This window comes from Castanea sativa, chromosome 6 (assembly GCF_040712315.1).
Source record: "Castanea sativa cultivar Marrone di Chiusa Pesio chromosome 6, ASM4071231v1".
NCBI lineage: Eukaryota > Viridiplantae > Streptophyta > Magnoliopsida > Fagales > Fagaceae > Castanea > Castanea sativa.
In genome coordinates this window covers 17928661-18072058 of record NC_134018.1, presented here as the reverse complement: position 1 = coordinate 18072058, position 143398 = coordinate 17928661, and the positions used below count along the sequence as shown (strand labels likewise).

Here is a 143398-nt window from a genome sequence, read left to right as displayed (position 1 = left end):
AATTCAAGAGAATCTCAAATGTTAAGGTTACTCATACTGCATGGAATATTCTCCAAATTGTGCATAAGGCACAAAGGTAGTTAAGATTAATAAGTTGCAGCAATTAACAACTAGATTTGAAAGCATTAGAATGTTTGATGATGAGTGTTTTGATGAATTTTATGCTAAACTTAATGATATTGTTAATTCTACTTATAATTTGGGTGAAATTTATCATTAACCTAAGATTGTTAGGAAGATTATTAGATCCTTGACTGGGGACTTTAGACCCAAAGTGACTGTCATTACTGAAAGCAAGGATGTGGACTCCATCCCTATTGATGAGCTTGTAGGATCTCTCTAGTCCTATGAGCTAAACCTACCCAAAACAAACAAATCCAAATCAATGGCTCTTAAGTCAGTTGATGATATTGATAGGAATGGATTTGATGATGAACTCTCTTCTACAGAGATTGCTTATCTTGCTAAGAACTTTAGAAACTTCTTTAGGAACAACAACAGAAGGGCAAGAGGTAAAAACAATGCTGAACCTAGGAATTTTAAGAAAAATGAACCAACTAAAGTTAATAATGCTGATAAATCAAAAGAAAAAGTTGGTCAAACCTCTAGTAATTCTCTAGGTCAACAATGTTTTGGTTACCAAGGGTATGGACATGTGAAATCTAAATGTCCTACATTCTTTAGGTCAAAGGGTGATCAAAGGGTAAAGCTATGGCTATAACCCTTAGTGATGATGAAGTTTTCGATCACGAGTCTGGTAGTGATGAAGATGGAAACTTCTTTGCTTTCACAGCTACTTCTGCAGTTGATGAAAGTGTTGTGGTTGAAGAGAACCCTTCTGATAGGAAACTCTCTGAGTGTGCTGATTTGCAAGAAGCTTTTAATAAGCTGTGCAAGGTTGTTGTAAAGGATGCAATGAGTGTAGACTTAGGTCTAAAGAAGATTGCTACTCTTGAACTTGAAAAGAAAAACTTGTTGCTGAATTTGCTTGATGCTAATGAATTGGTTAACAAGATGAAGACTAAAAACATGATGTTGCTTGATAAGATGAAGAACCTAGAACTTGAATTATCTGTTGCTAGAGAACAAACAAATAGGTCTGCTAGTTCTAAACTTGATCACATGTTGAGTGTTCGGAAGTCTCCCTTAGACAAAACGGGTTTAGGTTTTGTTGATAGCATCTCTGTGTTTAAAGCTTATTCCACAAATTTTGTTCCTTCTTCTGAGCCACCCAAGATTAAGGTTGTCAAACCAATAAAAGTTACTCTTGCTCCTAGAAAGATTAAGGTTGACCTTAAAGAGTCTAAGCCTAAGAATCCTAACCTCCCTAAGGACAAGAAGCATGATAGACCTTTGTGGGTTTGTCATTTTTGTGGAAAGGCTAGGCATACTCGCCCATATTGCTTCAAGTTTGATAGGTCAAAAACGTATTGACCCCTTGTGATAAATTAAGTTAATTAATTAGCCAAGTTATTAATTAATCAAATTAACATGACAAGCGTGATAGCACAAACAAATCACCAATTAAACTAAGTATGCAGCGGAAAATAAATGACACGGTGATTTGTTTACGAATGGGGAAAACCTACACGGCAAATACCCCACTTGGTGATTTTAAGGTCACCACTCCCGAAACTCCACTATTATCACAACAAGCAGTTACAAGTAAAGGAATCCCAAGTACCTTACTAACCTATAGTTGAACCCTTACCCCAATACCCAATTGGACTTGTTCTATAGTGACAATTTCTCTTTTCAATGCACGGCTCCCAAGTACGTGACTAACCAATTGCGCGGATCCCAGTACGCGACTTCCTCTTTTGCACGAATCCCAATACGTGAATAACTCCACAGCAACCCTTTGATTGTTGTAGTTGATTTGCAGCAGCTTTACATAAAAACACCAATAAGATCTTCAATGTTGGTGCAAGAGACTTTGCTTGGTTACAAAACCCAAAGGCGTACAAGAAACACAGCAAGAACTCTTTCTTCTGTAGGAGGAGCCTAGGGTTTCAAAAAGAAAACCTTATGAAGCTCTCTAGGGTTAGGTTTTTCTTTTTCCACCTCCTTTAAATAGGAGCTTTAATGGGCTCTCCTATTCCAAATAAGTTTATACAAACCTTGGGCTTCCCTTGTCCAATAAGAATTATACAAACTCATAAACAAATAGTCTTTTAGAATAAAAACGTTGCTGGCTATAATCTGAATTCCGTAAGCTCGATCGATCGGGACCTCTGTCGAGATTTAATGAATCTCGATAGATCGAGCTTCTGTCGAGGAGGTATCGAGACCTGCAGTTTGCACTTTTCTTGAGCAGTTCTTGAGTAATCTTCATGTCTTCAATTTAACCACTTGTAATGATCATCTTGAACCTACTTAGATTTATCCAAATACAAGTAAAGTGCGTTTTGTCAAAAGATATGTCAATTATATAAAAATATCTCCCCAACAATCTCCCCCTTTGGCAATCCGTGACAAAACCACAAGAGTACATTGAATGTCCTAGAATACATTCTACTCAAGATTACAGAATAAATAAGCCTAGTCTAAAAGATTTGAACCTTGGAAGTTTCTGCAAGAAGAAGGTTCGAAATCTTGCCTTGGCTTTAACTTGTCTTTCCTGAAAGGCACTAAACAAAACATATCAAGGTACCATGTGGAAAACAATGACAAGTTAAATAAATAATAAACATGTGTATAAAAAGTGAAAAGAAACAACACATGTGAGATAAAAAGTAAACACATACATCATCACATATACCACTTGATAAGCATCATGTATGTAAAAATGGTTACAAAACCAAAAGATACACAACACAAAAATATATCAATATCAATGTGTATCAAACTAATCTCCCCCTAAGTTAGTTACATCAAAAACTTTCCTCTCTTTAACATGAAGTTCTCCCCTTACATCTATTACTCCCCCTGAGGAATGACATTCAATTCTCAAATTTCTCCCCCTTTTTGACACGATCGTCAAAGGGCATAAAAAGCCAAAAGACTTGACCAGAGAAAGACAGAAAACAGATATAGAGGGAACGAGGAGAACAAGGAACCATAGACCTACAAGAGAAAGAAAACAAGATGCTACGGACACAAAGGGAAAACATGCAAAACAAAGAAAGAAAAAAATGCATGCAAAGGTATCTCGATCGATCGAGAGGTGTCGAGAATCTATCGAGAAGAAGCCAACCTTGATGGATCAAGAAGCTATCGAGAATCTATCGAGGAGACAGAAGATTTCTCGATCGATCCACCTAGCTATTGAGAGGTGTTGAGATTGCGATAAGATGCAATAGAAGAGCTTGACAGATAAGCCAGGTATCGAGAGGTGTCGAGAAGGTGTAGAGATGGCTTAAAAATAGTTTTTCAAAAAGAAAAAAACACAGATATGAATGCAATCAAACATGCAACCCAGCCAAAGATCCAACCAACATTTTAACCTCTCAATAAAAAAAATTAAACATTTAGCTCCCAAAAACTCACACACACTCTAAACAAGTCTAACCAATTTTATATTTCAAAAACAAGTTAAGACAGTTTAGTGAGCATACATCAAGACATGTAAACCTTGTGATGGCCAAATCACATTGTACCTGCATATGTATCAAGAGTAGCAAAGAATATTGCGTGTTGTGTGTGAAAACATCGCAAGAATGCATAAGTGTCTTAAAGTTATGATGATTTGAGATATGAGAAAATCAATTGAACTCACACACAATCATAACTGTTTGATAGGGACTATCACCTTTGAGGTACATCCTATAACTCCCACATCTCCTAGAAAACACGCTTGCAATCATATTTAAAGTATTTTTGTTCTTTTTGCTTTTATTTTCTTTGCATAATTTCTTTTTATTAAGCAAACCATGCATGAGTATACAAAGGAGAGAAAAGAAATACCCAATTATGTTAAGCTTTTAACATTGCACTTTTGCTATGCCGAAGCATACAGATGTCGTATCATGATTGGCGAGCAACAGTGGTGAGATGGTTATTTATGCATTTCTCTTAGGATTTTCTAGTCCTACCCGTCAAAAAGAGTGATAGGAGTGTTAAGTTCAAGAGATCACTTAACCTTACTCATCACAAACAAAGAGCGACAAAGCTCACTTGCTTAGTTGTGCATAGAGATGCTCATCTAAGCTACAAGAGATACAAAGTTTTGAAAACTCTGTTTTAAATGCCATTTTAAGGTTCACAAGAACCGATGTACACATACACACACTGTTTTTGTATTTTTCAATTTTTTTTTATTTTGAAGAAAAAAAAAACAAAATAAAAACTAAACAACCAAATAAAAACAGACAAACAACATGAAAGCATGAAAGAAAGATGCATATGCATGAAAGCATGATAGAAAAATGCAGATGCACGAAAGCATGATTTCAAAAGAAGATAAGAAATCAAGCAAAGAGATTCCTACTTTAGATAGAAAGAATTAAAGCAGGGGACAAACAAAAAAGACAATTAAGTCTTAGGATCCTTCCTCACCCACACAGCACGAATCTTTGGTCGTGAAGATGAAAAGGCACGTGTCCTAGTATGACTATTAAAGGACATAGAGGAATTAGAATTCTCCTGAAATTGAGTTAAAAAGCTCAAAGCTTTTAATAACTCATCAAGAATAGGTACATAGCCTTTAGAAAAAGGATGAGACCTATTTGACACTCGCTTATGAGAAAACAACTTGAAACAATTAGGACGAGTGTGACCGGAAACACCACAATGGTGACAAATATGAGTAGTTTTAGAGCTACTCGGCTTAGAGGTTGACAGAGACCTCATCTTAGGACAATTTAGCTTAATATGACCAACAATGTGACAATGATGACAAGTGGGGACAAATTCAGAATTTTTATTCAACCTAGGAGGAGTTTTAGACATAAGTTTAGAAACTTCAGTGTTAACATCAGATTGTTTACCTTTGTCTATCCTAGCAATATTAGCCTTCAACTCTTCATTATTCCTTTTAAATAGGGGAATATAAAAATATTTTTCTTTTGAGTTAGGCTCAACAACAAGTTTGGCATTAGTTAAATTTTCAACTTCAGTTTTAAATTCAACTAGTTGCTCTTCCAAACTCTTAATTTTGTCCACATGAGATGAAATTTGATTTTTAAAATTCTCATTCAAATTATTGACTTCATCCAATCTTGCAATCAAATCATCTTTTTCAAGCTTGACCTTTTTAAATTTAGCTTTTAATTTTGTAGAACATTCAAGATATTTCATACAAAAATTATAAAGCTTGCAATAGGCATCATGAATATCATCATCATCATTCAACACAAGATCATGCAAATCAAAACAATCAAGAGTTTCCATGACAACAGGGGTCAATGGATCACACAGCAAAGATTAAACCCTAATCAGAGTGTGCCTGCTGTGATACCACTTGATAGGCCAAAAACGTATTGACCCCTTGTGATGAATTAAGTTAATTAATTAGCCAAGTTATTAATTAATCAAATTAACATGCAAAGCGTGGTAGCACAAACAAATCACCAATTAAACTAAGTATGCAGCGAAAAATAAATGACACGGTGATTTGTTTACGAATGGGGAAAACCTACATGGCAAAAACCCCACCGGGTGATTTTAAGGTCACCACTCCCGAAACTCCACTATTATCACAACAAGCAATTACAAGTAAAGGAATCCCAAGTACCTTATCAACCTACAGTTAAACCCTTACCCCAATACCCAATTGGACTTGTTTTGTAGTGACAATTTCTCCTTTCAATGCACGGCTCCCAAGTACGTGACTAATCAATTGCGCGGATCCCAGTACGCTACTTCCTCTTTTGCACGAATCCCAATAAGTGACTAACTCCACAGCAACCCTTTGATTGTTGTAGTTGATTTGCAGCAGCTTCACATAAAAACACCAATAAGATCTTCAATGTTGATGCAAGAGACTTTGCTTGGTTACAAAACCCAAAGGCATACAAGAAACACAACAAGAACTCTTTCTTCTGTAAGAGGAGCCTAGGGTTTCAAAAAGAAAACCTTATGAAGCTCTCTAGGATTAGGTTTTTCTTTTTCCACCTCCTTTAAATAGGAGCTTTAATGGGCTCTATTGTTCCAAATAGGTTTACACAAACCTTGGGCTTTCCTAGTCCAATAAGAATTATACAAACCCGTAAACAAATAGCCTTTTAGAATAAAAACGTTACTGACTATAATCTGAATTCCGTAAGCTCGATCGATCGGGACATCTGTCGAGAATTAATGAATCTCGATAGATCGAGCTTCTGTCGAGGAGGTATCGAGACCTGCAGTTTGCACTTTTCTTGAGCAGTTCTTGAGTAATCTTCATGTCTTCAATTTAACCACTTGTAATGATCATCTTGAACCTACTTAGATTTACCCAAATACAAGTAAAGTACGTTTTGTCAAAGGATATGTCAATTACATAAACATATGTCTCCAACAAAGTTGAAAGCTGCAAAGCAAACAAATAAGCCAAAAGTATCTGTGCCTCAAGCACAAGATACTATGGTCCTTATTGGTGAATTGGTAAAGGCTTTAAACATTTATACCAATCCTGGAGTTACTCATCATGCTAATATGAATAATAACTCCAAAACCAGAGTTGCATCTAAGAAGTTTTGGATGCAAAAGGCTCAATCTAATTGGAGTCTTTCTTACATGATCCTTGTGCTTCATCTCAAAATACTTTGTGACCACTTTTCTTGAAGTTTTGTTTCTTTTTGTAATTAGTATTTGCATTGCATTACATTCATGCAATTCATTCTAAGTTTTTTTTGTTTGTTTCTTTTAAATAAAACAAAAAACAAAAAAATGGAAAGAGGAATGTGAAAGGGTATGTTTTGTATTACATATCTTGGATGTGTAGTTAAGGTTGGCCATATTATCTTTACATAACATACTTGTGTACCTTGTTTAGCTTGGATGAGCTTATATTTCTGCACTTTGCTAGTTTTAGCTATATAGTGCATGTTATGTGGGAATTGTTTATAGTTTTTTATCACATGATCTTGATTTTGAAGTCACATGCTTTTTATTGTAAGGACTAAAAAAATTCTAAGAGAAAGGCATAAATAATCATCTCACCACTATTTACTAGTCAATCATGAACACTTTAGTGCATATCGTAAGATTTTGTACTCGAGAAAGTGTAGCACATGCACAAAAAGAAAATAAGGTGTAACCTTAGAATAATAAAATAAATTTTTTTTAAAAAAGAAATGAAATAAAAATTGCATGTACATTATAAGGCTAAAATTATAAAATAAAATAAAAATTTACATGATTGCAAGCTTGTTTTCTAGGAGATATAGGAGTTATAGGATGTAACTCTTTAGGTGATAGTCACTTTCAAACTTATGTGATGAATAATGTAGAAATTGTTATTGATTACTATCTACATATCACCTCACATGTATCTCATGCTGTTACTAGTTGCACACACTACACAAGTTATTCTTTGCTAAATTTAGTACATGAAATTGTGTGTGATTTTGGTTTGGCCATCCAAGATTATATGTTCTTTGATTTTGATACAAAATATATTCATTGATTGATTTTTGGGGACAAAAAGTGTCATAATCTTGTTTTGGAAGATCCGGGTTGAAATCAAGTGTTTTTGAAAAACTTTTAAACTCATACTCATGCATTTCATTCATGAAATAAGTTGGTTTGAGTGTTTTCTACATAAAACTCCTGCTGGTTTTCAAAAATTAAAAATTTTCAGATTTTCGATCGATCAAGTGTGTCCTTCGACCGATCAAAAATTCCTTAAAACTTTAAGCTTGGTTCTGCCTGGTTCGATTGATGCTCAATTGGTGCTTGATCAATCAAATTTGTTTTTCAATTGATTAAACCCAATTTTCGATAGATCAAAATTTTTAAAATTTTTAAAGGAAAACTTCTGCCTGGCTCGATTGGTACCCAATCAATACTCGACCCATCAAATTTCAAAAGAAAAGAACAAAAAGGTTCCTTCTTTCACGTGTTCTTCAGGTTTTTTCAAAACTTTTCTTTCTCCTTTAGTCTTCTTGTGGCTCGACCGATCCAAATCTTAAGCTTTTTGACTTTTTCTTTCACCAATCTTCAAGGGTTTTTGTCCTCAAGCATTGGTAAGACCTTTATACCCTCTATTTTTCAAATTATTTACATGTTTCTTGCATTTTTCTTTGAAAATTTCTAACAAAAGAAATTTGGGTTTTTTTATTTTTTTTTCAATTGTTTTTAACCATATTTGTTCATTGGGTTTTTGTTCTTAGATGTTATAAATAGGATTTCCATGCATTAATTTGATCAATTTGGTGTTTTGAGAACAATTGAAAATTATAGGGTTTGGTATTTTGTGAAATTGGGGATTTTGTTCAATTGGGTTTAATTTGATGAAATTAGCTTGTGTAATTGATAAATTATATCATTATATGATGTTTTCTAACTAGTGTAATGATTAATTGATCAATTTGAATTGGTTTTAAAATTTGTTTTTCAAAATTTTGGGTTTTTGAACTAAAACTCTTTGTTCAAGTCAATTGTTGGTAAATGTTGAGAAATTGAACAAATTTTTATGCATTAGAGCATGCATCAAATGTGCATTCATTACATGCATCATATAGATTGTTATTTGTTGATAAATTTTGTGCGCTAACCCTCTCCAATGCAGTCTGCCCTTGGTTTTTGTTATATTTTTGTCTTCCTTTTTCTCTAAACTCTTAGCATCATGGTTAGGAAGACTAGAGTAAAGAAAACCTCTACCCCATCCTCTTCAGACTTCCAGAGTGATAGGTTTAGGTTTAAGAAAAATCAAGAAGCTTATGAGAAGCTTAATGTGTTTAGACCGTTGTGGACTGAGCGTAGGGTTATCCTAGATGAGGTAGATCCCAAGATTCGTAGGAATTTTGAGCGTAGAGGATTGGTTACCATTCTTAGAGGTTGAGCATCCCCTCCTGGCTGCTTTGATTAAAGAGTTCTATTCGAACCTCTCTATCCACTCCGATGTTTCCAACATTCAGTTTGTGAAGAGTTGGATAAAGGGTGAAGAGTATGTCATTACTCCTGAGGTAGTGACAACTACGCTTGGTGACATCATGTCCCTCATTATTGGTACTTCCATTAGTTGGGGTACTTATCCTCGAGTCACCTCTCATGAGCTTACTGAGCTCAATTATTTGTTTTTTAGGATTTCCTGTCATAGTATTTGGCATATTTCTCATGTCCATACTATTCCTATTGAGAGATGTACGTTCTTGTACGCTCTAATCACTGATGCTCCTATAAGTTTTCCCACCCTTTTCATTCACTCTCTTGTTGAGATTCATAGGAGTAGTGCCAAATCCCATAGTTTGTTCTTTCCTGTTTTTATTCATAGGATTCTTTTAGATTTAGGTTTAGATAACTTCCCCGCATTCAAGCCAATACATATCATAGCTCCTATAGGTGCCACCTTGCTTAGGCAAAGGGCTACTCAGTTGAAAGCAAGCTCTAAGCACCCTCGTGTTGAGTCTCTTACAGGTGATATGAATCTTGAGATCCTTCTTCAAGTGATCCTTTTGCTGAGGCTTATGTGGACCCCACAGCTGTCGCGGATCCTCCACCGTCTACATCGAGCGCCTCTTCTATGTGTACCATGTTAGACACAGTTATGACCATTCAGACAGCGCATGGACAGCTTTTGTTGGATTTTCTCAATGAGGTTACAGCCTTACAGGCAGGTTTGGCGAATGCTAGAGGTTCTACTCCACCGGTTCCACCCTTTGATGAGTCATGATTGCCCTTTGGCAATACGTCACAAAAAGGGGAAGTACATAGAGGTTGGGGGAGAGATTTTTTTTTGGGTAGATTGTATCTAGGAGACACATGGTATGTTTGTTTTTTTCGTTTTGATGTATTTATTTTCTTATGGGTAGTATATGTTAGGGGGAGACATTATGTGTTTTTTTTTGCTTTTATGTTTTATTTATGTTTCTTGTTTCACATATGGTACATTGATTTTGATTTATATTTTGATTTACTTGTATTTTTCACACATGCGTTTATGTTTTTGTTTAGTGTTTCAATAACTTACAGGTTAATTCAGTCGTGGTTGCTATCTACTTTTGCAACTGATAGATAGTGGTTGATTGAATTTTAATTAAGGCTTCAACTTGTAATTGGGCTGTTTTTACTTTGAGCATTTTGTGTTTTTGTGATGTGTTTTGTCATGGATTGCCAAAGGGGGAGACTGTTAGGTTCTAAGACTTTAGGAACTAATGTATTAGAACTTCATTATGTATTATGTTGGCAAATCATGATCAAAACATAGAGTTTAGATTTAGGCTTGCTCAAAGTGTGGTTTTATGTAAAATTGGAATCGAGTGATTGCAGGATTTATTGGTCAAAATCTGCAAGGCTCGATCAAACAAAACTCGTGCAGATTTAATTTTCTGCAGAAATTCCAATTCAACCCAAGCCCATATGACGTGTAGGGTTTAGTATTTTAATTCAAGTATAAAAGGATAAACCCTAGCTACGTTTTAGAAGTCTTTGAAGAGTTGTGTGTTGAATCTTTTGTGAGATCTAGAGGTGTTTACCTTCATACACACACGTAGAGCTATCAAGATCAAGATTCACTCAAGAACTTGATGATCTCTTCAGTTGCTACATAAAGAACTTTAAAGGAGATTTGAAACCTTTGAGTAGAGTCTCAAAGTCACAATTAGGAGAACTTGTGGTTGCCGCAGATCAAAGAAAGAAGTAGTCCGTGGACTCAGAACTGTCACGTGGTTGTGGTAGTAAGTTTTCTACACAAGGTAGCAATAGGATGTTAGTGGTCTAAGTTCTATTGTAAAAACTTCAATTCTTTCATAGTAAATCTGTTTTTACCTTAAGGATAGTTAAGTTAAATCCTCCCCAGGTTTTTTACCGATTAGGTTTTCCTAGGTCATCATATTGTAGTGTTATTTAATTTTTTCGCATTATTTGTATAATATGATATTATTGTGTTAACCTAGATCTAAATAATTTATCTAAGTAATCACTTGGCTAAATAACTAGGTTAAACAACTTGTGTTAAGGGGTCTAAAAACTTAACAAATTCAAATTATGTATTGTCTCACTTTATCTACATTATCACCAAGTTCTCACCGTGACTAGGTTTAGGGTTTGGGCCTGAGCCAAACTGAAAATGTCATCCTCACCATGAAGATCTAGCAAGTTGAAATATACCAATATAGTATTAGACTTAAATATACCAATATAGTATCATTTAAGTCAATAAAGATTGAGTTATACCAATATGAAGAACAATGATTGAGTCATGGATTCTATTGAGCAATTTTATATGAAAAATAAAATCAAAGTAAAATAAATCCTACAAATTTGCTTTATAGGGATCAACTCCTCTAAGTTATACATTGTTCTTCAAAATTTGTGTGAGAGAAACTTACAGAAATTTACCATAAAATAACAAGCATTTGGTCTGTCTATGTTTTTAATATTTTGAAAATTTGTGGAGCCTACTAATTAAGCCATATAAACCATTCGAATAAAAAATCACCAATAACATAAGGAACAAGGGGGTCCATATTGTATTCATGGTCTCCTCATACCATGATAAATTTGAGTAGTTGAATAGTATTGTTATTTAATTTATCACTACTACAAATTTTTTCCTAAAATCTACAAACCATTGATCACAGCACCAAATAGATATTTCAAAGTTCATTTGCCTAATTACTTTGCTATGGGGTGAGTTGAAACATTGTTGGGTAATGATATATGTTAGATTGTATGTGTAGCCTTTTGACTCGCAAAGGGTAAGTGCTTATTTATGCTAACTTTTTGTTATTGGTATTCTTCATAGGAATATTATTGAATACTCCAAGAGTATTATAAATGCGTACTCCCCTCCTCTCACATGAATTGTGGGTCCCACCATAAATTTAATTAGTGGGACCCACAGTTATGTAAGAGTGAAGAGTACACATTTATGGTACTCCAAGAGTACTCAATAATTACCCTTCTTCATAGCGGTAATGTTTGATAGGTCTAACAAGGCTCCATTAATGAATGAGAAGCTTCAATCTCTCCCAAATGACAAGCAATAAAACAAGACAATTCATGTTCAACTTTCAGGTTTTTTCTATTAAAAAAATGTATAACTTTTGCACCAATTCGGTGTATTAACTCAACATCACAAAGTAACTTTAATTTAATGATATGGACAGGGTTTATCATTTTTTATGTTGCAAAAAAAAAAAAAAATCAAGCTAATATCAATAGCACCACTACAATTGTCAAATCTTGTGCGTGCGTAAGCACAAGTTCCATACTAGTCTATATATATATATATTAATAGGTAAAGCTGAGTGAAAATCCAATTAGATTTCAAATTGAACTTCAATTAGAGTCTAATTTGCGCAATGTGTCTCATCTAATCTAAGCTTTCAAATTTTTATGCCAAGTGAGTTATTTTAGTGTAAAAAACAAGAAGTCTAGTATAAATAAATCTAGGTAATATATATATTAGAATTAAAATTAATTTGTTTTTTAAAATTAAAATTAAAATTTACACTAAATTTTATGCCAAGTGATTAAAATTAAAATTAGATTTTGTCTTTATTAGCCTTTCATACAAATTAATTTGTTTAGATTTTTGCTTTTTTTCCTGAACTAATGTGTGTTTTTATTTTTTATTTTTTATATTGTTTCTATTTACATATTTTTTATGTGAAAATCTTAAAAGTAACAAACTGTAATTGAGTTAAACGATCTCATGCACCCCTCCCCATTTAATTTAGGAGATACTATTCAACTAATTTATTCTTTTATTTTGTGTTGTATTTAGTAGAATTTCATAAATAGTGATAGAGAATTGATATTGTATAGTAGTGTCCAATAGTGATTTTCAAAATTATATACATAATAGCAGTGTAATGAGAAATTTGGCGTAACTAATATCATTAAATTGCGAGAGAAAATTATTTTAATATCTCCAAATGTCTTGGTCAAACCAATGTCTTATATATTTAATAACTTAAACTAACTTCGATAGTACCATTATAATTTATCATTCCTATACGTAAGCACGGGTAACGCGCTAGTATATATTAATAGGCAAAACTTAAAGAAAATTCAATTAGATTCTACAATTAAAGTCCAATTTTATGTCATGTGTTATAAATTATTTATTTTTGGAGAGAGTTTTATTTCTTAATTTTTGAGTCAAATATGGGACTAAATCATAAATATCTATCCAAATGAGCTATTGCGTATAAAAACCAAAGAGTTTAGAATTAATGAACATAAAAAAATTAAGAAATAGACAATTTACATTTTCTACCTAATAATATTTTTACAAGACTTTTTAAAGAATTAAAAATAATTATAAGAACGACTATCAATAATGTTTAAATTATATATGTAAGAATTATACAATGCATCTTAATATATATCTTTTAAGTATATGTAAGAATTACTTCAAGGGAGTCTCTTGCAACCAGAGAAATACTAGAGAGAAACAAGCAACAATGCGACAACTTTGATATCTTTTCTATTCATAACAAATGACTATATATGAGTTTATTTAAAATTCCAAGCTTTAATATGTTGCTTTAAAAATGATAAATTTTAATTTGTTATGCCCCTAAATTATAGGGTTTAAAATCTAATTAATTCACAAAAAATAAGGTTGTATAATAAAAATATAATTATACTTAAAAAAGTTAAGATATTATTAAAAAAATGTATATAAACTAGTAACAATTAGAAAATAAATAAACGAATATTTTGGGTTAAAACAACAGACAAATAGCAACATCTAACAGTAAGAGCTTTTATGGATTTTATGGTTGTACTTTATAGCTACGAAATTATTAAAAGGCTATAAAGCTTTAAGAAAAACGAAAGAGCATAAATCACCGACCCATGTGTTACACGGAGAAAAGATACTCCTCTGTCTAGATATGAGTATAGTCTATCGGACTGTGCCTTTATAATGGAAGTATTATACCTTATAAGTCATACTACCTCTACCTTCACGGTTTTTTGACTGAATATTGCAAAAAAAAAAATAATATTAAAGTTTATTTGTAATATGGGCACTGTTTAAATTTATTTGAAAAAATGAAGAGAGAAGTAAATTTTGGTAATAATGTTGCCAAAATTCTAAGGAAAAAGTACAAAAGATGAGAGAAAATTATGTGATCGAAGAGTGAGATATGAATTTCAGTAGTTATCAAAATTCTTGCCCAAAATAGAAGAGTGCTCGAAATAGGAAGAGTGCCCAAGAGAAAAATAGGAATTGTAGCAATAGAGTTGCCAAAATTGTAAGAGAGAGAGAGGAGAGAAAAAAAAAAAAAAGTTCTACGTTCACAATATTTTTACAACAAATCATAAGTGGTTAGTTATTATTTGTTATAATTTGAATCATCATTAAAATTATTTTTTTACCCTACCAATAACAACCTGTAACAACTTGCATTTTTTTTTATACAAGATAGAATTACTACTCTAGCTTAATTTAAATGTATATATGTGTGAAACTCTCTCCTGTAGACTTGAACCCTGTCTCTTACCCCCACACCCCACAAGTATTTATACATGTGGAGTGACAACTTGCATTTTTAAAACATTGTGAAAATGTTGTGAACATAACATTTCTAAAAAAAAGAATTAAAGCAATGAAGTGGCCAGAATTGTTAAGGAGAGAAAAAATTTATGACATGTCAATTATGAAAAACTAGAGCACAAAACTAGGTTCATAATTTTTTTTTGGTAGGCATTAGGGGTAGGGGTATGGATTGGGGGTGTGTTTATACATATTGTGCTATAGTTTCCATGGATTGGGGTGCCATAATTTTTTTTCCCTCTCTCTCCTACAATTTCTCTCTTACAATTTCAGCAACTCTATTAAATAATGTCCATATCACAAATAAGCTTAATTTTTTGCAATATTCAACCAAAAGACTCTCTACCTTCCCTTTGACAATCTTGCATTCAAGAAAAATCTCCATAATAGAAGAGCTAAAAACCCAAGCTAAAGTTGGCGTTGGGTTGAACGCCCTCTGGAAAGCTTTGACCAAAGAATTGAGAATTGTGGTCCCTAAAGTTCTGCCAAACATAGTGAAGAATGTGGAATTGATTGAAGGAGATGGTGGCCTTGGTACACTCCTTCTCTTCAAGTTCTTCTATGGTGGTGAGTCCATCTACTTTGATTATTGAGTTTATTGGCTTATTTAGTTCATTTGAAATTAAAAGGAAGAAGAAAAAAATAAAAAAAAATAAAAAGGAGAGAGAAGAGTTTATTGGCTTATGATTTGCTTTATGAACTACTCCAAATCATTTCTTATATTTTAGGCATGAGTAGGGACTAACTCAGGATTTCAAGCTAGAGGAGGCCAAAGTATAAGAAGAAAAAAAATTCAAATATGCATCTAGGTAATATTAACAAATTATAAATATATAAAATCGTTGTTTCTTAATACATTAAAATGCAATCATCTACCAACAAAGACAAAAAACAAAAAAACAAAACAAAACAAAAAAACAAAAACGAAAACAAAATTTTTTTTTAATACTAGGCTAGCTTGGATTTTTTTTATTTAAGTTAGAGCATTCATAGTAGTGGTGCTAAAAAATTAAGCTTTTAGCACCTCAAAAAACTAATTAATCTATTTTACCACCTCACTTTACAATACACCTAACATCAAATGTTCTTTTTTTTTTTTATCACTTTTTAAAAATAATATAAACAACTCATTAAAATAACAAAATATGAGAGAGAATTTGAGTTTTTTAATTGAAGGTAGAGAAATAATCTTAATAAAATATTGTATTTTATTTTTATACTAGTTTACTGTAGTTGCAAAAAATTTTGCTTTAGCTTCTCCAATAACACATGGTTTTTTGGTTCTTTGGTGGGAAAATAGTTTTTTTTTTTTTTTTTGTGGCTAAAATACAATCACCATTGTGAATATTTTTATTGTTTTTGTTATGTTTTCGAGTTGAATAATTGCAAGTTGGAGGGGGCCTAAGGTTTTGGAATAGAGGAACTACAAAAATGACGTATATGATTTGTAAAAACAAAAAATAAAACAAAACAAAAAATAAAAAACAAATTGGACCAGGAGGCTCGAGCCCCCAGTCTGTCCCTAAGCATGAGTAATTATTAGGTGTTCTCAAAATACAGTGATATAGTGCTCCTTTTTTTCACATTTATTATAGATCCCACTAATTACTTCAATATATAATCCACCATGAGTGCTAGAGAAAGGAATGCCATGTTATTGTGTAGCATGCACCTAATAATTTTCCTTGAATCATTTGAGGAAAGTATCTTAATTAGTGCGGAACTTTAAGTTTGCTCTTACAAACTAAATGACTGAAAGTTTTAGATGTAACCCAAAGTGGAATAAAATATCACTTTAGAGCAGTAACAAAAAACAAATAACTTCTAGAGGCGACAAGAGCCTAGTACTTCAACGAGTACATTTTGACATTTTTAATGAAGACATTCATAGTTCAGATCTCCCCTCCAATATTTTAACTATTTAAAGTTATCATTTTGAAAGTACTTCTTGCTCTATTTGCTTTCAAATTGAAAATTGCCAATAGTATCGTAACTCCATAACATTGTCAAGTGTCTTAAATCTACATTCAAGGTTCAAATCTTCTACTAATAATAATTTTTTTAAAATGAAAATTTCTTGTACTCGTTTTGCATTTGTATGAATTTAGTTCCTGTACTAGCATGCCAACTAGATAAAAATTTAAATAAATGATGTGATGTTGCCAATAAAATTCTTATTATGACTATTATCATATGTATCCATAGCAGCGTATTAGAAGGAAGAAATTGTGGAGCTTGATGAGTCCCTTCATCGAATTGCTCTTCAAGTGCTAGAAGGAGGATATCTAAATAAGGGTTTTGCCTTCTACAAGACAACTTTCCAACTAACTGCAATGGTAGAGCAGGAGACTTTGGCTGATGTTGATGGAATTATACATGTTTGTATCGCATACAAAACATACGTAGCGGAAAAACAACAGATCTACTTCATTCATAAATGTTAACATGTACTATGTAAGTTTCAGAATATGAGAACAAGAGAGTGTACCTTGGAGCGGTGAATTTCAAAACCGAAGATTAGAAACACTTGGGAACACTTTCAATCTTCACTTCAATTCCACTAACGCCCAAGATGCGTGGTCTCTTAATCAGTTTTCAAAGGGAGAATGTCAAAGTGTCTAACACTCTTTACATACCACTTCACAATAGTGTTATATTTTTCACACACAAAAATTCTGTATATTTCTTCCTTTGTATCTAATTGATTATCTAATTGGGCTAGCCTTTTAGGCATTTCCAATTGGGCTTAAGTGTGTGGCTTGGAGTGTGACCAAAAGGGACCAATAAGACACTAGCTCCAATGGGCCTTGGGCTTTTCTGTCAGCTCTTAACAAGTCCAAAATTACCATTAACTATATTTAATACCACTATATAAATATAGTTGCACTCTAGGCCTTATTTATAAATTATATCACAAGACTTTATTGTACTTGCAACCCCTTCATAAAATATTCATAGTAATACAAAGTTATGAAAGTAGACTGTCACTTTGTAGATTACTACATCTTTAATTCCTTGAGTACCCGGTTTAATCTTTTAAGTTATTCATCATATATTTATGAAATCTAATTTCATAAATATATACTTTAGTAACTCCTTACTAAAGTGGTTAGGTCTAACTCTCTTGTTAGGACATATGTGTTTCACTTGTTTAAAACATATGTCGTTCATTATTTATGTAATTGGCTAATCCTTTGTCAATACGCACTTTACTTGTAATTGGGTAGATTTAGGATGTGGTTAATACTTCAAGAAACAAGGTTTCAAGATCAAGTGTTAAAGCCATGCAAGTCTGTCCAAGAAACAAACTTAGAAGTGCTCTTTATTAAAGCTCGACAGCTGCATCTATCGAGCTTTAAGAAGTTGGTTTAGCCCCGAGGCTCGACAGCTGCTCGACAGCACCTCAATACCTGTAGCTGTCGAGATTTGAGAAAAACAGATTCTAAGTTCTATTTTGATTCTAATTCGTGGATATGTCTTTGGGCCTTCTTTTATCCTAACCCTAGACATATAAAAGAATTATTCTAAGGGTCGTCAAAGGGTGGCAAGTTGTACAAGCATTGAGAAATCCTTGTTCATGCAAATTGTAACTTGAGACGAAGTTCTTACCCTAGTTCATCTCTCTTGTGAAGAAGCTACTGTGTCTTTACACCATTGGGTTTTGTAACCGAGCATCTTCTTGATCTTTATCGTGTGGATGAATTGAAGAACTTTGCAGCCAACAATCTTCTCTAGTTGGTGATTGAAGTCGCGTACTGGGATCCGCACAATTGGTTAGTCACATACTTGGGAGCCGTGCATTGAAAGAAGAAACTGTCACTACAGAATAAGTCCAATTGGGTATTAGGGTAAGGGTTCAACTGTAGGTTGGTAAGGTACTTGGGATTCCTTTACTTGTAGCCGCTTGTTATGATAATAGTGGAGTTTCGGGAATGGTGACCTGAAAATCATCTGGTGGGGTTTTTGCCATGTAAGTTTTCTCCATTCATAAACAAATCACCATGTCATTTATTTTTCACTGCATATTTAGTTTAATTGGTGATTTTTTTGTGCTACCACGCGTTTGCATGTTAATTTGATTAATTAATAAACTTGGCTAATTAATCAATTAATCCATCACAAGGGGTCAATACGTTTTTGGCCTATCAAGTGGTATCAGAGCAGGCACACTCTGATTAGGGTTTATCTTTGTGTGTGATCCATTAACCCCTGTTTGTCATGGATAGAGGTCAGTCTCTTATTATACCTCCATTGTTTGATGGTACTAACTATGCATACTGGAAAGTACGCATGAGAGCTTTCTTGCAGTCTCTAGATGAGAAAGTGTGGCAAGCTGTGGAGATAGGCTAGACCAAGCCTAAAGAAGCGCGGCTGATTAGGATGAAGCCAAGATCAAGGCGGAAAACTTCAACAGCAGAGCATTGAATGTCTTATTTAGTGCGGTCACTAATGAGGAGTTCAAGAAGATATCCTCCACTGAAACTGCTAAGGAAGCATGGACCATCCTCCAGACAACCTATGAGGAAGATTGGAAGCTACAAAGGCTTACTACAAGCTTCGAAGAAATTAAGATGGAGGAGGATGAGTCATTTGATGAGTTCTATGCCAAGCTCAGGGACATAGTGAACTTAGCCTTCAATCTTGGGGAAACCATTCCTGAACCCAAGATTGTGAGGAAGATGCTCAGATCTCTACCCGAGAGATTCCATGCCAAGATCACGGCGATAGAGGAATCAAAGGATATTGACAAGATTCCTCTGACTGAGCTGGTTGGTAATCTGCAAACCTATGAGCTAGGGTTGACAAGAATTGGCAAGTCGGATAAAGGCAAAAGCTTGGCACTGAAGGCCAAGAGCAGTGAGACAGATGAGTCATTAGACGATGAAGACTCTAAGATGAAGTCCTACATCACCAGGCAATTCAAGAAATTCATGAAAAATGCAAATGGAAAAGGCTTCGACAAGGACCGCAGGCAATTTAGTTCTTTTCAGTTCAAGAGCCAAGATAAAGGGAAGAAGAATGTTAGGGATGGCGGTCAGTACACTGTTCCCGCAGGACCCAAGTGCTTCAGATGTCAAGGCTTCGGTCACATGAAACAAGAGTGTCTCACATATCTCAAGAGCATTGGAAAGAGCAAGGCACTAGCTGCTACTTTGAGCAACACTGAGCCTGAGGATGATTCCGACAATGAAGATGACGGAATTTTGAATGCCTTCACTGCCACTGTCAATCCTACTGAAGGGATTGTTGAAGATGTGGATGAAGAAGAGGAATTGGTGGAATCCAAGTTTGAAAAGATGGATGATCAAGATGATATCCATACAGCCTATGAGAAACTGTACAAGCTTTCTGAGAAGCATGAGAAACTCTATAGGGTAGCCACCAAGAAGCTCAATGATGTGGAACTTAACCGTGAGGAACTTTCCACAAAGTTTGATGAAGCTAATCAAACTATTGGGGCACTGAGATTCGAGAACAATTTCTTGGCTATGAAGATCAAGAAGCTTGAAGCGAAGCTATTTCAAGTTAGAGCTCAATTGAAGAGGGCATCAAGTGCAAAGCTAGATGAGATGCTCAACATTCAGAAATCTGCTTCTGGGTATGAATTCTCTTCTTCTAATATTGCTTCTACTAGTACTACTGTTTTTGTTCCTCCTGCTAACAATATTAAAATTGAAAATAATGATGTTCAAACTGAATTAGCTAGTAAGAACCTAGACAAGGGTAAATCTATCTTAGGAGCACCCCCTAAACTTGAGAAAAAGGACACTAAAAACCCTAGGACTAAGAAGGCTAACTCTCAAAAGCCTAAACAGAAGAAGCAGCATCTCTGTCATCATTGTGGTATTGCCGGTCATACTCGACCAAATTGCTATGAGTGGTTAGCCACTCAACAGAGCAATGGCATGATAACATCTGGGAACCATAATCAGCTTCAAACCTCTCTTGCTCCTCTCGAAGATCTTCTCAAAGCTCTCATGTTCCTTTCGAACTTGAACGATTTCAATCCTTCCCCCTCATCACCGATTCAAGGGTTTGCTAAGAGGAAAGGTTCTTCCAAGATGTGGAAAGAAAAGAGTTCCAAGTGATTTATTCACTTTTTCTCTCTCTCCCCCTTCTTGTTTTTGTTTTTGCATTACTTGTGTGTTTTGCTTTAATGTTTTTGGGTCAGTTTAGTTTTATGCATTGTTTTATCTTGTTTAACATGTTTTTGTTTGTGTTTTCAGTTTTGTTTTATTTTGTTTTTCAGATTAAAATGAATAAATAAAATGAAAAATCAGAAAAATACAAAAATAGTGTGTGTTTGTGTACATTGGTTCTTGTGAACCTTAAAATGGCCATTGAAACAGACTTTTCTAAACTTTGTATCTCTTGTAGCTTAGATGAGCATCTCTATGCACAAATAAGCAAGTGAGCTTTATAGCTCTTTGTTTGTGATGAGTAAGGTTAAGTGATCTCTTGAACTTAACACTCATATCACTCTTTTTGACGGGTAGAATTAGAAAATCCTAAGAGAAAGGCATAAATAACCATCTCACCACTGTTACTCGCCAATCATGATATGACATTTGTATGCTTAGGCATAGCAAAAGTGGAATGTCAATGACATCTATATGCTTCGGCATATCAAAAGTGCAATGTCAAAAGCTTAACATAACTGGGTATTTCTTTTCTCTCTTTCATATACCCATGCATGATTTGCTTAATAAAAAGAAAATATGCAAAGAAAATAAAAGCAAAAAGATTAAAAATGATTTAAATATGATTGCAAGCGTGTTTTCTAGGAAATGTGGGAGTTATAAGATGTACCTCAAAGGTGATAGTCCTCATCAAACAGTTATGATTGTGTGTGAGTTAAAGTGATTTTCTCATACCTCAAATTGTCATAACATAGAGACACTTATGCAATCTTGCGATGTTTTCACACACAACACGCAATATTCTTTGTTACTTTTGATACATGTGCAGGTACAATGTGATTTGGCTATCACAAGGTTTACATGTGTTGATGTATGCTCACTAAACTTTCTTGACTTGTTTTTGAAAAATAAAATCGGTTAGACTTGTTTAGTGTGTGAATGCATGTTTTGAGATCCATATGCTTAAGATTATTGTTGAGAGCTGATTTTGAGAGTCTAATATGCTGATTTGATCATTGGTTGAGTTGCATGCGTGATTGCATTCATGTTTGTATTTTTCCCTTCTCGAAAAACTGTTTTGAAAAGTTGGCTCGACACCTCCTCGATACCTGGCTGTCTGTCGAGCTTCTCAGCTGTTTCTTATCGCAATCTCGATAGCTTCTTGACACCTTCTGGATCGATCAAGAAACCTTTTGCCCTCTCGATAGCTTCTCGACACTTGGTGGATCGATCGAGCATCTATTCTTGTGTCTTGTCTTGTTCCTCGACACCTTCTCGATAGCTGGATCTGTCGACGTTGTATTTCTCGACACCTACCTCGACAGATGGCTCGACACCTCTCGATACCTGTATCTGTCGGAATTTACTGAGGTTCTATATAAAGGTTCTGTGCGATCCATTTCTCATTTCTCTCGATCTCTCTCTCGATAGCACTGTCTTTTCACCTTCCCAACCTCTCTCTCTCACTCCAAATCCATTTCTCAAGGTTTCTCAAAGCTTCATCAAGTTTTTCTTCACTTGGTAAGCTTCTTATCCCTCATTCTACATGCATTTCATGTTTTTGAAACCTAGGTTTTGGGGTCTTTGAAAAATTTTGGGGTTTTTCAAATTTGGTGAGTCTGTTTTGAAATTTTTGGGATGGGTTTTGTAGTTTTGATCTTAAAAACTCCATGCATTGCATCACATTGGCATTCTAATAGTATTCTCATGCATTTAGATGTGTGCAATATGTTTGTGTGCTGGTAGGATTGGATTGGGCTGAGCCCATGATGTTTTTCATATTGCATGTCACATGTTCATGCATTCCCTATGCATACGTTCTATCTTTTCAATATACTTGTTATATTTGAATTGTGTTGAAACTTTTCTGAGTGTTTCTTTCTCCCCCCCTCTCTTTCTGTTTGCATTAGTAGTGTCTATGGCACCAAAACGTAAGTCTATTCCGACCCAGAACCCTCTTCGTTCTAGGGCCTCTTCATCTTCTGATTCCACTCCTCTTTCTGTTCGATTCCATGATGAGAAAGCCCATCAAGACTTCTCGGAGAACTTCTCTAAACGAGGTGTTCATTCGAAATGCCAAGTTGTTCTGGCAAACTTTGCCGACACTGACCTTCCCGATGTCTTTCACAAACGGGAATGGGAGTCACTGTATGACGTCCCAGTCACTTGTCCTTCCGTGCTGATCTAAGAGTTTTACTCCAACATGCATGGATTCGATTATTCAGTACCTCTCTTTCTCATTCGCGTTCGAGGTACGCGCATAGTCGTCACATCGGAGTTGGTATCCGATGTGCTCCATATTCCGAGGGTTGCGCATCCTGACTACCCTAGGTGTGAGTGTCTGCGTACTGTGTCCAAAGATGAGATGATCACCGCTTTCTGTGAGCACCCTTCTGATTAGGGTGAGCACCATTTTACGTCATGTCGACCTTTTGCTAAAGGTCCTCATTTCTTAAACATGGTGATGACTTTTGTCTTGCATCCTCTCTCTCACTACAACTCTATCACAGAGCCTCGTGCTTGTTTCCTGTTGTCTCTTATTGAGGATCTTACCATTGACTTTCCTTCACATTTCATCTTTTCTATCATAGATGTGTATGAGGATACGACTACCCGTGATAAGCTCATCTTTCCTTCCACTATCACAAGGATTTTACGCCATTTTTCCATTCCTTTTCCTATCTCCGACCCTTTTCATGTCATAGTTGCCATAGATGCCGCTACCATAAAACGTAGTGAGGCACAGCTTAGGTCGCGTCAAATAGGTTCAGCTACTCCTTCCTCCCATTTCGCTCCATCCAGATCTGCTCGTGTCTCATCTGCTCCCTCCTCTTCTACGAGCGATGTGTCACTGGGAGACATCATGGTGCAGTTTCAGCTTATGGATGCTCGCCTGGATACACTCTCTATAGAGTTGTATCAGGTGAATGTTCGTGTTGGTCGCATTGCTAGGCGACAGGCGACCATGGGTGGTTTTGCTCCCGAGGTTTCTCCTCCACCACCTCCTGTGGCTTCCAAGTCTGATGGTGATGGTGATGACGATGATGGAGATGCTAGCTCTACCGATGAGATGTCTACTTGACACTCTACCCTTTGTCACTCGTGACAAAAAGGGGGAGTAGTTTTGGGTATGAGAGTAGTCATACTTAGGGGGAGAGCTTGTATAGGACATTTTTGATAGGGGGAGTGTTGAGTGCTAAGGGATCTAGTGAGGATTACTTGCATCGTTTTCTTTCTCTACTTTAGATACACATTCTTCTTGTACCTAGGTCTTGTGACCATTATTACATACATTGTGCTTATCTTTATTATATATGTGATGATGTATGTTTCTTTCACATATCTTTACATGTGTTGTTTCTTTTTTCTCTTTATACACATGTTTCTTTATTTGTATGCAATCTATTATTTCTATTTCACACTAAGATGCCTTGATGAGTTTTGTTTAAAGTGTTTCAGAAATATAGGTTGTCAAAGTCTACTTGTCATAAACTCTCTTCTTGCAAAGTTTTTCAAGAGTTTGTGTTAGAATAGATTTTATTGTATTCAACAAGTGAATATAAGTTGAGTGATTTATGACTTCTCTCATATGTTCATTTGCTGGTTGTGGTTTTGTCACGAATTGCTAAAGAGGGAGATTGTTAGGACATATGTGTTTCACTTGTTTAGAACATATGTCGTTCATTATTTATGTAATTGGCTAATCCTTTGTCAAAACGCACTTTACTTGTAATTGGGTAGATTTAGAATGTGGTTAATACTTCAAGAAATAAGGTTTCAAGATCAAGTGTTAAAGTCATGCAAGTCTGTCTAAGAAACAAGCTTAGAAGTGCTCTTCATTAAAGCTCGACAGCTGCATCTATCGAGCTTTAAGAAGTTGTTCTAGCCCCGAGGCTCGACAGCACCTCGATACCTGTAGCTGTCGAGATTTAAGAAAAACAGATTCTAAGTTCTATTTTGATTCTAATCCGTGGATGTGTCTTTGAGCCTTCTTTTCTCCTAACCCTAAACATATAAAAGGATTATTCTAAGGGCCGTCAAAGGGTGGCAAGTTGCACAAGCATTAAGAAATCCTTGTTCATGCAAATTGTAACTTGAGACGAAGTTTTTGCCCTAGTTCATCTCTCTTGTGAAGAAGTTGCTATGTCTTTACATCGTTGGGTTTTGTAACTGAGCATCTTCTTAATCTTCATCGTGTGGATGAATTGAAGAACTTTGCAGCCAACAATCTTCTCTAGTTGGTGATTGAAGTCGCGTACTGGGATCCGCGCAATTGGTTAGTCACGTACTTGGGAGCCGTGCATTGAAAGGAGAAACTGTCACTACAGAACAAGTCCAATTGGGTATTGGGGTAAGGGTTCAACTGTAGGTTAGTAAGGTACTTGGGATTCCTTTAGTTGTAACCGCTTGTTGTGATAATAATGGAGTTTCAGAAGTGGTGACCTTAAAATCACCTGGTGGGGTTTTTGCCGTGTAGGTTTTCCCCATTCGTAAACAAATCACCATGTCATTTATTTTCCATTGCATATTTAGTTTAATTGGTGATTTGTTTGTGCTACTACGCATTTGCATGTTAATTTGATTAATTAATAAACTTGGCTAATTAATCAATTAATCCATCACAAGGGGTCAATACGTTTTTGGCCTATCATCTCTGAATAACCAAACCCATGAAACTTATCTTAAGGGAATATTTTGTATCTCCATAAAGAGACTAAGAATTCCATCTTGAGAATATATGTTCCATCAACACTAAATATGGTTGCCTAACATACTGAGGTTTTGATCGTAACTTTACATTTCACTCCTGATATATCAAAACAACCTACACTTCATGATCAGGTCCATTATCCTCTCAGAATTAAGAGTTCATGCAAATATAAGTCGTGAGTTTATTATTCATTTGACAGTCGTTAGAAGAATAATAAATCTCACAGCGGTCTAGTTCAACATGTCTTAACTCTTAAAATATATCAACTAGAAATCTCCATTTCTATGATCAAGACAAATTATCTTGGTTGATATGTTATAGTCTTCGCAGATGAAATGCCCAATTTCGTCACCGACTACGAACTACAATTCTGAGTTTACAAAAAACCTTGTGATTTATATCTTCTGTGACTTTTCACATAAATCACATACTATGCATCTCATGGACTTTATGATAATGTCCAAATATTCATGTTACCATTATTTTTAGATAATAATAAAAATAACTTTATTAATCACAACATTAAGTCATACATAATGTCATACATAGCATTATACAATAGGATTTAAGGGCACACATCCTAACAGATGTCACAGTCTCATATGAGGCTGAAACATATCAAGAAGGTACCATGCCCTTGACGACGATAAAGGCCACATTAGAATTTCTTAAGTGCTTAGAAACCTATATCATAAATGGCACTTCCTAGAATATTTCTTTTTCTTTTTCTTTTTTCTAATAATTAATAATCTAGATTAATTCTTTTAATGCTGGAAAAAGGTTTCTCTTTAAACTAGTTTAGAGAGAAATCCTTCGAACTCTCTTTATATCTTTTTATTGAATGTAAATTTTAAAATAAAATTGTTGGATTGTATTTTCTTGTTTAATGCTCCATGTCGTCTCACTTTATCCCAATTTGAGTATTTAATTTTTGTATTACCAATTGCATCATGTCATGCCTCTTTTTTTTCTTTTCGTTTCTTGATAAAGTAACCAAATTTAAAGATAGAAAAAAAATAGATATGATATACTAAAATTATTAAAGCTACAATTAAGAGCATGATATAAAATAATTAAGAGCATTCAAATAGAGGTGTTGAAATAGCTAAAAAGATATTTTAACACCTCAAACACCAAAAAAATTCTTTACCGATGGTGTCAAATTTAAAAGTTTTTAGCAAATTGCTACTAGTAACAACTTACTATAGCAAGTTGCTACATTTTTTTAATTAATTTCTTTTTTGCTCTCTCTCTCTCTCTTTCTCCCATGCCTCTCTTATCCTCTCTCTCTCTCTCTCTCTCTAGACTCTTTTCTCCATTCTTTCTCCCTTTTACTCTCTCCTACTCTATTTTCGCCGCCGGTCCCTTCTCTCTCCTCTTTGATTGTGTGTGTGATCATGGGTTTGGTGGTAGTGGTGGTGCTAGTTGATTTTGGTGGTTGTAGTGGCGGTGATGGTTGACTTTGGGTGTGGATTTCGTGGGTTGGTGGCTATGGTGGTTGATTTTGGGTGTGGGTTGTTGTGGTGGTGGTGGTGGTGGTGGTTGATTTTGATTGGTGGTTTCACGGATTTGGTGGTTGTGGTGGGCCTTTTGTGTTGTTGAGCTTTGATCTCCTTTGTTGTACTGCGGCCCATGATTCTAAGGTAGAACAGTTGGGGCTAGCCTAAGTGAAACACACCTTAGGTTTGCACGCAACTTGAGCTATCCCGATACAGACAACAGGAGTATTGAGTGTACGGCGTGCCCGTGGTAGGAACAACTATTACAGATGTTATACCAAGAAATATAGTATGGCAAAATAATTATGACATTAGGCAAATAACATTAACGCCTAAAGAAAGGGAAAGAGAGACCTAATGAGGTTATGGCAGAATAATACAACAGCAAACAGTTCAATAACTAAATAACAGGCTAATCGTTCATCGATCATAAAAAGAAAACCTTGTCTACTAGAGAAATGGGCTTAGCTTCTCAGCAAATGCAAGTCCAAGACGAGAACCAATCTCCAATTTGAGTAACCTCAAAGAAGACTTCATCCATAGTAGTTACGCACTTTGAAAAAATGACCTAAATGGCTTAATCTTTAAACCTCAGTTTCTTAAAGAGTGGATCTATCAAGTGGGAGAGAAATGGGTAGCCTATTGATGCATGCCTCTATTCCTACAACTCATGCTTCACTTTGGTTTTTTAGTGTTTTTTTTTTTTTTTTTTTTTACCTCTTCTTCTTTCGTTCCCTTCTTCTTTTTGTGATCCCCTTTTACTGTTTACAGCTACCACCTTTTATATTGTCTGCCATGATGAGATTTACCACATTTACCCTTTAACCGCTTTTGGCTCCTTATAGTTATCTTTCCAAGACTGTCCACTGGTCTACCGATTGCCTAGCCATTACTATTACTCTAAATGTGTTGGTTGCACCACTCCTCATTCCCAGGAAAAATGACTTGGCTTGTTTCTCACCTCTCTCTATTTTCACTACTCTCATCTAGATAAGGAATAAGCCTCTTCATCACCTGCCTCTATGACATGCATTAGGTGGTTTCAACTCATACATATTTTTTTTGGGTGAGATAACATCCCAGTAGGACATTTTTCCTTAAATAAGTTTGAGCGGGAACCCCAAAATAGACCCCTTCTTTCTCCCCACAGCTAGACCACACCCTCTAATATCCTTGACCCGTGGCCCACCTTTCATGTATTCGCTGGGTACAAGTAAGTGGTGCCTTAGCCCTTTGTATATGCTCAACTTCCATTTGAATATGTTTCTTTTTGGCCTTTACGCCATTTCTGTTGCCTCCGTGTTTGTATGATTCTACTGTACGTTCTGGTTGGTGTTTAACTATTGCAACATGAAGGACGTATGGGCTCTTGGGCTCATGTTTCCTACCTTTCATCTCTTCTTTGGACTAGGTGTTACTTGGGCAAAAGTCATCATCTTCCTGCCTAGCCCATATTTTTCTTCTTTGCGTTCATGGGCCTCTTGGCTATTGCTCCTGCAATATCGATCCATCGTGTTTGCTATAGCTTTTACCCTTCTTTTGCTTCGTGTTACATCGTGGGCTTGTGGGCTGTCGTGTCAACCCACTTCCTTGTCAATTCTCTGCTCAAGACTTCCTAAGCTTGCTTTTCACATCTTTACCTCTCTTGGGCTTTGTTGGCCAACATTCCTGTTGTACTAGCCCATTTGATCATTTTATTCTTCTGGCTTTCTTAACCCATTTACTATTTCTTTGCCTCTTTTACTCCCATAGGATTTTTGTTAAATCCTTTGGGCTTTCTCAGCCCAATTACCACTTCTTTATTTCTCATTACTACTTGGGCTTATTGGCTTTTAGGCCGATCCATTGAGTTTACTAACTCATTTTTTGGGCTTCTGTGAGGGTCATTTTTCGGACGGTACCCCAGGCCCAAGTAAAAACAAGGATCCCGAGCCTTTTACTTGTTGTTTGGTGGACTAGGCCTGGTTCACCGCAGCTAAATGGGGGCTAATTATGAACCAAGTTGTGCACAAGTCACATAAATCTCCTTATGGAAAAAATGTGATTCCTCCCAAGCAATAAAATACCATTATAAGTGTTTTAGTGTCATAAAATGACTCTTTACTTTTACGAAATAAGTAAAATAATTATTCATAATATTCACAATGAGAAGGAGAATGAAATAGAGTATTTGAGGCTTTTCTTTTACTGTGTGAACATTTAAAAGAATTCCTTCACTTGGTACCCCGAGCGTAATACCGTGGTACCCCGGGCGTGAAGTCGTGGTTCCCAGGGGTACTAGGCCTGTAAGAACCTAGATAACTGATTCTCTGAACTATACAATCTTTCTCCATGCTTATTATGCAATAGAGTTTTGTCATTTCCCTTTACCTGTATAAGTCCTGCATAAGAACACACTATACAATACACATATCTTCAAATAATTGTTAGTTTCTTAGATTATAATATACATTTTAATACATATACACATATGTAAATGAACTTCATGAGAATGATTCAGCCACGAGGATCCTGGCCCCAATTCTCATAGATTTAGTGCTTTTGCACAAGACTTGTGAGATTTGGAACTCAAGTCGAAGTGGCTTTGCTTGGGCATTGCCTTCCAAGATAGTTAGATGAGGAGGATTTTTGTGGGAGAGAATGATATCTGATGTGTGCATGTTTTGGCATATGTTTCTTCGGAGGCTAAGTGATATTTTCAATAATCTCAAGGATATGAGACAAATTTCTTCACCTTGGCTCTCTTATTTTGTTTATTTCTTTCTCTTCCTTGCTGTGTTTTTAAAGCTCTAAGAATATATGTTTTGAACCTCTAAACCCTTCCCTGAATCCCCATTTTTCTCCCATCCCAATCCCCCTTTTCTGCTATGCCTTGTGTCCCTTTTATAGCAAACCTGGTCTGGTACCCCGGGCGAGGACGTCCTAGGTCTGCTAGGTAAAACTATGTCCTCTGTGACCTGAAAAGGTGCATTGGGCAGAGGTTTAGCTTATTCAGGCAATTATAACTCAAAAGGGGCATTTGGCTTTAGCTATAAATGAAAGATTCCTTCTTGGAAAGTCAAAGGAATGGGTGAGCTGCTCAGTGTACTGTGACAGCTTTGTTGAAAATGACAATTGAGAGGAAATTGTGGGGACGTGTCATGCACATGGGGGAATTGAGTTTTTCCATTGGTTCATGCATTCCAAACAAATATATAAACCAAGGGAAAGTTTCGAGATCCCCCTTTCACCAAAAATCACTCCCCTACCGACCAAACCATTCCTCCCTTACTATCCACTCGGGATCCCACGGGCTTGGACCATGGGTTACAAAGATAATACCTAGTTTTTTGCTAGATTTTTAATGGCTTTTTTTTGTTGGAAATTTGAACATACATAGGGTCTTGATGTTGATTCTTCTTACTGCATATCCTCTGGCCTGATCGAGATCCTTGCTGCATGTCCTCTGGCCGAGATCCTTGTCCCGAGATCCTCTTCTTTTTTTCTTTTTTATTATTATTATTTCTTTCTTTTTTTCTTCTTTTTGGGATTTTGGACCTTCATGGTTCTTCTTAGCTTCATGAATTGGGCATTCTTTTGTTAAGGCTCATGGTCTTTCCTTACTTTTCATGGAATGGGCTTTCTTGTGAAATTTTGGTCCTCAATAGCTTCCTCGGCCCATTTACTCTCTCTCTCTCTATCTCTTATTATTCACATGGGCTTACTACTTCATTCATTGGGCTTTCTCGGCTCACTTACTCCCTCTTTACCTCTTTTTATTCTCGTGGGCTTGCTGGCCATCAATCCTGCCTTTCCGACCTACTCGGCTTACTTTACTATTTTCTCTTCTCACTTTCTTCATATTGTTGGGCTTCTTCTACTGTTGGGCTTCTTCTACTGTTGGGCTCTTTGTCAAAAGTAGGCATCAACAATGGTTATGGAGGTGGTGGTTGGTTTTTAGTTGAGGTGGTGGGTTGTGGTTGTGATGGTGGGTTGTTGTGGCTAGTGGTGATGGATTGTGGTTTTGCCTTGGTTTTTTTTTTTTTTTCTCTACGGTGGGTTAGGGTTGCCACAATGGTGTTTGTGGTTGGTGGTGGAGGTGGCTATGGCTGTGATTGGTGGTGATGAGATGTGGTTTTGTTTTGATTTTTTTTCTTTCTTTTTTTTGTTCTTTACAATGGGTTATGGTTGCCATTGTGGTTGTGGCTGATGGAGTGGTGGTGGAGGTGGTTGTCTATAGGTTTTTGTGGTGGTTTCTTTATATTATTTTCATGAGTTTTTTTTTATAATATTTTAGATGAAGTGGTAAAAAAAAAAAAAAAAAAAAAAATATATATATATATATATATATATATATATATATATATATATATATATATATATATATATATAGAACCTTTTGGCTATATTTTTTTAGAGGCTTTGGTATGAATGCTCTAATTTTTTTTTTTTTTGGCGGTAAATGACATCATCCAATAATATATGAGGAAATTACATTTTACTCCCCTAAATTATACCCTATTTTACACTTTTCTCCCTAAACTATCTGAATGAACACTTAATCTCTCTAAATTATTATCCATGTAACACTTGCCCTCGTAAACTAAGAGAATACACACTTCCCTAAACAATTATCCATGAGATGGGGTGCAAAGTGTTACACAAGTAATAGTTTAGGGAGGTAAGTGTAGAAAGGGGTATATATTAGGGTGGTAGAGTGTAAAAGATGGTATGGTTTAGGGTGGTAGAGTGTATTATATATATAAAATGTTTAGCAATGTTATATAAACAAAATCATAAACACAAAGGAGAGGAAATGGAGTACTAAGTTCCAACACAAAGACACACAAACTCCACTCAAAAGTTATAATAACTTTAAATTGAGGGTGATACAAGTTATATTACACACAATAAACTTTCTTAAGCAATTACTTTTAAAAAAAAAATACACACATAAAAGGGTCAATAATTTTTTATTAAATGTGTATGTTCACTAATCCACTGATGGATCACATTTTCTTCCTATATTTTTCATACTTGCATAATTTCAAGACAATTAAATATCAATAGTTATATTATCTATAAAATGTACAAATTATAAAAAAAAATAGAAAATACTTTTTAAATTATGTACGAAATATGAGTTTATAGATTGAATAGTGAGTAACGTTCGATTGATTCTGTTATATATGTTAAGAAAATAGAGAACATGTAATCCAATGTTATAATTTTAAAAATATTAATTCAATAGAAGTTATTAGGCAATGAAACATTAAGAAAAATTTACACATGGTGTAACTTGATATGTGTGTGTATGTGCATGCTCTCTTTATAGTGTCAAGTAATTATTTAATGGGTCATGTTGATAGGCATCTTTAAAACAATTATTAATAAACAATTTTAGAAAACTTTTACATAACTTTCATGAGAAATATAAAAAGCCATAAAAAATAATTTCTTTATGTTTTTCTCATAATATATTTCTGAAAATAATTCCTAAACTAAAGCCCTTAGGGCATCTGTAAACTTTTTCCTTATTTAATACTCCTAGTGCAATTCTCATTCCTCTCACATAATATTGAGACTCACATAATTAAAACTAACCCTCCCAAATCACCAAGTTAAAATTGCCTAAATTTTCAATCAACAGTAATTTTTGGAGATTTTTTGGTTGATATCAGTTTGAAAATTTTCCAACCCACCAAAGGCAGATTGGTTAAAAACTTAAAATATTTTCCCCCAACTAGCCTAATCCAACCTACACATTGTGCTAGTAAGTATCGAATTAAAAAAATTGTGAATATTATTTAACTCAATTAATAAAGTTTTTTTAAATTTGATTGTTAAATGAAAATATTCGGGATTAAATCTCACCTACACCTAGACATGACAAAACGGGCGGATTGGGTCGGGTCAATTGGTTGCAGGTCAAAACGGGTCATTTTAAGCGAGTTAAAAAGGGTTCGGGTCAATCGTGTTGTGGGTCGGGTTGACCCATATTTTTTGCATGAATTTTTTTTTTATAAAGAAAACATGTATTTGTCATTTCGAAAGTCATACAACAAATTACTTGATATAAAATGCATTACTTTGAATTCACCACTAATATCAAGAATGAAATCAGTTAAACTTATTAATACTTATTCAATAATTTTAAAATTATATAAACCCTAACATTGCTATCTAAAACAAAATAATACAAAGATAAGTAAAAAAAATACACAAGTTTTATTTCTACACAATATCAACATCCCAAAATATAAAACAAAATTACAAATGACTTACTGGATAAATCATTTGATAAAGAATAAAAACATATAAGAAATTTACAATCTTGAAAATTAATTTTATAATCTATTATCAATTGTGGTTAGTACTCTATTTTAATTTGAGATATACATTAAAGTTTGATTGTTTACTTATTTTTACATTGGTCTCTTTTATGAATATCATATCATTGTTAAGCAATACACATTCTAGGAAATATCATAATTTATTTTAAAAAGCCGTTTATTTTGGACATAAATTGTTAAAAAATAGGTCTAAGCATTCAAAATTTATGCTAATTTGATACTTTGACTTCACATTTTTCACACTTATGAATGTTTCTCACACATGTCTACAATTTTAAATTTATGTTTTTAACACTACTATAACCAGATTATCTTGGCATATACTTTACTATTTGATTTCAAAAAAAATTTACTCATTACAGAATGCTCAACTATTCATCTTCAATTAATTTGCATACAGTGTTATATAAATGTCTCAATAGTTTCCCTAAAGCTCACAACAAACAATTAAACCAATATTGTCTTAATTTTATTTTTTTATTTTTACCAAAAAAAAGGTTTTAAAAAAATGGTTCGGGTTGTGTAGGGTTGCGAGTCGGATCAGGTTGACCCGCAAAAAACATGGGTCGAGTCACGGGTCAAAAAAAGGGGTTTGGGTCAGGAATTTTTCAGGTCGGGTTGGGTCGGTTCAGAAAATTCTGGCCCATTTTGCCATGTCTACTTACACCTAGATTTGAACTGACCAATAGGCCCAATGGGTCTGTAGTGGACCAAGAACCCAAAAAAAAAAAAAAAAAAAACTCCAAAACTTGTGTGGAGATTCTAATGGCCTTTTCATGGCCCATCATTTTGGGGCCACTATTACAGCCCTTTAAATATTTAAGTATTATGGGCTGAAGCCCACTAACCCTTCCCTCCAATCCAATTTCCAATTCACCGAGTTAACTCGCAGCATAAGAAAACCCTAACTCACGCTCTCAATAGGTTCACAGAAAATCCCAATCCGCGAGTCAAATCGGACAGACAAGGTGAGTCACACTTCTCCAATGTCTTCCAGAACCTTTTGCATGAAATTGTAGTCCATTTTTGACTAATTTCTTTATCCAAATTTTGGGTCTGAAACTCGAAAATTTAATGCAAGTATTGTGTTTGACATTTTGCGTGGCCGTAGTCTGAATTCTCAGTGTGAGTGACAATAACTTGAATTTTGCTGGGTTTGACCCATTGCTTTGGTTAAATACAAAAATGGGTTTTTGAAGAAAATACTTACTCTCTTTCCATTTGCTATTTAGTTTGTATGTTTTTGGCAAAGTTGGTAAATTCTATGATGTGGGTTTTTGGTGAAATGTCTGAAAATGGAATACCCATTTGATAATTTTTGGCTTAGGATATATATGGGCAGTATTGAAGAGATATGTGTGGCTGTGTTCCTGTTGGGTTTGTAAGGTCAACTTTTTGAATTGGGTTAGAAAGTAGGTTGGTTAGTGAATCTGGGCAGGATAATGGATACCCCAGATTCAGGTAGTGTGGTTTCGAAGCGGTCGTTGAGAAAGAAAGCGGGTTTGCGGAATTATGATGAGAATTTGATGGATGAGCTCATTGAGAAGCATTTGGGTGGTGCTTTCAAGAAGAGGAATAGAACGAAGGCGGATTTGGAGAAAGAGACGGAAACTGAGGCAATGATTGCGCTGTCTCTTGGGTTCCCAATTGATGCGCTGCTTGAGGAGGAGATTCAAGCTAGGGTGGTGAGTGAATTGGGTGGGAAGGAGCAGAATGATTATATTGTTGTGAGGAATCATATACTAGCAAGGTGGAGGGATAATGTGCGGGTGTGGCTTTCGAAAGGACATGTTAAAGAAACTGTGAGTAGTGAGTATGAACATTTGATATGTTCAGCTTATGATTTTCTTTTGTTCAATGGGTATATTAATTTTGGGGTTTCTCCTACATTTATCTCTCATATGCCAGGGGAGGCAACAGAAGGGTCTGTGATAATTGTTGGTGCAGGACTTGCTGGGTTAGCAGCAGCAAGGCAGCTGTTGTCATTTGGGTTCAAAGTGATTGTTCTAGAAGGTAGAAATCGTTCTGGTGGAAGAGTTTATACTCAAAAGATGGATCAGGGTGGTAAATTTGCTGCTGTGGACCTTGGTGGTAGTGTTATTACTGGTATCCATGCTAATCCTCTAGGAGTTTTGGCCAGGCAACTTTCTATACCACTTCATAAGGTCAGAGATAACTGCCCTTTGTTCAAGCCTGATGGAAACCCTGTTGATAAGGTAATTGATTCCAATGTTGAAATCATTTTTAATAAGTTGCTCGATAAAGTTACTGAACTGAGACAAATTATGGGTGGATTTGCAAATGATATTTCCCTGGGTTCAGTTTTGGAAACACTTAGGCAATTGTATGCTGTGGCTAAAAGTACGGAGGAGAGGCAACTTCTTGATTGGCATCTTGCAAATTTGGAATATGCTAATGCTGGATGTCTATCAGAACTGTCAGCTGCCTATTGGGATCAGGATGATCCTTATGAAATGGGTGGGGACCACTGCTTTCTTGCTGGAGGTAATTGGAGATTGATAAAAGCATTATGTGAAGGAGTGCCTATACTCTATGGAAAGACTGTCAATACTATTAGATATGGAAATGAAGGCATTGAGGTGATAGCTGGGGACCAAAAGTTTCAGGCAGATATGGTCCTGTGCACTGTACCTCTTGGAGTTCTAAAGAAAAGAACTATCAGATTTGAACCAGAATTACCACAAAGAAAGCTGGCAGCCATTGAGAGGTTGGGATTTGGGCTGCTGAATAAAGTTGCAATGGTATTTCCACATGTTTTCTGGGGAGAAGACATAGACACATTTGGATGTCTAAGTGAACACAGTGATACACGTGGAGAGTTTTTTTTGTTTTACAGTTATCATACTGTTTCTGGGGGTCCAGTACTTGTTGCACTGGTGGCTGGAGAAGCTGCACAAATATTTGAGTCCACAGATCCATCCATTTTGCTCCATCGCGTTCTAAGAATCCTAAGAGGTATGATTTTTCTTAAATTGACAAAAATTGTAAGATTTCTTGTTTTTCACTGTCTTCCTTTCCAAAGCTTGATTGAGTCTAGCTTCTTCTTAGTATTTACATTTCTCTTTACAGGTATATTTAGTCCTAAAGGTATTGATGTACCTAATCCAATACAAACAATATGTACAAGGTGGGGCAGTGATCCCCTTTCCTATGGTTCATACTCTCATGTTAGAGTACAGTCATCTGGAAGTGATTATGATATACTTGCAGAAAGCTTGGGTAATCAGCTGTTCTTTGCTGGTGAGGCCACAAATAGGCAATATCCAGCCAGCATGCATGGTGCCTTCTTGAGTGGCTTAAGAGAAGCTTCACGCATTTATCGAGCCACCAGGGGCCGCCAAAATAATCTGAGGAAACTCACGCAGAGGAATGTTGGACCTAGCAGTGATTTGCTGTTAGATCTCTTCAAGAAGCCTGATCTAGTGTTAGGAAACTTTTCCTTTATATTTGATCCTTCAACAGAAGACCCAAAATCAATGGGGCTCATGAGAATCACTTTGGGGAGTGGGGAAAACAGTTATACAGAGGAATCAGCAAACAACTGCCTTCATTCCTCAAACCTACCATTGCAGCTTTATACAGTTATATCTCGTGAGCAGGCACAGGAGCTGCAACTGATGACCGAAGGGGATGAAAGTAGGTTGTTGTATTTAATGAAAAATCTTGGACTAAAACCGATGGGCCTTGGTGCCTTAGCAAATGTTGGTAGTTCCTTGACAGCTAGCATTGCAAGTGCAAGAAGAGGCCGGGGCAGGAATCGCATGTCTGCTGGACCACAACACATTGTGTAGAGGAGATGATATTAGTTTCAATGCATTAACCTCAGGTGTTCTGCATGCTGGCATAAAGTCTCTTGATGTATGCACTTGTTTCATAAAAGGGACGTGCATGCCTTCTGCTTGCCAGGTGCACGCATCTGTATATAATCTGATCAAGTTGTTCATGCATTGTCTTCAAGAGAGACCAAATTCTTGGTGTTTGACTAGAGAATCCCCTCCTTTTTGTGTAGAACATTTTTTAAGTCTGACAGTGATCAACTTGATAACTAACCAGAGAGCCATCAATCATGTAGCTGTGAAATTTTCAGTAGGTCAAGACTGTAGGAGTAGCTTTTCTTAATTGCAGATGAAGTCTGATCTCTATGTGAATAGCAGATGCCAAATTTTGTACGATGGGATCCTTTGGCCTGCTAATGCATTAGGTATATACACACATGGCTTTTTGTTTTCCTTTTTCCTCTCTTTTTCCTCTTTTTCCTTCCCTTTCTTATTTTTGGATTTTGAACATGTTCCTTTCAGCATTAATGGTATCTTCCATTTTCCTCTCCTCTACTCTTCCCTCATCTTTCTCTATCCAAACATAGGATAAGATACAATATATTTTCTCACATCCTCATGATGTGTAGAGGCAGTGCAACACTTACGTCTAAACATTTGATGATTGTTTATTTTCTTTTTCTCGCATTCTTGATCCCCTCCTTTTTGAGTAGGGAAGAATGAACAAGATCTTATAATTTAGTTCGACATGGCTTGGCATTGTTTCTTGTTTAATAGGTCTAAAAATTTGAAGATTTTTTATCTTCTTCTTCTTCTTTCTTCCCTGTTTTTTTAACTTACAATAATTGGGGGTGGGGATGTGAGCTCAAAGGGAACTGGGTAATATCATTAGGTTCTCTTGGAGAACTAGTCTAGTATATCATTATGTGCTATTTTCATAATTTTGATGGTACTCTGGGGGCTTTTCAACCACGTCTTGTAGAAACATGTTAATAGGTGGCCTTAACTTCACCAAGATCATTTCCTGTTGGAATATAACTTTGGTTCATGAAACTTGGAATGCATCTAAGTCATTGGTTCTTAGGTAACCTTTCAAAGGTTCTTGTTTTTCAGTGGTTTTTTTTTTTTTTTGGCTGAATAAAAAAAAGAATGGAGGTTTTTGGTGTGGATTCATTGACCCTAGCCATGTGACGATAATGAGTAATATCACGTGTACTATTATGCCTTAATGATATTATTTTCATGTGCACAACACATTCATTGAAACGTCATTATTGAAACCGGTCAACTCCTGTCAAACACATAAAGCAATACGATTTTTTATTCTAGATTTTAATTTATTGGGTTGTGCAGTGTTTGTGGATAGCACTAACAATAATCAGATATAGCTAATTGGTGACGATGGTGGATCGTTGTCAAATTCTATCATGTTGAAGTTGAACCCTTGCACATCTATATAGGCAATGAGATACAATTCAAATTTTTTTGGTCAAAGATACTGTTCAAAATTGAAATTCCGAGAAAAAGGATTCACCGATTCAGAACTATTAGGTTTTAAAAACTACACAGGTAATCTGTTTAAAGGAAGACTGTTCTTAAAATATATATGTATATGTCATCTTAAAAGGATTTTGGGATCTTAGATGTGGCATTTATGGGCCCTTTGGGCTGATTGGAATAAATTTTTTCTTTTTTTCTTTTTTTACAAAAAAATAAAAATAAAACTGCTTTTCATGTAAAAATATAAAAGGCAAACCTGAAAAAGTGTGTGCCTGAGTGTTTTTTGGTTCTCAGTTTACTCAAGAAATATTTCCGAGAATATTTTCAAATAATTCCAAATTATTTTGGTCACATAAACCCCAATTTGGTTTGCAAAGCTAAAGCAAATTACCATTTTATCTTTCAAACAAAAACATAATTGAAGGATTATAAGATTCAACTCAACAATGGGATTGTAAATATTAAGTTCTATTGAAAACTTCAAATGGGTCCAGAAGGATAAAATGATAACACATCCACCATGAAAGGCAGACCTTATTCTAGGAAGCTGCTAAGAAAGAAAGAAAAGCAAACGAAAAGTTGACAGTCTTACAACAGCCATTCAGACAGAAAGTTTTGAGGTCTCAAACTTTCTTTAATCTTGATCAAATAAGTAAAGGCAAGAAAGGATATGATTCTGGGGACTAGGCCTAAGGTTCTCCATGCTCCATGAAGTCAACACAAGTGCGACAGTCACAGTCCCAAAAGCGGCACCTGGTGCACCCAAAACACACACAAGAAGTGCAGCCCCTGCATGGTGAAGAACGAGGACAGCCCCTGCAGATTTTGCGACACTCACGCTCTTCTTCATCATCACAGGATATTCTGAAACAAGAATCAAGAAAACACATTTGTTAACAGAAAATAGGCACATTTAAGTGTAGCAGAATATATTAGCTTTATATTTAGTCCATGTTTTTCATCAAGGGATGTGCTTATTTCAATCAGGTCCAAATCATTTGAATACTCAATTTATGTCTATTTTAACAAAAGTTTTGTTTGAGAAATAATAGCTCTTTGATGCATTAGCTTTCCGTTCAAATTTTGTCTTCATATATTGTTGTAACTGTCAGACAATTATCATAAGGACAAGTCAATTACCACATATACTCATTAATAAGATTTAGTGTCATAGCCTGCCTAAGATTAACTAAGAGAACCGCTCTTAATTTGGGATAAAAATCCTCTGTTCCACTTTTAATGTTCCACTTTATGTTTCATCGGTCATAACTTGTCATCTATCCAATCTTTTTTTCTTATCATTTTAAAATTTTAATTATTTTATAAGAAAAAATAAATAAATCTTTGACAAGTTATGAATTATGATTGATGGAATATAAAGTGGAACACTCAAAATGAAACAGAGAATTTTTATTCTTTAATTTGCTTCTGCCGTTGCCTCTAGTTTAACTGGCTAGGTAAACATGACATAATATTTGGAAAGTTCATTAACTAGTTTCGTTCCAATTAACAGAAAGAAAGAGTAATAGGGGGAAAAATCAAGGCTAGTATTGAATCCGGCCACCCTGAAGTAAGAGGGGAAAGGAAGTATTATTTAAAGGCTTTGATGAACTCAACAGACAACAGCTTTGCATTAATGAAACACATACTTATATGCTTCTTAGAATGGAGTGCTCCAACTCAAACAAAAACCTGATTGATGTATATATTCTTGCCACAATGTATCTGACACTTTCATAATTTCTTTGTTCAAAGTCTTCGTAGGGAATACAAGACTTGTATATCTTGAATCTTATCAATGATTGTCAAATTTGTTTATCTTCTACTAAAATAACATGATAAATTAGTAGTCTCCTCAAAATGTTCAGTTGAAAGAAAATGGTAGATTTATCTATTTATAACATCCCTATTTGATATCAAATTATATCAAGGATCCAGATCTACAAATGTAATCAGATTAGAATTATTGGTTCATATTCTATATGGACCATGGATTAACATTCCTATTTAGATTGAAAAAAGCTAGTTTGGACAGAAAACTATTGAAGGATCAATGCTTAATGAGGCACCAACTATGAAATATGGTTGCCATTGATGCAAGGAGACCTGAGCTACAAGATCAGTTTCCCAGCAGGGTAGATTACTAGATTTTATATATATTCTTAAGCTTTTTTCATCAGAAATTGCAGTATATAATCTTATTTTTCTGAATAACTCAGATTAAATCAAGTAAAAGAAACTTACTTATCATAAGGCCAGTCAGTACACTTCCAGTTTTTGTTAGCCAACGCATCATGATATGTTCGGCAACCCACTTGATCACGGAGAAGAAACCTGCGCAGCTTCTTACAATCTGAACAACTAATGAACTCATCGCGATGAAATTGTTTGGGGCGGCTAAGGACCATATTTGTTGAATGTTTGTAGTATGATATCAGAACAGTCTTTGAGAGAGCCACCTTCTTATCATTAATGATAACCCAAATGTGTTTCTTCCAATTCTTAACCCCTTCCCTTCCGCTGTGTTTCTCGAAAGCATAGGGAGTCAAATTCACTGCTCATCACAATAGCACTAATATCACATCTAATATTCAATATGTACAAGATACAAACCTGCAATCCCACATCCATGATGGATTGTGCTCATGTCCTCTTAAAGTTTAACTTCAAATTTTAAGAAACCTTAAATTCCTCTAACAGTCTTAGCAATTAGAGTTAGATGGATATTTTATTCCCCCCCTCCACTTAAGAATTAGATAATATCAAGTTCCTTAGTTATATAAAAATGAGTTTGAAATTCAACAAGATAATGCATTCCTTATTGGCAGTCTATAAGGTATTATAGTGTCTTCTGCATTAAAGTGTTGAACTCTTAAAAGGAAAAGGAATAATAGAACAACTTTGGTTTAGTGTAAATACTAAATATAACTCAAAGAAACAAAGCTTAATTATGATAACTTTATTGTAGAAAGATGAAGAAAAATGTAGGAACTTCTTAAACAGCATAAAATATCCTACATTTTAGTTCTTTTGAAGCACTAAGCTTCTCAAACTTTAATGTGACTTCAATGTGTGGTTTTTATGTCTTTAATGCTTTACATCCATCTCATGTTATATGCCATAATCAATTTGTAAGTACACAATTCATGATTGGAATATTATCACTAAAGAGCTTCACCTAAAGTTGGTTTCACTAGAAATAAATAATCTACCAAATTAACTAATATGTAAAATATACTGCAGAACATTAGTAATAGTATTGCATTAATACACATTCAGATACAGAGCTCCATATCAGAAACAAATTTATTACCTATTGGCCATAACCATTCAGGAAAAATGAAAAAGTTAAAGAATGAGACTTGCCTTGCTTGCATTTCTCACTGCAGGTGCAGGTGATCTTAAAATGGCCAAAGGAACTAATCCTAAGCTTGCCGATATAATCACCATACTTCTTGTTTGTGCACCCACATGTGACCTCAATATAGTTTGGCCCTCTCTCAAGCTCACTGATATTGTTCAACTCTTCCTCAGTGAACCTGATCACACCTCCCCCTTCATCCCTAGCCACAAACCTCCTTACAGTACGCTTTACTGTGACACAAACCAAAAGAGGAAAAAAAAAGTTTTCAGAGTGGTCATAAAAGAAAATCAACCAAACCCCATAGGATACCAAGTAGATTTTTGTAGTGACACAAAGATATGTAGTGGCCAGTGGGAATTTTTGGAACAATGTTTTTATGTGTCTTAGAACTTATTTGAGAACCTTTGTCTATGGATATTAAATCCAGATGCATAAAGAAGCTGAAATGCAGTCATCAGGACACAGTAAACAAGTATGCACTAATAAAGTCAATATCGAAAAGATGATTGAGAGAACCATGGGAGAATATGAGTAGTGGTGCTATTTGCATTGCATGATCTGAAAAGATAAATGGTACAATTTTTAATACGGATCTGATTAATGTGATACACTACTGGTTTGTATGGATAAAGGAATTTAAAGAGAAGGGTTTTGATTTCAATATTTAGTTTAATTGAGTTGAATGAAGTATGAAATAATACAATTTTCTATTGATGCATTTTATGAAAGGATTTTTGAGTTGTATTAATATGTGAATTTTGTAAATGACTAGGTGTAAAATGTGATTTCAAATACATGGTATCATAAGTCTTTTTATTCGAGCAAAATGTCCAAAGCTCATATCATCATGTGTTTTTTAATTTTTATCAAACAGTACAAGCAATCGTTCTTCACATCCATTGATTTTAATTTCTCAAATCCAAACATTACCTACTATTAGAAGCTTTGCATTTCTACTTCAACCCATTTTCCTCTTAGATCTTCCACCCATTTTGACTTTTAACTTCCTCATTTTGGAAAAAATTATATTTTTAACCCTATAATTTAGAAATCTATTTAAATTGAGCCTTATAATCATATACAATATATTAAAGTCAAAGTACAAGCAAAATTCAAATTAATTTTTAATTATAGTCTAACTTTGTGTCAAGTGTCCATTAATATATGTATATTTTTTTAAAATTCTGGTGCTAAGTAATTCATCCATAATACTCAACCCAAAAATCGAGATAACAACTTCAATCATCTAAGTAAGACCACTTCGTTATCACTACTATTAAATATTTTCATACGTAAACACAAGTTACAAGTTAATTTTATTAATTACAAATAAAAACCATATAGTATAAGGGAATTTCAAATTAAAATTCTATCATTTCAAAAATTACATATTAAACTATAAACTTTTAAATATGTTTCAATTCCAACCCTCTCTTCACACTCTATCACAGCCAACAAGGCTCAGGATTGGAAATGAATCGACTTAGAAGTGTTGGATTTAATTTGTAATTATAAAACTGAATGATTTCATTTGAAATTCCCTAAACAATAAGGTTTAATTTGAGCTACCTTGCACATAAAATATTTAATTTCAAATGGGAGGATTTAGAGTTGAGACAAAGTTCAACTCAAAGATCCATCTATAAAGATACCAAAATAAATTATCACTAGCTTGTAACATGTGTTTACGCATGAAAATATTTAAATTAGCGATAATGAGGTGATATTACCAAGATGAATGAATTGATCATCTCAACTTTTGCGCTAAATATTATGAATAGGTTACTTGATACCAAAATTAAAAATAATAAATTAATTGGACACGTGATGCAAAATTAGATAACAATTAAAACTAATTTTAATTTTAATTGTTGTTCCACTTTAATATAATACATATTAATCCAAAAGTTAAACTTTTTTTTATATAGAGAATTTCAACCTATAGCGTTCGTTTCTGATGATAGCTTTTTTATCATCAAACTAAGACACTAATCAGTTTAATCCAAAAGTTTAAATTGATAAAACAAAAGGGAAATATTGGTTTATATACTCAAATATTATGATAATACCCTCTTTAGAATTATGAGTTCCTTGCTTTATCACAATTTCCAATAACTATGTCTATAACTGATATGTCTCACCACCCCACCATATATTTGTTGAATGTCCAAAAATGTAATGCAATACCATAATTAGCACTTCTAAGAGTTCCTGCGATGACATGACGAATGCAAATTCTGGACTACACTCTAAGTTATAACTTTAAATTATATATATGCGTATCAGTAAGATTTTATTAACAAGGAGATAATCAATGTACAAGAGTAAAGCCTAAATCTCAGCAAAGCAAAACGAGACAGGGCACTGCTAAAACAAAACATTAATCAAAAACAAGTTGAAACAACTTCTACGTGCTTTAATAAAATAAATAATTATAAAAATAAACTTAAATTAAAAAATAGGAATAGACTCAACCAAACTAATAAGCCACTAGGCTTGAACAACAAGCATATATATATATTTGACACACTCAATTTGCTGGAAAATTAACTATGAAGTTGTTTGAGTAAAAAATAGAGGGCGGAATAAATTGAACCATTCTTTTTATATAAAAACAAATGAAAAAAAAATTGAAACCTAATAATCCATCTCGTACCCATACTCATACTCATTTAAAAATTTTAAACCAATCTTATTAGGGTCAAATCGGATCTAGAAATCCAATCCATTGCCATCCTTACGGCATAAAGTAAATCTTTAGTACAAACCATATAAATTAAATTGGGTGAGCTGCAACCATTTGATCATCCTAATATTCTTTTAAGAATACTAAGTATTTTTAAACACACGCACATGAGAAAAAGGGAGAAGGTTTTAAAGAAACTAATAGTGGTGTATATCCAAAAAGGCTTAACTTCTGGATACACAGTACATGTTTTAAACCTCTTTAACTCACACTCATTTTTCAATGTGAGATTAACCTACTATTTTTTCTTTTGAGAATACTAGGTATTTTTAAACACACACACACACACACATAGGGAGAATGGAGAAGGGAGAAGGTCTTAAAGAAACTAACAGTGGTGTATATCTAAAATGATCTAACTTTTGAATACACAGTAGAAGCTTTAAACCTTTTTAACTTACACTCATTTTTCAATATGAGTATGAGTTAAAAAAGTTTAAAGTCTATGTTGTGTATCCAAGAGTTAAAATCATCCTAATATTTTATATTCCTAAATATATACGTATGTGTATATATATACACACACATGCTGTTGTCTACACCTACGTAATATGTTGGACCAAATATAATTATTCCTCATCTTTTTTTTTTCTTTTTAATTTTCCCTGTTATATTTCGTTCAACTCGTAAAGATATATTGTGTCTGAATTCTGAAATAGAAATCCAAAAAACCTGAATGTAAGATCCGGATTTATGTCTGCTCAACAAAAAAAAAAATCTCGCTTATAAGCTAGCATATCTTTTTTTTTTTTTTTATATAGAATCAATGGGATAGTATATCTAATCTAAATCAATTAATTGAAAAGGTGGGTGGGTTCTTCTAATTTACAGATGTTTAATTAAGATCAACTAATAATATAATTATCTTGATCTATAGTTAACATATGGAAAAATAGCAAATAACTAGAGATTTGAAAAAGAAAAAAATTAAAAGATCTTCAATACGCTTTTTTTTTTTTTCTTCTTTTTTAAAGATCTTTAATACGGTAATTAAGTGACTGTCTAAGACAAAAAGATTCATAATTTCTCACACACAAAGAATCATATTTTATAGTTGTAAGCTCAATAAGGAAAATTCACATTGCATGTAGTTTTTCAAGTGGTTATAGAGTTCGTGATTTGTTGTTGTTGTTGTTTTTTTTTTTTTTAATATCAAAGGTCAAAATCATGAACTTGATCTTTGGCTAAGAGCATTATAACTTAATAGCATTTATCTATTCTTTTTTATGAGGATAATAAAAGTTTAAAACTTTAAATTTCCTTTTTCCCATTGTTGTAACTATTGAATTTTTTTAATTAAAAAAAAAAAAAGCAAAACAAAAGACTCAATACCTTTGTTTTCATCAAAATGCATGCACTAGATCTTGAAATCCAACAACAATAACAAAAATAAATAAATAATAAAATGGAGACTTACTTCGGGCCATATTCAGCAAATCTGGGCTGCTTCTGAGAATATCCTTAATCTATCTTGAGATTAGGCTTGAAGTGGCCTAACCTATCAATATTCCTTTTCTCTCTTTGTCCTTGATGCTTGACCTACTTATTGGATTCTCACAATACTCAATATGAGTGCAGAGAAGAACTAAAATCCTCTTAAATAAGACTAACAATAAATTTTTACATATAAAGTAAATCTTCAAAGTTTTGAATAATTTTCTCTTAATTAACCAGGATACAACTATATTTATTCAGTTTCTTCTGCATGAACTCCAAATGGTACAAGGAGGTTAATAGGCAAAAGAGTGATATTGTTCGACTGCATTACATAAGTAGGTGAATCATATACGTGGCCGACTCATAGTTGTTAAACAATTGCTTACATAAAAAGAAATCATGATGATGAACAAATGTTAAGAAAGTCATTATTAGTTTTCGTCCAAAATGATGTGCACCTCTCACTATCATACGCACGCATGTCTCTGATCAAAACTACGATTTAATAACTTGAAAAATAAAAAAATGAAAAAAGAATCAAAATGGTTAGCATTGCCAACTTAGGAATTCAAACAATTGTTTAGTTGACATAAAAAGAGGGAGGCCATAAATTTTAGAATTTATGAAAAATAAATGAAATTAACCTAGCTATCCAAGTTAGCATGGAACTCTTAGTGGGTTCAAATTAGAGCCCACAATAATGGGCCTACTTTTACCAATTTTCATAAATTTGTAATACCATTGGGTATACTTGCAAGTCCCAAGTTCAACTTGTTGCTTGAAGATGATGATGCGGGTTTTATCTTGCACCTCTAATGCTTATCCTACACACTCTCTTAGAATTTCTTTCAAACCCATTGAATGAGAGGAGAGTATTTTGGTCATTTTAAGGGTTCCATGTAAGCAAGTGTCACATGAGTTGTGCGTTACTTAGTTTTCCGTCCAACTTAACTTGGAAGTAGACGGGAGGCAATGGCAGCTTCAAGAAATTTCTCTTGAATGGTTATTAAAAAAACTTAAATTATACAAAATCTAATAAAAAGATAATTTTATATATTGACAAAAAAAAAAAAAAAAAGACCTCACAAATACATAAAGTCTTACAATTTCTTTTAACGAAATTTTCTTATTTTGAAATCATAACATTATAATTTCATTATCAAGCTACATCTCTTTCGAAATTTTATTTAAATAAAATTTTCTTGGGCCTTTTCTTTTTACATGTAAATATCTAATATATTATTAAGGGGACCAAAGTTTAAGGACAAAATTTAGTTACAAATTTAACTGTAGCTTAAGGCTACAAGTTTCACTAAGCAAATTAAAATAATTATATATTTTAAAAATCTAACTATTGAATTGCATGTTCTTTATGTTTTTAAAACACACGTCAAATTTCATGCCAACTGGATGTTATTTAATATTCGATCCATAAACTTTTGTTTCATGTATAATTTTAGACTAGCATGTAACTCCATATAAACGCATGGATGCATTTAAAATTAAACAAAAATTTTATTATAAAAATATAGATAATTAGTCAAATTAATTTTTTTTAAAGCATATAACACATTCATTCATGCACACATTTAGATACATTTAAAATTAAACAAAATTTTTATCATAAAATATAGATAATTAGTTAAATTATTTTTTAAGTAAACGTAATTAATCACATATTAAAATTCTTACCTAAATTTAATACTACTTATGATCTTTTTTTTTTCTAATTTTTAATAAAATAGAACGTGTGTTGATTTTTGTTATGTGGTGATTTTTATTTTATTATTTTTTTTTTTAGAAACATGTGGTGATTTTTATTGAGTATATGTGATTGTTTTTTTTTTTTTAATTTTATAGTTCATTAATATTAGATTCTTAGTATTTTGCATTCATTAACTCACTTGACACAAAGATTAAAAAACTTAAGTAGACACATAACACAAAATTGGATTATAATTTCAAATTCTAATTCAATTTTCTAAGTTTTACCTATTAATATATACTAGCTTGTAACCTCATGCATATGCATGGATACACTTAAAGATATACAATAAGATGCATAATATAATTTCTATATATAATTTAAGTACTATTGATAGTCATTTTTATATTTTGTTAACTCTTTAAAAAAATTTGTAAGGATATTATTAGATATAAAATGTAAATTATCCTTTTTTTTTAAATTATTGTGAAGCACTTTTGTTTTACAATTCATTTATTTTAGACTCTTTGGTTTTTGTACTTAATAACTCACTTGGATGAATATTTATGATATGGTCCCACATTTGATTCTAAAATTAAGAAATAAAACTCTTTAAGAATAAATAATTTAAGACACATGACGCGAAATTGGAACTCTAATTTGGAATTCTAATTTGAGTTTCTATCAGCTTCACCTATTATTATTATTATTATTATTATTATTATTATGACTTATAAATTTGATTTTTTTTAGTTATATGATTATGTTTTTTATGGTTTATTATATTGGACTCCTGGTTTTCTGTATTAAATTAACTAATTTGGCACAAAAATTTAAAAATTTAGATTAGATAGGACACGTGTCGCAAAATTAAACTCTAATTGAAATTTACTTTTTACACTAAATTAACTCATTTGGCACAAAATTCTAAAATTTAGATTAAATGAGATACATGACGCAAAATTAGACTTTAATTGAATTTCAATTTGAAATTTAATTGGATTTTCTCTCTGCTTTATCTACTATTATTATTATTATTATTATTATTATTATTATTATCATTATTATCATTATTATTATTATTATTATTATTATTATTATTATTATTATATACAGATAATAAAAACTCAAAATTTAAACATTTGATTGATGATATAGCTATTGATCTTTGATCTTCTTGAAATTTTGCAAGTATGAAGGATATAAGAGAAAAAAATGTAATCCAATAGTGGATTTGTCAAAATTCACATCCAATACATATATAAATATATATATATATATATATATATATATATATATATATATATATATTTAGTAGAGTTGTAACTTTAGTTTACAAGACTACAATCAAGTTTGTTGCCAAATTTTTTGTCCAAAGTTTAATTATGTTGGGCATTAAAAAATTTAGGGTGGTCACAAATTTTTTTTAAGGATAAAAAAATCATAAATTTTTAAAATTTATATATAATTATTATTTTTTCCAAGTCAGGATGGTCTTATGACCACCATAGACACAATGTGGAGTCGCCCCTAATGGGAGGGGGTAAAATGTTACACATGTTTTAGTTTAAGAGGTCAATTGTGCATTCTTATAATTCAAGTGTAAGCGAAAAATGAGGTATAATTTATGGAGGGGAAAAGTGTAATTTCTCCATAAATTTAACATATTAAGTAAATCCTCAAATGTTGAATGTTTTTCTCTTAATTAACTAGGATACAATCACGTTTACTTGGTTTTCTCTACATGAAATCAAAGTGTTACAAGGAAATTAATAGGCAATAGAGTGACATTACTCAACTACATTAAATGAGAAGGTGAATCATATACACGGTCAAATCATATTTGTTAAAATATTTACACAAAAGGAAATCATAACAATGAATAAAGATTAAGGAACTCATTATTTATTTCTATTCACAGATGATGCTCATTTCTCATTGTCATACGCACACAAATCTTTAACCACAACTCAGATTTAATAACATGAAAAACAAGTAAAAAATAATCAAAATGGTTAGCATTGCCAACTTAGGAATTCAAACAATTGTTTAGTTGACATAAAAAGAGGAAGGTTACAAATTTGGGAATTCATGAGAAAGGTAAAAAAGAAGAAAAAAAAAAAAAAAAATTATATATGGGCATGCTATCCAAGTTAGCACAGAACTCTTTGTAGTTTGGTTCAAATTACTGAATTAGAGCCCACAATTTATGGGCCCTACTATTATCATTTTCATGAATTTAACACCATTAGCTAAACTTGCGAGTCCCAACTCGTTGCTTGAAGATGATGATGTGTGTCTTATCCTGCACCTCTACTGGTTATCCTACTCACTCTCTTCGAGCTTCTTTCAAAACCAAAGCTAAAGTTCGTTCAAGCTCTCAGGTCTCGGTCTCTTTGAGTACGCATCATCATCAACAACAACAACAACTTATTCTTCATCATCATCAAGACCATCCCTTTGTACCAGAGGTACTTTTTACTTTCATTTGTGTTAAATCAAAACCCAGAATTTTTATTTTGCTTAATGCTCTGTCTGGTTTATGCAAATTGTAAAAAATTAATCTTTGAAGCTATGAAACATTGGCGCAGTTTTGTCTTGCTTGTCTAAGTTGTCTTAAACTCTTAAAAAACCATACAAGAATATAATCTCAGTTTTCATGGGCTGTTATTTTCATTCTCAAAACCCAATGCTGTATTCCGGATAGTTTTCTGTATGGTTGGTGAGAAAATGTAGAAAATGAAGAGAAAACCAAAAGTATGTTATTTATTTGTATGTAAAGTTTTAACTGTTTAACTAATATATATATATATATTCTGGGTGAGTGGGACTACTACCATGATTGAATCAGTTTAATAGTTTTTGCAATTTTCGTGCCCTTTTGGCGAAACATTGCTGTAATTTATTCAACGAATTGTTTGGTTTTCGAGAAAATGCACGAAGTGGAGACAAACCCCATTTCTAGATTTTATCTATCTTGTATATATATATATATATTGGACTGGATAAACATATTTTTTTTCTTTTAAATGAGATCAACTATAACGGTTTCTTTTGGTTCTGGTGGCTTTTTAATTGTTCGGGAATCAAAACAAACTTAACACCTTTGCATTTTGAGTTTTCTTTTCATTCTTTTAGATGTGTATCTTCAAACATGTCTTCTAATTTTGATCGGATCATTTAAGCATTCACCAAAACTTTTAATTACTAATCATACATATTACTTTTGGTTGCGGTGAATATGAAGCCTGCTGTTTGTTTTCACGTGCTGAAAACTTTGATGCTTAGACTTTAATGCAAATTCCTTGAGTGCTATTATTTGCAATGCAGGTTGTGAAAGCAGTGGACTCCTTATATTCAGAATTCAGAGCTGTGGATAATTTGGTGGCATGCAATACCGCCCGTGTTTTAAAAGCTTTCCAGAATGCTCGAGTTGGATATCATGTAAGTTTGTTCTTGATTCAAGTATAATGTCCCAATTGATACATGATTAGTATACTTGGTGTCATTTAGATGTCAGGCAACATGTCTTGGTCTCAAGGCTTCTGGTATGTTCTCTACAATGGCAAAACACTTGAATTGCCTGCATGTTTTGTTAGATGCAGATATATATGCATCTTATGCCATTGTATATGTTCATGCACACTCAAACATTTATGTGTGCGCTGTAAGTAACCACTAACAAGAGAGACCAAGATGTTTCTGTTTCAGTGTTATAGGATATTCTCATTAGAATCATGAATATACTTAGTTTGCATGTACAAGCTCAGGATTAATCAAACGTTGAATCAGCATTTAGCTTCATCATAGCTTAAGTGCTCAATGTTGACTGAACAATCTCAGTACATAAAGCTTAGACTTGTTTGGGCTTGTCCCTGGCAGAATTTTTGTATTGTCCTAACATTCACATCCTTCTCAACAGGCAATCCTGCCTCATTCTGAGGTCTCTGTTAGATATTATAGGCTAGCAAAATTTATTAAATATTCTATCTATCTTTTGGACCTAAAATTACAGGAAAAATTTTCTTGTATGTTATGTCTTCCCCGGAAAATTTGCACTAGGAAATTATGGCAGTATGCTGCTAACCTTAATCATCCACAACAATAATGGCACCTTGCAAGGTTTTGCCAAGCTGGAGCTTTCATGTGGTTATGCTTAAAATAAGGTTGGCATTATTTGTGGCCAGACTCAAAATAATTTGATATTGACTTCAGTAGATTTTATTTGTTTTCCAGCATTAGTTGTCAACAATCCTGCAAGTATGAAACATACAGTAAAAAATAAGTGTAGGATTCACAGAAGCCTATAATTTAAGTCCTCATAGTCCTCCAATCTCCTCTCACAGACCAAGAAAAAGTGGGAGCTTTCTGCACTGAGTTCGACCTTTTTATATTATTATTGTTGTAGTAGTCCTCCAAACTCTATAACACCAATATTTACAACCTTTTGTTTCACTTGTCTACTCTACAAAGCAAAGCTATTTGATTTTGGGGGGATTAAAAATGATACCGGTGAAATTTTGTTATAAGATGATCAGAAACCTCATAAATCTGTGATTCAAATGCCATAGTCAAGCATGAAAGAAAGAATGTTGCCATTAGATGCAAACTCTGCTGTGAAGGAATAAATTTTTTACATAGAATGAGACATAGATGCAGACTTTTAATTGTTGAATTAAAGAGGGATGAAAGCAGCAAAGAAACGCTTAATAGCCAATTATTAGGAGCTTGAAGCTTGTAACAAATAGAACCATAAGACAGTTATAAGGTCAGCAACGACTTACATTTTTTATAATTGATTTTGTGGTTTCTGTATTCTAGCCAATTAAAATTGTTGAGTTTGTGAGAGATAAGACTATGAAAAAATAATAATGATAATAATAATTTCTAACATATTAAGAAGAAAGCTTGCTGCCAAATTTTGTTTTCTTGTGCTTTTTTCTTTAAAGTGGGGGAACCTTTTCTAATTTATATCTGCTTTTCAAGCTAGAAAAAATTAGAAAAATAACATATTTCCAGTTTGAAAATAAATTAATTCCATGTAATGAAATCTTGATGCATTCAACTTTAGTTTTGCGGACGCTGATTTGCATGCCCATAAGTTTTTGTTTATCTTTATTCTGATTAATTTAATCCTCAAATATTTGTAAGTACAGTATTATGCAATCATTAATTAGAACTAATGTAAATAATGCTACATTTCTCTATTCAAACATCTCTTTAAGTTAAGCAGTGATCATCTTCAGTACTACTCCTTAAGAGTAAATTTGTCATTGATTAAATCAGCACTTTGGCGGATGCACTGGCTATGGCCATGATGAAGCTGGGGGACGTGAAGCACTTGACCAAGCTTTTGCAGAAATTGTTGGAGCTGAATCTGCAATAGTTCGCTCACAGGTTTGTGACATATAGTCGTTCTTATCTTCAATTACCAGTATTTTAATTAATTTTCAAATCACGGCTCCTCTGCAATCAGTTTTTTTCAGGTACTCATGCGATCACTTGTGCATTGTTTGCCTTTTTAAGGCCAGGGGATGAGGTGAGCTATTGTCTTGTTGTTATCTGCACTTCAATCTCTTTTACAAAGTTATATCTATAATATCATTTGGACTAATACGATTGTCAGCTTTTGGCAGTCGCTGGTGCTCCCTATGACACATTAGAGGAAGTTATTGGAAAGAGGGACTCCCATGGACTGGGTTCTCTGAAAGATTTTGGAGTGAACTACAGAGAAGTTCCAGTCTGTTACTGATAGAAACTGAACACAAGTTTGCAGACTTCTCATTGTGACTTGTTAACTTTGTTCAACATTATTCTTTCAGCTTGCTGGGGATGGTGGACTTGACTGGGATGCACTTGTGGGTGCTGTTAAACCTCAAACAAGATGTGCACTCATACAGAGGTCATGTGGTTATTCATGGCGTCAGAGTTTAAGCATAAACGAAATTGGAAGGGCAATTAAGACAATTAAGGTAAGCCTTCAGAATGAGCGATAAAAGTGATTTGAGCTGTATATACTGGGAGTCAGTCAGTAAAAGTTGGTCAATGCAACAATGCAACCCTTAAGGGTTTGATATTTAGTGGATGCATCATCCTCTGGCATTGATGATTTCCCCTGGCAGAAAGGATAGAAACATGATGGATGTGGCTACAACTGAAACCTTTAAATTAAGTTGGTGTTCGTCCAAATTAAGTGTTTTCATGAGTTTTAACCCAATCATATGCTATGTATTTCAAGTTTTACCTTTCAAATATATATATATATATATATATATATATATATATATATATTTAATGTTTAGGAGGAACTACTACATTTCTCACCCCATCACCCCTAAGGTAAGTATTACTAGGACAAATCTATAGTTTTTTCCAGACTTTGTAAAATTTAATTGCTTAAAACAGGCTCTTTATTATTAGCAATTACTTTGAGTTGTCCTATAACTTCCGTACTCTTAGATTTTCACCCTGTTAATCTCCCCTGGCATTTATATTTACAGATGCAGAATCCCAATTGCTTGGTCATGGTGGATAATTGCTATGGTGAATTTGTGGAAAGCATTGAACCCCCAATGGTGGTATGTGACATTTTCTGCATACCTGGTTCTTTAGAAGGGCAATTTAATATTGTCAATGCCTGCACAGGGTGCAGATTTGATTGCAGGCAGTTTGATAAAAAATCCTGGTGGAACCATTGCACCATGCGGTGGATATGTTGCAGGGAAGGAAAGATGGGTAAAAGCAGCTGCTGCTCGTCTCTCTGCTCCAGGGCTTGGGGTTGATTGTGGCTCAACTCCCGGTGATATTATGAGAGCTTTTTTCCAGGGGCTATTCCTTTCGCCTCAAATGGTTGGTGAGGCAATCAAGGTACTGGTTTCTGCATGTCAAGTTAATGTATTTTTGTTACTTTTACGTTGCGGTAAATATTATTTGTATTCTGCAATAAAGGGAACCTTTCTGGTTGCTGAAGTTATGTCATCGAAGGGGTATAAGGTTCAGCCACTTCCTCGTGCCCAACGCCATGATATAGTTCAGGTTTGTCCTACTGTACTCATTTTACGTCCTCCCAAATGAACCTTAAATTATAATCATGGGTTGGTGAGATTTGTTCACGTGGTACAACCCACAACAAGTTTCTTCAGTAACTGATGACCTGTACTTTGAAAACTGATCTCCACTTTTTAAACAAATCTAAGGTTGATAATGTTATTGACTTGACAATTCTGCTTTGCCGTTTGGTAATTTGGGAAAAGTATATGCCGAAAGAAAAATCAAGATATAACGCAAAAGCACTCTGTAATGATTTTCAGGCTGTACAGCTCGGAAGCCGTGAATGTCTTCTTGCTTTCTGTGAGGCTGTTCAGAGAAGCTCTCCGGTTGGCTCATTTACTAAACCAGTCGCTGGTACAACTCCTGGATATGCATCAGAGGTCTGGCCATTTTTTTAAAATATTTTGCACTCAATTGCATATTGTCTTGGGGATTCAATTCTGAAATTGTTTCTCTTGCAAGATCTATGATGCTTTAGTGTGTGAAAGAGCTGAACTCTGTAACAAACTGAGTCCTCTGAAGTGCACAAGATGATAATGTTAGACATCACATGCTCCTTTAGGCTTCTATTAGCATCAGGTGGTTTCAATTCAATTCATGTAAAGGAGTAGATTGTTATTCATATATTGTTTTCCGAGTAGCATATATGCAGGATGACTGGTGGTATCTAGTTTGCAGCTGCAGTCCTATGGGGACATTAGTCAAGGGAATGATTTCAATTTCAAGTCCTAAATTATTACATAATAAGGAGAATGGTTCATAATTTGATGAAATTGACACCCATTCTTAGCTTAACTATGTTGATTTGTTATCTAAAATATATAGCCAAAAAGGTGTTAATTTTCACGTTATACCAGCTTTTATTACAGATGACTTAGTTATATAAGACGTCCTTATATTTGCAATGATGTTTATGAAACCCTTATTTCTATTAACCTGACTCAGATATTTTATTTGTTATTTTTCAGGTGATCTTTGCTGATGGAACCTTCATTGATGGGAGTACAAGTGAGCTCTCATGCGATGGACCGTTAAGAGAGCCATTTGCTGTTTACTGCCAGGTATGTGCTTGTTTCATGATGGTTCTTTTTTCCACGTGAAATCTCTTTCATGCTCACATATTCTGGTATTTTAATATTGAGTTGCCCAGGACTTGTGTCCTTAATTTCTTATTTGCTTGGATTTTTCAATGCAGGGTGGCACCCATTGGACGCAATGGGGACTAGTTCTAGGAGAGATTTTGAAATCCATCTAAGCTAAAACCAGTTTCGGGTTGCAAGAGAAACAGGGTGTCACAATGATAGACTATTAGAGACCATGGCTTTTTTTGACCTAACTGACAGAATTTCAGTTGAACTATAAAGTTGTAGCACTCTCTAGATTTTTTTGGCAAATAGCTATCTTGACACAGAGGAGGTGGTGTCTAATGCACGTCAATTTGTATCAGTATGGAGTTCCACACATAATTAGCGTAGGTCTATTCTTGAAGAACACTTGTACTTGAAATTGAATATCTTGAGTTGTGGAACTGCTGTTTTCTGGGTCAGCTGTTAAGAATATTTTACATCTCATTTTGTATATTAAAAGGTTACATTTTTTGCTTTAGTTAGCTAACTACTTTAAGGAAGCTGCTATTTGAACTTTGATAGGCATAGAGTTAAGCACACTACTGCCTAGGAGGCATGCAACTTTTCAAATTCTCTTGTTTTTTATGAGAGAATTTGATGTTTTACATTCATTAAGTATGACATTTGTCTCTGACTAGTTAAGGTTCTTATATCTAGTGTTTCTTTGGATTTGATGTTTTACACTTTATCTTGAATGATCTGATCCGGTAAACAACAAGGTTTTTTTTTTTTTTTTTTAAGATTGAAAATGTTAATCCAGAAAGTAGCAATGATGGTAATACTTAGAAAAAAAAAAAAAAAAAACAGAATAGAAATCTTGCTGAGGACTCCATCTAAGACGGGAAGATTTCAATTCACAACCGTGTTTACATTTTTTTTTCCAGATCATTTGATTATCCTAATTTTTCAGATGCTTAATTAAGAACAATCAATTAATAATATTATTGTCTTGATTTAAGGTTAACATATAGAACATAGCAAATAATTTGAAATTTGAAAAAAGAAAACATTAAACGATCTTCAATATGATAATTGACTGTCTAAAACCAAAAGATTATAATTTATCATACGCAGAAAATCATAATTTATAGTTGTAGACTTAATTAGGAAAATTCACATTGCTAATCATAATTTATAGTTGTAGACTTATTCAGGAAAATTCAAATTGCTTGCTGTTTTTTAGTTCGGGTCATATTCAGCAAATTTGGGTTGCTTTCAAGAATATCTTTGTTTTGTTGAGGTTATGCCTAAAGTGTCCTAATTTTTTTTTTTTAACCAAGATACAACTATATTTATTCGATTTTCTCTGCATGAAACTCAGGTGTTGTGTGAAAGTTAATAGAAAAAAGAGTGACATTACTCAATTGCATTACACAAATAGGTGAATCATATACGTGGTTGACTCATATTTATTAAACAACTGGTTATATAGAAAGAAATCATAATAACGAACAAAGATTAAAAAACCTATTATCAATTCTTATCCACATATGATGCCCACCTCTCATTGTGATACGCACACATATCTTTGATCATAACTCAAATTGAGATTCAATCTTAAGTATCCTAGTCTATCAATTTCTTTTTCTCCCTTTGTCCCTAATGCTTGACCCTTGGATTCTCAAGAAAGAAAATGCTTGACCCTTGGATTCTCACAATACTCAAGATATGAGTAAAGAGAAGAAGTAAAATCTTCTTGAATAAGACTAACAATAAATTCTTACATATCCAGTAAACCTTTAGGTTTGAATAGTATTCCCTAATTTAACTAAGATATAATGACATTTATTTAGTTTCTTCTGCATGAAATTCAAGTGTTATGTGGAAATTAATATGTAAATAATGACATTGCTCAACTGAATTACACAAGAAGGTAAATCGTATACATTGTTGACTCATGTTTGTTAAACATTAAACAACTAATTACATAAAAGGAAATCATGATAATCAACAAAGATTAAAAAATTCATTATCGATTTTTATCCACCGTATGATACTCACCTCTCACTGTTATAGGTACACTGTTCACAACTCAAATTTAATAACATGCCAAAGCAAACAATAACCTCGAATTGATTAGCATTGCCCACTTAGGAACTCAAACAATTGTTTTATTGGCATAAAAAGAGGGAGGATATAAATTTGAGTATTCATGAAAAACAAAATGATAGGGGCTAGCTATCCAAGTTAGCGTAGAACTTTTAGTTGGGTTCAAATTACAGCCCAAAATTTTATGGGCCTACTTTTACCATTTTTTCCATAAAATCTGCTAGTCCCAACTCGTATCGCACGCATTCACTGCTGATCCTACGCTGTCTCTTCGACCATCTTTTACAGTTCGTTCAAGCTCTCATGTCTCAGTCTCTATGAGCAGAGCACTCATCATCATCAACAACAACAGAAACAATTTCATCATCATCATCATCATCATCAAGACCATCCTTTTGTACCAGAGGTACTTTTTGCTTTCATTCCTCTTTCATTTCAATAACCCAGAATTTTTTTTTTCCCGATAAGCAAGAACCCAGAATTTTATTTTGCTTAATGCTCTGTTTGGTTATGGGAATTGTGGGAAACTTTTAAAAATATAATCTTTTAAGCCTATGATACATTGACTCAGTTTTGTCTTGCTTGTCTTTAAAAAACCATGAAGTAAAGAAATGCAGTTTTCAATGTTGTATTTTGGATAGTTTTCTGCTTGGTAGGTGAGAAAAATGTAGTATATGAAGAGAAAATCGAAAGTTTTTTTTATTATATATTTTTTAGGTGAATGAGGTGAGCTATTACTTTGATTTTATTTTATGTGCACTTCAATCTCTATTTCAAACTTGTATATTCAATATATAGTATGATTTGGACTAATGTGTTTATCAGCTTTTGGCAGTTGCTACTTGCTGGTGCTCCCTATGAAACATTAGAGGAAGTTATTGGAAAGAGTGACTCTCATGGACTTGGTTTCTTGAAAGATTTTGGAGTGAACAGTTGAGAAGTTGTGTCTCAACTATGAAATTTCTGAATTTCAAAATTCCTCATTCTTTGTCTCTGTTATCCCCTAGAAGAACTTACTCATTTTCCTCTCAAAAGACCCAGCTAAACAAACACCCTCTTTCTCGCAAAACCTTCTTCCAATCCAATACCAAAGACTCACTCATATCCCACTTATGTGACCAGAAGCGCTTAAGAGAAGCTGTACAGTTGCTTAGTCAAATAGACCAACCGCCCTCTGCTTCGATATATTCGAATCTCATTCAACTTTGTGTCCAGCATCGTGCTCTTGAAGAGGGCAAGAAGGTTCATGATCACACTAAAGCTTCCGGGTTTGTTCCTGGGGTTTTCATTTGTAATCGTTTTCTTGATATGTATGTGAAATGTGGGAGTTTGAGGGATGCCCAGAAAGTGTTTGATGAAATGCCTGAAAGGGATTTGTGTTCTTGGAACACTATGATATCTGGGTATGCAAAAGTGGGGAAGCTTGATGAAGCTAGAAACTTGTTTGATGAAATGCCAGAAAGAGATAATTTTTCGTGGACTGCTATGATATCGGGGTATGTTCACCATTCTCAACCTAAAGAGGCTTTGAATTTGTATAGAATGATGTTAAGGCATGAGAATTCAAAATCGAATAAGTTCACGGTAACTAGTGCTCTTGCGGCCTCAGCAGCGATTCCGAATTTACGTATGGGAAAAGAGATTCATGGAAATATAGTTCGGATTGGATTGGACTCGGATGAAGTGGTTTGGAGTGCTTTATCAGATATGTATGGGAAATGTGGGAGTATAGAAGAGGCTAGGCACATTTTTGACAAGATGGTAGATAAGGATGTTGTTTCTTGGACAGCAATGATTGATAAATATTTTGAGGATGGGAGGAGGGAAAAGGGATTTGATTTGTTCTCAGAGTTTATGAGATCAGGGATTAGGCCTAATGATTTTACGTTTGCCGGGGTTTTAAACGCTTGTGCTGATCATGCTGCAGAGGACCTGGGTAAGCAGGTTCATGGTTACATGACTCGGATAGGGTTTGATCCCTTTTCATTTGCAGCAAGTGCTCTTGTTCATATGTATTCAAAGTGTGGGAGCATTGAGGATGCAAAAAGGGTATTTAAAGGGATGCCTCGACCAGATTTAGTTTCATGGACTTCCTTGATTGCTGGATATGCTCAAAATGGTCAACCAAATGAGGCTCTTAAGTTGTTTGAATTGCTTCTCAAATCAGGTACTCAGCCTGACCACATTACTTTTGTTGGGGTTCTTTCTGCTTGTACCCATGCTGGATTAGTTGATAAAGGACTTGAATATTTCCACTCAATAAAGGAAAAACATGGATTAAAACATACGGCAGATCATTATGCTTGTATCATTGATTTATTGGCCCGAGCTGGCCGGTTTGGAGAAGCTGAGGATATTATTGACAAAATGCCCATGAAGCCTGATAAATTCTTGTGGGCTTCCTTACTTGGTGGTTGTAGAATTCATAGAAACCTTGAGTTGGCAAAGCGAGCAGCAGAAGCATTATTTGAGATAGAACCTGAGAATCCAGCTACCTATGTTACCCTGGCAAACATTTATGCTACTGCTGGTATGTGGGGTGAGGTGGCAAAGGTTAGAAAAGCTATGGATGACAAAGGGGTGGTAAAGAAACCAGGTTTGAGTTGGATTGAGATTAAGAGAGAAAAACATGAATTCTTAGTTGGGGATAAATCCCACCCAAAATCACATGATATACATAACTTTTTAGGGGAGTTGTCAAAGCGGATGAAGGAAAAAGGATATGTCCCTGACACGAATTTTGTGTTACATGATGTTGAGGAGGAGCAGAAAGAACAAAATCTCTCCTACCACAGTGAGAAGCTTGCAGTTGCATTTGGAATCATTTCAACTCCACCAGGAACGACAATCAGGGTTTTCAAGAATTTAAGAACTTGTGTAGATTGCCACACTGCCATTAAATTTATTTCAAAGATAGTTCAAAGGAAAATAATAGTGAGGGATTCAAATCGGTTCCATTATTTTGAGGATGGGAGTTGTTCATGTGGAGACTATTGGTAATTTCAGCCACCTAAAGATCAATGGCACATTTATAGATGATAAAAAAAAGATGAGAGGAACAATGTTCCTGTGGTCTGTATTTTCCAGTACAAATTCTGGATTCATTTATTAGGGGTGTTTGTGATATATCTCTCACAACACCGCCCCCTCATTTTATTCCTTAAAAAAAAAATTATTGCAGCACCATGATAGTGTTGGAAGTTGTCCATTGCTGGACGTTTTGAGTGTTTAGATCAATAGATCAAGGGAACCATTTGTATGTGTATTAGATGTTTAGATCAAGGAAAAATATTCGTACTGTTCTCCTTTTCTTTTTTCCCCCTCAATATAGATTAAAGAAACAGGAAAAAAGAAATGTAATAGCTGCTTTACCTTACTTTTGCCCCCCAAAAAAAAAACTGCACTACCTTTTTCTTATGTTCAGATTGATAATTGGATAGTTGCTCAATTACTGGAGGGTTTGATTTAATACTTAATGTTCTGCTCTTGCTTAAACAGTTAGCTGAAGGTGTTGTTGAAGAACTTAAGCAGGGATAGGCATTTTGTCTTGATAATTGTAGATGCTTGCATCAACTGGCTTCTGTTAATACTTTATTCTTCAGTTTTCAGTATTATTACAGGTTTTTGTTAAAATTTTTGTGGCATGCTTCTGTTCAATATTGGATTGTATGCAGTTTAACCATGCAAGCTTGTCATTATACACGGCCTGGGATATTAACACTTGCATGGCTGCCATATTTCATTAAATGTGGATATCTGTGTATCTAATGCCTTTATATAGTTGCGTGCACACAGAAGCATATATGTAGGGCTGTAAATGAACTAAGATGATCGTGAACAACTCGAACTCGGCTCAATAAAAAGTTCGTTCATGTTTGTTTGTTTATAAATAAGTCAAGTTTGAGCCTTAGTTTTAGGCTCGTTTAACAAACAAGCAGAGCTCAAGAAAAAATATTTGTCCACGAACAAGCCCGTGAGCTATTAGGCTCGATACAAAACAATTCAAACATAAGCTCATTTACAAGTTTATATGTGTTAGGTGAATATGCTCATTACACATAACTTAATGACATGGCTAACATGGGACTACTACATGTTGCCTTAATTTTTTTCCTATCCTCTAAACTGATTAAGAACCATTTTAGACTATAGTTACATTTAAAAATAAATTAATTAATAAAATGTGCTACATATGATTATTTTCTATCAATCATCTAAAGTAAAGTTATGAAACAAGTTAGTATTTTTCTCATTCATAATAGCTACAAGCATCTTTCTAGTTCTTCACCATCTAACGTGAATATAAAAATTGTGTTTTGAACAATTGCTGAAGCTATAAACAATGAATGATGAATGGATGAATTTAGTTATGTAAATTTTTAATTTGAATAATGGCTAATCATAAGTAAAATTAGACGCATGATAAAATGAGTATACTATATTTTTTTCCTTAATTTTAGAGATTTAAGGATTTAATAAATTAATTTTTTTTAAATCTTAAGCTCAAAAGCTTAACTTGAACTCAAGTTTGAGTTTGATATTAAGCTTGAGCTTGTCTTGACTAATTAATCAAGCCAAGCTAAGCCTAAGTCAAGTTTTTTCGTTTTCTCACGAGCTCAAGCTCAAACACTATTTTTAAGCTTGTCATAAGCTTTAGCCAAGCTTGACCTTATGAATTTTCCTGATAAGCCAAGCTTGAACATGCACTACTCGACTCATTTACAGCCTTACATTTATCTATGTGCACGTATGTTTTTGCCTAGGGATATTCCTATTAGAACCATGATTAGGGGTATACCGTCACGTATGGGCTCAAGGACTCAAGATTAGTTGAACTTGGGATCGAGCTTTAGCTTATCCTAGCTTATTCAAGTTAGCTAAATTTCGGACCCTCGAACTGGTTCTAGCATATATTTCTTAGTTGAGGCTGAAGGTTTTTAGTTTTGAAATGGGTCATCATAAGACTTTAGGTGCACTAGGAGAAGAAGTGAAGAACTACTATGCACAACTAATAAACTATACTAAATTAACTAATAAAGTAACGAAAACTCATAACTACCGCAATGAACCAAAATTAATGATGAAAATAGTTACTCACTAAATACTTACTTATTAAAGAAGACTGAGTTAGTGTGTGTTTGTTTCGGCTTTTTAAGCCCCAAAATGCGCTTTTGTAAAAAGCAAACACTGTTTATGTATTTGGTGAATTGAAAAAGTTGACTTTAATGAAAAGCTGCGTTTCTCTGCTCTTCACATAACGCGCATAAATATTATGGGTGTCTTCAGACTAATTTGAAAAAATGGATTGCGTGTTATCAATGTATCCGTTGGACAACATGTGATGTTACGAAATTGCCCTTACTTTACCCTTTCTTACTTTGCCCTTCTTTCTCTCTTTTTCTCATGCATTTCTCATAGAGCCTCTCATCTCTCATCTTTCTGCTCGGCCCTCTCTCAAGACTCATCACGCCAGACTCTCTTCTCTCTGCTCTGCACTCTCCGTCCGTGGTAAGTCTCTCTTCGTCTGCTTCTTCTTCTTCCTCTTCTTCTTCTTTCTTCGTCTTCTTCAACGCATGTTTCCGTATTTTTTTTATTAAAATTTTAATTTATGTCTTATCTAATCTGAGAAATTTGTTGAAAATTTTGTGGAAAAATTTAAGGACCTATGCATGCTTGTTGAAAAATTTGTTGAAAAATAATTGTTAGGGTTGATTCTGAAATATTTGTTGAAAAATGTTCAGATATGTGCATGCTTTAATTTGTTCTTGCTAATGATCTATTTATTCTGTTTTGGGTATTGAAAAATTTGTTCTGTTCTTCCAGTACTGAATTTTTTTTTTTTGTTTTTTTGTTTTGGGTATGTTACGGGTTGGATTTTGGGTCTGTCTTGGTGCGAGCTTGTTCTGTTCTTCGATGTGTGATTGAGCGCACTTTTGGTGTGTGGAAGAATAAATGGAGAATTATGAGAAACATGTCATCTTTTCCATTCCATATCCAAATACTTATTGTATCTGCTACTATGGCTCTTCATAATTTTGTTAGACTAAATGATAGGGATGATAGGAGCTTCATACACACCAATAATTTCTAGAAGAGAACATAATAGTGAAGCAGATAGCAGTTATGAGCAAAACTCAGGAACTCTAACAGACCCTGCGATGGTGGTTCTTCGTAATTCCATTGCTAATTCCATTTGGGGGGATAATAATTAGTAGTTGTTTTTTGTTTTGTTTTTTATAATATCATGTAGTACAATTTATTAAACTTGGGTTATTGGTATGTATTTTATCATTTTTTTTACATTTTTATGTAGTACGATTTAACTTGGATTATTGGTGTGTATTTTATCATCTTTTTACATTTTCATTTTGTACTTCATGATGACGAAAAATATATATTGTAATATATATGTTATAATATATATTAAAATATATATTTTATAATATAGATTTAATATATATTATTATTATTATTATTATTATTATTAATTAGTTTTTTTTAGTAAGTATATGAAGTAGTTGATTTAAGTATGAAATACTGCCACTTTTATAAGTGTTAGCCAAACACTCAGCTTTTTCAAAAAGCACTTTTTCATACGGTACTTTTTTAAAACTCCACTTTTTCAAAAAGTCCAACTTTAAAAAGCTGAACTAAACTCACCCTTAGTTCTAATGCCGAAAACCTCAAAAGGTGAGGAAAGAAGAAGACTAACTAGTAGTTTGAAGTACAAATGGATAAATATGATTGAGACAAAAACCAACATGATCTTTCTTTCTTTTTATTTTATTTATTTATTTATGAGGCTAAGCGGCAAAAATTTTATTCAAAGAAAAACAAGCAATACACTAGGATGAAGGGAGACTCGCAACAGAAACAAAATGTCTAACATGTATGCTCTAGTTCTTGAGCAGCTACAAGTACAACAGCAAATTTTAATAAATCAGATCTAAGTGTTATTAATTAGTAGATCCAAATGAACTTAGAAGGTCGGCACAAAAGGTCAAGTGTAACATACTAGAGTCATATAATAATGACAAATCAAGATTCTCCAAAAAACAAAAACAAAAACAAAAAAAATGACAAATCAAGTGTGGGCCATTCCCTTTTCTCAAGTTTGTTTGATCAGAAACCAGAGATGGGTAGGTCCCAAGCCTTCGAATTGTTCTCAATAAAATACATCATAATAAAATTATCAAATATACATTTAATAATTATTAATTATAAAAAAAAAGTATGCGGTGAGCGTGGATCGAACACGCGACCTTCAGATCTTCAGTCTGACGCTCTCCCAACTGAGCTATCCCCGCTTGCTGATTTTTATAATCATTTATTTATATTATGCTTAAAGAATCCGAACTGTGCCTCTGCCTAATTCTGCACCTCTTGAAATGTGTGATGTACTGTAACTACTAAAACAACGAAATCATACCAAAAACACCATTAATACAATCTGGACAAACCATTCCTTATTAATTCCTATAAAACACCCACACTGATACAGTACTTTAGCAACCACATAGTCTTACCATAAGCCCTCCCACTGCCAATCCTTTCTTACCTTCCAATAAATTCATTTCATTCAATATTCCTTTTAGTCCTTACCTACCTCTCTGTCTTTACACAAATAAATTCAGCATCAACCCATCACATCTAAGGAATCCACCCAAGTAAGTGATCTTTTTTATATTTTGATTAATTCTCACAAAATAAATAAAACCCAATCCCATTCCAAATTGGTGTGTGTTTTTTGGACCCCATTAGTCAGTCAGTCAGTCCAACCTCTTTGAAATATAAATCTATAGAGTAAGTTTGTTTACTCGTAGTAATTAGCTCTGTACTCATAATCTCTATATTCCCAGGTGCTATAGCATTACTACACATAATAATAATAAGTTTCTTTCTTTTCTTTCATTTCAACCCATATTGATTTCTTTCTTTGTCTTCTTTTTATCTTTGGGTGCAATTTGTACTTTTTAGCACTCTGTTGCTTAAATGGTTTTGATCATTTTAGATAGGAAGAATACTATGATCTGGATGTAACTAGTTGTCTTGGAAATTGGAATCAACATGTTAAAATCAAGATTCTTGATGGGTCATTTCAATTTTGTTATTTATAACATCAATTGATGGGGTAGTGAGTGTACATTTAGATATAAAGCTTTAGAGGGTTGCTTTTTATTAAGATTTTGTTCTATGTTTGTTTGATGCACTTCACTACTTATAGATCATTGATGAAGATGATGGGGGGTAAGGAATATGCATTTATATTTCTGGTAATGGCATCCACAAGACACTGAATTAGCCTAGAGATTTATGCATCTTATTGCTATGTCTCATGACCTTTTGGTGCCCGGTTACACTGAAAAATTGGAAGGGACTCACAAACCGCCCTCTATAGTCTCATGACCTGTGAGGATGAAACTATGTGTAATTGCTTTGTACTCCAAGAGCAATGCTCCATTCTCTCATATAATAGTTAGTTCCGTTTTATGTGAGCAGAGGAAGCATTGCTCCTGTAGTATTGAATAATTTTCTTTTGAAACTATTATCGATCAGTTTTGGACTAAATATGTGATATGTAAAATTTTTTATCTGGATATATTATTGGTTAATGTTTATGTTCTATGTATTAGAATCTCCTTGCATCAGTGAAAGAACTCTTTTTCTAAATGTTTATGCAAGGCATTAGACTCTTTGGCCTTTGGTTTATATCCTAAAAACGCTTTGGCTCTCTTCTGCAGGTCCTATATCTGTCTTACCTCTGTGGTTAACGACAGATATAGTTACAATGAATCCTGGACAAGTCATCCTGATAGGATCAACAATATGTGTGATGCTTACTACGCATTTTGCAGTGCAACTTATCTCGCAACATCTTTTCCATTGGAAGAAGCCGAAGGAGCAAAAAGCCATAGTAATTATCACACTTATGGCCCCCATATATGCTATTGACTCCTTTGTTGGTTTGTTAGATTTTCAAGGGAGCAAAGCGTTCTTTATGTTCTTGGACTCGGTTAAGGAATGCTATGAGGCTCTGGTAAGATTTTGAGATATGGAGGGAAATGAGATTTTTTATTTTTCTTGTTTTTTTTGGTAGTGAAGACTTGTTGGCATTGGTAATTCAAGACATATGTATCAGTTTCTCCATTTGTTATGTGCAGGTGATAGCCAAGTTCTTGGCATTGATGTACAGCTACTTGAACATATCCATAAGCAAAAATATAGTGCCAGATGAGATCAAAGGAAGACAGATTCATCATTCATTTCCAATGACACTTTTTCAGGTGAATCACTAATATCATCAATTAAGGGGCCTCTCTCTCTCCAAATAATATCTGACATTGGGACTTTGCTGTAGACTAATGAAACTCAAAATTTCTGATCCTTGCATTCACAGTTTCTGTTAAGCAATATTTAGGGCAACGATCCTTTTCTTTTTAGAATAGGATTTAAATCTAAGAGTTAAGAACCTGTGGCATCAAGGTGATGATCCACAAAATGAACTAAGGGATCATACTCTGCATCAATTAAACTGGTTACCATTGCATGCTTTTCAGTTTCTCTCTTTTGCATGATTTATTTTATAAGCTATGGACCTTATGGCAACCCAATAATGCTTTAGAAATTACTGCTTTCTGAAAAAGGTGATGTTTCATTTTGCCTCTGTTGCCAAAGGGACTTCTGGTTGTATCCCTGTGACCAATGACGGGTTGTAGGTTATACACAAAGTAGTACTAGGGACCATTAAACAACAATCACAGATGATGCCTAAAATCATATCAGGGTTTATCACCCCCTTTACAGTGATGACACCTTGTTTTTGAATCGGGGAACCCTTAGGAAGGGTATTGCCATATTGATGTGTTACAAAACCAGAATATTTAAGTTGCATCCATGATGGAATCAATAGGTTGCATATCAGTGCAACCAAAAAATATCTAGAAACCAATGAATATAGCTTTTGGCATTAATTATGCTATGCCCTTATTATATTGACACCAATTGGGTATGTTGCCCCATTTCTTAATTAAGTTGCTGAAGCTCACCTAACGACTTTATCAGGTTAACAAGTAGAGTACACCTCTTTAACTTATCTGTCTTAAGCACTTCTTTTTATTATTAAAGAACTCAAAGTTATTTGCACATCAATCAACTGATTTTTTTTGTTATGACTAGGACCCACCAGTTATTCAAATGCTTACTATTTCTCACAAGTAGCAGAGTGCTGGTGAAACTAGGCAGTGCCTTTAAACAGTTTTGTTAACTTGGCTATGTTAGGGTACATAGTTGACTTTCTGATCATGGTATCTACCAATTGCAGCCTCACACTGCTCATTTGAACCACAATACATTGAAGCTTCTTAAGTACTGGACATGGCAGTTTGTTGTGATTCGCCCTGTGTGTTCCATCTTGATGATAACTCTTCAACTTGTTGGAGCATATCCCAGTTGGGTCAGCTGGACATTTACAATCATTCTTAACATTTCCGTATCATTGGCTTTGTACTCTCTTGTTGTTTTCTACCATGTGTTTGCTAAGGAGCTGGCACCACACAATCCTCTTGCCAAGTTTCTATGCATTAAAGGGATTGTCTTCTTCTGCTTTTGGCAGGTAATTTCTCACGCTTTCCCATAATTCAGATCATATTTTGAAATCAATTCGATCACATTAAACTATAAAGTTTCAAGCTCATGCTTCTGTCAAATGTGTACTGTGGAGTGACTAGTGACTGAAAGCCATTTCTGATCAAGGTTCTTTAGAAAACTATTTTTTTGAAAGATTTTGTTTTATCTTCTGGCCATTCAAAATGTTTACCATTTTAACATATTCTTCTAAAAATCTTTCCATTTTTTTTTTTTTACTTTAAATGTCAGTTATTTTTTTTTTTAAAAAATACTTGCATATGGGAAGTCTCATCAAAGAGTGCTTTACATGAGTGATTGATTCTCATTGCTAATTAAAAATATGTTCCCATCTAGAATTTCATAAAGCAGTATTGATCACATATGGAGGACAATATATTCTTCCATGTAATCCTTTGTCTGTATGTTCAGTCACTAGGAAGATATTGCATGTTTCTTCATGTTAATGTCTCTGATCTTATCAGCTCCCTTGTTTTCTACAATAAGCCAACACCATTTAAGGACATTTATATTGCCTTTTTTGGTACATGTTGGACTCTTCATTGAGGCTCTTAACAGCAGCACGATGTGTGACAGATGCTGCATATTTGATTTTTGTATCCTGAGATTATTAACATGTTTATTACCTTGTCTCTGTTAAAATGTTGAGAATGAATTGTCCTTGTGCTAGCCTAGTGATACGCATAGAGTTTACTTTGTGATGCGTAATTCATTAAGTGGTTCTGGTTCCGCTTTGGGGGATGTCTCCATCAATGCATCAAGTTCCCCCTCACTCAAGCAGAAAGGCAGTACACAATGGCGGATCAGTTCTTGGCATTTCAACGATCATTTAGATCACCTGATTGGCCTTAAGAATGCCAGTCTTGTATTAGTAAACCTCGCATTTAAGCCTCAAACTCCATTTCTATTCTATTGGTTCCTTGTTTCAAAATATTGATAGTTTTATGTTTTATCAATTGGTTTACAAAATCTTATATCTATTTTTCCTGAGAATTTTGAGTGTGCATATGCTTGGTTGAATCAAGAACAGGGTTGCTTACATGATGTTCAAGTGTTTACAAAGCTGTTTCTTGGTTCTATTTTGCAGGGTATTGTGCTGGATATTCTTGTAGCATTAGGTATAATCCGATCTCATCATGCCTGGCTAGATGTGGAGCATATTGAGGAAGCCCTCCAAAATTTATTGGTGTGTGTGGAGATGGTTTTCTTTGCTGCTTTTCAGCAATATGCATACAATGTTGCACCATACAGAGACAATGACACATCGAGCGTGAAATCAGATAAAAAGAAAGAGTGATTGGAATTTGGAACCCGCACCAATGTGGATGAGAACTTTGATGCACTGATAGAAATGAATGATGCTCGTTATAGCTGTTTCATGAGGAATGATGATATTTATTAATGAGTAAACTTTTTTTTTTGGAGAAACAATGAGACTGAACTTAGTTGTTGTTATACAATGTGGTGCATGTTGCACCTTTATCAAAATGATTTAGAATGTTATTCTTTGAGAATAATTAGGCAGCCAATGTGGCTATGTGTTGATTTCCTCAAATTTCAAGGAAGGGAAGTGTCATTTCTTTAAAGGTTTGAGACTGAGTGTCATTTTCCCAAAACCTAAGAGAGGTTTTTGTAATTTAGCCAAAAAAATAAATAAAATACATGGAAGTTTATATAAATCTTAACAGCAAATCACACTGGAGAAATGTTAATTTGCTAATTATCATGGGACACCATGTAGCACACCAAAATTCACCTAAATTCCTAACATAAACAGTAACTCACAAAATATAGTCAACCATGAATATCTTATTTTGGTTTATAGATCCCAATCCAATTTGATCAGCTCTTCCTTGTTTTGCAGTAGTTTTTCCTCTCCTGAATAGGAATGGGACAGAGGGATTTAGCCTCTTCCAAGTGTGGGTATAAATAATTTATAAATATAGTGTTGTTCATATCAGACAATTCATCCAAATTATTAGACGGATGAGAAAGACAAATATGAAAGTTAAAGAAAATTTCAATTTACTCCCATTTGGAAAAGCTACATTAATGGTCAACGCATGACTCGACATATTTGCCCTAAACTTTTGCCTCTACACGCTCCACAACCCAAATCATGGGATATGGCAAAAATCATTGAGTAATGGCCGAAGTCCTATATAAATGTTAGATATTGCTCATTCCAGGGTATGAAATTCCCAAATGCACTCCATATATTTATTATAAGTGCTAACTTTGGCATTAGAAAAGTTTTGATATCTTTCTCTTAATATTCCCACTATTGTCCTCATTTCTCTCTTATTTCTCTTACTCTTAATTTGTTTGACTCATAACCCGATTGACCCGACCCGCTCTTATTTCTCTTACTCTTACTCTGTTTGGCCCATAACTCGATTGACCTGACCTGCATGTTTGCCATGTCTAGTGACTCATTCTTATTTAGGTCCTGCATGTATTGATCATTTAATACATAAAAAGTTTTTTATTTTATTTTAATAACACACATATTCAAATCAACACACCAACTCCAAAACTGCTAAAAACAATTGAAGTTGCGGAGCTAGTTATAAACACACGCACACCATGCAACACAAGCTATGTGGGACATATTCCCACACACAGGTTCTTTTTTATAACACAAATGGATAAAGAGTTCTTATGAACATTTTATTACCTTTAAATGATCCACATTTACTTATAGTTTTGGATAAAATATATTAAAAGCTATTTACAATTTTGGATTTAAACATCTTGGGAATGCGTTATGGGACCCATTTATTTGTCGTTCTGCCTAAACGTTAGTCGTTTAATTTGAGAGTAAAAGTGAACAACTCATCCAAACTACAAACTGGCCACTTGAAGCACACGTGTTACCTTCATAGAGGATAATACTAATGCATATGTCCAGAGACTAGAATGTACAGGCGTTACCAAAGGAAATAAAGGCTGACAGAAAAAAATCTATTCCATTTTAAGCCACAATGAAATTCCCAATAGTCTACCCAATCCAAAACCAGTGATATAAGTTTTTTTATGGTTAACATATATTTTTGTCATGACACCCCTTTTGCAAATCTCTCTTAATATTTCAGCCTTCAAGTTTGAATCTTTACTGAAGTATGAGATACACAAGAAAAAACCCAGTAAGTGTTACTCTCTATTAAGAGCAAAGCTTGGTTCTTTGCAAGACAATAGGTTCAAGTTGAAGGCTTATGGGGAGAGCTGGTCTTTGTTGGGTGGGAGTAAGTGTGGGGATGGGATTTTGGTGAGAGAGGAAGGGTGGAAGAGGAAGAAAAGAGTGGTTGTGGTGAGGTTTAATCAGGGGTTTGGGTTTAATGGTGGTGGTGGTGGTGGAGGTGGGAGAGATGATGGTGCCACTGCTAGACTTCTGGGTAATCTTGCTTTGGCTATTGGACTGACTTATCTTTCATTTACTGGCCAGCTTGGTTGGGTTCTGGATGCAATTGTTTCCGTTTGGGTATTACTCTCTCTCTTTCTCTCTTTCTATATGTGTGTGTGGGTAGATTTAGTTCAACTAAAATATGAGTGTGTTGTGTACAATTTATTCAACTGATATATGGACTTCTTTATAGCATCATATTCACTCATTTAGTTGTTTTAGCGTTACATAGTGTGATGGTTTGCTCTATATCCTGATGCTGTTATTGGTGTTTGTTCAATTTATTATTCTTTGTTGCAATTGTTTAATAATAAGTCTCTATAGACTTGCCTTTTCCAGTTCATGGAATTATGTGAAGTATGAGTGGTCTGTTCTATTATTTTGTTGTACATGATTGTCTATATATCAAGAATTACCTACTTTTTTCCCAGCTTCTTACACCTGGTAGATTTTGGTGTGTGTGTGTGTGTGTATTCTCTACTTGTATGAATCTAATCGCATAACTGTGTTGCAAGGCCATTTTATAGATTCATGTTGACTGTGACATCAGTATATGTGGTTAAATCTAATTAGCTGATGCGTTTTCACAAACAGCTCTTTGCAGTGCTTGTACCAATCATTGGCTTGGGTGCTTTTCTCTGGTGGGCTGGACGGGATATAGTTCAAGGCACTGTGAGGCTTCTTCAATTTTCTGCTACTTCCATTCTTGAAAATATTTGGTTTCTTCAACTGGCTATTTATGAGTTGTACAAAGCAGTTATATTATCTTCATAAAATTGTAACTCAAAATTGTTACTTAATTTTTTTCTTTAATAGTTCGTGAACCTGTAACTCATAACATTGGTTCAAGTACTGAAGATTATTTTTTACATCTGTTGGTCGGGCTGTGTTCAAATTTATCATTAAGGCCTTAGCATGTTGTATAAATTTGCATATGAGTGGATGGTTATATACTATGGGATTAATTAATTATGTGGCAACTGGCAAGTCATCACCCCTATTGAATAAACTAAGTTTACTTTGCTTAATTCATTAGGGGCTTCTATACATTAGAGATCCTAAACACATGGAGGATTGACTGTTTATTCATCGGCTTCGTTTGATTTGTTTTTTTGGAAATGAATAGCATATGTATTAGTTAGATGATCAGGATTTCTAATTTCTATATAATAGTTGCACCATTGAATGGATGATCTAGCTGGATAAACAGGATGCAGTGCTGGTTTGTTTCTCTATGGATGATGACTAGCATGAACCAAATGTTTGATGCTCAAACCTTTCTTTCCATATCAGAAATTGTATTAAAAATAAATAATGACCTATTTACTGAAAACGAAAAAAAAGAAAAAAAAAAGTTCTTACATCGTGGAGTATGTAGTTACTTGTCATCTAATATTTTACAAACAATTTCCTGTGGGTATTTTTAGAAGGTAAAGGAATAATTATTCTTCTTCCATCTCATGACTTCTTTGATTTATTTTCCTTTTTTTTTTTTTTGTGTGGTATTTGCAGTGCCCAAACTGTGGAAATGATTTTCAAGTTTTCAAGTAAGAGTTGTCGAGACCTTTAATGATGTCAAACTAGCTTACAGAGACTTGGTTTTGCACTATTGTTGATGACACTGCAATATGAGTTTTCTGACTTGACAGTAATGTTATCCTTTGCAGATCCGCCCTAAACGATGATTTACAGTTTTGCCCCTTCTGCACTCAACCTTTCTCTGGTAAAGTTAAATATGAATTTCCTGAATTCCTTTTATCAATTTGTTCCAGTAGTAGGGTGTAGGCATTTAACTTGCAGTGATACTTCTAATCATAATATGGCTGAATTTCACTAAGTTGGTCGTTAGTTGTGTATAGTCATTGAGCTTTTAACTTTTAGCAAGCCTTTAGAGTTGTCAGGTGGAACATTTGTATTTTATAAAATTTTGGTGGAAGTACTGTTGATAGGTTTATGATTATTAATGATAAACTACTGTTTGATATTGAAAATTGTCCTTTCATTCCTAGTCGCAGCTTTGACAAACTTAGTCAGGTGACTTTGTTGTTATCTTTTATTATTATTATTATTATTATTATTATTATTATTATTATTATTTATTTTTATTTTTTTAATTTACATATTTTTTAAATCCAGACCATGTAACTTTGATTTTCTGTTTTTATGTTATCCATATGTCATCATTATTTGTAATATAGACTAATATTGTCATGCTCATACATAATGATGTGATCAGAAGGGAGTTAGTTGACACTATTTAGTTGTGCTCCATTTGGTTTGTTGATCAACTTCCAGTGCACTTGAAAGTGATTCAAACTAATTCCACTTCTCTGGCTCTCACTACCAATAATTAGGCTTCACCTTTTGGACTTATATTTGTTCCCTTGATTGATAAAGCCAAGTCTAAGCTATAATCAGTCATACCTTTGCAGTTTGTCGAGTGACCTATATTAACACCCCCCCTCCCTGTCCCACCCCATTCCTTTTTCTCCTCTTACCTCTCTGCCTATGGATAGAAAGGATTTTGCACTGATCATTGTGTTGTATAAAATTTCAAGGTGGCCCAAAACTGGAACAAACTAGGGAAGCTCTAAAGATGCATCAAACACAGAGCCCTGAAATATGCTTCTTTTAGGCCAAAAAAAGTCCATTATTGATATATAAAGATGATCAACAACAGTTAAGATATCTAAAAAATCTATTTAGACCCTTATGTGATTAATACAGTGGAATTATGGATTTATTGTTCAATTGCAGATTAAGTAATCCACAAGGTAATACAGTTTCACTGCAGATATCAAAACCAAATCTATAAGCAATAAATATGAAAGCAAATAAAAGCATGACACAAGATTTGGTAACGCAGTGGAAAACCAAATAAGAACCTCTTTGATGGAAAAACAACTTTGGGAACCCAATCCCGTAGAAAATTCACTAAGAAAAAATAGTTACAATAGTCTACTTAGAAAACCTTTCTATTGCTAGACTCTCTATTGCCACCTCCGCAAATGCCTTGCTTGCTTTTCTAGCCTAGAACCTTTGGAATCTTCCTCAACAAATCTCCTCCACAAACTCCTCGTCTGCACAAACTAGAACCCCTGGCTCTCCAAAGAACCTCATTGAAATTTTTTCTGCAGTGAACCTTATTGGGAAAAGAACCAAGTGGTTTCAATCTCTCAAGCACTCTTTGGCTCACTAGATGAGTGAGTAAACGACTAAGGTTTTTGTATTTTGACTTAATTGAAAAGAGGCACAAAGTAGTCTCTCAATAACACAGAGTGTGGCTGCCTCTACTCACTGCAAGAAGCGTGCAAATGTAGCTTTATATAGGTGCAAATTTAAGGTTTAAAGAGATGGCACAAAACTAGGTCAAAAGTCAAAACAGAACCAGGGAAAGGAACTTGGGCATTTTTGCTTGAGCCTTGAACAAGGAACGGGCGAAGTCTCGGGTTCATTTTATTATTTCTTTCAAGCGAGATTATCTCTTTATTGAGCAAGTTACCTCCGTTGCTTGAGCGAGATCCATACCTTTGCCCACAAGAAATTCTTCAAATGAACTTCTTCGGGCAGCTTCAAAACAGCTTATAATAGACTTTTTACCGTAATTGAATTACACTAAAATCCTAGCAATGTCTTATCAATGGCTCTATTTAGCAGTATTATGGATTTTCTAGCCAACATCCTAGTTGGTGCATTTCATTTGTCTCTCATAGATTCAAATAAATTTGTTCTGGTAACTTATAGTATATGTATGTATGTCTTCATTTTTCTCATTTTGACAGTTGGCTTTATTTTCAGTGGTGGACAATAAGTTTGTAAGGGACTCTGTGCAGTTCTCAAACGAATCTACAACATTTGGGCAGGCTTTCAATGATTTTTCCCGCTCCAAGAAAGGTATTCTCTACAAAGCTTGCTGCTTTTTTTTCTTTGAGAATTTATGCAATCAAATATGTAAGTTTTATATCTTATATATATTTTTATAAAAATACTGCATTTTATGGTTATTAGCACCCATATATTTATATTCCTGAACTTGTGTCTTTTCCAGGAAAAGATTCTTCTAAAGCAGTTGTTGATGTTGAAGCAGAAATAAAAGATGCAGACTGAGGCCTCATAGCCATTATAGACTGGTATGCAGTAAAGATCCTTGTGATGGTCTTTTCAAATTATTGATTTAATGTGATGATAATATAGGCTTTGTAGAAATATTCTTGGTTACCTTGTTTGAAAAAAAAAGGTTCTATTTTCATCTTGGAAAATTTATAATGTCACCTATTTTGTCCTTAAGTCCACTTTGTTTTTATTTGTGTCAGCATGTCTAATAGAATTGATATTTTAGAAATGAAAATAGGAATTAAACTATATTTTAGGAACAAAACAAGAAAAGAAAAAAGTTGAGGTTCTATTGTTGTCTTTGACATATCATCCAAGTTTTATCTTTGTCCTTGAAACTTAATAGGAGTGGACAGAATGACAAAATGTAACATTTTTAATTTTAAGGATGAACATAGAGCCTAGCCCTGGGATATATTTTAGGAACAAAAAGATATATTTATTTTTAAAGCCAGTGGACATTTCTCCTTGCCCTTCAAGATAACTCTTCAGAAATTCCATGGCTGGGCCTCCTTTTATGCAGGTATATCTGTCATAGTGAACTGGAGACACCCTGAATGAACAGGGCCAACGATACTAGGGAGGAACGGTTAGCTAATCAGTGACATCGCAAACTGTAATATAAGTTTTGACAGTGATGTTTCTTGTGTTATATTTTTGTAAATCATTTACTGTAACAAGTTTGTTGAGATAGAAACTCGTAGAATTGTAAGAAGGCTGTGTTGTTGTTTGCTTAATAGACGGACTCTCAGATGAGCTTGAAGTAAATTGTCTCACTTCCACCCAATGCTAACTCACACCTGCTTGAAGAAACTCTCTTAACTAGCATGACAACGTGCAAGGCATGTGCTAATATCTTTCATTAGAAATGTATTTGCTCTGTATGAGTAGTCATGCATGTTGTTTTGGTAAAAATTCTGTTCTAGGCATCTTCGGTGGAAAAAATAATTGTTACAAGTCATTTGTTGAAAAATGGGCCATCCTTTGTCATAGATGATCAGGGATTCAGGGTAGACTAATCCAGGGTGTGATCCAAATTTGGGTGGGCTAAGAGTTGGTTTTACTTTTCTTTCTTTATCATAGGATGATCAGGGTGGACTCCCACACCTAGTAGAGTGGTTTATCATAATTCTCTTTTGAACTTTCACTAATCCAGGGTGTGATCCAACTTGACTGTAAAATAAGGGGCATAAATTGTTTTGCGCCTCAGAAGTCACCCTCTGTGACCAATGAAGAACCCATTGGAACATGTTAAATTGGAAACTGCAATTTTGATTAAAATCAATTGATTTTGGTCTTGTGAATGTGTCCATTATATTAGATTTTGTGGAACTATGCTGTTAATATGGTGAATTTTTCCTTCATAAACCTTTTTATTTTCCACATCCACTTTCCTCCGCATGGGCCCAAATTGTACGAGCTGAGCACATCTCCCAAAATCTTAAAACATAACAAATCTTCTTGAATATGAAGGTCTAAAAATGCATCAATCCAAAAATTCCTGGGGTCCAGTGATATAACTCAAGAAAAGGTGTAGTAGATGAATCATAGTATCTAAACGACCATATGAGAGAGAGAGAGAGGGAGGGTGATAGCATTCAAAATCCATCATTTTTAGTATTCATGTACAACTAAAGCAGAACTCAAAACTAGCATGTCTCATTACACAACAAGGCCAAAAGTCCTCATTCTAGAGATCGTTAAGCCAAGCAAGGATTTTATTTGCATGTAGAACTGCCACAGAAAATCTAGTGCGATGGTTCTCCAACCTTCTGCAAACAGGCATGGTAAGTCAGAGTCAACACAAAATAAAAAACGTTGATTTTTTAGAGGCATAAAATTGTCCAGGAAAAAATGAACAGCTAAACACGCGTCTGTGGTTCATGAAAATACCATTAAAAAATACCCATTGTACAAGGAATGAGACTTGTATGGCAAGTGCTAAATGCCCTAGTTAATCAAATTGGTGGAATACATAAACAATCATGAGATCCACGATAATCTTAACAAACAATAATCTTTTATTATGGCCAAGTTTTAAGCTCCAGATTGAGCTCCTAAACTTGTTATGCAAAGAAGGTCTAGGCAGAAGATTAAATTTGAGAATTAAGAATATTTAACCCCAACACATAAATCTATTGAGGGTGACATTGAAGCTAAGAATGCTCCAGAATGTTGATGAGGATAAAAAAAGTTATACTATACGCGGGGTAATTTTATCTTGGTTGCCTATCATACTAGAATACAGAGTATCACAAGGAAAAATGTTGTATACAAGGAAACTAAAACTTCATACTGGAAATTTGGATTAAAGGAATGAAGTAAACAAAAATTTCCCAACATCCCTAACAATTTTTTTTTTTTTTTTTAAGATTTATAATTTCAAAAAAACAAAATCATTGTAATAGAGATGTAAGTCTCATGGCAAGTCCCAAGAGGTAATAGCAGCAACGCTACTCCACAAGGTGATGAAATATGAGACCACTTGTTGATGAACGAGCTCCCCCAATAAAGGAGACCATCAACGTCAGCAAGCATTTATATGTGGCATTAACTTAGGAATTTGCAAACACTAAATAAAGTTTGCTCCTATCTCAAGTAAGGGATCTGATCTAAAAATCCCGTCACAGTATTATTATATAATTCCAATTCATTAACAGCATCAATACATACATACATATTCACACAGAAAAGAAATCCACATACAAACACATATTAACAGAAAAACAAATTAGGATTACAAAAATCAAAATTTGCAAATATATATATATAAACACCCTTTATCTCTGGGACATCTAAGAGCACTCATTTGTAAATCTGAACCAGACCAAAATTACCAACTCACATGGTAGAGCACCATGTTTTTTAACCTACAGATGCCCAGAAAATCCCTAAAGTTAAATTTTTCTACATTAGTTACGAAGGCAACTAATGTAACAATATTTTCGTTCATTTTTTATTAGAAAGGATAATTTGATAAGCAAAATCATATCATAAATATGAAACAAACAAAGATCATAAATCAAAAGGTAGAGCACAATACCTCTTCCTTCTTGCCATTTTTGCCTTTAGTGAAAAATTTGTAACCTCCATAGAAAAGTAACCCCCATCCAGTCAAAGAGACAATCACAAACTGCAAAAAGTATTATAAAAAATAAAAATAAAAAACTTGGTGAAACATTTCATTAACAATAAACAAAGTAGTTCTTCAATCAGCTTGACCTTCTGTAATAAGACTGTTACTGAAATGATCCCTTTTTCTAATTCATTTCATGGTTGAATATATATCCTCTCTCACTACAGTCTCCTCGATCCCAAGCTCAAATTTGTACTACACCCATTATTATTAAAACTGAAAAGCTTTCTTTTCTTGGAAGCTAAAAGGATCCAGGACATCAGTAATTTGGTCCCAGAAATCAGAGTGGCTCTCAGTTATGTCACAAATCTTTCCAATGACCAACGTAGTTATGAACACAAAATGTAGAAGAGATGATTCTCTTTCTTATGAGAAGTCAAAATGTAGAGGAGAGATAACTCATTCTTTGTTTAATTGATAATTTGCATACGAACTCTTTTTTGTCTAGAAGCCTGCACTTAACCTCCAACCAGTCCGTTCGGATGAGAGAAGATGTGCCGTTTGAGGTAGAGCTCAACCAAAACATACCAAAAAATGAATAAAAGAAGGTAACTAACCATTACAATATGTATAGCATTTTTGTTTTAGAAAGTAATGGTGCATAACATTACTTTTTTGAAAATACTTTTATTTTCAATAGAACCACAACTAAGTGTCTAGTGACATACATATGATACATGGTTACTTCTCCAGCACCATGAAAAAATAATGTATAATCATAATCTCACTGGGTCAGCAAGCAATCCCATCATAAGAAGAGCACACATTGTAAAAAATTCCAAAAAAGAAAAGGACTTACATGTTCTTCTTTCCATTTAGATGGGCTCAATGGATCTTGCCAAAAGTTCACCTTTGGAGGTCCATGATGATCTGCAATATGGCTCAAACTAAATATTGTTTGTAAAAGCATTGAGCCTAAATGCAAAGCACAAAGCACAAATGTGCACTGTGCACATGACTGAAACAAAGCATACATTTTTGAAATACAAAATATAAAATAACCTTTGAAAGCAAGATTCGGTACATATTTTTATAATAAGTACAATAATTTTATTCAATCACCTCTTCCAAATCCCACAAAAATATGAGTTTTGTGCACTGTGCATGACCTTTTAATAGAGGAAATACGTCAAATATACAAATTGTGCATCTGCTTACTACGAAACAATGCAAGATTCATAAATTATAATTTTTTTATAAAAAGTTATTAAATTTAAAATAAGAATATGTTTTGCCCTTTAGCTCAAATGGATGGTGCAATGACACAAAATTTAATTCAATTTCTTAATATTTTTATATTGCAAATTTGAAAACAATTGTCAATAATAATCTAGTCATATGAAGTTTGAACATAACATTTTATATAAATCTTTTACGCTTTATAAAAATATATAAGGGTAATAGCTATGATTAGGAATATGGTTAAAACACAAGGACCAAAAATCATAAGAATAGTAAATTATCCATGTTCATTCCATTTGCTATGTGAACAAACAAACAATTTTATATGTATACAACACCTTTTATATATATATATCTCATGTCAGTCCCTTCACGATTGATTTCAAAGATTCTTATATTTTTAAGCAGAAATAAAAAAAGCCCACCTAGGTGTGCTTTTTGCAGTACCATATGCATGTTTTATAAAACCAGCTTTTTGCTTCGGCCAAGCAAAGAGCTTAATCCTTGGGACTTTGAGCATTGAGCTTTTTGAAGCGCGCTTAAACATTCACAAATATAAACAAATAAAGATAAAGACTTTTTTTAGTTATTTATTTATTTTTTTATTATCCGTTAGTAGAGCAGTCTGATAGTGGAATACCACACGGACACGGGTCACATTCAACAACTCAAAAGCCTAAATGAATGTTTCTCAAACAAACATTCCATCACATAAACGTAGGAACCAAACAAAACCCAAGTACACAAATGAAATGATATACCAAATTCTGAATTCGTTTTAAGAAAATCGACATTCTTTACTCTCTTTTTTTTCTCAGCAACCAAACAAGGAGTAAAGAAAGAAAAGGGAACGAATGGGAGATTACCGCCACCACCGGCGAGACCACGCCGATGAATGAGGGAAGCGGCTTGAGCAGTTGAAGCTGTTTTTGGGGAGGAAAGCCGAGCCAGATTCACGGCTTGGCGAGCCGCGCCTGTCCACGCCGCCATAATAAGATTCGTTCGGTGTTCTTTTGTTTTGTGTAGACTTTGTTAGATTGTTCCAGACACTGACTCAGTGTGTCTAAGTTATAACTGTGTTGTGCGTGGAAGTTGAGAGAAAGTGGAGTTGTGTTGACTGTTGAGTTGGAGTGTAATAAAAAAGAACAAAACAAAACAAAACCAAAAAAAATGGAAATTGTTTTTCCAAATGACTGAAATTGCCCTTGGGCTTTTATGTTTTCTTTTTGGGAAGAGTTAAAGATGTACCAAGTGTCCAAGTCTGTGTCTAAGGGCCCTCTTTTTTCTTTTTCTTTTTTTCTATTTATTAAAAAAATGGTATTATACTTTCTTGAAATGGTTCATGAGCCAAAAAAAAAAAAACTCTTTTTACTAATTTTATGAAAAATATGTTTGGAAAACAACAGCTTAGGGGTGATTATAAAAAAATAAAAAAATAAAAAATAAAAGATCATAAACGAATTGAGTGCAAGTCCAAGAATGTCTAGTTATTTATTTTTCATATTCAAGTTGAATTGAGTTAAAAAAAAAAATTATATATCAAGGTTTGGTTCATTTAATAATCGAATACAAGGACTAACCCATGCATCAGGGGTGTCACACGGATGTTTCCGTTGTTAGAAAAATAAACTTTCATTAGAAACTAGTAATGATTGAGTTTTAATTAGTATTATTGATAAAACATCTTATTGTCAAATAAAATACTTAAGTTCAAATCCACCTTACCCAAAAAAAAAAAAACCTATTAATCTCTTGGCTTAAAGGTATTAAGTAAATCGACCTATTTCTCAAGGAGTCAAACTCTATTTTGTACATAGTTCTAACCATTAATAACACGTAAATCATCATAAAATAAACCAAGAATAGAGAAACATTAGGATGATTTAAATAGACAATAAAGTCTACAACCTGACTCACCTGAGTAGTGAACACAGCAATATAGTGTTCTGTGTTAGATAGACTAATACAGAATCCACTTCTTTCTTTGAACACAGTACCATGCAACAAGATTGGAAATGAGTGTCCGAATTCATATATTTCATATTTTAGCTTTGAATATATGAGGAGTCTTGTGCTTGAGTTTTGCCAAACAGTTCAGATAATATCTGAACAACAAAACGTATGTATGTCCAAGGTATTCCTAATGCACAAACACACTCGTAAGAGAGGCAAGTGAATTTACAAGAGAGTTCTTCTATGTACAATTGGATACAGGGACGGACTTAGAATTTTAAGTTAGCAGGATCCGGAGTATAAAAAAAAACCCCAAATAGACATCCATATAGTATTAAAAAATTATAAATACTCAAAATTTTTGTTTCGAAATACATTAGATGCAATCATTTACCAACAAAGATAGAAACAAAACCAAAACAATGTTTTTTTTTAATACTAGGCTGGCTAGTGTGTGTATATATAATTTCTTTTTTTGTTGAATTTAAATCATTCACAATGATAGTACTAAAACTTTAGCTTTTAGTACCTTAAAAAGCTACTTTATCTATTTTACCACCTCACTTTATAATATACCCAATATCAAATGTTATATTTTTTTTAATCACTTCATTTAAAATTATATAAACACCTCATATAATAATAAAGGAAGTGAGAGAATTTGAGTTTTTTAATTGAAGGAAGAGATATAATTTTAATAAAATAAAATATTTTATTTTTAACAACTTGCTACAGTCAACTTATATTTATATTAATTTACAATAGTTGCACCAAAAAAAAAAAAAAAAGTTTTAGCTTCTCTAAGAACATATGATTTTTTGGTCTTTTGGTGTTAAAAGTTTTTTTTTTTTTGCTAAAATACAATCACCATTGTGAAGGTTTTTATTATTTTTGTTAAGTTTTTGAATTAGATATTTGCTATTTGGTTGAAGCTAGTTGGGCTTATTGAGGAGAAGGAGGCCCAAGATTTTGGAAGGTGGCCCAATTACAAATATAAAATATATAATAACTACAAAAAAAAAAAAAAAATGGATCCAAGGGTTGGATACTTGGGCCCCACTTGGGTTCGTCCCTAGTTGAATACATATTTTTGCACACAATTTGACACAACTTTTACATTTATTAATGTATGATTAGATTACATCACTTACACATAGGAACCCCATTGGTACTTGTGAAAATTAATCCAATCTCAACTTAGACGTGTACTTTTTGTAGCAAAGTGTGTGCAAAAGACTTTTTGATTCACAAGGTTATCAATAATTCAAACTTATACTGAACAAGGACTTGATAGAGCAGAATGCATAAATACAAATCCTCACCATCTTATTCTGATTCTATTACAATTACATGTTGACAGTACAATTAGAGTAATTTCAGGCATAAGGTAGAGCAGAATGCATATACAGATCCTCAACATATTATTCTGATCCTATTACATTACATTTTGACAGTACAATTTGCAATATTTCAGGCATAAGGTAGAGCAGAATGCATATACAAATCCTCAACATGTTATTCTAAGTCTACTACTATTACATGTCAACAATATGATATGCGATATTTCAGGCATCAAGGTCGTTAAACTCATCCCATTTTAGAGCCGAGAACGAATAAAAACTCTTTTCTTATCCATTTTTGGAAGATGCAATTCCTTGTTGCCTTCGTTTGGTGTTTTCTTCTGAGGCTCTGGATTCTCTGATGTACTGACAGATTTGGCTGATATCTTATTTCCTTGCTTTGCTTTATGCATGTCTTCTTGCGTTTCCTCCATCACAGCTTGCAGCTCCTCCATTACTAATTTAAGATCTTCAGACTTATTCTCATCATTTAAAGAGGGGGAAGGAGGTTGATGCTTGAACCCTTCCTGCACAATCTGATGCACCTGCTTCCTACCTGCAATACTCAAGTGTGAGAAGAGAGATTTTAAAGGTTGGGAAACAGAAATAATGGTGTATGACAATATACATCCTTATTAATTTTAAAGCTAAAATGCAGTTAATGAAGATGACAGAAAAGATATATTTACAAATGACAGTATTGATAGTTACAAATTCAATAAAACAACTCTGAGACATTAAGCCAAACATAACCCAAGATGGAGTCATACCTCTACAAGAAACAGAAGAACCAAAATGATAATTGTAAAGTTCAACTTGATTTGGACCATTAGTATATCCAAGTTGACAACCTGTAGTCTAATCAAAAGATGTGATCTTGCATTGTATACTTTCTGAAGTTAAACCCATAACCCATGCTAAGAAAAGAGTGAAATCTACTCAGAGTGAAATCTACCCATAACCAATTAGGCCATAAAGGTATGAAATCTAGACAGCTCAATAAAATTTATTCCAGCTGATCAGGTTTCACGGCATAAACCTTTCTCTTGGTTAAATAACGGGTCAACACAAGGACACCTTGGAATCACTAACAATCATTATCATTTGGATAGTCAATAACTTCTTAACAATGCAACTGCAAAGAAAGCAATATCATCAAATATACACAGAAAATAACAGCTTCATGTAAAAAAATACTGCATTTAATGTATGACAAAGTTAGGCTACAACTAATAATTGGAAGATGACATATGTCCTTGTCATATGCAATGCACATGACTTACTAAACCACATTTAAGTGATTGTATACAATCATTTTAAGCGAGTCATGTGCATTGCACGTCATCTTCCTATTGTTGGTTGTAGCCTAGCCAAACCTTGTCCTTCAATGTAGAAGTAGCAGTCTTCTCATCGTTTTGAAGGTCACCCATATGGGTGTGGAATAGGCTATGTTCTAAGCTTGGAATGCTGCAGCATGTCCCATTTTTAGGTTTAATAAAAATTGGGCATCTCTCAATGATGCAATGTGCAGTGTCTGAGAGGAGCTTCAAAATCTTATGATTTTTCAAAAGTTATGTCATAAGGAACCCAGGATTTCCTGAGATGATGACTATGACTAAAAATTACTACTGCATAAGACTGGCATTTTAAACCTCATTTCAGCAAAGAAGCAGATATTCAATGGAAAACCATCAAAGATTGCCTCGGATATATCAACATCTTGGGGAATTTCCACTTTACAGAAATTCATAGCAAATCATTAGGCTTATGCATCTCTAAATAAGTTTATGGCGCAAAGAATTCACATCAGGCGGAGTAAATTCTTAGCCAAATTGTAGCTAAAAATCCTACCTTTGTTATTTTTAGCTACCCACTTTTTCAACTTCACCCCTATCAGACTCTCTATTCTTTCTCTGTTCCATTCATTAATTTTTATGTAAACGAATATGATTTTAGAACAGGTTCATACCAACACATGTATGCCTCCGATTTCCCCCCTTATAAGTTCGCCTCTTTCTCGTATTTTATTTTACTCAACCCCTTTCACCACCACCTCTCCCTTTTCATTTCTATCTCAAAGTCTCTCTCATCCTTGGATGTAGCTACTTTCTAGCAATGGATCATCACCAGCACAGATGTGAGTCCCAAGCCTGAGACCAATCAAACAAAGAGCCCATAAACAAGGCCAAAAGCTAATCACCCAAACTCTCCACATCTTCAAATGTATTAAGCTCCCTCCAAATGCACCACATCAAACATAATAGAGCTACAGAAGATCATCACTGACACATATTTAATTAGCTGAGGCTATTGCAGTTTGGTGGCACGGGTGATTTCCTTTGATGGCTTGCTTAAGGAAATCTCTATATCTTAAATTGTCTTATTGGTGATCGTTGTTAGAGAGTTTGAAAATTTTCAATAAAGAATCAAAAAAGCAATGGAACACAACAAAACTAGTGTCAAATTTAACCAATTCCTAGGAGGTCAAAAAATTGCACAGTGAATAGCCAATAGCCTTGTGCTCAGTGGCATAACCTAGTCTCCCTTATAAGAAGAACCGGGGTTCAAATCTGTCTTCTCCCACTTGTTGTAACAACATAATTATCAAAAAGTTGCATAGTGAAAGAAATGCATAGTATCATTATAAGACTAACCCAACTACCAAACAAGTTAAATAAATAAATGACGAAATTTACTCAATTTTACGTCGGTGAATCTAATTCGAACCATATATTCTTCCAGTATCAAGCTCCTCTAGCTTTCTAAGGCTTAAAGCACCCAAAAAAAAATGACACTTATTAAAAAGTAGAATCATAGCAATTTTAGAACAAGTCACACTTTCTAATAGAGCACCAAAGTCAACAAATCTAAACTAATAAAACCAACAAGGGATCGAAGTTTAATTTCTCCCCAAGAGTTCACGCTCCGACCTGATCCGAATAGAATTGGTTTTATCCTCCCCATTGGGTACTTCAGGGAAGGGGAAGTTCATTGCTCCACCTGCTGCTAATTTGGGGCAGGAAACATGACCCAGGTATATTAAAAAAAACATTTCATACATATATAGCTTTTTTTAGAAGAATACATTATGATGATAGGTATGGCTAGGCACATTTGGGGTATACCCTAAAATGACCAGTCAAGTTACCATTGGGATTCATCGTGTACTAATTTGACCTTGTAAACACCCGACGTGGGAAAAAAGTATTAAATGATACTACGTCACACGTATCAAAATCATCAATAATTAAGAGACATGCACGCAAAAATAACCATATCAGCATTCCACTGCCACTCTCAGGAGTGCTAGTGGGTGGTTATATTTGCACACACATCTCTCATTTATTAGATTTTGATATAGCTAACATTCTATCATTTGATACCAAATATGTGACTCAGCAAAACACACACTTAGATTTTGGTATGGCTGAAGTTGTATCATTTATGATGTTTTATGAGCAACTTTTAGGTACAAAGCACAAACAAAGCCTAAACGATGGGAGCACTGAACTGAACAAATCAAATTCAAACATTATTTAAAAAATAAAATTAAAAATTAATAAACAATCGCATATAAACGTAATGAGAGAGACAGAGAGAGAAGGGACCAACCGTTGACGGCTTTGAGAGAGTCGTTGACGGCGGAATCAACGGCGAACTTGCCTAGGTCCGTTAGGATCCGGTTGATCTTGTCCCGTCGATCAGGATTGGTCGCTTGCTCTTTCAGCATACGGATTCTGTCAATTCTAACGGCGTCAGACATTTTGTTTTCGTTCCGATTCATACACGGTGGGGTGTACTTTTGTGAAGTGTAATGGGTTTTGTGAGCATTTCCTATCGTATCATATCAATGTAAATATGTAGTAAGATATTGTCTAATTTGTTTTCTTTTTTATTTTTAATCTTTTAAATTCCTTGGTAGTTGGTAATTGGAAGGATAAAGGTTTTTTTTTTAACCGGATACTTAAGGACTTTTTAGAGGCTATTTTAATACTTTAGTTAATAGTAACTAGCCTCGTCGCATGCGCAAACTAAAGTAACTAATCTCATCACACACGCTTTGTGTGTGCGATGAGGCTTTTTTTTAATGGTCATATTTTGTATAAAAAAAATTATATTTAATTATTTTATATATTTATAATTTTTATTTAAAAAATCTAATTTATAAGTAAATAAATCAATTTAAAATTTAATAGGAGAGTGGTTTTATTTTTTAGGCAATATTTTTAGTGTTAGTTAAAGTTGCATTTTTACCAAATTATTCTTTAATTTTGTCTCTACTTAAACATAGGACTGTAGGGGCATTTTTGAACTAAAAAATAAGGAATCCAAACAGGGGAAGCCCCTTAAATAGTAGTATAGATGATGATACAAACAAAAACATTTTTACAACAATTTTATGAATACTAGCCTCTGAGCACATGCTCACGCGCGTGCTCAGATGCTCTTCTATTTTTTGGGTAATGGTTAATTTAGAGCATTTATTATAATTTGGGATTACTACATTTCCCGATCACAAAAGAAACCTAGGGGTGTGATGAGTATTATGCATTAGCAGGTGAAATATGTTAATAATTTGCATCCATTATAATTTTGGATTACTATATTTTCCCATCACAAAATTTGATACTTAAATTTTGTGCTTTTTTTAATAGCAATTCAAACACAAACTCTCACTAACATATTTTCAAAAGTTTTCCCTTTTTATTTTTGTATAGGAATTCAAACACAAACAAAACTTGAGGATAATTCAGTAAAAATATATCATTAACTCCCACATAAAACTAAACTATTATTTTTTTCATCAAATCCTAAATTTCAACCTCTTTTATCTCTTCCTCTATTTTTTTAAAAATTGCTGTTTTTTAAAAATTGCTATTCCTTTAAAATTTCAATTCTCACTTTTTTGTTCTTCTAAATCTCTTCTTCCCTATTTGAAAAGTATATTTTCTATTTCAATTCGGTTACTTCTTGGTCCTTCCTTTCTTTTGTTTTTTTTTTAATTTTATTTTTTTATTTTGTTAAACTCAAATACTCTTACTTGTTCGGTTACTTTTTTTTAATCTTTTTTTTTTTGGGAAGTACATTTTTTTTTGAACCATTTAGGGAAGTATGTTGGGTTACTTTAAAGAAAAGAAAGAAAAAAATGTCAAAAAAAAAAAATTCTCCTCTCAAAATCTCACTTTTTTAAAATCTCAAACAGAAATAATTGAATTTAAACAAAGTGATAAACATCAATTTGTTATTGATAAACTTCTCAAATTCAAATCCTTTAAAAAGAGTTTGTGTTTGAGTGAAAAGTTTGAAAATATCCACACACAAAAGGAAAAGATAAGCCAAAAAAAAAATCTGATACACATAGATAAGTATATTTTCTATTTGAATTCGGTTACTTCTTGGTCCTTCCTTTATTTATTTATTTATTTTTTTAAAACTCAAATACTCTTAATTGTTTGATTACTCTTTAAAAAAAAATTAGATAAGTATTTTGGGTTACTTTGAAGAAAGAAAGAAAAAAAATATCCTCCTCTCAAAATCACGATTTTTTTTTTTTAAAAAATCTCAAACAAAAACAATTGAAAATTTTTTTTGCAAGCAAACAAAAATAATTGAATTTAAAACAAAGTGATAAACATCAATTCATTATTCATAAACTTCTAGATTCAAAATCTTTAAAAAGAGTTTGTGTTTGACTGAAAAGTTTGAAAATATCCACATACAAAAGGAAAAGATAAGCAAAAAAGAAAAAAAAAAAAAAAACTAATACACGTAGATACAAATGACAAAGGTATACAACAAACACTCAAATAGAGTTTTATGCCAAAGCGATTCCTTTTGGGCTTTATTATACATATAGACAACTTCAAAAAAAAAAAAAAAAAGAGTTTGTGTCAGTTAAAACTTAAAATTGAAAAGTTTGAAAATATCCACACAAAAACAAAAAAAAAGAAGAAGGAAAAGAGAAGGAAAAAAGAAAAAGAAAAAGAAAAACAGATGCATGTTGGTGCAAAGGAACAAAAATGAAGAAGGAAAATATAAAGAAAAAAAAAAGATTTTGAGGCATGTGATATTGAAGTCAATCACAGGTAATAAGCAATAGTCAAATACCATTGAATCCCTATAAAAATCTCATTCACCCACAGGTAAGTACAACTCAAATTCTAAATCATTGGTAGCCATGGAAGGTAAGAACTCAAACAATAGTCAATGATGAAGAAAAGAAAGAACAACTTGCAATTTAGATTAGAGATGCAGAAGATAGAACTTGAAAAGCCATTTAAATTGTGTAAATTATGTTGAATTGTTTAGAACCCAAATCTGAAAATAGAAGAAGAAGAAAGAAGAGGACTTACCATTGAGACTGAATTTGTTTAATTTGAAGAAGAATGAAAGTAGATGTTATTGGGTTGTAAACTGACAAAGCGTACGTAAGTTTGTGGGTTATTAAAGTAAAAAAGTTTTATTTTACATATTTATCTCTGTTAGTTAAAAACTTGTAAGTATATGGTATAAGGGTATTTTAGAATTATAAAAATTAGGAATCCAAACAGGAAAAGCCCCTTAAATAATAGTATAGATTAACGTGGTAAATTCTTAGGGCCTGTTTGGTATTAGAGTTCAAACTCACATTTTTACATTTTAAATAACATTATACACTTTTTCACACACTTTTTCACCCAACATATTTCAAAAAACTACAAAAATCCATCTCAAACTACAAAAATACCATTTCAAACTACCCCCTTACTAGTTCTTATTTAGAGCTATCTTTGATATCACTTTTTTTTAATAACTATTTACCACATTAGTATTTTGTAAGAAAATTTGTAACTTTAGCATTTTCCTTTAAGTAAGGAATATATGTAGGAAAAAATTTGCTTCCAAATATGTTTAAAATGTTTTTATTTTATTTTTTGTTAACGTGTAAACTTCACCCTTAAAGTTTTGGGGATCTTTGGATTTTACTTCCTTTTTAGATTTTGGATTATATATTCTAAAGTTATACTCCGTTTGCATAAGTGATCTTTCTGTCCATATATTCTGTTAAATGTCACATAAGAGTGTCACACATGTTTAGTTAGTCCAATAGAACGATGCCACATCATTTTCTTAGCCTAACAAAACTTCAAACAATTTAAATAAAAATGACTTGGCATAATTAATTATGTGACATCATTTGATTGGATGAATTAAACACATATGACATGTTTATGTGCACTTAACGGAAAATATGGACGGAGAGGCTACTTATAGAAAACAAATATAAATTTCGGAGGTGAAATTCATATTTTAATATTTCAGGGTATAAAATCTAAACACCGCTAAATCTTAGGAGTGTAGTTTGAACTAAGCTTCTTTGTTGTTGTTGTTAATCCACATGATGGCAAATAAAGAGAAAAGTTGAACATTATTCCACTTTTATTATTTATGAAATTGCCCATATATTATGGGCTTATATTGAAACTTAACCCATTCTAAATCAAATTTTTAGGTTTTATCCATACCTACTCTTGGTTGGCTTCTATTATATAGTACAAAGCCATAGCAAATTTCACAGTAATGAAGGTAATAGATTGTAATTCATATACAGTAAAAAGCGATGTTAGCCGTGAAGATTAGCATCAATTTCTTTAAAAAAAATCACAAATCCTTAATTAATCCAGCACTAAAGAAACTGTCCAATTCCACTAGTCTCTCAATTGAATCCATTATTTTGGAAAGATTGGTATGACCCAGCACACGTTCCCATAACACACACTTATCTAATCCAATTCACATCATCTGGGTATCAAATCATAACTTTTAAAATTAACCATAAATAGGAAAAGGAATGCTAAGACATCACTCGAAGGACCAAGCTTTCTCCTTCTTGTTTTTGCTTTACTCTTAGGAGTAAAATTATTCTTGATGACAAATGTTTTGTGTATATCCTCTAGTTTTTTACCTTTAATTATGTTTGCAGCTCTCTGGCATACTTGGTCTAACAAGTCCTTGCCTTTGAGACAACTTGCAGCCTTGATGAGATCATAGAGAACTGCCTGACCAACTTTAACAAAATCAGCTTTGTAAATTGTAGTAGCTTGTTGAGTTCGTCCTTGCTGACTGTCTCTTCCACATGCTTCTTGCACCACTATAAGACCATGCCAATGGAATCATGTCATAAGAGCAGCCTTCCTTGATCCTATTCTCGATGATAAGCAAATTAATTGATACTTATAAAGAAGTAAAATAACTGGTCTAAAAGGGGCATTAATTTTTTTTTAAAAAATGATTAGCTTACAAGAAACAAAGTAAAAATAAAAATAAGATGAAAAGAAATAGATATGTGTGATACCTCCAGTCCGAGTCAGCAATTGGTTAGCCCAAGTAAACCTGGAGTCGTTGAATTTGTTGAGTTATTGTTAGGCAGTTTAATTAGTAAAAAACTGAATTTGTTAAGCTTCTAAATGTGTAAATTAGAGAGGAGAGACTCACACCTCTATATATAGGGCGAGGCTTCTCACGCTGTTTTGTGTAGTCATTGTTTCAGTTCTCTGTAATAATATAATTTCTCCCGGCTCTCTATTCTTCATTACTCTGATTCTCTTTCTATTTGTGATTTCTCCAGACACTTGCTGTGCTATATCAATGTGAGCTTGAGGAAGAGAAACTAGACCAAAGTGGGATATTGATGACTGTGTTTAAATAAATAGAACTAACCATAGAGTGAACAGAGCCATACCCAGTTCCCTAAGAACATCTCACACTGTTCATTGAAGTTTACACAAAGGTGAAGGACATTTTGGAACGATTCGAAAACAAAATTGAGCATTAAGCAGAATCATAAAAATGCTTTTGGTAAAATCTAAATTATTTTACCAATATTCACCTATAAACTGTACATCAAGATGAATTCCTCTCAATCAACAGCTCACCATTTGTGGGGAGGCAGAAGCTTATAAAAGAACACCCACACAAAAACAAATGAAAAAAAAAAAGCCCAATAAAGAATGATATGCTTTATGTTAAAATTCAGTGGTAAAAGATATATCAACAAAGACATTTGGAAAATTCAAAGAGCAAGATTAGTAACCTGAAGGGGCTATAATTAGAAAAAGGACTCTCAATGCAAAGTAAACAATTTGAACACATGTCCAAGTTGGTCTAAAATTCTTTAGGGGAAAATTTTCTAAAATTACAAATAAAAGTGTGATGGAAAGAAAGAAATTATCAACATGGGGATGTTATACATATCGTGTGAATTGACAAAAGGGTTGAATTAAATTCTTGGCATTGGGATGGTCCCACTCCAGTGATTCCCACCATTGTTTTGGAAATGCTTTTATTATTTGAAGAGAGGGATGTGGGGATGGTTGACCATCAATCAGGGGCAGTGAGAGAGGGATCCGCTTAAGCTTCCGGCAATAACGTACTATTATTTCTTGGAGGGAATCACAAACTAGTACTGCATTATCATTGCAGATGATCTTCAATTGAGGCAGATCCCACAATTGCAAATGCCTTAGTCTAGGGAGAGCGAATATGGTAGTGCCAAGCCCTTTGTCCTTATTTTCTTCTACTTCATTTTCATCAGATGCTGCTGCTGCCACTATTTCTTCAATTTGGCGACAATCTTCTACGTGAATCTCTTCCAAGTTTTGGAGGCACATCAACAACCTAGGCATGAATAACTTCTTTATATTTGGACAGTTGTATATTCTAAATTCTTTGAGACAGGCTAAGGTGCCTAATGGCGGAGATTGTGATAAAGCTCTGTCACACCTAATAAAGTCACTTAAGTTTTGCAAATATGCAAGCCGTAGTGACTCAAGGCTTTGAAGAGTAAGAATGGAAGAGGGGGATGAATAATGAGACAGCACATGCTCTACTCTATTACACTTCTTAATTACACAGGCCTTCAAGTTATTGGCATTTTTCAATGATGAAATACCACATAAACTTCTTACATCATTGCACTCTTGAATATATAGGAACTCAATATCTTCTGGGAGCAAAAGGGAATCTTCTCCTCCACCTCTACTTGTACTTAAACTGCACCTTTTTAAGATTACACGTTTGTCAAAGGTGTCACTTTCAATTGGTGTGACATCTGGGTCATCTAATCCCATTTGAAGTAGGTAATTGCTAGGTCCTCCCACTTTTAAGGATTTGACATATACGTTAAAGTTTTGGAGTTCACTGAATTGTCCGCTAAAAGTTTCCAATCTTTTCAAGTGTGCTACCTCCTCTCCATTCACTTTTAATGTTTCAGATGATCGGTAAACAACAAGATATTGGAGATGAGAGAGTTTAGTGAAAGTCCCAACAGGTAACATCTTTAGATTGGGTGCATAGAGATCCAAGTATCTGAGGCTGACCAACATTTCCATACCATTAGGTACTTCACTAATTCCTGTATGCCAAAGATCCAACCTCCTCAAAGCAGAAAGCTTTGCTAATGAAGGGACGTGTTCTATTTTATCACATTCTCTAAGCAGCAACGATGTAAGATTCTCCAAGTGGGAGAGTGAATTTGGCAAATATTCAATGCCATTATACGATAGATCGAGAACCATGAGCCCATGCATATGCACAAAAAAAGAATCTGGTATTCTTCTTAGACTATTATGTTGAAGCATCAACGTTGAAAGTTTAGGACACCTTGGTGATAAACTAGAAGGAATTTCAGATATTTTGTTGTACATCAAAGAAACCTTCTCAAGATCCTTTGTCCATTTTTCTTCATCTGGTATATCCTCCAATCCAACGCCAGCTTCTACCATGAATCGAGGACTCACAATCACAATTTGGAGTGCCATGTCCCTAACCAAATCATGCATCTTGATGCACTTCATCTCATTTGGGAAATCTTCTATAATGCCGTCCAATAAGCAAGAATTTTCAAGTTTATTCAGAATAGTGTGACCTCTGTCAAACTCTACCTGCCTGCTCTTCATTCTGTCAATGAAACCTTCATCAATAAACCTTTCTATCAACTCCTCTCTTTTAATTTTATAATCTTCAGGATATAGTGAGCAGTATAGAAAACAATGTTGCACTTTTGAATCATTCAAGCTCCAATAGCTAAATCTCAGTACTTGAAAAACCTCAGTTTCCATGTCATCTTGTCCTAGTTTTGATTCTTTCAAAATCTCCAATGCATTCCTCCATTCACAGATGTCATCCACTCCTCTCATGCTTCCAGCCAGTACGGTTATGGCAAGTGGCAGACCTGCACATTCTTTTGCAACAGACCTTGCAATATGTTCTACTTCAGGAGAAAGTGAAATTTCGTTCCCAACTTTCTCCAAAAATAAGCTCCAAGCTTCTTCCTTTGAAAGGGGCTCCACCTTGATTTTCACTTGGCAACCCATCCTTCGACACACATCTAATGATCTCGTGGTTAAAATCAATTTGCACCCATTGACTCTGACAGGCATTCCCACCTTCTCTAAAACAAAATGATTCCAAACATCATCTAAAATGAGTACAGATTGTTGTCTTCTCATCAAAGCCTGGGCCAATTTTGCCGCCCTTTTCTTTTCATCATCCACGTTTGAAAGGTCTAGATTCAGTATTTTTGCAATATCATTCTGCAATTTATGAATGCTAAAATCTTGTGATACTGTGATCCAAAAAACATGATCAAAAGTGTTTGGATTTTCTATAAGTTTGTTATGGATATGAGTCACCAAGGTTGTTTTCCCCACTCCCCCCATTCCATAAATGCCAATGATTAAGACCTCATCCTGCATTAGACATGTCCAAATCTTATCCCTATTTGTTTGAAATGTTTGACCCACCAATTTTGTTGTCAACAATGCATCTCCTTTGGTCTCATGTGCTTCAAATGTGAGCCCTCCAGGAAATCTTCCTTGATCCACAAGTTGTGTCACTTCTCCAGTCAGCTCTTCCACTCGTTTCCACAACTGTAAACGCCCAAGCAATCTCCTTTCTTCCAGTGTTTGCTGCAGGCTATGAACTTGCCTGTTTATTCTCTGTACATTTGTCAACCAATTTTCAACTTGCTGCCTTCGTTTCTTTAAATATAGTGACTCTGCATATTCTAGTTCTTTATTTATGTCAGCTTCCCTGCTGCTCAGATCTTCCAATTTTCTTTTTAGTTTTTGCATCTTTTCATCAAGGCTATTGCAATAGCATAGCTGTTCCCCCATGTCAATTATTTTTCCCAATTTTGCCATACCTAATACCAAAGAGGCAAATTTTAGCCTTTCACATTTGACTCTGGAATGAAATCAATCTAAAGAAAGTTTTGTACACAACAACACATTGTTTCCATCCAAGATGTTCCCCCCCCCACACACACACAGAGGGATCAACATATTAAGCAAAAGAATAGGAGAAGTACTTTTTTGCTAGGTTGACAACATGGCTATTAAGAGGGAAGATGAAATAAAACAAAATTTGATATTAAGGACCAATTCTTTATGGCTAAGATATCATTACGGCTCCAAAAATAGTCATACTAAAAAGAATATAAAGGTATAAAGAAGAAGATGGAACTGTTCTTTCATGATTTAAAATAAATTTTTAGCCTATCTTAATTTTTAATGAAAATAAATTAATTAATACAGTCCTATTCTTTCATGATTTAAAATATCATCACCTCTTTTTAAGGAATTGCTGAAAAGAATAGTGAATGATTGCTGGCAATGTGGCTTCAGATACTTAGTTCAACAACTGATGCATAAAGAGCTATTTTAACTTGATGTAATTAACTGCCTGCATAGATAAGTTGGCCACCAGGCATATACCAATGGAGATGCAGTGACAACTTGGCAACATTCTAAGACAGATAAGGGTGTCTAAGATTACTCAAACAGAATTTATAGAGGACCTAGCATCAGCATAGCACAAATATTAGTCTAACATAGTTAGATATCTTAAAAGTACTTGAATGTAGAAAAAAAATCACACACACAAACCAAAGCGAGCAGAACATATTCTGGTTTTCCTGAATTAGAATGGAAAAAGTCTGTGAGTTGAAAAATTTTCAGAATTAACTGGTGTCTTAGAGAAGAGTTGAACAAAACTACAGTGTACTGACGGGAAGAAACATATTTACCCTGATAGGCCAATTTCTCCTTTCAAGGATCTTTAGTTATGAGAATTTACAATACTTTCCTGTTGTAGTATTAATATTGTTTTAAAGAAAAAAGGGGTAAATTACAAATCACACCATATAGCTTTAACATGTTTTCAATTCAATACTTTTACATTTTAGTCCTTTAATTTGTTTTCAATTTAGTATTTTTAACTTTCCATTAATAAAAAACGTAAAACTTATCCTCAAAAACCGACTTGCAAAAAATGAGCCTATATACCCATGGTTAAGTTTACACTTAATTCATATGAGACACTAGGATTATAATAATTTCATTTGTCTTGGAGACCAATTGCAACAACATTTATTACCAACATGTATTCTGCTTTAAACACTATCTGAAATGAGTAAACTAAATAAGTTAGCAGTTCATGCAAGGAAGCAAAACTAAAGATGCGAACATATATAGGCAAAAACAGAAACAATGCTCATGCAAGAGAAATTTTGGTGTGATTGCTTATTTCTTGAGGCACCAAAAGCCCTGGACATAAATTTATTTGTTAACCATAATATTGATAAGTAATCTTGAAGAAAAACCAAAACTTCTTACATTACATATTAAAACCAAATTAGCGCAAAACAAGCTTATGGGTTGTTTTCCACCAAGAACTAGAAGAAGAAGAAGAAGAAGAAAAAAACAAAAAGAAAAAAAGATACCCAATATGAGAGAATTAAAAACTCCAAACAAGAGAGCAAAGGAAAGAAACCAAATATAAAGGCATCCAGATAATTTATTGTAATCAAGCTTGAGAAGGTGGTACTCACTTGAATTGGATGGTTCAGAGTAGAGACGATGAAGAATGAACTGTAGACTTCTATTTCTCTAGCAAGAATGAATGGAAGATTAGCAGTAAAGTTGAAAACTCATAAGGGTACAGAAGCTTTTTTGGATATTATATTGCGCAGATAGCATGTGGGGACGGGGTCATCAGTCATGCAAGGACGAAATGGGCAAATAGCCCTAACGGCTGAAGAATATAGTTAGTAGGCACTGTTTCGGAACTTTATAGAATACTAGCATCTCGACTCTTAGAGAGTCGATTTTGAGGCTATAAATCGTCTCTTATATAGTCGATTTCTGTGGGTTGATCAGATCTGATATGGTGATTTTCCACGTGGCGGCCACCTGGAAATCGAGTTTTTAAGAGTCGATTTATATATCGACTCTTAAATACTCGGTTTCCAGGTGACGTGTATTTGTGACTTGAACCACCTGGAAATCGAGTGTTTGAGACTCGATTTCTAATAGGGGTTTTTCAAATTAACCCAAGTCCAGCCTCTCGCACAGACCAGACCTCTCTCTAGCGCCTCTCTCCACTCTCTGTCACTCACCCTCTCACTGTCGCAGACCTGTCGCGGCTCTTCACTCTCTGTCACTCACTCTCCCTCTCGCGCCTCTTCACTCTCCCTCTCGCGCCTCTGTCCACCTTCTCACTCGCAGCTGTCACGGCTCTCCACCCTCTGACTCGCCCCCTGATCTGTCACTCGGCCTGCCATAGTCTCCACTCTCAAGCACTCTCTCCACTCTCACTCAGTAATCAGGTATGTTTTTTAGCATATTAGATTGCATCGCCATAAAAATTAGCACCAATTTATTTACTAGGATCTGTAAGCATGGATATGAAGTAATTTATTAAAGGCTATGTGAATCTTACATGGGTGGCTCATGATATGCTTTTTTGCTGTTTGTTGCAAGTGGAGATGAGGATGTTGAGATTTGTATGTGTGTTAATTTTGTGGGTGCTGGAAATGGCATAGAGCTCTTGGCTTATTTCTTAGTTAGGGTCTCATTGTAGGACTAGTTGCAGTAAAATTTGTAGCTCATGGGTTCTGCTGAATCTGACCTATGATTATATAAAACTTGTCTCTACAAAAGTACTTGTATTATACATTCATTTATGTAGAATTACTAACTGAGCTTTATAGTGATAAATATTCTTGACAACTTAATGGTTAATTTTAAACTAGCTTTTGCCCATCTATATAAATATTCACATGGTCCTTGCTTTTGTCTGTGTATGCATTCATGTTTTGATAATATGCGGAACACATATCATTTGTTGTTGTAAAGTTGTATTAGTATTACTTAATCGTTATAATACTTGTGAATTTACGATAGTGGTGAACCAATTTATGATACTTCTGTGGTCCTATTAGTGGTTTTTGGATTGTAAAGTCCTTTTTATTTTAAATGTAGTGTTCGGGGTAAGATTGAAAGAATTTAGGGGTTTCAGGAATAGCAGGGAGTTTGAGTGCGAAAGTGTTGAAATTAGGTTGAATTCAACCAGTAGAGTTCTGAATTTCGTGTATATGTGGCACTCAACTTGCCATGTGCGCTGCTGGGTCTGCTATGTTGGAATTTAGCTGTTGAAGAGCTGGATTTTCGTAGCCATACTGCCGAAGCCAATGAGTTTTAAGTTTTAAAATTGGAAATAGAGTCTGCAAATTCATATCTTTATGAACTGAATCTCAACTACAGTAAGTCTAGAAATGAATTCCTTTTATGACTGAGACCTAACCATAATGAGTCAAGAAACATCCAACCAAGTCATGAGCCAATATCTTGACTTAACACACCTAGCTTGTACATACAATTCCACGACCTTTGATTTGGTCCTCAAAACCATCTGGTAGCTAAAAAGTATCCCCATCCACCAAAATATTTTGATTTCTTAGAGCCCAAAAGAATAGCAACCCGGATAGTTCTAACCTATGAGCCAACTTGTCCCGGTCCTCTTGACTTGGTTTCACTTTACTTCCGGGTGCTACATAAACCACGTACCTATCTTGTTTGTCTAACCACTCAACAATTGTATCCCGAGTGTCATCTTTGTTGTCCGCCCAAACTTGTATTTTGGGGGGCAATAAGCCAACCGTAACCACCAGGTTTTTGGTGGAGCTCTTTTAGGAGGTTCAGCCACTGAGATTTGAGCTCCATGCAACTGCAGAAAATAAGCATTCAGTCCCTGAGATCAATGGCCCCAAAATAGTCTCAATGGAGATATCTCTGAACATTTCAAAAAATTTCTTGCCCTTGTAGAGTCAAAACATCGCCTTGGTTGGAAAGGTTACCCACTTTGAAAGGACAATCAAGTCCTCTCACTTAGTTACTGGTTTGTAATTGGTCATTATCTCTGGAGTAGATGAACCAAAGAAAGAAATGGAACATGCATTGAGATGCCTATTTTAGCAGCAATTGGCGGTAACTAGTGAGGAAATAAATTATAGATAATACTTATAAAAAAAAAAAAAGTAGATAATCCAATCAGGAGTAGAAATTTCAAGGAACCAAGCCATATGTAGCCAATGTGAGTGACTGCCCGTGTAGTCTTATGAACTATATGTAGCCATGTCCCATAGAAAAATCATCAACCTCCTTATTGAGCTTATCCCTTTCAGCACATAGCTCCTGAACTTTCTCAATGGTCAAGCTTCCAATTGCCATGGCCAGTAGATACTCATAATCACTGATCTGTACCCCATTACTACTGCTGTAAGCAGGAGATTTCACTTCTGTTTCTTCTGTATCATCAGTGGCACCAGCAACTTCTGGCTCAACAGCTTCAGTTTTCTTTGGAAAAGGAGTGAACCCTTTTGTTTGCAGCCCAACAAACAGATCAGCTCTCTTCCTATTACTTACAATGAAGGTTTCTCCAATATAAGAATTATCAAGGTTTCTCCAATTATATTTGAGTTTGATTTTGAAATTATATCTTGCACATATTCAAATTCAAATATATAAAATGTCTAATAAGTTTTGGCAAACAATGAAAAAATAATGAAAGCATCTAATGGGAAGCTGTATGCTTGATATCCAATATCCATATATCATATTTGATGCCAAAGGCAAGAATCACCATGGACAAGTTAAGGCAGAGGAAAGCATCATTCAATTAAATGGAAGGTGAGGGCTTGGGTTGACTTAGTGGGAATTTTTGCAGTAATGCAAAAAAAAAAAAAAATTCTATGCAGTCAGTGGGGGATGTCTTCTTAAGAGGAATAAATGTCACTGTAGAAGAGCTTAGGGTGTGATTTCTGTCATGTTTTGTTGAATAATTAGATGGTAATGGTAGTTATGGTTAGTTTTATCTGTATCATTTGTCGTTGTGTAAGATCTGTTTGTACCCCTAGCAGCTTTGAACAGCTGCTTGTTTTTGCTACTTTGCAATGTTTTTGTAAGTCGAACAAAGGTCACTTGTTCATCAGAAATTATCTAAGCATTCTAATTTTAAATTATAGGCGCAAGAGATGCATATATGGGGCTTCTTAGATTAGATTTAGACTGATTGTAGTAAATAGGTTGTTGAAACAAGTTTACTAAACATAATCCTTTTTCATTTCTTCCTTTTTTGGATAAAAGGTACACCAGAAATAGTGAGATTCAATCTTTGTCTTTTGATGTTTCCTGATTGATTTCTGAACCTGCTAAAGAAGATAACTATTTTGGAGGGGTAAAATTTAGGGATAGTTCTCCATGTACTAAACCTTTGGTTCCTCAAGTAAATTCAATTATGTGTTTGTATTGGCCAATAAACCACATGGTTGAATTCAATTGTCCTTGGGAGAGCATGATAGTATGACACTACGCACACTGCATTGGCCAGTACATTTGTGTTGTGGAATATGATTTAGGAACCCAAAGTACAAGACTATGATCTTAAGCATTAACTATGATCTTAACCCAAGGCAACCCGCAATCTAACAATTTTTATAGTTACACAAATATGGTACGTTGATTTTTTCAATAAATTATAGGAACAACTTCCGTTAATTAAGAATGATTGATTCATTGTACAAATTGAAATCAAGGCCAAGTGCAGCACCAATTAATATGCATTTGTTTTTCTTTTTTTTTTCAATTTATTTTACATGCTATTTGCTTATAATTCTTGTGCGGTATGGCCGCCGCAAATGCCGGACAGATTGACTACACACGGCTGGCCCCATTGACCGGTCGGTGTTGACGTTGCGAGCCAACCATCGGTCGAAGCGATTTGGAATGGGCGGGTAAAGCACAACACTAAATATTTAACGAATGTACACGCATTTTATTCATACAATGTACACGCACTTGCCGTCATATATTAATCCATGGTTTTGTTAAATGCGGGATCCGGGGTCCCTTAAATGCCGTGTCCGCAGAAGAGTTCTCCGACCGAGAGCCAATGGTGGACGACCGAGTCGTTGACATCATTAAGGCACTTGGTTTGGAGGGACTTCTCGGGACCCGGGTAGAGAGATTGATCACGGCCGATAACGGCCTTAGTGGAGCGATGGCGGCGGGAGACTCACACCTTCCACATGCCACATGGTGAGGTCACCATCACATTGCAAGATGTGGAGGTTCTTCTCGGGCTTCCCGTTGACGGCGAGGTCATTACGGGGAGCACGCAGTAAAGAATGGGAGAATGTGTGCGACGAATTCGTTGGCTTCTGACCTGTAAATTATCAAAGAAAGCAACTTCATGGCCAGAGGATTCTCATCCAACGGCTTTTGAAAGCTGTTGCCAATCCATTGCTGCCTAATGCCACAGAGGATCAGCTGCATAAGTACGCACGATGCTACATCCTAGCGCTACTAGGGGACACAATCTTCATGGACAAATCCGGCGATAGGGTGCATCTAATGTGGGTGCAGCAGTTAGAAGACCTTCGCAACCCACGAAGGTACAGCTGGGGAAGTGCTTGCCTTGCATGGTTGTACCGAGAGTTATGCAGGGCAAGTGATAAGAAAGCTAATCAGATTGGTGGGTGTTTGCTGTTGGTCCAGTATTGGGCATGGGCCAGGTTCCCATATTTGTGCCCGACAGTCACTAATGGCCCGCCAGTGGATGCTTATGGTCCTCCAGTTCGTGGTCCACTGTCCCTGAAGTAAGTCTCTACCTCATACACGTCATGTAACTTCAATTTATTTATTTTAAAAGCTTCTAGGAATTATTTAAGTCTATATTAAACAATTTGAAATAGAGGTTATACACTATAATTTTGTGTCAAATTTCCTAAATTATATCCGTTAATATGCTCCCTTGTTCTGGGTTGTAGGTGGTTGTGGGTCCCAAACAAGAAAAACAGGCCCGCCCACATCTTTCTGGACAGGTACCGCGAGCAAATAGCTTCAATGTTGCCAGACCAGGTATGAAAATGCCTTATTTAATATGTTTAGGAACAAGATATAGGTTTGGTGAACTTTGACATATAAACATTGTTGCCTAATGTGTTGCTTGTTTTTTGGCTGTCGTAGGTGGTGTGGCAGCCGTATGAAGCTGAATTCGAGGACCTTCCGCCGTGGTGCGTTGCAGGGAGGGCCGTGTGGACGGCAACGGTGCCACTTGTATGTTTCCACCTAGTAGAGAAACATACACCGGATCGTGTCGTTCGTCAATTCGGGATGATTCAAGAAATTCCCCGTAATGTTGACACCGATACAGCGCTTCATGCCATTGATTTGAGGGGGAAGGTTGGTGTTGATTGGATGCGGAAACATGCTGCGCATATTATAGAGTGGGGTAGTCGCCTTCAACAGCGTTGTGAGGCAGTGCTTGGTGATATGCCTCCACAACACGAGTACTTCGGTTGGTACAAAAGGGTAACTCGGAGGTTCATCAATGTCCTCGGTGCTAGATTGATTATAATGGTATAGTTTTCTATCTGTTGAATTTTTAATTAGCATTTTGTCTACTCTATAACTTGCAATTATTACTAGCAGAACCAATTCAAAACCAATGTTTATTTTATTATCGATTGAATTACTAATATACCTGGTATTGCATTACTAATATACCTGGCTTTTTCATGTCAGATTGAAGGATATGCCCGTTTGTTGAGGCGTCACCCAGTGGGCACCGAGGACCACAAGGACATTACTGATGTGCTAAATGCAGTGCAAGAGATTGGCCGTGTACAAGCTCCTATCCCTGAGGCCCCGAATGAGGAGGTAGCTACTCCTGCGGCAGCGCCTACTCAAAGCCCAAGCACAAGCAGAGCTCTCGTCGGACGTGGGTCTCGTTCGTCTGTTGCTACCCCGAGAGTTGTCCCTACCCCAGATCCCCCCCCAGCCACCCCAAATCCATCCCCTAGCCCCACCATCCCCTCACCCATCCCACATCCATCCCCTAGCCCCACCATCCCCTCACCCATCCCACATCCATCCCCTAGCCCCACCATCCCCTCACCCATCCCACATCCATCCTCTAGCCCCACCACCATCCCTTCACCCACTCCACATCCATGTCCTGGGTCTGACATCCGTCCACCCACCCCACGGTCATTTCCTGAGCTGTCACCCATTCCTTCCTTCGACTTGGGTCTTGATGTAACCCCTCTTGACATGCACCCGCAGCCACCCTCCCACAGTACATCCACTGGCCCTTCTTCGGGCATTGACCCATCCCATGTTCACGTTGAGCAGCCTGTTGGGTTACCTGCAGAGGCAGGAGGTCGGCCGAAACGCATAGCAAAGGCACCTCCTTGTGGGACAGGAGGGCACAAACATGGACACAATGCTGGGCCTGAGGCATCTGACGAAGGACATGCAAGACCTCCTCCTCATTATACGCGACGGCGTAAGGTTCAAAAAAGGTAATTATACACTGAACTGAGACACAGATTTCTATGTTATATAGGCACATACTTCATATATTTGTCTTATGTTTCTTAGTAGTTGTGTTTCTGTGTTGTGTGTGTATGGCAGGGAATGACGTGTGGAGGATGTGCAGCTAGTGTGAAAAGAATTCTAGAAAGTACAATTGACTTGTAAGCAACTTTGACACATGTATCACTTTTCCACAATTACTGTGGTTTTGTTTGACAAGCTCTTTTCCCTTAAGGCAAGACTCAAATGGATAGTTCTTTAACAATGGTTGTGCTGTTAAGGGAACCCTTATAGTTTTTTTCTTCTTTTTTTATTTTCATTTTTCATTGATTAGTGTATTTATAGTTCCAATTGTTATTCTGTTTCAGTTACTCCATGGAAACTTGGCGGCATGTTCGGTTGTGCATTTATCTCGTTAGTTGGAATTTCTTTCTGTTCTTTTTTGGCACCGGCTCCTGCATGCATAGTTCTTCGATCTCAAGTGAGGTGAGTTGACCTTACTTTTTGTTAGCTGAATTTTTAAGAGTTTATATTCAAAACCATTTGCTTTTTTTTCCCTTGGTGCGTGTGTTGTGTGACAAACTCGATAAATGCACTTGATAATTTTCTGGTGGTACCAAATGGTTTGATATATTTTGCTAGTTAAAAAGGCATTTTCCTTCTTTGGGAATGGATGTTGCAACTTGCAACTCTTTTTATATTGAACAAATAAAAACTTGCGTTGTGTGGTACATCAATTTTGAAGCTTTGGTGGGTATGGGAAGCTGTTAAGTTCCTATCGATTGAGCTGAGGCTGCAAATTAAAGAGAGGAACATTAAATAAACAGAAAAATCTTGACATAGTTCACTGTCACACTAGATAGCCTTGCCTCTAGGACTGAAAGCAAATTAGATGTTTTAATGATAGATATTACTCAAATTTTTTTTTTTTTTACTTTTTTTCCTGAACACCATTGATGGGAACTGGGAAGTCCCTTATTAAACTTTTGGTAGAATGCAATTTCCACCACATATCTTTCTTCAAAGTCAAAGCCTAAAAGGCTAGGAATAGCAACTTATAGTTTCTCAGCCCAAAAAATGAAAGGAAAAAGAAAAAGGGACCTAACAGATGTTTTCTCATAGAAAATTATATCTAGAAAGAAAGCATGAAAATTGCTGAAGTTGTCAAGGTAACTCAGGATTCTGTTCCTGCAAACTTAGGGTGTGAAACATTGTAGTAATTGTGATTGAATAAGAGGAGGAACCTTGATTGATCAATGTAATCACTCAAACATCCATGTTGATGAGTAGAAGATCGAGAGCTTTTGTGAATGAATAAAGAGGAGGAATTCCATATGCTCTTTATTCAGAGTTTCATTAGCTATATTTTCTACTTTTTTCTTTTGATGTTGGAACAGATTTATCCATGTTTAGCTTCAGAGAAAGAGATATTATTAGTAAAAAATTTGTTTCTGCCATTAGTTATATGTCTAATCAATAAGGTGTCAATGAGTTATGGGGACTACTTAGCTATTGATTTAAGCTTGTAACAGTTCCATGCCTGCTTGTCCCACACACCCATCCCTTGCTCTTCCTACGCCCATTTTGTAAATTGTCTTATCATATGATAGAATCAGAATTTTGATCTTCACTTGGCTTGTTATTGCAGACACATTATGTTCTGTTGCTTTGCTCCTTTAAAGAGCAACTTCAACAACATGTTCGAGTCCATGCAATGGAGGCAGTAATGGCTTGCTGGGAGATTGAGCAATCCCTACAAAGTTTAACAGGTGATGTTCTGTAATAAGATCCTATTTGATTATATTTGATTTGATTTTTTTTTTTTCATTTCTAGTGGATGTTGCATGCTAGCATAAAAAGGTTAAGAGGGTTGGAAAACTCTTTCAGCTGCTTGACTTTGATTGCTTACTTGCTCAAATTGCTGTTTGTTGTTCTTCGCAGTTGAAACTAGCACAGGTAGTTAAAACGTGATGAATTTAATTCTTCAATGTTTGTCCTTGGCATGGTTTGTGGTCAACTAACCCCCGCAACACAATAAATTAATTCAACTTGTTGATCATGCCAATGAATTCCTAGAAAAATGAGTGGTGAAATAATTTTACTTGAAAAAACCAACTAGTCCTTAATGTGATACACCTATGGTTCTTTAGATGTATTTTCACATCTTAAATATTTGATCCAGGGATTAAATATGATAGGGTGGTGCCTCATCAAGTTTGATAGTGCCATGTCTAATCAAAGTGGTCATTTGGAGCCAGGGCAGGGGGAAGTTGGATGCTTTACTATGAGCAGCAGTGTCAAATACCTATACTTGATAAAATTCTTTAATATTGAGCTGCTCATTTAAATATATAATTCTTCACATGAAACAACTTTAGATCCGTAATTTTGTAGATTATTTCCATAGCTTCTTTGTAATTTTGTGTCATGACCACTTAAAATCTCCATCTCTGGCTATGATTCAGTGAATTTACCTGTTACTAAATCCACTTATCCTTTCGAAATGATCATCTGTTACATAGCGATTTTATGAGCTGTGATCTCTGCTTTCTTTGGGAAAAGGATGTTATATTTTTCAAGAAAGTTAGTTCCAAAAAATACCTTAAAAGGCTGTGTTTTTGCTACAATTAGAAATAACCTTTTTTACCATAACTGTAAATAACTGCATGTGATTATCATGAATACCAAAGCTAAAATTACTTTTACATGCTGCGTGAACAGGAGTTTCCCCAGGTGAAGGTACAGGTGCAACAATGTCTGATGACGAAGATGACCAGGTAGATAGTGATGCCAACTTGTTTGATGGTAGTTTGGATGGCCCAGATACCATGGGATTTGGTCCTCTTATCCCAACAGAGAGTGAGAGGTCCTTAATGGAGCGTGTGAGGCAAGAGTTGAAGCATGAACTGAAACAGGTAATTGATGGAATATTTTGTTGCAAAGTCTTATTACTTGTTCATCATTATCAATTGGTATTGTTTTTTTATAGGGTTACAAGGAGAAAATTGTAGACATAAGGGAGGAAATTTTACGAAAGAGAAGAGCAGGAAAGCTTCCTGGGGACACAACCTCTGTGTTAAAATCTTGGTGGCAATCACATTCGAAGTGGCCATATCCTACTGTAAGTTTTTTGACAGTTAGAATTGGTTGTGCAATCGTTCTGAACCTACTAATTTGACATCATAAATCCCTTGCAATACATCTTGAAATTCCTTTTTTCTTTTGCAGCCTCTAGGTAAAAGTGGTTATTCAAGAGTCAAATTTGGTCCACCTGATTTGTTTGTGTGCTGTAGCATAGAGGGGACGTCGCATAATCAGAGCTGTTTATTTACTTCAACCAGTATTAGTTCTGAACTGGAAAGTGATGAGATTGTGTGGAAAATACCTTCAGGGATAAAGACTCATGCTAGAATTGTATCCGTTGTCACTTTTATTTCAGCCTTATTGTCAACTTTGTTAATTGTTTTGACATGTATATTTTATTCAGATGCCAAACCTCGCAAAAATCTGAAGCATTCTTAATATATTTTCTGGCTTGATAATTTAGTATGTATCAGACCTAGTTCTGATTTTAGCCTCCAGTTTTTTTTTTTTTTTTTTTTTTTTTTTTTTTTTTTTTTTTGCTATTAATTATGAGAATCCATGATGGAAGGTGGTGTGAGACTATAAAGTGTATATTGTTGAGGATTTAGATCCTTTAGAGTTCTTAGAATACTTTACAAAGTAAATCCCCACCTTTCATTTAAAATCAATGGTTAAAATGTTACTCATTAATCCACTAATTCAAACCTAAATTAGTCTTTCAAAACACAAAAACCCTCCTATTTATGACTATCCTAACGTTAAAGTTAAACCACTAACGCCATTCAACTTGGAGAAATCATCAAGAGGAAAACCCATTTTTCTTTTACAACTCTCTTGCATTCTTTAAACTATGTCTCTTTAACCCACAAATGATAGATCAATCTAGGTTAATCCCTTCAAAATAGACATTGAATGACCATTCAGAGCCCAATGGAAGCAAGGTATGTTTATTTACCTTCTCTCCATGGTCTTTGATTCTCTCTATATTTACGGGCAAATTGGCAGTGGAAAAATTCCCAGTGGAAATCGAGTCTCTGAGACTCGATTTCTAACGCAGTGGTATTTTCGTAAATAAGTCGTATACAAATCGAGTTTTTGTAACTCGATTTGTGCTACCAGCATTACTACCATTATGCCATTTGATTGGAAGTCGACTATTACAAAGTCGATTTCTATAAGTGGAACTCGAGTTCCCTACCAGCGAGTACGCCAGGCAGAGAGTTCAAAAATATTTACGGGCCAGTGCCACTGGAAAAATTCCCAGTAAAAATCGACTCTCTGAGAGTCGATTTCCATTTAAGTGGTTTTTTTTGTAAATAAGTCGTACAGAAGTCGAGTGTTTTAAACTCGATTTGTACTACATGTATTTACCATTATGCCATCTGATTTGAAATCGAGTTTTAGACACTCGATTTCTACTGGGTTGTTTTTTTTTTTCCCTTTGTTACACAGTCTTCCCCTGCAGCAGAATACCAGAATTTTTTTTTTCTTCCCCGCAAATTGTAAACCGTATCCAAATTTCGTATGCAAACATTTCCTAAAGAGTACATTGAATGCAAAAAACTGGATTAAAATATTTATTGGGCATGGGCAGTATAGTTGCCTTCTTAGCTACAGACCATACAAATTTAACCAGATTACATCCGGCATACAATGTGATTACTAGCTATCATTGCTTCAAACAAGGCCCCTGTGGTTGAACTTGCCGAAGTAAGTGCTACTAATGTCAAAGTACTACGGTTGCTGGCATTATAGGCAAAAAAGCTGCACAACGCAACTAATGTAACGATTACAATGGATAGCTATTGCTTTAATTACAACAACATTCAGTAATAAACAAAATAACAACTACGTCGATACAACATAGTCTACATAGTTGCGTAACACTTGTCCATACTGATACAACATGGTCGCGTAGCACTTGTCCATACCGAAGATAACTACAACTCCCACGTACAATGCCATTCCAAAATCGAGCCTCCGCTCGCCTGAAAAACATTAAAATGCAGTTGTTAGTTCCTAAATGCGAAGAACAAAAACCAAATAAGATTCTGAGCATATTACATCAAAACAACAAAGACACTTGCCTAGTTTGTAGCACTACCGCCTGTCGAAGCCCCACGGGAACCGCTTGTCGAACCCCCAAGGGAATTGGGACATCTTCTGCGGTTATGCCCCTCTTCATGACACACTCCGCATCGCTGCCTCGGTTGAATCTCCCTCAACTCCGAATCTGGGTTCCGGCTTCCCCGTTTTCGCCGTACCCCATCCATTTCATTTCTTATTCTTGACTTCACAGGGCGACCTTTGGCCCGCAACAGACTTGGGTCAGGCACCCACCGTGGTCCGCGAACGTCCCTCCACAATGACTCTGACATTGGCACCACAAATTGATGTGAATATGTGTGAATGGCGTTCTCCAAACTGTAACATGGGTCAATATAGCTGGTCGCATTGAGATGCAATTGTTGCAAAACTTTAATTGCATGTGAACAAGGGATCTTAATGTTTTGCCACTTTCCACAACCACATGTTCTAGCAAATACGCGCACTTCATGACTGTGGTTTCCCCCTTCACCTCTATGGTCGTTGTACGGGGTAACCACTTGATATACACCCGATCTCATGATTAAATTCCCGCACGGTGTGTCCCGAAGTTTTCTCGCAAATTTGTGTTATAGATCCCCATTGCATAATCACTCCACACCTTACCTTGAGAGCGATCAGAAGTAATTTGTTTATGTCGATCATGGAAATATGCAACAAGTTTGCACCAAGTGAACTCAACCATTGCAGCAATGGGCAAACCGCGGGCACCTTTAAGTACCCCATTAAAGCACTCAGAGATATTGGTTGTCATCGCCCCGTAACGTCTTCCACCATCATGTGACTGGGTCCATTTCTCCACATCCTCACTCATTAGATATGTGTATGGCATATAGCGTTCAAGATGGGAATCATCAGGGTTTACCCTCCTCAGTGCATTAATCTCGACATCCTTAATAGTTTGCATTATGGACTTAAATTTAGCGTCATGAGTCGCATATCCAGCTTTCAAGGCCAATGCCTTTAGAGTCGGGTCATCAAAGTGTGTGTTGAAGTTGCTAGCAACATGTCGAAGGCAATATCGGTGATGTACCTGTAACTTTCCATCATCACCTAAAGGCCACTCTGCAATGCCGCATTTGATACCTTTATGTCGGTCAGAAATAATGCAAATGCCCTCGTTAGGTATCACATGCCCTATCGAATTTCTGAGACACTCTAAAAACCACCCCCAACTAGCCCCTGACTCCTTGTCCACAACAGCAAAGGCGAGAGGCAAAACCTTTTGGTTAGCATCCGTTGCCATTGCAATCATCAACACCCCTCGATATTTACCATACAAATGAGTCCCATCAATACTGATCACTGGCCTGCAATATCTAAATGCAGCAATGCATGGAGCGAATGCCCAAAATACATAGCGCAGTAACGTAGTACCATCTATGGGGCTAGGTATGGTCCAATAGTTGTACTGGGTACCCGAATCCTGATCCAAGTATGCCAACAACAACTTTCGCAACCTTTGGTAAGACTCCTCCCAATCTCCAAATATCATAGCAATTGCCTTTTGTTTTGCATCCCATACCTTATAGTAAGAGAGCTTATGATTATACTTAGTATCTATGTGGCCCCGGAGCTCATCAATACGAGCAGTGTGATTTTGTCGCAATTTCCCCACAATTTCTGATGCAACAAAATTAGAATCCATCATTTTACCGTCTCTTTGTAGCCCAAAGGGTATACAACTGTGTGGACCCACATAAGACGTGACCATCCACAGACCATTTAATTGAGCCTTCATGAATGCCCCAACGTACCAGTTGCAGTTGGGGTCAATGCACGCAGCGCACAATTTACTTTTGGTCGACCTCCGGATTATAAAATTTCTATTATCCTTTGCTGCGTATATTATCAATGCACGCTTCACCGCCTCTTTATTTGCAAAAGTCAACCCTTTATTAAAATGCATCCCATCTTCCCAAGTAGAAACAAATGGTATCTGAAGACGTGAATGATCAACCATATTTTCCCAAGTATTTGCGGAGAATGACTCGGCAGGAGGTGTGTAGGCAGTGGTCGTATTTGTAACATACTGGACACCAATATCATCGTCCGCATCACCTTCATCATGGCACTCCATATGTTCCTCTTCAAAATTCGAAGCAAGTTCATGGTCATCCACATCCTTCTCAAAGTCGTCTCGCTCAATCCTCTCTTCGTACTCATCCATATCATCGAGATTTTCATCATTATTCGCAAAATGATCTTCGTCCTCCACCCCTAAATATGTCTCTTGAGGTTGAAGTGTTTCACTAGTATTGGCAACATAATCTTGAGATGGGAATGTGTAACCTCCCATTGTAGTGCATCCATCGTCTAATTGCAAAGATGTAGTTGTTTGTTGCTGCAACTCCTTGACATCAACTTCTGCGAGCGGCTCGGAACTTACGTACAACTCAGCAGCATTTACTTGGGGCATTTTATGGATTCTATTAAACATGACCTTTACATGTTTATCTTCTTTGATCGCCATGTACTTGTAATTTATCCGCTCATGAAGAACTTCTTGTGGGTAACGATAAATAATATTTATGTCATAACAAGTAGGGCTCAAACTCAGTTCTTTCATTATTTTCATCTTCAAATCATTCAATGTCTTCAACTTACGACGTAGCATCACGTAATAGCATTCGATATTCGGCCCTTGAAATGGGAATCCGTCAATCTGTTCAGGATTGAAAAGGGGACCACCGTAGTATACATTTACGTCAATATTCTTCAGAGATTGTGAACCTATTAAAGTCAAGGGTAATATGTTAGTGACATATTTTAACACAATTACAAAACATTTTTATGTACTCAAAGTAGGAAAATTTCAACTTCTTACATCCAACACACCCCACATTTGCATATACTCACTCCACATCACATACAAACACACTCAATCATTATTATTTCATACTCAAACAAATAAAAAAACTAAAGACAACACTTACCCCCACTACAAAATTTCAAATCATTCTAACAAAAAGATAATAACAAATATTAAACCAAACAACAACAAAAATAGCCATGATAAAAGCCTAACAATACAAATATATATCTTAAATATTTTTTACTTCTTATAAAAAAAAATTTTTAAAAAAAGCCTAGCATATATACACTAACTTGTTACATCATATGCATCTACAAACCCCACATTAACATATATACTCAATCATTACCATTTGTTTCTAAACAAAAAAAAAAAATTCATTAATCATACTAAAAAAAAAAAAAAAAAAAAAAACCAAATGCACAAATATTCAAATCATTCTATAAAAAATATAAAGAAAAATTACAAACCAAACAAAAAAACTAATGATACATACCCATAAAAAACCTAACATTACATATATGTAACTAACAACTACCCATAAAAAACCCTAACATTACATCTATGTAACTAACAACTATTCAAAAAAAAAAAAAACAACTAACAACTAGAGAGAGTGTATAAAAACCTTACTTGACATGATAATGTGTAAATGGAGGATGAGTTTGATTTGAAGTTTTCTATGAGAGTGAGAGAGAGAGAGTGAGAGAGGAAGAGAGAGCTGCTGGGTTTTGAGGTGTGGCAAACGGCAGAACCCAGAAAATAGGTATAGTATGATAAAAAGAAGCTGCCCTAACCACGTGGCAGAAAGGGGACCAACCATTAAAAATCGAGTCTCTGAGACTCGATTTTCATTTTTAAAAACCGAGTCTATGAGACTCGATTTTCCAGCTGGCAGCATGTAATAGTAATTAATTCTTCCCATATAAATCGACTCTCTAAGAGTCGATTTCCAGGTGGCCACCACGTGGAAAATCGCCACATCAGATCTGATCAACCCACAGAAATCGACTATATAAGAGACGATTTATAGCCTGGAAATCGACTCTTTAAGAGTCGAGATGCTAGTATTCTATTAACTTCTGAAACAGTGCCTACTAACTATATTCTTCAGCCGTTAGGGCTATTTGCCCATTTTTGCCGTCATGCAAAGTGGACTTTTACTTTTACAAACAAACAAGCAGGGATTGGTCATATAATATCGTACGACCAAGTCAAGTCTCATTGCATGACTTTCGAATTCGTTTGGATAGAACTTATTGCTGAAAACTGAAAACTGAAAACTGAAAATACTGTACAAAAATAATTTTTTAATGTGTAAAAATTACTGTTCATCCCAAAAAGTACTGTTCATTGGCCTAAAATCACTGTTCATGGCCAATGAACAGTAACACATGCGCGTGGAAAAAAAAAAAAAAAAAAAAACTGGCCAGACGTGGACGCAGCCCTCCTATCCAAACGCATTCTATGTTGATCTTTCCTATCAATTTACAAACTGTTGAATTATATTTCAAAATCAATGATGTAATTGAAATTTAAAAAGCTTTGTGAACATTTTTATTAAAGAGCATAAATCAATTATTTTAATCCTATTTCATATCCCTATCCCATTATCACAAAGCAAAATCTTTTATATATCAAAATATAGATGCGGGTGAATTGAGGGTACGAGAGACAATGAGATGATTGAATTTTTCAAAAATAATTAAGTTGTAATTTGCATCCTTTAAGGCTCCATTTGAATTGAGGGGAGAGGAGAGTATAGTAAAATTGGATGAAAATAAACTAATTTTGAACTAATTTTGCTCTACTCTTGTCCTTTACCTTTAATTCAAACCAATCACAAATTTTGAGATAACTTTGATTTTGTTTTTATAGTTTCAAAATTTGGATTCGTACATCTACCGTTATGGTTTGGATTTAAGTCATTTTCATGGTTTTAAAAATCGGTACGGTCAAAAAACCAAAATGGAGAGTGATTTTTAGGGGGAATGTGCAGATTAGCAGTGTGGATGGCATGAATATAGTAAGTTAGGCATGGTTTGAAACAATAAAGGAAAATAACAACTCGAGTTTTTGAAACTCGAGATTCACATAATAAATCGAGTCTCAAAAACTCGCTTTATGGTCGCTTTGGGCTTGCTGAGGTGGACAAAATGCCACCTGGATCTCGAGTTTCTAAAACTCGTTTTACTTCCGATAGAACTCGAGTTTTATAAACTCGAGTTTTACTATATCTTATTTATTAAGTTTTTATACGCATGGAACTCGAGTCTTAGAGACTCGAGTTTTATGATAGTAACTCGAGTCTTATAGACTCGATTTCCTCTGGGCATGTTATTTAAACCTCAGCCCGTGGCATTAACTCTCACAGAAACTCACACCCTCAGTAACACACAGAGAAAACCTAAAACAGAGCTCTCAGCCTCACTAACTCTCACTCACTCACCCTCACTAACTCTCACTCACCCATAACTCTCTCACACCATAACTCTCTCACACCACTCACTCTCAGAAAACCACATTGTCCACTCTCACTACTCTTCCCTCTCAGCAAATTCATATCTAAGGTAAGGGTTTGCATAATTTGATTGTCATTGTAGTTGGGTATGTTGTCTATGGGTGTGGGTTAAAGAGTTTTACCATTTATTTTGTAGATAGTTAACATAACTTAGTTAATTTATCAATATTGTGAATTATAGAACTTTGTTTTGTTAATGTTAATTTTTTGAGTATTTATTTGTATAGTTTTTGTTATCAAAATTTTATTCATCATTTCTAGGTTTTTATTTTTATCATGATCTTACAAATTTCTTTGACTTTATTTATCATTGGTTTGGGTATGAAATGGGTAGTGAATGAATGTAATGAATGGGAATGGGTATGTAATTATCAAAATTTTATTCATCATTTCTAGGCTTTTATTTTTATCATGATCTTTCAAGTTTTTTTGACTTTATTTATCATTGGTTTGGGTATGAAATAGGTAGTGAATGAATGTAGTGAATGGGTATGTAATCATGCTCCTCTACCCACCTAGTTCTTTCAGAACCCTTTTAGGCATTATAGGTCACCACACAATGGAGTAATAGATAATTCCATCTCTCCATCCACTAGGATTAGAAGGTTTACGTCTTGGCGTTTAGATATTAATGGGCACTCTATAACCTGGCTTGAATATGTTCATTGGTAAGATTGCATTACTTTTTTCCCTCACTTTACGACTATGTGATTTAACTAACATAGGACTTGACTTGAACAGGTTCACAATGCCTGATATTGTTATAATCATATACCATGGTGGTCCGCTTAAGAATCCCAATGCGAACAAGGGATTGCCATTTGAGGGGCCGGGTATGAAAACCTATTATGCCGAAGTTGATCGTAGGTTGAAAACCCTTGATGAATTGAAGATATTTGTCATGGAAGAGTTGTGTAAGAATCCTGATGCGTACAACATGCAAATTACTTATCGTATGCCAAATGAAATCATGAAGCACCGGATTAATTACAAGTATATGCTGATAGAAAAAGACAAACATGTGAAGATCATGTTTAACAAGTTGGAGAGTATAGCTGAAGTAAGTAACATTGAGTTGTACATACAGTTGGAGCCGCGTGCCACAAGCTTACAAGTTGCGCTTCCGGATGCTCAATATGAGTATTCTACACATGTAGAGGATGATGATGTTCATGCCGATGGAGATGATGATGATGATGACGACGACGACTATGTTGATGAGACTACTGCCGTTAACAATGATGATGACGACGACAACTATGTTGATGAGACTACTGTCGTTAACAATGATGATGACGATGATGATGACGACTATGTTGATGAGAATCTTGCCATTAACGGTGAAGATTTTGCCGATAAAGATGACTATGAAGACATGATTGAGAGAGGGGACTTTCGGGACTTTGGGGACTTTGAGAGGGACATTGATGACGATGAGACATTGGACGGTGGTGAACCTGATGCAGACAATGTTATTAGTGTCCAAAACATTACAAACACAATCCCTGCCTACGCACCTCCTGCGTTGTCATTCTCTGCAAATACTTGGGAAAATATGGTTGATCCTTCGCATATTGAGATGCCATTTGTGTCTACTTGGAGAGAGGGGATGAATTTGTGCAAAGGGTTGACTTTTGCCGCAAAGTGGAGGTGAAGCGCGTATTAACAATTTGTGCCCTCAAGGAAAACAAACGAGTTTAAGATCACTAGGTCGACGAGGAAAAATTTTTGTGCGAAATGCGTGCATGAGTCATGCAAGTGGTATGTCTACGCGATTATGAAGCCCGAGTTCCAAAATCTATGGATGGTCACCGTGTATGTGGGTCCTCACACGTGTATACCGACTGGGGTGCGAAATGATGGTAGAATGATGAGTTGTAATTTTATTGCAGTAGAAATCCATAACAAGTTACTTGAGGATCACACCACTCAAATTAAGCATCTCAGATCTCTGATAGAGGCGAAATATAATGGCCATAAGCCTTCTTACTACAAGGTATGGGATGCGAAACAAAAGGCGATTGCGCTTATGTTTGGAGATTGGGAAGAATCTTACCAAAGGCTGCAAAAGTTGCTAATGGCGTATATTGATCAGGACCCGACTACCCGCCTTTGCTATCGTGTCACACCCACCGATGAAGATCACACCGTATTGTTGCATTATGTGTTTTGGTCTTTCGGTCCATGCATATCAGGATTCAAATACTGCAAGCCGGTTATTAGTATTGATGGGACCCATCTGTATGGTAAATATCAAGGAAAGTTGTTGGTCGCAATGGCAACCGATGCTAACAACAAGGTATTCCCTCTCGCCTTTCTTTGTTGTGGATTGTGAGTCGTGTCCGGTTGGAGGTGGTTTTTACGATGCCTCGGAGAAACGATTGGCCACTGATACCCGACGACGGCATTTGCATAATTTCGACCGACATCTCGGTATCAAAAACGCCATTGCAAACCGGCCTAGAAGGGATGATGGAAAAGCAGGGGTATTTCATAGATATTGTCTTCGACATGTTGCTAGCAACTTCAACACCCATTTTCGAACTCGACTCTAAAGTCGGCGGCGTTGAAAGCGGGATATGCTAGTCGGGTAGTTAAATTTGCTACCATAATGGACTCCATTAAGCGAGTGGAAATTGAGGCCATTAGGAAGAAGAAGAAGGTGACGGGGAGGGATGGTAAGGAAAAGAATCAAGATTATCTTCCATACACATACCTAATGAGCGAGGATGTGGACATGTGGACCCAGTCATACGATGGTGGGAGACGTTTTGGAGCAATGACAACCAATATATCAGAGTGTTTCAATGGTGTGCTGAAAGGTGCACGGGGCCTTCCTATTGCCGCGTTGGTTGAGTTCACTTGGAGCAAACTTGTTCAATATTTCCACGACCGGCACAAAGAATACCATTAAGAGTTGTCAGAGGGTAAGAAATGGAGTGAATATGCCTTATCCACGTGGGATGGAAATAAGCGTAAATCTGAGAAACACTATCTCAAGCCATTTAGCAATGAAGAGTTGATATTTCAAGTAGTTACCCAACTCAACACGTGTAGCACAGGAGGGGGAAACCACAGTTACGAAGTTTGGTTACGGGAAAAAACATGTAGTTGTGGGAAATGGCAAAATATAGGGATCCCGTGTTCACATGCAATTAGAGTATGTGACTATTTACATATTGATTCGACCACGTATATTCACCCATGTTATGGTTTGAACCATGCCCTTAACACTTATGAGCATGCATTTGTGGTTCCTAAGTCACAGTCATTATGGAGGGATCCCATGGGGCCAAAGTGGTTGCCTAATCCGGCATTGTTGCGGGCCAAAGGTCGACCGGTGAAGTCACGAATAAGGAATGAGATGGATGGAGTGAGGAATAAGGATCAAGAACTGGGATGGCGGAGGGAGGACGCAGATTTGATAGAGAGTCAACCGAAGCAGACATGTGGACTGTGTCATGCTTCCGGGCATAACCGTAGAAAATGTCCGCAGTCCCGTGGTGCTTCCACAAGCGGCCATGTTCCACACTAGGTAGGTTGGCAAAAAGTTATGCATCGGTTAAATAATTGTTGTTCATTTGATGTTTACCTAATGTTTACTATCTTGTCTCCTAACGTAAATACTCTACGTTTTTCAGGCATCCTTCCATGGACGAAGTTTTTGTCATGCGGACCGCTGATCTTAGGAAAAGTGACTACGTTGTATTGGCTGTATTGGCTCTATGTGAACTTTTTGATTGTTGTTGAATGTACTTGTAATTCTCTATCCAATGTACCTCTATGAAGATTGTGATTTGAGTAGTATGGTTAGAATTGCAAATTAAGCATGGTTGGACATGTTTAGAATGGTGATATATTGAGAATGACTTTGTTGTGATTTGAGTGCATTTACATTGTAAAACAATGCCTGAAACAGAGCATTTTCTGCTGGGAAAAAAAAAATTTGCCCAGTGAAAATCGAGTTTTAGACACTCGAGTTCCTTGGGAAAAAAAAAATTTGCCCAGTGAAAATCGAGTTTTAGAAACTCGAGTTCCACTGGGAAAATTTTTTTGAAACAGGGCATGCCTCTCTGCCTCTCTGCCTGAAACAGAGCATGCTGTTGGGGAAAAAAATTTGCCCAGTGAAAATCGAGTTTTAGAAACTCGAGTTCCACTGGGCAAATTTTTTTGAAACAAGGCATGCCTCTCTGCCTCTCTGCCTGAAACAGAGCATGCTGTTGGGGAAAAAAATTTGCCCAGTGAAAATCGAGTTTTAGAAACTCGAGTTCCACTGGGCAAATTTTTTTGAAACAGGGCATGCCTCTCTGCCTGAAACAGAGCATGCTGTTGGGGAAAAATATTTGCCCAGTGAAAATCGAGTTTTAGAAACTCGAGTTCCTTTGGTATCTCGATTCTTTAATACTGGAGTTATAGTGGAAAATAAAATCGGTCCATTTGGTCTAATTTGGTCTGATTTGGTCTAATTTGGTCTTACTTGGTCTGACTTGGTCTGATTTGGTCTGATTTGGTCTGATTTGGTCTGATTTGGATATTTTGGTCTAATTATTTGGTCTGATTTGGTCTGATTTGGATAATTTGGTCTAATTATTTGGTCTGATTTGGTCTGATTCGGTCTGATTTGGTCTAATTTGGTCCATTCAGTCCACTTTGTGCCATTTTGGTCAGGAAGATCCATCTTTGTGTACTTACATATATAATTGGAGACAACAAGTTTAGGTTAAGAGCCCTTATTCAAAATCTAAATTTATTAAAACAAATTCTCGAGTTTGGGGGTCAGCTGTCCACCATTGCTACACTGATATTCATAGTGCTACATGTGCTGCTCAATAGCTCGGCACTGTTGAACCCTATCTAGTCATATCATTCACACTCACGTCAATAAACAGATCTGCATCATTTTGCAATGCACTGTTTTCAAGGATGCAGAAGACCCCTGAAAAGTTTATGATGCATTTAACACAACTCGGTATTGTCTTGTCAAGTTCATGTCAGATGAAACACAAGCATGCTAAATACTCTTCACATGAATACCGTTCACTGAATAGTCATGGCGAGACACCGCAACTGCGCCGAATAAGAGAATCTCACCGTGACATTGGGAACATTTGAACAAAAAATTCGTGTAGTGGTTTTCCGGCTCGTATTGACATGACAAGCCCGAATATATTAAATTTTATTATTGAATACACAAGTGGAATGAGGTTATAAATGTACCACAATTCTTTTCTTATTCCTACACCACTAACTTTGTAGGTTGAGTAAGCTATGAGTCGCAACGCCTCAACATCATCTCGTACACGTAGAAACAAGTTTCAATCTACTTCAACAAAGGGAGTGTCACGAGTTCCGGCCGTTCGACAACTACCCACATACGCTGAGCACTATGGAGGGACGTGGGTTGGAAAGAAGAGAGATTTCGTAAATATGCCAATATACACGTACGAGAGTCTTGGAAGCGTTGGCCACATCATGGTCGGCAAACCTACAAAACTAAGTACGTATACCACCGCAATGGAGTTCACCGTAGCGTAACCACCATGGTCAACCCTATACGAGAAGAGGTGTGAGTTGGAGGTGTATTGTCGATGACACGGGTTACGAGTTCCTAAGGCACGCTCGGCCGAGTTACCTAGAGATGAGCCTTCCAACATACTTGCTCGCATTGAACAAGAGAACAATCAAATGCAAAGGCGGTTAGACCGTTTTCATGAAGTCCAAAAAGCTAGGAAGCATCTAAAGTGGAAGGCGCAAGAGCGATCCATAAAGTCTATTAATGAAATTACCGCGTTAGATGATGAAAGTGACATTTCGGACTTCTCGTATTCAAGCAATGATGACTTCCAAAAATTTCTACCTACGAACATTCAACGTTGTTGTTGATGTCTACACGTTTTGTGCAATACAAAATGTTGTTGATCGTGAGGGCAAATGATCCTATTGTACGTGCACCTTTTGCAAATCTAAAGATGAATTGTTCATTACTTTTGGCTAAGTTTATAGGAAATCACTTGCTCATTTTTTCCCCGTTGTTCGTTGTTGGTATGTTATGAAAAGATGTACTTGTATTAGTGTTTGCAAGAATTATAAGTGCTTGGTGAAAATTATGGTCTAAACTCAATATTCCGTGAGTAAAACTCGCTTTTCTAACGTAATACTGAATGTCATTATTTAAATTCTTTGGCAAATTCTTTGAAATCAATTCGTCCATCTCCATTGTCATCAAAGACTCGATCATCCTTTGGCATTCCACTTCCAAAGGTTCCATGAGCCCCACCGAACGTATCTAACATTTGAAACAACTAAACCACCGAGCTTTTTTTCTCAAATCTATTAATTTCCTACACGTCACGCCTTAACTCTCTGCTTTTGTTTCTTTTTTTTTCTTTTTCTTTTTCTTGTAAATTTTAAATAAGATACAAATTTTAACCTTAGTTGAAAATCCACCGAAATTATTGATTAATTATCAATTTATCTCAATTTTGTCTTCCGCAAGATTGTGATTATTAACCACAAATTGGCAATGCACCAAATGATAAAGTGGAAAAAACATCTCCAAAAGAAAAACCATTGTAGGCCAGTTAAGGCAATTTATACTATATAAGGAGTTTACAAATTATAAAAGTAAAAAATAAAATCTTTGTAACTAGTCTCTATAACCCAAACACCCCGCAGATAACTCATTGATGTCATCATGGAAATTTAACCAAATGTGAGATTATCAACCAAGAGCTTTGTGGCTCAATGAATATGATCGGTCTCTTTTACGAGGAGAACCTGGATTTGAATCCCCCTTTCCCTCACTTGTTTTAAGCAAACTAAAAAAAAAGTGAGATCAGCAATTGAACAAAATTTCAAACCACAAACCATATAAAATCTAGAAGGGCAAGCACCTGCTTCTCCCTTCTTGTTGAAGTTATGTGATGAGAGGAAACACTAGTTGGAAAATTATTTTGTGATGTCAAGTATTCTAAAATCTGACTCAGGACACTTTTTGAGACATTAGCTCTTTCACATGCAACATAACATGCTATAAACTCAAACATATGACCTATGTCTTTCTTAGAAGGCCATTCTGTGAGCTTAGGCTGCTCCATCTACTTGGATGTCTGTTGCAACTTCTCCACTGGTAGGCCTGTAAAATTTCAATGCAAAACCATTCCATCAAACAGCATAAAGCGAGATGGGACCAAAAATGCAAGTAATAAATGGACAGAAATTAGACAAAGGGACTAAATTATTACATTTTAAAATTTGAAGGACCAAAATCGAACCTATATTTAAGGGACTAAAAATGCAATTTACCCCGTAAATATTTACAACCCCACCAAGTGGAAGCCATAAATAAATCATATATTGATGATCTGGCAAATTTATCCCATTCTAAAGTGCATCTAAAAAGTGGCTGAAAAGAATTTTTTGAAGCCAGATTCTCACAAGTGCTAGTCCTGCTTTATCATACATTTATATTATTTTGAGGCCCCGTTTCCCTTTTTCTCCCCACTTTTTATTTTCTACTGCACCCTCTACATCGTCATCATTAATGAATTATTTATCTCATGTTAAATGCAATACACAACAAACACATGAAACATAGAAGAAAGTGTCATAGGAAATAAAAAAAAAAAGACTGCATAGTTGGAAAGTTTAGTCAGATACAATTACCCAGCACAATAAAGTTGAGAAACTAAAAACACAGCCACTAGTGCTAAAGATAAATTGACAAACCTTTTGAGCCAACGTGATTCTAGAGCCTCCCCAAACCTCTCGCTTCACTAGAGCTCCACTGCGACGTCCGATGCACTTAGCTAACAAAGCAACGAGATAAGACACATTTAACTTTCACTTGAAAGGCTGTTTCCATAAAGTTAAACTATACAACAAGTTATTGAATTGACTTTTAACGGTATGTTAAAATGGTTCAAATTGTTGATAGCAGTAGTGGGATATACCCCTAGCTATATCAAACGAAACAAAGAAGACAATTCGCTTTCCGTCCGTAGCATACTTGTTGCCGAAGTTCGGGTAATAAGAAGAATCAATAAGTAGATCGAAGTGAAAGCAAAACTGCTACTTTTGCTCCTTGGGAATAAGGCAAAACAAACCATTTCTCATAGCACCGATGTAGTGAATAGAAACACTTCTACCGATAAACACAATAACTCCAAAATGACTAACTGAAATTTTTTGTGCTTTGCATTCATACACAACAATCGGGGGGTAGTCGGTTATTTAGAGGGGAAACTAGAGCTTAAATTTATTGCAAATTGGATTCAATGGCAAGCATCTTTGCCCACAGCTTCTGCAACCTACCAACACCATATAGATATTTTTTCAAGAATCTAAAGATGATGTCTGAAAATCCCAAACCAAAAAGGATTTGTTGGGTTTAACCGTTAAAAAGCAGTTTCAACCAATCCTATAATTAATTGATTCAAGTAATAAGTAATAACTTGCAGCCAATCTCTCGAATCCAACCAACCCAACCGTTTCTAACCAACTCATGTGAAACCAGCCTATCAACTTAATAATTGCTTTGGTCCGGCATTGGTTAGGATATATTCAACCCAACTTCGGGTTGGTGTCAAAATCCACCCCAAGACCGACCAACACAAAATGTGCGAGAATCCAAAATATTGCGGTGTGCCACAACATGCATTAGGCCATACCCGGTGCACAAAATCCCACTTTTGTGGATATGGGAAAGGTGGTAGGCAGCCTCTTCCCCCCCCCCCCACTTTTGGTTTTTTGGGAGAGGCCGATTCCCATTCTCCTATCGCTTGAATGGAAGGCACTTGCCCTCACACTACAACATGCATAGTATTAAATGAAAACAGGGGAACTTGAGTGCATTAGAAGGATTTAAAAAAAAAAGGGAAATGCATCCCAGCTTATGTGCATGTTAGCTTATGTCATATCAATGGCTATATTAATTTTTAACCATGCATCCCAGCATCTTGAGCTTCCTATTCATGATTATATGCATATTAGGATACATAAAATCAATCAGTGAAACCATCAAATCTGGAATAGTCAATACAGTTCAAAAAAAAATTGTGCAATTTCAGGTGATACCTCCAAAATCTCAAACCCTTGCTCTTGCGCACAAGCATAGACCGTGAATTTGTAAAGCTGCTCACAGCAAGCAGGAGCTTACAATTCCCACTCAAATAAGGAAGAAATTTTCTGTCATGTTAGTAATACTTACATCTCTTTCAGTTTTGAAAGTTTTCCAAACATATCACTCAACTGGTTTTTCAGCTGATTGTTACCAAGATATCTGCACCCATCATCAAATAATTGAGAAACAGGACTGCCAAAAAAAAATATGCCAAAATTAAAAATATGAAATAAAAAATTGCTTACAGGTATTGAAGGTCAGCCATCTGAGAAATTGAGTAGGGCACACCACCAGTGAAGCCATTTTGAGAAAGATCTCTGCACCTCAAACGTGCAATATCGATCTTGTAAATTATTTAAGGTCAATGCAAATAGATCAGGATAAGGCCAATATAAATGTATTGACAAGAAGCTAGTTATAAGGTAGAAAATTATCGAAGACTACTGTCTTGAAAAAGGTCTTCTTTGGCAGATGGACTGCAATGTATTAAAGATCTATATAATTTCTTTAAGAAGTATGTAAATTTCATATATGACACCATATGCAATCACTAAGTTCATCACACAAGCCACCAAGATAAATAATTGTAGGAGGTGAACAGTGATGCAGGCCATCAACTTAAGCTATATTGATGGTACTGATGAAATTCAACCTTCTCCAATGATTAAATTAGCTCAACTATGCCACTCTTTTGCAAAGGTCAGTAAAAACAACAAGATAAAAAGATGAAAGTAAATAAAAGAATATAAATTAATAAAATGAATCTAGAGGAACAGTGTAAAGTTTCAAATGACAGCAGCAGGATACTATAAATCATGCTCATAGACCATAACAGTGCCAAAAAAGGATCATTGTACAGTAAACAAAAAATTAATGGCATCAAAATAAATTCAGTTTAGGATAATTTACAAAAATTATATGAGTTTTTTTTCATGATGACTTACATGTAAACTGCATTAGGAGGGAGTTGATATGGTATCTCACCCTTTAGGTTGTTCTTGCTTAAATCACTGTACTAGACAAACAAATGCATTGACTTCAGGTGAAGTTCTTTCTAAGGTAAAAGAAAATTGTGACATAAAAAGATGCCTATTTTTAAAAACGGGTCTCACAAGTGAGTGACGGATGTTAAGCTTGAAAGCTGGTAGCCCATTGATCCGGTGAGTCCAAGGTTAGATAGGTTTCTGCAAATGTTTTAGCAAAAAGAAGGTTTGATTCAGAAATTTCAGCACATTCTGTAAAATATGAACAGTAAGTTCTCAACATAAGGCAGATAAAGATTTGAAAATGATATATACATTTCAGTTACGGATGAGCCTGAGCACTTGATCCCTAACCAGGAATCACCACAAGGGTGACCCCCACTTGATTTCCAGCCAGTTAGTTTTGAATTAGAATTCAAGCTGTTATACATCACATTAAGGGCGTAAACCGCAAAATACAGTTAGCAAACATCACGATCTTCAATTTCAATGATACATAACTACCAATTTAAAATCTTTTCAAAGAGAAAACTAACTTAATCTCAGTAACGATGCATACAAATAAACAAATGCAACTCCCATAGGTTGAAGGATGTCTATGTGTATAGGATCCAAAACACAGAACAGATGCAAATATAACAAAATTGATTGAGTTACAATACTCATTATGGATAAATTAGAAACTATACTCACAAGCATAAAACCTCTTCAACATCCACTTGATGCCTTCTTGTCAAAATACATAGAAGATCCTAGTTCTTTACATTGCACCTTTTAATGCATTGATATAGGCACTTACAAGGACACAAGTTTAACATGCCCCACATTTTCTCAAAAAGCAAGTGTTCTCCATTAAGGTATTCAAATCACTCACCAACCTTTTAAAACACATGAGCCTGGAAACATAAATTTATAAGGGAAGCCCAGTTGATGTTTCCTTCAGAATTTAAGTTACTCTAAGGTATAAAAGCCTTATGGTATAAATGCTTTATATTGAAATAAAAGAAAATACTCTCTAGAACTAACTGTTTCATAAGACATAAACACTACAAGAAACAGTTCTCTGGGCACACTACCTGTACACCTGAAAATCGAGGATTATTGGCCATTAAGCAAAGTCACGAGCCTTTAGAAAGCAAAAACAACTGCAGAACCAACAATCACCACAAACACCTTAGAATTGTCCAAGATATAGCATACTAAGATTGAAGTTTCAAATTAGCATGTAGTGTAACACGAAAATGGAAAAATATGAATTTTGCCAAACATACATAAAATTTGACTTAATGTTGTAAACTGATAAAGAGGAGTTATGATTTACCGCTTCATAATGTAAAATGCTGGGCAATAGGCCCATAAAAGGAAGGTAGTCAGCATATTCATGTCAAGAAGAATGAGCAGCAATGAGAGAACATGGAATGAGAAACAAAGGCATGCATTGGAAGGTGGAGGTGGCATTAATCAAGGATAGGATGACAAAAGGACATCTCAAATGGTTTGGCAATGCATAATAAACACATCCAACATTACAGAGCGTGAGAGTTTGATTTGACTTAATGTACAGGAGTAAAAACAATATTCTTTCCAAAGTGTCCTATACAATAGGCTATAAAGATCACATTAGACATTACCTCGTAACAAACCTCTTTTTCAAGGTTCACCAATTTTGCGTTTTTTAACCCTCGTGTAATGTTTGGGCGGGGGAGGAGGCTGCGGGCATCATCCTTAGGCTCATCATCATGCCGCAAAAACATTAGATGCATACAAATAATATTTGGTATAATGATAAGATAAAATGAACTGCAAAATAGGCCTATACATCGTAATTAATGGTGTCGTACCATAGAGCTGCCTTTGTGTCCTATTTTGTGTCCACCTGTCCCACAAGTGGGAGCTCTTCTAGCACGTTGCGGTCTACCTCGTGGGGGTGAGGGCTGATGAGGGGGATGCTCGTCCGGTACATCAGTATCTGGCTGAAGAGTGTCAATCCCAATTGGAGGTCCTAGAGGGTCAGATGAGGATGAGGTAGGTGGGTAATGATGCTCTGTGTACAGGCCAGGAGTGGGGATCATTGTCATGGGTTCCGTACGGGGTGGGTCTATGGGCAAAGTGGGTGCACTGGAGCTGGTGGATGGGTTTGAGGGTGTCTCGGGGTGCATAGGAGGGGTCAACTGAGAATGAATACCGAGATCGAAACTGGGCTGCGAAGGTGGGGTGGGTGAAGGGACCTCGGGCTGAGGAGATGCATCTACCATGGGTGGAGGGACCTCAGGCTGGAGAGATGCGTGCGGGATGGGTGCAGATATCTCAGGACTACTTTCAACCCGAGTGGTTGTTGCACACCGACCACGGCCCCTAGCTGCACTTGTGCTTCGGCTTGCTGTAGCAGGCCCACCACGGCCCCTAGCTGCACTTGTGCTTCGGCTTGCTGTAACAAGCCCACCACGGCCCCTAGCTGCAGTAACACGGGTCGATGTACTTACGGGTGCTGCGCTTGTGCTTGGGGTTGCAGTAGCTGCTGATTCAGTCTCATGCTCATTGTTTGCCTCCCCATTTGCTGCAGGACCACCACCAAGCCCAGCTAGATCATTTAGGACGTGTCGGACATGGTTATGTGCTCGGCTGCCTACAGGAAGCATCTCCAACAACGCTAAATGGCTTTCAATCTGAAACCGAGAAAGAACCAGTACAATTAGATTTGAGACATTTACATATCAATTGTAGAATGGATAATATAGTATTTATTAATCTACCCAAATACTCGACTAAGATATGTCTAATTAGAACACATTACCGATATATCTAATTTTGCGCTGTTGCGGTCGACATACTTTCGAGTGACCGAACGGTACCAGCGGTAATAGTCATGATCGCGAGGCATCTCACCAGTCTGAGGAGGTGCATGGCAAAGTCGTTGTTGTCTCATATCCCATGTAAGGATATACGGTCCATGCTCCTCCCTCCAATTCTTTTCCACCTTCCCACGCAAGTCCATTCTATGCAGTCTTTCATCGTACACAACATGGTCGGGCCGCTTTTGCTCCAACCCAAACTGACGAAGGACACGATCTGGGTGGTGTATCTCTACTATGCAAAAACACACAAGTGGCACCCTTGCCGTCCATGTATCCCTCCCTGCAACGCAAAAGTCAGGAAGGTGGCCGAAGTCTGCCTCGTATGGCTGCCACACAATCTACAATAGAAACAAAAAACAATTATCATAACATCAAGGAATGTGAAACAAGGGAGAATACATAGATAAAGGAAAAAACAAAAATTAAAACAGAAAATATGTTAAAGGATGAAGCAATCATATTCTTAAGGAAAATTAACATAACCAAACAGAATTTTTGTTTGCCATACTTGGACCGGCTGCAATCTAACTAATTGCTCGCGATAGTGGATCAAGGCCATGCCGGATGGCCTACTCTTCGAGCTTGGCACCCGCACCCACCTACAGTTACGAGCGAATAACATAAGATAAGATAATACCCATGTTATAGTTACTAAGAAGAGTACATTGCAGAACACACACAATATCAGAAAACTACTTACTTAAATGCAAGTGGAGCATATGGCCATGGTCCATAATCACATCCAGGTGGGGGCTCTATCCTCGGGCACAAGAATGGCAACCTTGCCCATGCCCAATACTGGACCAATGTGCACGCCCCACCAATCTGTGATGCCTCTTTCTCGCTTGCCCGACACAACTCTCTGTACAACCAAGCCAAGCAACCACTACCCCAACTATACTGTGGCGGATCACGAAGGTCACGCAAGAACGCCAAGAACATCAAATGCACCCTATCTCCCGACTTGTCCATGAAAAGCTTATCCCCTAGCAGCGCTAAAATATAGCACCGGGCATACTGGTGTATCTGCATCTCCGTTGCGTCATGAGGCAGTGGCGCTGCAATGGCGTCAACAAGGCGGCTGATGAGAATTCTTTGCCCCACCAAAGTTTTGTTGTCATTCGCCGGAGTAAAACCAAGCAACTCCATGCACAGATCTCGCCAATCGCCATCCACCACAGCAGTCGGCCCAACCAAGACCTCACCGTCTATAGGAAGTCCAAAGATGACCTCCACATCTTGTAGGGTGATTGACATCTCACCATGTGGAAGATGGAACGTATGCGTCTCCGGCCGCCATCGCTCAACTAGGGCCGATATTAGGCAATGATCTATCTCTCTGGAAGGGGTCCTAAACAATCCTTCCAGCCTTAGCAACTTGATAATATCAATCACCCGATTATCTCCCATCTGAATGCTTGCCATCTCCTTAGTGCGACCACGGCATGTAAGTGGGCCCGGGTCCTGCAAAATCCATAAAAATTATAGCAGTTGTTACAACTACAAATACAACTTTGAAAGAACTTGCTAACTAAAAGTCAGAGACAACGTAAAAATTAAAGTGGTTGTTAGAGCTAGATATTTCACCTCGCCATTCCAAATGTCCTCTGATCGATGATATCGTTGTCGCGTCAACAATGACTCATCAAGCGGACCAGGGTGCAAGATCTGTGGCTCGTCATCAATCCGAGGCTCCATACTACAAACATTCAGATACTCAACCGTGAGATCATTAATAGTGTGGGGGCAAAGGAATGCTATTCTACATGCAAAATAAATCTATACTGAAGTTATGCTTATTGGCATTATTTAAAAAAGGATGCTAAAAGAATAGAAAGCAAGAAGAACTACAGCCTTGATCTTTCCTGTTCCTATGTTTACCTATTCACTTTTTTTTTTCTTTTTTTTTTTTGTGGATGTTTTTTGAATTTACTGAATTGATCCTATCTGGGTTTGCAAACTTTTTGATTATTTCTAAATTGGTTTCATTTGACATTTGTTACTTAGTGACTGAATCAGTAAAAATTTTGATGTCTCAAGCTGGTTAATAGGATAATTTGGTAATTGTCAGTAAGCACTCTAATTTAGTTACTGCTTGATTATGGCCATCTTTTTAATGGATTCCTATGGAGAAATCTAGAGCTTGTGCAATTAAAAAATCCCATGAAAGTTTGATGGGTTTTTTTTTTTTTTTGGTTAGGTAAGATGTTGAAGTCACTAAAATAAGATGAAACCATAACATAACTGTTAAGAGGAGATTCAATTTGAACAATGCCTTCTTAGCTGCATTTATCAGTTCCTTTTTTTTATATATACAAATTAATAATAACACCATCTCAAATTGCTTTGTCACATAAAATCATCAAACACAACCTTGTGCACAAAAACAATGCTTTGCCCCTAATGTCCAATCAACTAATGTGCCTGAACACATTTTAAGGAAAATCATCTATCTCTGGGTTTGAGTGGCATTTCACCCTAATAACAACAATTTCTACCCTCTGCCCAAATGGAGGGCTAAGCTGAAAAGAAAACAACGGTGTATACCAAACTTGTAATTTGCTATAATTGTATCTGCCAATTTGGTTTCATACCTAATTTGAGGTTTGGTTATTCCATTGTTTTCCCTGCTCAATATCACTTCTAAGACCGTGTGGTTTGCATCTTGAGATACTTGTGCAGGAGTCATAGAATTTCGTCCACGTTTGAGAGGTAATGCCATTTGTTGTTCAAATTGTTCTTATCGCACGTCTCAAGAGAGGACACGTGTACGTCTAAAGAGTATAATAAATAGGGCGCATGCCCTCAATATTGTGGAAGGAAAAGAAAAGGGTTTTTTTCTGCCTCTACTCGCTTGCCTATGTTTTAATCATTAAAGACAGCAATTCCAAGGTAAAACCAAAATCCCCTATTCCTAAACCCTGATTTGCAAACACTACTTGTTCTTGTTCTTGTTCTTTGTTACAATAATTATATTTCATAGTAAAACTTTTGATCATTTTGGAAAAAGAGCTGGGAAGAAAAGAACCCCTTAATGTTATACATTTTGATCTGTCTATTTTCATGTTCTTATCGCATCTCAATTAGTCTCAAATACAATTGGAGCATCATAAACCGTAGAAAAAAATGGTGTTTTAGGTTAAAAATGAGCGTTTGTAAAAACTATATACGTTTTAGATTTTTAAAAACACTCTTTTAAATTCTCAAAATGCCTAACCAAATGGACTAACCCTTTAAATCTAATGCTTATTTAGCATTGTAACTATAGAATAAAACCTTAGAATCAGGTATTGTCCAATAGTACTTATTGAGGTTCTATATAATCTGTTTTAGATTTTTCTTTTTCTTATTATTGATGATGTTGTTTCTGGTACATTATGTTTAGAAGAACAATTTGAACAACAAATGGCATTACCAAGTATCTCAAGTATGACTCCTGCACAAGTATCTCAAGATGCAAACCACACGGTCTTAGAAGTGATATTGAGCAGGGAAAACAATGGAATAACCAAACCTCAAATTAGGTATGAAACCAAATTGGCAGATACAATTATAGCAAAATATAAACAACAATCAAACAACAAGCAACGGTGTATACCAAACTTTCAACGATCAAACAACAATCAAACAACAAGCAACGGTGTATTCAAGAGCGAAAATTTGAAAAGGATTTACCTTGGTACAAATACTGTGGAATAAACCGAATCAGAGAGAAAGACTGAATCTTGAAGGGACTCGTGTGAGAATAGAATGAGGAGAGTATCCGTTAGAGTGAGAATCAAAGAGAGCGAGTCGAGTGAGAGTAACTGAGTGGGAGTGAGGAGAGAGCTCTAGACAGGTATAGGTGAGTTTTAGGTTTGAAGCAGTCAAAACGTATTTCTGAAAGGGGGTTTAAAAACGATGATTGGATATCGAGTTTTAGACTCTCGATTTTGTATACATTATCGAGTACTAAAAACTCGATTTTTAGTTGAATACCGAGTTTTAGAAACTCGATTTTTAAGAATCCACTTGGAAAAATTTGTCCACGTCAGTAAATGAAAAACCCCATAATCGAGTACTAAAAACTCGATTTTGGTTTTAATCTCGAGTTTTAGAAACTCAAGTTGTTAGTTTCCCAATTTCTACCAAAACCAGCCAACTAACGAAATCTTTAGCACAGTAATGTTATTTGGAAAGAGTGTTCGTGATTTTTAGTTTTATAGTCGGACCGATGGTCGAATCGATGATATCATAAATAAATAATTAATAATTATAAAATATAAATAAATAATTTTATAACTAATATTTTAACTAAAAATTAAATTAAATAACAGTAAAACATTAATAAATGATATGTCCACAATATTTTCACAATATTTTTATAACAAATCTTACTATTACTAGTTGTTATTATTAGGACAAAAAAGTAATTTTAGTGTTAAGTTCAAATGTGCACCAATAATAACTAACCACTTATAATTTATTGTAAAAATATTATAAAAATATTGTGAATATAACATCCCTCTTCATTTATATACGAGACAGTAAAACTGAAGCCCACTACAAAACTTATTTTAGTTTTTCTTTCATTTTTCAAATAACAAAAAGTCACCGGTTGAGTATCATTACCTTGATATTTCTTTTCCACCACATATCCTATTCCGACCTTTACACGTTGAAACTTCACCCATCACATGTTTTCAAATCTTACATCCACATCCTGGTTATTTAAAAGCTCTGAACTAGTTGCTTCTTGTACTTTTTTCTAATTTTTCGTCTCTTTGGCTTCGGTACTCTCTCTCTCGTCAATATATGTGCATCAGTGCAGCTCTGTAATAGTTTCTTCTTTTACTTTTTTCTAATTTTTCATCTCTTTAGTCTTTGCCTTCAATACTCTCTCTCTCTCGTCAATATATGTGCATCAGTGCATGTGCAAGTCTTCAAGAGCAGCAAGAAAAGCTCTTAAACTGAAGCGGACAGATTGTACCTGCATCTCTTTAATTTGGGCTTCCTCGGTTCTTCCTCAACTGTGTCAACTCATAAATAGTAAATCTGATGTTTTTGGTGTCAATGTGGGCGTCTAAGGCTTCACAGCTTTAAACTTAACAGCATCTGATTTTAGTCATTTTGTTAATGTATTGTAATGAGATATCTATTGAATACCAACTAAGATCAAAAGAACACTTTTTTTTCATCACTCAAAATTACGTCGTTTTGAACCCTATTAAAGTTCTTTCAAATATTATTTTGAAAATTTTCAATTTGCACCCTTAAGTTTTTGGATAGTTTAAATTTTCCCCTAAAAATTTCAAATTTTGGATTTGAAAAACTACTTTATTTTGAGTTGAGATAACACTTAACGGATACCTTGTCACAATGCATCAACGAAATGGCTTAAATCCAAAATACATGTAATGTTGGGGGTATGAATCAAAGTTTTGTAACTTTAAAGGGAAAAATCAAAATTTCACCAAAATTTATGGGTACAAATTACAGTTTTGTCTTTCAAACTAAGTAAGGAGAACCAGAATAGATACCCCTCCCCTTAATTTATATGTTTTGAAAATTAAAATGATATAAATATGAACCCTCTTTTGTTCAATTTTAAAAAAAAAATGATAAAAAATGATATTATATGGACCATTTAACCTGCTCGGTAAGTAGAGGGAGGTTAAATTGATTAACTTGAAGTTACCAAGTAAAGATGAGAACTTTCTTATAACCATTGCATTTTAAAGGTTCAATTAAAAAGAGCTTGCATAATCTATTTGGGAATTGAAAATGCTTAGAAAATAATCTCCGAGTTCATAATATAGAGTTCTCTCTTGTTAATACTCAGGATCCTTATTTATATACAGATCCTTTAATATATGAGTGACTCCTATCTCATCTTATCTACAAATTTTGTATTTTGAAAAATAATGCAATTTACAGAATAAACTACCACATTTACGGATTTTGTTCATTTAGCTTGGAATGTCTTCTGAATCAGCTTTATCCTTGATACTATTCTCAAATTGGAGCAAGGAAAGCACCAATTTGGTTCAGAAATCTGAGGACTTGATTAGAGGTTACAAAGCGCATAACCAAATCACTTAAGTACACCCTTTTCTATAACAAAATTATAGTCAATTTCAATGTGTTTTGTGAGGACTAGATTGATAGAAAGATGCAAGGTGGAGATATTATCTAAACCAAGTAGGAGGCTGAGCTAGAAAAGCACCAATATCTCTAAGAACAGAGGAGTACCATGTGAGCTTAGCAGCAGCTGAAGCAAGAGTGCAATGCTTAGCATCGGCACTTGAGGAAGCAACCATGGGTTGTTTTGTAGCACACCATTGAATGCAATTACTGCCACCTAAAAAGGGTGCAAAATCCCAACCTCAGTCTGCATCTGAAAAGGCATGAAGCTCCATTGTGGAGTGAGCAAACAAGTGAATAATGACATGTGAACTTCAAATATTGCAATCCTCCAACAATGCTCCGATAGAGATGTGGATCCAAAAATGGCTCATTCATAGGATTTGAATAATAACTATTAGCAACCATAGGAATGGAAATGGATTTACAATCGGCTGTTTAGGTATAAATGAGAAAATCACCAGCATATTTTGTAGATTAAGAAAAAGACTATCAAAAAAGTGCTGAACTTCAATGCCTAAGAAGTGGTGTGAATACCCAAATTATTCATAGCAAACGCAGTCAGCAGTTGATTGATTAAGTCATGCAAAATATTTGAGTTATCATCAGTGAGGATGATATCAGCTACATACAAGAAAGTAGAATAGTGCCATAAGAACCATGAGAAACAAGTAGAGATGGATCACAGAGCTGCAAATATATCCAGAATCGAATAGGAAGGTGGTAAAGTGATCGAACCATTTCCTTGGAACTTGATGGAGACCATAGAGTGCTTGTTTTAGCTTGCATACAGGGTTTGATCATAGAGATTATTTGAACCTAGGTGGTTGCTCCATAAACATGGTATGTAAAAAAGCATGGTCTACGTATTTATAGTAATATCATGATCTATGATATTCTAATATATTCTAACTGTTGTGTTAACCAATTTTAAGGCCAAATTGCTACTTAGTCAAATTATGAATGGTCCTTGGTTATGGAAACAACACCAAACTGTGTAATCAAAATAAAGTGTGATACAGAACACATAATATGGTAACCCTCCAGAAATGATACAAAAGGTTCACAAACACATGAATGTTCTTTAAATTTTAAAGCATTCTGGAGTTACAGGTTTGCATAGAACAATACTAGAGTATGTAGGGAGCATATATTGATTAAGATCAAAAAGAATCCCGAATGAAAAACCTCATGAATGATTAAGCATTTTCACAACACATGGATCATGGTGCACTACAGCTGGTGTACTGTATAAAATGCAAACAAGCATACTTAAAACTTAATGTTAGATTGCAGTAAATTCAAGTAGATTTTCCCGGACGCCTGCAGCTAAAAAAGCTAAGAAGTAGAAAAGACAAAGAAGAATAACGTCTTAATTGATCTTTCTTCTCAATACTCACATTGTTCTTTGGTAATGAAATGCCTTACCCAGATAATAGAAAGAAAAAAAAGAATTAATTGCACAGTGTATGCCCTACCCCAGATAATCAAATGAAAATATTTCATTTGATTGTTTTGTCCCTGCTCAACACTTAAGTACACCTTTAAAAAATATATCTTAAAGCCTTGTCTTGTGCATAGCAATGGAACATAGATTCTAGTACAACAGGTCTTATCAACTTGAAGAGAAAAATTTCTGCTGTAAAATTATGCAAATCTAGAAATTTACTATCTGCATTGTACTTTAAGCTTCTCGTTCTCCACATAAATACAAGAAAGAAATTCTCTGAATATATGGGTTGTGAAAATACTTGCAATATCAAGTAAATCACAAAAATTCACTAACATAAGTATAATTTTTAATCCTTTCCCCTTTCACCTTTTTATATATATTTTTTATCAATTATTAAAAATAGTTCAACTAACATTATTGAAATGAATAGAACTGCACATCTTAAATTACCAAACCACACATATAGAACGAATCATGAACTAAGTTGTATTAGAGGGAGGAATCAAATAAATATAAATTCAATGACATTCAATCACCCAAAAGGAAGGCTGGTTACCAACACCGAAAGAATAGAGATGCTTGCAACATAAGCAAACTAGTTCCCAGATTATCAAACCACACATATAGAACATATCTATACCCATAGTTACAGTGGATATTGACAAGATGTGCACCAATTTTGTACATTGTCCAAGGGTGAGAAACTGAGAATGTTTGCTTATTATTCCAAAACTAGCTTATAACCTCATGCATTTGCACGGATACACTTAAAGATATACGATAAGATGCATAATATAATTCCTATATATATAATTCAAATACTATTGATAGTCATTTTTATATTTTGTTAACTCTTTAAAAAAATTTGTAAGGATATTATTAGATATAAAATGTAAATTGTCTACGTTTTTTTTTTTTAAATTATCGTGAAGCACTTTTTTTTTTACGATTCATTTATTTTAGACTCTTTGGTTTTTGTACTTAATAACTCACTTGGATGAATATTTATGATGTGGTCTCACATTTGATTCTAAAATTAAGAAATAAAACTCTTTAAGAATAAATAATTTAGGACACATAGCGCAAAATTGGAACTTTAATTTGGAATTCTAATTTGAGTTTCTCTCAGCTTTACCTATTATTATATATATATATATATATATATATATATATATATATATTCCAATTGTTAGGTTAAGAGTTTCATGCCAATTGCCACAATGAGCACTAGTGAAGCTTTTTTCTGAAACTACTAAATATTTAAATAATTATTTCATGCAAGTGACATATCACCCGGCATAAATATTTACCATCATGCCACTGAAACTCAGTTTTCAACTTTTGAAGACACAATTTTTCTGTTCCAAGTTTCCATCATTCTCACTCAAAATTTTTGAGTTTTGAGTGATGGAAAGTGGAAACAACACTAGGAAACCAAGCTAAACACACTTTTTTTGTGGGTCCCACAAAATTTGGATGATGGGTGATGGAAACAGAGTTATATAACTTAGTTTCCATGTAATCCAAACAACCTCTTAAAAATTGAATGATGGTTTCATGCAGTAAATAAGTTGTATTTTGTACATATTTTGTTTAGCTACTGCATTCTTCTTCGATGGAGTAGTATTTTTAATAAAATATTTCTTACTTATTAGAAAAAAAAAGATTTTAAATTTGGGGAAATACTTGATCTTCTCTTGATTTAACATACTTTTTGTAGAGACCATAATTCCATTTGACCCAATCAAATTTGGTTTTTTTTGTTGTTGCAGATTCACAGATTTGGGATTCATCTATCCCTATTCCCTGGGAACACTTGGTCTGTACCTCGTGGTTAGTGTACAGAAGCAATGCACGCTTCTGGCATGCTGATGTTTAGTGGTTGTGAATATCTTTCATACCTATTCCTAATTGACATGTTCTGTATGTATGATTTGATAATCTGTGGGAAAAAAAGTATGCTGATGATACAACCTTCTTTAATCATCAATTTGCTTTACTTCTTTGCATCATGTTTTCAATTCTTTTGGGTTAATTAGTTGAGAAGTTTTTGGGTCATCTACCGGTATCTCTGTTAAACCTGTGTATTCATCAATATATTATTCGTGATTATAAATAGCATTATCTTTATATTTATATCCGTTCAATTTTTTTCTTGTTTTTATCTTAATTTATGATTCTAATTGATTCAAGTTTGGTTTCATCACAACTTGATTGCTGTACAATCACTCTCAAAATGATTGATGCAACCTATAAATTGGCTCGAGACTGAGAATATCAATCTCCACTAGAAGTCCCTTTTAACCGTTTATTCAGTATATTAAACTTGGTTTGAGCTCTATAATTTACCTACTTTCCCTTTTCAATAAATAAGCTCAATCATGATGAATGTCTTAATTTTTGACCTAATAGTTGGAATTTTTAAAAATAAGTCCCATAAGTTTTTTTAAAAATAGGTCCCATAACTTCATTTTGTTTACAATCAAGTGTTTCCATCCACTACCAAGTCTACCATCCAAACTGTGGCTTAACTCAAATTGGACCTTTATCTCGCAAACATTAGGCCCTTCAATACCCGGACCATGGGACTCGTGAACTTGTGTGACATGTAGGATTTGAAGTGGTCCAAGCTCAAATCCAAACACAACCCAACAACCAAAGTTATTACAAAAACCAATGCACTGGAAGGATCCTTCTCTTATGGAATGCTTTTTTTTTTTTATATTTTAATTACCACTTAATTTTTGTGGGATTGTTTGGTTGATTGATATTTACATTAAACGGGTTTGGGATTTTAAGGAGGATTCGAGCAAAATAAAGTATGGATCTAAGATGTCATCAGATTAAATTGAGTGCATGTGTGTGTGTTTGAATAGACCTTTTTTTTTTAAAGAATATTAAGTATTTTAACACACACATAGGGAAAACAGAGAAGATCTTAAATAAATTAACAGTAGTGAATAGACCTATAAATTGGACTACCCCACTTGAGAAAAGAAATAATTAGAACATTAGGAATAGAAATCTTTCATGGTCCGTTTGGATTGAAGGAAAGAGACGGGGAGTAGTGTAGAGTAAAATAGATTTAGCCCAAAATTAGCTTATTTTCAATCTACTCTACTCTACTTTACCTCCTTCCCTCCTCTATCCAAACAGGCCATTAGTTTGCCTCAGTCTTTACTTGAACTCAATTTTGACCCAGTCCAACCCTATTTATATGTCAAATCTCTATTATAAAATTTAAAGATTTAATTTTGTATTAGCCCATTTCATATGCTAAAGTTATATTAAATTTTCTATATTAATAGGTGAAATAGTAATGACATTTCTTATCAATTTGATATGCAATTTTGAAGTATCAATATTTTTAATATCAGATCTACTTTTTTAAGTTTACTATAGATTTTTTTCCTAATTAATTATTTTATTATTAAAGCTTTATGCAATTAGTTATACTTTTAGGTGATTTAACTTTATATCTGTTTCATTTATAACAAGTGTACACATTTCTTTCTTCTTTTGTGGTATTATCATACTAGTAGACTTATAGAATTAAACATTCTTATAAACTTAAGTATTATGTATTCTTTAACTTTTATTTTTTACTATTTTTATTTGTATAGAAAGAAATAAATCAAAAAAATTCAAACGGTGTGCATATTTTTTTTTTTGTACGTCAAAAAAAAAATTGAAACTATAAAAAATAAAAGTGAAAAAGATCCTTGGAAGGTACAATTAATCTTGACCCTAATCAACTAGAACTTTGGGCAGCCGAATTTGAATTCTTAAGGCCCTGTTAGTAGCTTAGTTCTAACACACATTTTCATATTTTAAACAATATTACACACATTTTCACATACTTTTTCACCCATATATGTTTCAAAAACCTACAAACAACATTACTCAAACTCTTTTACCAAACGGACCCTAAGTCTGTCCGATTTTTTTTTCTTTTTTAAATTAATATTTTTATCAAAAAGTTAACTTCTGTGGGTTTTTATTTTTATCTTTTTCGTGAGTGGGAATATAATAATAATAATAATAATAATAAAATCTTTACTTTAGCGAGTGTTGGTAATAAAGTCATTCCAGATTCGTTAGCATGAAGCGTTAGATCATAGCCTTCACATTCTGCGTTTAGAGAAAGCGAGATCATTCCACCCTAGATCTTTTGACGTTACTTTAGCTTGAAGCGCTAGATTATAAATACTTCACAGTCTGCGTTTTGAGTGAGAGAGAGGGTTCTCAAAAAAAAAAAAAAAAAAAAAGAGTGAGTGAGAGAGAGGGTTCTTAAGAAATCTATATCTGACCTTATTATTTATCAACCGGGTAAAATTCGGCCCATCAAGATCGGGCCGGGCCGGGTACCTGCGGGACGGGTTTTCATTGCCTAGATCTTGTGACCTTACTTTAGCTTGAAGCGCTAGATCAAACAGTCTGCGTTTTGAGTGAGAGAGAGAGAGTGATATCATATGGGGATTTGGGATTATATTTCCTCTACAAGCAATTCAGTGATACAAAACGCACCTGATCTAACGACTGTGAAGGGGTGGGGTTCAAGCTCTTATGGTTATGGCTGGGCTGCTGTTGCCAAGGTTGATGGCGTCGTTAGGATGAAGGTGATCCAGTTCATGCAAGATGAGGAAGCCCGTTCCAAGATCGGTCGGATTGCTACCAACTCTGCTAAAACCGCTACATTTCTTGCTTTCGAGGAGGGCCTCAAAACCATCCCAGGTCTATCACTACAACTACCTACACTATCACACTTCCCCCCCCCCCCCCTAATTTTGTTGTGCTCCGTAAAAAAAAAAAAGAGGTTTAGTTTTGATCAATGTATAGATAGTTCTAACTTCTCCATACTTAACTTTTAAAGGTTTAATCATCATAATGATTAATAAATAATAAAAAATAAATCCTATTTCTTGGTACTTTAGTTTGATTTAATAGTATTAGATATAATCAAGAATTTAGCATTAATATAGTGAAGTAAGAACATTATTTTGAATGTATATTGTAGAGACTCAAATATGAATGAAAATTGAAATATATTAAGAAATCAACTAAAAAAATTCTAGAGATAACAAGATTAAAATTTTTGTTGATGAGAAGAGGAATTGGGAAAGACAGTTACGTATTCTTGCTACGGCATGATATAGGGCTGTGGTAATGTGCGGTTGTAAGATATTCGATAATCGATATAGAGTGGTGTTGTGCGCATGAAAATATTTGATATGCAGTGGGATTTCGCCGATATTTACAATATTTGATATTGCACTTGTTGATAAAACTTGATAAAAATTACTTCTAGGTTGGTGCATTTTGCATTTGTTGATGCGTGTACATTTACTTTGTATTCATGAAATTTCTCTACACTATTTATGTGAGAACGACAAGCTGCAAGGGAGAACTCTTTACCCATTCCAATATAAAGAATTAGTCCATCAAATAATAGATAGTAATTAGTTTGTCAAACAACCTATTTTCATCACCATCAATACTATATATACGTTTAGTTATATGCCCTAAGGCATTTTGCACCTTTATAAACATTGTTGAAGTGAAAATCCATTAGGTTATTTGATAATTCGATTGTTGAAAGTGGAGGAGGGGGACTTGAACCTTGGTTTTCCTCATAAAGGAGATCAAAGAAATGCCACTAAACTACAAGGTTTTGGGCGAAAATCCATTAGGTTCTTCTTTCTTACTTTTTGCTACTTTTTGGTTTCTTGATTAGCATATATACTTATGTTACCATTCTTGTCGTGGAATTACATGGTGCTTTCGAGAAAGATATTGTTTCTACTTATCATGGATGAATTAATACCCTGTAATCTTTTATTACAATACGACCAAAATATCACATAAACATGCACTTCCTCTTCTTATTAAGTCACTTATCCCTTTCAACAACCATATAAATCTCCCGAGCTTAAAATTCATAGTTTAGAATTGTGAGGTTTAACACATGGGATGTCTAGTGGTTTTTTGGCTTCATGGCTAGACTCATTATTTTCACAAAGTGCTTAGCCACCATGTTTATTTTTATAGGAATTTTTGGGTTCCTTCATTAAAAAAATTACATGTTGAACATGCCAGTTTCCATTCTTGAATGCAATACACCCATATTTCAACTTCTCAATACTTGGAGGATAATGTATCACACCCTTTTAATTTTTAATTGTATGTATATAATGAAGCGAGAACTTTAAATGAATCCAATAATTTTGATTTTAGAAAACTACTTTCGTGAAAAGGCCTATTTATCATAAATATCGAGTTTGCAAATATCAAAACAATTGGATTTATATAAACTACACCAATTATGTGGGAGTTTGGATACACGTTTTGAGTTTCACGTTTTGAGTTTGCGTTTTCAGTTTTTTTTTTTTTTTTGCATGACAACTTTTTCACTGTACCGGTTACTGTTAATGAACAGTAACCGGTACTGTTCAGCACTATGTAGGAGACAAAGTTACTGTTCATGCACTGTTTATGGGACCCACAAACACTTTATTCAGAAAAAAAATATTAAAAATGGGTCTCACATTACTATTCACACATTTAAAAATTATTTTGCTATAGTTTTTTCAGTTTTCAATTTTCAGCAATAAATTCTATCCAAACGGACCCTATATCTCAAGTGAAATATTATTTTTAATTGTTTTGATAATTCAAAAGTTGGGGGAGGGAAAATTTAAACGCTAGACGTCTCCGTTATAAATACTAGGAATTGTCAATTGGGTTACAAAGCTCTTGATATCTCAAATGAAATACTTATATGCTTAGTTTTTGGAATTCTTATGACATTAAGTAAAATGTCCTTCATGGCCATTATCATAGTTCCTTGATTAATAACGTAAATGATGAGATTCACATGTATATGTAGAGAAGATATTCGGAGTACATTATTCATTAACACAAATGTACTATAACCCTCTCACAAGATATTCATACAAGGATTGAATTGCATTGAATACTTTGCTACAAGCCTTGTAGCAACTGAATCATATTAAAACGATTTGACCACCATCCATATCAAGATTGGAATTGTGTGCTACAGACAGATTATTATTTTAGTCTTTTGTGTGAGTAAAATAAGCTTACATATGATTCAGGAGAACCAAATCCTTATTATCCTCCTACATTCTGTTCTTTTGTCATAATCTTCTTGTGTTTCTACTGTATTTGTAGGTGGAACGTTCTTTTATAAGATTGTTTCACAAGCTCTCCGTGACGAAAAGAAGTAGGATTAAGTCTAAGTAGAAGACAATGTCATTTCAAGGAGACAAGATGGGTGGAGCGGTGAAATAATTGTTAACTATTGGGATGATAAATATGTGTATGTCTTAGATTTTGTGTAATTATTGTGGAACCCCCTCCTCACCCTCTTTTGGTGTTTGTTTGGAGTTGTGGCAGAATTGGGTGTGATGAGGAATGATATATGCTGTTAAGTATTGGAGTGATGAATTTATTACTAAGTATTTGGATAATAAGGATTTGTATGTCTCAGATTTTGCAATTTTGTGTAATTATTCTTTTCTCTCTCTCTTTGTCCCCTCCCCCTAAACCACCTCTTTGGCCTTTGTTTCAATGTGGCTGAATAGGGTGATTAGGAATGATTTATGTTGTTAATATACTAATCTTTAAGGCTAAATTTGCAAACCACACCCCTAAAATTTGGGGGTGTTTGGATTCTACATCATGAAGTTTCAAAATTTAGATTTTACCCTTTGAAGCTTTGTTATGTTTGCATCAGTTGCCCATCCAACCATATTTTTTGTTAAGTACCACAAACTTGCCATGCATGCTTAGTTTGT

At 35.0% G+C, this 143398-nt stretch overlaps 12 protein-coding genes and 1 non-coding gene across 19 annotated transcripts; 7 read left to right on the top strand and 6 right to left on the bottom strand.

Moving 5' to 3' along the window:
- Positions 1-34150: 34150 nt before the first annotated feature.
- LOC142641539 (lysine-specific histone demethylase 1 homolog 2-like) lies at positions 34151-37626 on the top strand. Of its 2 annotated transcripts, XM_075815978.1 has the most exons (3): positions 34191-34246; positions 34606-36254; positions 36369-37626. In XM_075815978.1, the coding sequence occupies exons 2-3, from the start codon at positions 34721-34723 to the stop codon at positions 37088-37090; spliced, it is 2256 nt and encodes a 751-aa protein (XP_075672093.1). In that variant the 5' UTR covers positions 34191-34246; positions 34606-34720; the 3' UTR covers positions 37091-37626. The 2 variants fall into 2 exon arrangements, with proteins under 2 accessions (XP_075672092.1, XP_075672093.1); XM_075815977.1 differs by having other exon boundaries at positions 34151-36254.
- Positions 37627-39223: 1597 nt separating this feature from the next.
- Positions 39224-46112, bottom strand: LOC142639564 (protein ULTRAPETALA 2-like). The gene is made up of 4 exons (XM_075813724.1): positions 46103-46112; positions 41942-42169; positions 40820-41129; positions 39224-39439 (listed from the first exon to the last, which is right to left on the bottom strand). Exons 1-4 carry the CDS (start codon positions 46110-46112, stop codon positions 39265-39267), a joined length of 723 nt encoding a protein of 240 aa, XP_075669839.1. The 3' UTR covers positions 39224-39264.
- A 3931-nt stretch (positions 46113-50043) lies between these two features.
- On the top strand, positions 50044-56482 carry LOC142638464 (uncharacterized). Its single transcript, XM_075812493.1, has 12 exons — positions 50044-50298; positions 51158-51271; positions 53114-53224; positions 53304-53366; positions 53454-53567; positions 53650-53799; positions 54328-54405; positions 54473-54694; positions 54776-54862; positions 55138-55257; positions 55846-55938; positions 56073-56482. Exons 1-12 carry the CDS (start codon positions 50113-50115, stop codon positions 56130-56132), a joined length of 1398 nt encoding a protein of 465 aa, XP_075668608.1. The 5' UTR covers positions 50044-50112; the 3' UTR covers positions 56133-56482.
- A 1843-nt stretch (positions 56483-58325) lies between these two features.
- On the top strand, positions 58326-61773 carry LOC142638693 (pentatricopeptide repeat-containing protein At4g37170). Of its 2 annotated transcripts, none has more exons than XM_075812754.1 (2): positions 58326-58459; positions 58889-61773. In XM_075812754.1, exon 2 carries the CDS (start codon positions 59008-59010, stop codon positions 61051-61053), a length of 2046 nt encoding a protein of 681 aa, XP_075668869.1. In that variant the 5' UTR covers positions 58326-58459; positions 58889-59007; the 3' UTR covers positions 61054-61773. The 2 variants fall into 2 exon arrangements, with proteins under 2 accessions (XP_075668869.1, XP_075668868.1); XM_075812753.1 differs by having other exon boundaries at positions 58879-61773.
- A 3514-nt stretch (positions 61774-65287) lies between these two features.
- Positions 65288-65360, bottom strand: TRNAF-GAA (transfer RNA phenylalanine (anticodon GAA)). The gene has a single exon. It is a non-coding gene; the product is annotated as a tRNA-Phe (tRNA).
- Positions 65361-65497: 137 nt separating this feature from the next.
- Positions 65498-70281, top strand: LOC142638559 (uncharacterized). 3 transcript variants are annotated; one of them, XM_075812583.1, is made up of 5 exons: positions 65498-65720; positions 66795-67090; positions 67215-67337; positions 68375-68665; positions 69785-70281. In XM_075812583.1, the coding sequence occupies exons 2-5, from the start codon at positions 66842-66844 to the stop codon at positions 69992-69994; spliced, it is 873 nt and encodes a 290-aa protein (XP_075668698.1). In that variant the 5' UTR covers positions 65498-65720; positions 66795-66841; the 3' UTR covers positions 69995-70281. The 3 variants fall into 3 exon arrangements, with proteins under 3 accessions (XP_075668698.1, XP_075668699.1, XP_075668700.1); XM_075812584.1 differs by lacking the exon at positions 65498-65720 and adding an exon at positions 65722-65856; XM_075812585.1 differs by lacking the exon at positions 65498-65720 and adding an exon at positions 65835-65912.
- Positions 70282-71618: 1337 nt separating this feature from the next.
- On the top strand, positions 71619-76981 carry LOC142638339 (uncharacterized). Its single transcript, XM_075812358.1, has 7 exons — positions 71619-72178; positions 72695-72772; positions 73613-73647; positions 73768-73823; positions 75899-75994; positions 76149-76230; positions 76737-76981. The coding sequence occupies exons 1-6, from the start codon at positions 71756-71758 to the stop codon at positions 76205-76207; spliced, it is 747 nt and encodes a 248-aa protein (XP_075668473.1). The 5' UTR covers positions 71619-71755; the 3' UTR covers positions 76208-76230; positions 76737-76981.
- An 800-nt stretch (positions 76982-77781) lies between these two features.
- LOC142638888 (uncharacterized) lies at positions 77782-81668 on the bottom strand. 2 transcript variants are annotated; one of them, XM_075812958.1, is made up of 4 exons: positions 81398-81668; positions 80149-80219; positions 79257-79346; positions 77782-77985 (listed from the first exon to the last, which is right to left on the bottom strand). In XM_075812958.1, exons 1-4 carry the CDS (start codon positions 81519-81521, stop codon positions 77962-77964), a joined length of 309 nt encoding a protein of 102 aa, XP_075669073.1. In that variant the 5' UTR covers positions 81522-81668; the 3' UTR covers positions 77782-77961. The 2 variants fall into 2 exon arrangements, with proteins under 2 accessions (XP_075669073.1, XP_075669074.1); XM_075812959.1 differs by having other exon boundaries at positions 77782-77982; positions 81398-81651.
- A 2123-nt stretch (positions 81669-83791) lies between these two features.
- Positions 83792-87692, bottom strand: LOC142638406 (uncharacterized). Its single transcript, XM_075812441.1, has 2 exons — positions 87437-87692; positions 83792-84380 (listed from the first exon to the last, which is right to left on the bottom strand). Exons 1-2 carry the CDS (start codon positions 87606-87608, stop codon positions 84082-84084), a joined length of 471 nt encoding a protein of 156 aa, XP_075668556.1. The 5' UTR covers positions 87609-87692; the 3' UTR covers positions 83792-84081.
- Positions 87693-92965: 5273 nt separating this feature from the next.
- On the bottom strand, positions 92966-97810 carry LOC142638445 (disease resistance protein SUMM2-like). 2 transcript variants are annotated; one of them, XM_075812480.1, is made up of 3 exons: positions 97695-97810; positions 96432-96662; positions 92966-96008 (listed from the first exon to the last, which is right to left on the bottom strand). In XM_075812480.1, the coding sequence occupies exon 3, from the start codon at positions 96004-96006 to the stop codon at positions 93049-93051; it is 2958 nt and encodes a 985-aa protein (XP_075668595.1). In that variant the 5' UTR covers positions 96007-96008; positions 96432-96662; positions 97695-97810; the 3' UTR covers positions 92966-93048. The 2 variants fall into 2 exon arrangements, with proteins under 2 accessions (XP_075668595.1, XP_075668596.1); XM_075812481.1 differs by lacking the exon at positions 96432-96662.
- Positions 97811-106141: 8331 nt separating this feature from the next.
- LOC142639563 (homeobox protein knotted-1-like 3) lies at positions 106142-108042 on the top strand. Its single transcript, XM_075813723.1, has 4 exons — positions 106142-106289; positions 107242-107435; positions 107510-107656; positions 107749-108042. The coding sequence occupies exons 1-4, from the start codon at positions 106235-106237 to the stop codon at positions 108040-108042; spliced, it is 690 nt and encodes a 229-aa protein (XP_075669838.1). The 5' UTR covers positions 106142-106234.
- A 2960-nt stretch (positions 108043-111002) lies between these two features.
- LOC142639562 (uncharacterized) lies at positions 111003-130727 on the bottom strand. The gene is made up of 17 exons (XM_075813721.1): positions 130600-130727; positions 129593-129767; positions 128706-129469; positions 128514-128604; positions 127945-128343; positions 126992-127816; positions 126227-126234; positions 125466-125570; positions 125280-125351; positions 125112-125177; positions 124413-124484; positions 124255-124326; positions 124138-124178; positions 112003-112443; positions 111744-111864; positions 111236-111395; positions 111003-111029 (listed from the first exon to the last, which is right to left on the bottom strand). The coding sequence occupies exons 1-17, from the start codon at positions 130725-130727 to the stop codon at positions 111003-111005; spliced, it is 3567 nt and encodes a 1188-aa protein (XP_075669836.1).
- Positions 130728-140018: 9291 nt separating this feature from the next.
- On the top strand, positions 140019-142900 carry LOC142638543 (uncharacterized). The gene is made up of 2 exons (XM_075812569.1): positions 140019-140315; positions 142773-142900. The coding sequence occupies exons 1-2, from the start codon at positions 140054-140056 to the stop codon at positions 142826-142828; spliced, it is 318 nt and encodes a 105-aa protein (XP_075668684.1). The 5' UTR covers positions 140019-140053; the 3' UTR covers positions 142829-142900.
- The last annotated feature ends 498 nt before the right edge of the window (positions 142901-143398 follow it).

Bases quoted from the DNA above. Each gene is read 5' to 3' on its own strand.
- LOC142639562 (XM_075813721.1), bottom strand. From the start codon at position 130,727: ATGGCATTACCTCTCAAACGTGGACGAAATTCTATGACTCCTGCACAA. The intron at 127,817-127,944 runs GTAATGTGTTCT...TCTCGGTTTCAG, and splicing joins GCGCAAAATTAGATATATCG to ATTGAAAGCCATTTAGCGTT. The intron at 111,396-111,743 runs GTATGTTACAAA...GGGTCCACACAG, and splicing joins GACGATGATATTGGTGTCCA to TTGTATACCCTTTGGGCTAC.
- LOC142638543 (XM_075812569.1), top strand. From the start codon at position 140,054: ATGGGGATTTGGGATTATATTTCCTCTACAAGCAATTCAGTGATACAA. The intron at 140,316-142,772 runs GTCTATCACTAC...CTGTATTTGTAG, and splicing joins GGGCCTCAAAACCATCCCAG to GTGGAACGTTCTTTTATAAG.
- LOC142638693 (XM_075812754.1), top strand. From the start codon at position 59,008: ATGAAATTTCTGAATTTCAAAATTCCTCATTCTTTGTCTCTGTTATCC.
- LOC142638339 (XM_075812358.1), top strand. From the start codon at position 71,756: ATGACACCCCTTTTGCAAATCTCTCTTAATATTTCAGCCTTCAAGTTT. The intron at 72,179-72,694 runs GTATTACTCTCT...TTTCACAAACAG, and splicing joins ATGCAATTGTTTCCGTTTGG to CTCTTTGCAGTGCTTGTACC. The intron at 75,995-76,148 runs GTATTCTCTACA...TGTCTTTTCCAG, and splicing joins TTTTTCCCGCTCCAAGAAAG to GAAAAGATTCTTCTAAAGCA.
- LOC142638888 (XM_075812958.1), bottom strand. From the start codon at position 81,521: ATGGCGGCGTGGACAGGCGCGGCTCGCCAAGCCGTGAATCTGGCTCGG. The intron at 80,220-81,397 runs GTAATCTCCCAT...GCCATATTGCAG, and splicing joins TGGTCTCGCCGGTGGTGGCG to ATCATCATGGACCTCCAAAG. The intron at 77,986-79,256 runs GTATTGTGCTCT...GCCTGTTTGCAG, and splicing joins AAAATGGCAAGAAGGAAGAG to AAGGTTGGAGAACCATCGCA.
- LOC142641539 (XM_075815977.1), top strand. From the start codon at position 34,721: ATGGATACCCCAGATTCAGGTAGTGTGGTTTCGAAGCGGTCGTTGAGA. The intron at 36,255-36,368 runs GTATGATTTTTC...TTCTCTTTACAG, and splicing joins CGTTCTAAGAATCCTAAGAG to GTATATTTAGTCCTAAAGGT.
- LOC142638464 (XM_075812493.1), top strand. From the start codon at position 50,113: ATGATGATGTGTGTCTTATCCTGCACCTCTACTGGTTATCCTACTCAC. The intron at 54,406-54,472 runs GTATGTGACATT...ATGCCTGCACAG, and splicing joins GCATTGAACCCCCAATGGTG to GGTGCAGATTTGATTGCAGG. The intron at 54,863-55,137 runs GTTTGTCCTACT...AATGATTTTCAG, and splicing joins AACGCCATGATATAGTTCAG to GCTGTACAGCTCGGAAGCCG.
- LOC142639563 (XM_075813723.1), top strand. From the start codon at position 106,235: ATGGAGGCAGTAATGGCTTGCTGGGAGATTGAGCAATCCCTACAAAGT. The intron at 107,436-107,509 runs GTAATTGATGGA...GTTTTTTTATAG, and splicing joins TGAAGCATGAACTGAAACAG to GGTTACAAGGAGAAAATTGT. The intron at 107,657-107,748 runs GTTAGAATTGGT...TTTCTTTTGCAG, and splicing joins CTACTGTAAGTTTTTTGACA to CCTCTAGGTAAAAGTGGTTA.
- LOC142638406 (XM_075812441.1), bottom strand. From the start codon at position 87,608: ATGAATCGGAACGAAAACAAAATGTCTGACGCCGTTAGAATTGACAGA. The intron at 84,381-87,436 runs GTTGGTCCCTTC...TGAGTATTGCAG, and splicing joins CTCTCTCAAAGCCGTCAACG to GTAGGAAGCAGGTGCATCAG.
- LOC142638559 (XM_075812583.1), top strand. From the start codon at position 66,842: ATGAATCCTGGACAAGTCATCCTGATAGGATCAACAATATGTGTGATG. The intron at 67,091-67,214 runs GTAAGATTTTGA...TGTTATGTGCAG, and splicing joins AGGAATGCTATGAGGCTCTG to GTGATAGCCAAGTTCTTGGC. The intron at 68,666-69,784 runs GTAATTTCTCAC...TCTATTTTGCAG, and splicing joins TCTTCTTCTGCTTTTGGCAG to GGTATTGTGCTGGATATTCT.
- LOC142639564 (XM_075813724.1), bottom strand. The intron at 41,130-41,941 runs GCAAGTCTCATT...TGTGATGAGCAG, and splicing joins CAGTGAGAAATGCAAGCAAG to TGAATTTGACTCCCTATGCT. The intron at 39,440-40,819 runs GTAAGTTTCTTT...TTCTTGTTTCAG, and splicing joins ACTGACTGGCCTTATGATAA to AATATCCTGTGATGATGAAG.
- LOC142638445 (XM_075812480.1), bottom strand. From the start codon at position 96,006: ATGGCAAAATTGGGAAAAATAATTGACATGGGGGAACAGCTATGCTAT.